General features: G+C 39.8%; 1 protein-coding gene across 2 annotated transcripts; it reads right to left on the bottom strand.

Annotated features, from left to right (window-relative positions):
* Positions 1-6954: 6954 nt before the first annotated feature.
* LOC106482919 (cadherin-6) lies at positions 6955-112033 on the bottom strand. 2 transcript variants are annotated; one of them, XM_067290979.1, is made up of 13 exons: positions 111805-112033; positions 110599-110815; positions 57843-58195; positions 32138-32432; positions 29490-29609; positions 26690-26857; positions 24985-25172; positions 23262-23515; positions 17321-17457; positions 13456-13577; positions 12540-12657; positions 12198-12449; positions 6955-8296 (listed from the first exon to the last, which is right to left on the bottom strand). In XM_067290979.1, the coding sequence occupies exons 3-13, from the start codon at positions 58068-58070 to the stop codon at positions 7806-7808; spliced, it is 2373 nt and encodes a 790-aa protein (XP_067147080.1). In that variant the 5' UTR covers positions 58071-58195; positions 110599-110815; positions 111805-112033; the 3' UTR covers positions 6955-7805. The 2 variants fall into 2 exon arrangements, with proteins under 2 accessions (XP_067147080.1, XP_067147081.1); XM_067290980.1 differs by lacking the exon at positions 111805-112033 and having other exon boundaries at positions 110599-110835.
* Between the last annotated feature and the right edge of the window lie 32146 nt (positions 112034-144179).

Here is a 144179-nt window from a genome sequence, read left to right on the forward strand (position 1 = left end):
TCAACACTGGCTGGTAACGTTTTTCAGAGTAAGATACTGTAGGCATTAATGGCTCATCTAGTTAACTTGTCTCTGTGATGACTTTGATAGTATTAATGAAACATGAATATTGGGAGTTTTGTGATTTATGTGTGGCTTTTTTTGGGGGGGAGGGGGCATTTTATACAAATAAAACTGTTAAATGAATGACTGAGAAATGAATGCCTAGCTGAAATTCCAGCCTTTATTTTACTCTTCTTTATGATCAAGGTGGTCTCTGATGTAGTAAATCAAATAAGAAGATAAGAAATATATCTGATTCCTCTTTCCTGTAAAGAAAAGTGATAGAGTCCTTGATTTGTATTTCTGGCACTCAGAGCCCCCCCCCAGCATATGTGGAGGATCAAAGATTCTGGGCTACCTATCAGCAGGTGGCCAACAGGGATTCCTTCTGTGACTAATGTGTTTGCTAGAAGATGAGACACTGCAGCTGACATATTGTGAGGTTTCTTGGGCCTGCTCTAATACAAAAATCAAGAGAACCAAGACACAGGGTAACTGTGCCCTTTGTGTGCTTGCACCTGCACGTGTATGTCCTTAGTGCATGCGCAAAAGAAGTAGCTAGGTCTTGCATGTACAGTGCCTAGTTTCTATGTGGTGTTCAGATAATGAAATAATAAAATGAATGCTTTTTAATTACTTTGCAGACCTATGTGTTTATACCATCATGTTCTATTACTGAGTGATTAAAAAACCAGTTTTCTTGGCATTTTCATGCAGAAGGTTTCTTCTTGAGGTCCACCAAAGATTTCATGATGTGTAAACTAATTTCTCTAATGAGTGACAAAAGTTACTCTGTGGATTTAATTCATAAACCACATACAAGTCTCAGCATTAAACTGGTTGCCTTTTTTGGTTATTTCTAGTGGTTTTGACGATACACTGCTTTGCTATGAGTTTTCCCACTCTTTTCTTTGCTGTTGTACTTAGGAAGTACAGTATAGCTGTACAGTATAGCTACTTTACAGTATAGCTATATATAGCTATAGCAGTATAGCTACTTTACAGTATAGCTACTTTACAGCTACTTTATTTAGGAAATGTTAAAATGAATATTTTTCTCTGGAGGTTGTTCTCTTTATATAAAAAAGTTTTGCAAATGACATTTGGAATATCCATAAGTTAATGCAGTCCTTAAGTGGTTTTGGGGCTCATGCACTGAAAGACAAATAACTGAATGATGACATTATCAATTTTCTGATTTTTTTTTTTTTTATATGCTTCAGGGAAGGTGTTCCACACCCTTTACTTGGGCAAAGCTCCTGCTGGCTTTCAGGGAAACCTCAACTAGTCAAAATATGGCTTGTGATCATATATTGATATCATCCTCAAAGTAAGCATCACTAAATGATGCCTTCTCAAATTATATGACTCTTTTGGGGGGCCTCCCCAATCACAGAACACTGATCCTAGCGCTCTTACAGCATTTTGGAAGCCAGACATTTACAAATGGCATTTGAAAGATTGAGCCAATTCACATCTGTGTCTTAAAGTAACTGTAGAATCTCTCTTTTTTTTTTTATGACTCATCTTTATGATAGCTTGGTGAATACAAACCATAGATTGAGAGAATTAGGAAAAAAAAACAAGTTAGAAAAAACAATTTATTAAGTAATATCATATAAATAACTTGTTACAAAAATCAATTTGCAAAAAGGCAAATTCACTCTGTGAGAAATCGTTGTTCAAATTGGTTTCTCATTAAATTCATAAATTTCTTTCTTCCTCCCCCCCCCCAAAAAAAAAAGCCATTACAGTGAACTAGAAGTATAAGGGAGAGAGTGCACGCTTGCCATCTGACCATAACAAATAGCCCAGCCACGCTGCAAGAGAGATAATCATTCCAGCATGGGTCCCTTTGTAAAATAGGGAAGCTTCTAGGTGTAAACCTCTTGGATGATAGAAATCTTATCACCCACAAATGTTCCTCTGTGCTGACTGGTGACCGGTTCCATCCGATGCTCGGGCTACTTCATAGAACAAGGGGATGACATTGCAAGAGACTGTGCGGCTGGCGCATGCCAGCAAGTAAATCCTCCCAGGTGGTGGCATCAGTTTCAATTTATGCTTGGAAGTATTTTTAATTAAAAAGAATCAATACTGAAAAGCATTTATTTTAAGGGTTTAAAATCACAAATCTCAATAGGAGTTTGCCAGATTGATTTAGCTCAGTAACACAGTTAAGATGCACATAGCATTTATTATAAGGCCTTTTTTTTAAGTTTAATTTTCAAAGCAATGAAAGTAATCACAGAATTAAAACAGTACAGTGATTCTGAAGAGTTTTTATGTGTCAAAATCCAAGACAATTTCATGTTTGTAGTGATGTTTCTTTGTTTTTTACCTGAATGTTTAATAATTCTATACATTTGTTTCTTTAATAAACACTAAAGTAATAGATCATAGAAAACTAAAAGCTTATAGAAAGTGTCTCCAGGTATATTTACATAAATAGTGCAGTCTCGTAGGAAAGGCCAAAAGCCTGTTGGAGTGGAAAGGATATCTCTATGTGCTGGACTTGCGCCTTATTTGTCAAATCAACTTTGAGGAACGGGAAATTTTAAAGTTTGTAGCTCCTGCTTTTTTTTTTTCTCCTTTTTTAAAGAAAGAATAAGACACATGCGGAAGAAATAAGAGCAGGTTCTGTAAAAACTCCTTTGAAATCTAGTAACTATACATAATATGACAGCTTTGTGGCTTTTAAGTGCCATGGGTCTGCCTTGTATATGACTGATTACTTTCCGCCCTAAACCCCATGTAATTAATTTTCTTCTCTTCTTCCTGAAACTCCCCGTTTTCTGACTCTTGAATATCCTAGAACCCCAGACATGGTTTTTAGATACTTACTGCTGAATTTTATGAAATGTTCATGACGAATGCAGGTCTAAGCCAAAAAGTGTAATACTGCAGAACGATGGGCAGGATCAAGATTGCCTCAGCTGTGCCAAAATAAAATGGCTGAGAGGACAGACAGGCATTAAAATGTGAAAGACATCTTGCTTCCTTTCTCAAATGAGTTGACTACTGTGCTTTTCCCCTCCTACTGGAGCAGTGCGTGAGGCTATAGACATTAAATATGCTTTTGTTCCTCTTCTTTCTTAAATACAGAAACAGTCTCTTAGAAAACAATTCTTTCTAAACACCAAACACTAAAATGTTGTGGCTTTGACATTTATTGGAGGAGGCTGCTGTCTCACAGTTCTAGAGGGGTTGAAAAGAACACTGCCTTTCACAATTTATGAACTAGAACATACTAGTCAGAAGTAGCGTAATGACTGCTAACTTCTCAGCTCTCATTTGACGAGGGAGCTCAGACTGCAGTGTTAATTGAAACACAAAGGGGCAGGAGAGGGCAGCATCCAGTTGCGACAGTGGTCTTCTAAAACACTTTAATACTTCTCATAGCAATGAAATAAAGAGGGATTTTAAAACACACACTGGTAGGAAGAGCTAACGTGATGGTGTCCACAGTTAACAGCTCAGAACCACTGGCTGTAGTTCACTGAACACTGCTACAGAAGGCCATCAAGATAGATCTGTTGCAGAAGTTTAACATGCTTTAATAATAATCATCAGAAAGTTCCACCAGTTCATCAACTGTGGGGACTTTCTTCCTTAGAGATTTGAATCAAAATAGCCTGGATTTCCTTTGCTTGTTCTAAAAGAAGATAGTATCTTGCTCTCTGTCCATGCAAAACTCCCTCTGTCTGCTCTAGGAATTCTGGAGGAGTGAGGTAAGACCTGACAACTAACAAAATATGTAAAATCCTTTTTCTTCTTCTGGAATAAAGTGGTCACTTTGGGAGTTGGAGTGGAATAGCTGTGCTAGAATCCTTAATCTATTATAACTGTAGAGATGCTATTGTTCTGCAATAACAAGGCTGGGAATTTCACCCATGTAAAAAGGCCCTCATTTCACATTAACCCCACTGAACTCCTTAGTGTCTTTTAATAGCTCCCCTGTTTTTAGATCAGACACTTTTCCAAATTAAAAGTGAACTGCATTGCTCGTCTCTGCTTGAATTAGCTAAGTCTCTTAACATTGTTTCTTCTCCTCAAATAGATGTGGTTCTAACAGGAGCAGTGTTTCTTAACACAACCCTAAAACCCACTTTGTAGCCCATAATCTAACACTTGTTTATCTATAAATGACAATTCTAGCATTGTGTGAAAGCATTGCAAAATATGTTTTTCTATATCATCTAGCACTCTGGCATGCAACAAGGTGCAAAGAAATACTACTGCAAAATTTTGTTTTCACTGCACTATGGCATTTTAAATATTTAATACTCAGTACTGATTTTATAAATTGCACTTGGTGGTACTGCCAAGAAAGAAGAAAAGTCAGAATTGAACTCTTGCTGTGCATGAGAGATACTAAATCTGCCTAATCTGTGGAAGAAAAAAGACCTCAAAACCTAGGTGTGTAAATAATAATTCAGATGTGAGTTATGCATTTTCCTCTAATTTTTTGTTTGTTTTTGAAAGAATCTGTTTGCTATTCAGACACCACATTTGTGGTGTCATTACATAATTTATATAAAATATATTTACACAACAGGCACAAGTAGCCACTCTCTATTTACTGTGTCACTCATTGGACAAGATAAAACCAGCTGTCAATTAAAAAAAAAAAAAGCAAAATTTGAGTTTGAACTGTTACTAACTACCACTAAATCAGACAAAATCACAGTACGAACATAGGGAAACAGTTACAAGGAGATCAGTGATCCATCCCTATCTCATTATTCCATTCCAAAGAGTGACTAAGGCAAATTTACTTGCGGTTTGGTCCAGTCCTTTCAGGGTTATGGGCAGATTCCCTGTGTGGAGGCAGGTATAAGGACTGCCTTCAGTCAAGTGGCAGTGTCTCCCTCTTACCTTTGGGCTCGGAATGGCTTGCAGGGCTAAATGCCTGGGCATCCACAGGCCTAGAAGGTCTTACAGCCACCCTTGCCATCCCCTCCCCACACAGATCTGTTTCCTGGGGATCTGAGGAGGGGAAGGGAGAATTCACTGACTGGGCATCTCGCATCACTCTGAGTTTGAGGCAGGTTGCTCTGGGCTCCCTGTACTGCAAAGAGTAAGAAATAGGCACCTTGCAGGGAGCAGTTTGGAGCACCAAAGTGAGGCTCCTACTTGAAAGATTCCCCTGAAGGCCACTGTCACCTCTCCACTAACAGTATGAGGAGACCAGCCCAAAGTGAGGGGCCTGCAGTAAGTGGTGCCAAGCATTTGCTTCTCCTTCCATGTTGCTGAAAACCATTTTGGAACCAGATGGTCTGTTTTGTGTGCCAGAGCCTGGTTTCAGACAGGCTGCCTTCTGGATGCTCCTATTTCAAGGAAGCCATGAAGGGTTAGACTTTTAATGGTGTCATCTTAAATTACAGAGAGATCCTTAGGAGAATGTTAAGAGCCTAGTTGCATCATTGCTGTTGTGACAGGCACAGCAGGCTCAAGGCACCTACTCCACTGGAATAAAGTACCTTGATAGGCCTCAGTCAGTGAGACTGGAGGCTCAGCAGCTTTCAAAACTCTGGTCTCTCTCTTCTCTGACAGCCCATCTCAACCCATAAGGCTGGGCATTTTTGAACCACTAGGTACCTTGCTTTAAACTTGTAATTGTGTAATGATGTCCACTGCAAAGGAGTCCTTTCTGGTCATGGGTGGACATCTCAGTATAGACTGCTTGTCCTTTCAGCTGTGAGCTGGTCTGCAAAATCTGAAATTATGTCGCCATGCTCATAAATACTCTGGCATCCTATTACTCTCTTTATTTAACTCTGAGTAATGAATTCCAGGAATTAATTTTTAATCCCTTTTAATTTTCTGTTTATGAACTTTTTTTCCCTTGTCTTTTATTTTTTGAGTAAATTGGAACTCTTGCTTGGTTTTCAAACTGATTCACTGAAGATTCTTGCAGGGGGTGGGAGTGGGGAATCAATCTATGCCTGTAATTCTAGTACGAAATACTGTTTCAAAAATGAAATAAATGAGATTATTTGAGGGGTGTGTGTGTGTGTATATACACACACACACACACGCAAAAAATCCATCCCCCTTTCCTTGGTATGGTGTCACAGGCTGTGTCCCTACTGTGGGGCTCGGGAGTGCTTTTAGCTCCTGGAACTGGGTGGGTCCCATGGCTACCCCTCAGGATTTTTTCCAGATAGCCTCTCCTAAATGGCTGGATTTGAATAGCAGCCACTGCATGTTCTTGAGAAACCAACAGAAGCACTGGGTGGTGCACAAGCTCTAAAGAAAAGGTTTTGGTCTGAGTACTATGGCATTCCCTTTCTCTTTGCCCCAGCCCGGACAAAAATTGTTTAACTTGGCAAAGTGGATTAATACACCCATGGAGGACTTTTGTTTAAAATGCTAACTTTGGTGAAGTCTTTAACAACCCTAGCTGACTAGTTTATTAAAAAGAGAGTTATAGTTATAAACCCTACTTTTCAGGCCTCTGGAATGACAATTGATTCTCACTTGTGCATTCAGGGCTTGAAACAACAAAAAAATCCAAAAAGATGAGGAATTACTTCCTATGGCAGGATGCCAGCACCTTCTCTCTCTAAAGAATTTTGCAAATGACTCATCTAATCCTTGCAACATCCTGATGAGGTAGACGTTGTTTCCCCACTTTACAGATGGCAAAACTGGGCAGAGAGTCAGTTGGGGAGTCACCCTAGGCATCCAAGCAGCGGTGTTCAGGGCATAAAAGTACTCCTTTCCTCCTATGCAGTTGCTTCTCTTGCCCCAATGGGTGGTAGTCACCTTAAAGTGACCACTCCCCTCCTGCACATGCGAACAGGCAGAAGTAGATGGATATGAAAAGCCTGACTCCCACACCCCCAGCACAGTGGCCAACACCACTAAATTAATGTGCAAGTGGAAGCCATCAGAAGTACAAAGAAAAGCTTTTGTTCTGCTCCTTCCTCCAAGTCACGGTCTGATCTGGGCTTGGATTAGATGACTTGCCCCATATCACAAGGCAAGTCTGGGTTAGAACTAGGATACTGTCTAAGAATTAGATATAGGGGCTACTGACCACACACACACACATGCATGCACGCACATCTCTCCAGCAATGCTAGATCAGAAGAATATATACATAGCAGTCAATGAAATATATATATATATGTGTGTGTTAATATGATTCAGTACATTGGGGCAATGGCAAGTTCTAGAAAAACACTTAGATTTGAATGACTATTAGGCCTGTCTACCCTCCTCATGAGTAAAATGCATGTTTGATGGTTTTTCTCAGCTGACTCTACTTGTGTAATAAACCTCCATTCCACCACCACTACTTTTGACTATAATACATAGGTTAAACTAGGGTACCTCATTACATAAGGATGTGCAATACACAATCAACAGAGCAGTTGTCTGAGCTGAATAGTCTGAATACAAGTAAAAAGAGTAAATGAGCTTAAACAGTAATATACTCCAATTTACAATATAAGCAGAACAAGTAAAAATATTGCTCCCCATCTGATCCTTTTTTTTCCCTCCTCTACTGATGTGCCTGTAAGATTGACTTGGTAAACTGGATACACAAAAAAATAATAACTTTGCCTCTTGGAAGCTCATAAAATGATACCAGAAAAAGTTTTGTGACAGTTGAGCCACACAGACTGCAGTCATTTGACAATTAGAACTGGTAGAATAGAGAACCCTTTCACAGAGCTGTGGAGAAATAGAAAGAAATAGCCACTTCACATATCTCAATGCTGTTTCTGAAAACGAAAAAAAAAGGCAACAAATTAAGAGTCTTTGTCACTGTCCATTGCGCCATACATATCTGCCAGCTTTTTAAATCGAGGCCCCCAGTCACTGAGGTAATCGTAGTCCTGATCTCCACCTGTAGTCACTGACTCCAAGGAGCTGAGGGACTCTGCCACAGAACCATTACCTTCATATGCGTAGGTTGCTAACGAGTCATATGGGGGTGCGGTTGGATCTGTATCATTTTCCTTTAACCTTTGGTTAATGAAATCTCTGACATCCGTGTTATCTCGCTCTGCTGCAGTCCGCCGTGGCATAAAAAGTGTTTCCGGCACAATGTCTCTGCGTAATTTATTATTGTCTATGGCTTCGGGATTCCTCAGTGTGCCAATATCAAAAGCCTGGGTATCTTCCTCTCCACCACCTTCATCATTATAACTGACAATGTTGTCTCTGATGTCCTCTTTGGAAATAATCAAAGGCTCTTTCTTTCGTTGCCGTCTCAGTGCTGCAAACAGCACCACTGTAACTGGAAACAAAAATAGAGGAAGAGAAAGGGAAAAGTTAATCCCAGCTCTATTAAGATCCCCAAGAAATGCTGCACCGCTTGAACTCTAAGTTTTAAAAGACGTTCTGCAAAACTGTGAACACATACTTTGGGTTTTCAGATTGTGCGTTGTCTGCCTGTGAGTACCTTGTGAAATGAGATGGCATGGATATGCACTAGAAGAAGGGAGATGGCAAGCTTGTAAGAAGCTAAGCAGAGTGACATTTTGTCAGAAGTCATAGTTTTACCTAGAGACCTGTTGCTTTGAAAACAGAGATAGTTTCATGAGAGTTGGGAAGGGAGAAATACCTTCACCAAAATAGGTAATAACATCAGGTGTTAATTACCTTGAACCTCTGGGATGAGATGAAACTTGTGCTATGGACAAGGTTAGTATCTACTGGGCTATCATGAAAGGTTAGCGAGGCTGCATTTCAAGAACAGCAAGCATCTCCTCCTCTAGAAAGAAGTTTGGAATGGGATGGGTTCTGAACCAGCACAAAATACAAGTTCTGTTAACTTTCCTGGCATTTTTACAATGTACATCACCTTAAAATAGTACACAGCTTAAGTCTTAAAGACTGATGAGATAAGATATTGATATTATTTTATCTACTAAGGACTTGAGATTTCTCAAACAGGTATTTTAGGCCATATATATCTATATTATATAATTGTATAAATTATATATTATTATAAAGTGTATATATATATACTCTAAAGTATGTGTGTGTGTATATATATATTTTTTTTCTTTTATTCTGAGGGTGGGAATTCTTTCCTAGGCCCTAATCCAGATTTACATATTCACACTCAATAATGATCCCTAATACTGTCAGAGAAGTGGGCACAGAAAGGTGGGAGGGGATGTGTTCAACATTTTATTACCTTAGAAGCTAATTTCAGGCTTTTTTAGTTGGATACTTCCTTAAATGATTGAATATTTAAAAATGAATAGTGGCAAGGAGCAGGGATGTATTACTGCTATCACTGTTGCTTTAGTGGTCTGAGGCCCACAGTGCCCAGTAATTCAGCTGTGCTGTGCAAACTCAGAGGGGAAAAAAAAAACCCTCACATCTTGCTACTGTATTTGTAGTTCTTTCTTAGCAAAGCAAATCAGAAAATAACTGCATTCATTGATATGAGATAATAATGTGGATCAAAGTCCTCTCTCATGTCAGTTGTATTTCTGAAACTGTGTGAGACAAGGCACAGTAACTGTCAAAGTCTTTTTTTTTTTTCTCCCCTGCAGTCTCTCCTTTGCTTGTAACTGTGTTGAAGACATTGTCCAGTACTCAGGATATCCCCCAAACAAAATTTTAGCCCATTGAAACTAATCTTCCTTAGTTTTCCTTGTCAGACTAAAAGATAAATAAATAAATAAATAAATAAATAAAGATAATTTAGTGCAAGATCCTCTTTGTAGGTGAGCTTAAGCACGTTCTGGAAAAGGCTCTTACTCTGTTTCTCTCCACTGACTATACAGGGACTCAAGAACACAGGATAAAGTAGGAGAATGCTCTCCTAATTCCTGCTGTGTCTTTGCCATAGACTAGTGTGAGAATATCTGTCAGTATGAGTTGAAAGGAAATGAGTGAAGTGGTGAAACTGAAAACATTAGAAAGGCTGGTTCAGATGGTGAAAGCCTCACACTCTCACACTGATGATGATTTACTTATGGTGTCACCTAAAGCCCTAATTTGAATGATTTTTCTTTATGCTGCTGTACAAAAACACAATAAGAGAGCACTCCTGTCCTTAAGAGCATAAAGCTGTAAGACTATTTGGGAAGACTTGGAAAAGTCTATATGAGAGAACAGAAGTATCTGGATGAAATCATGGAGAACTTGAAAAACACAGAGTCAACTTTGAACGGGCTTCCAGAATAGTGACTGACAGAATTATCTGAGAAAGCATAGGAATGGTGCAGTTTTCTTTTTACGTGGAAGTGTTGTTGAAGTATCCCATTAACAAAAAAGGTGTTATATAGAATATGCTAGGATGATTCCTAAAATTGTGTGAGAGTCAAGGCACAATAACTGTCATTAATTAACTTTCATTAATAATTATGTCACATCCTTGGTACTTGGGTTTTCTTATTTTTTGCTGAACTGGCAGACAAAAAAACCCTAGATGTACTTTAACATTCAACATCATCTTTATTTGGTCAACTTTTAGCAGTATCTCAGGCCTCCTAATAAGCCACTAGGCATATTCAAACTGCAAATAAAATCAGCAATTTTCAAGTACTTTTTGTTGATGTTAAACTTTAAATTTTGGTTCAAGTCTGCCCAGAATATCGCTTTTCACTCAGTAGTGGTTTCACATGCAAACCCAGCAACCAGACTGAAAATAGAAAATTATATACTAAATTGAAAATCTGCTTATGGTGCATGGCAGTGTGCGCAATAATTGACATAAAGTGCTGCTTAGCACGCAGAATCAATTATTTTTGATTGACATAAAACAGGAAATCGTTTTAATGTCAGATTGATATTAATGAGCACAGTTGTACTAACTAGTGCAAAACTATCTGCAGAATCAGATTTCTTTGTCTGATAAGGAACTTGATACAAAGAGGGCTCAGCCCTTAGATGCAATCATATCATGTTTTGAAAAATAATTTTAATGGCAAATTAAGGGCCTGTCTGCATTCCCTTGTGGGAATCCTTTCTGAAAAAGGGATAGCGTTTATCTGGGCAAGCTATGACTATATTGTTGAAGTTTGAGAGTCACCATGTGGTCTTTATCTCATGACTGGAGAGGGGAATTTTTTGCTAATCATAAAGATCAAGGTGATTCTGCTGTGGTGATTGGTGTGTTTGAGGGAGATAAGAGTATGGCAGAAACAAGTGGAGTCACTGAGGAAACATTTTTCTCTTTTGCTTGACCCTGCTGTTATAAAACTAGTCTGACTCCTTTTTTCCTGGGCAGGTGCCCACCAGGTACCTACCAGGTACCCACCTGGGCAGGTGACTAATGAAGTCTCATTGAGAACTGCCTATGTGCAATTGTACTGTTTTCACCAAGTGACTAGACTATGGTTAAAGGTTGAGGGACAGGTTTTCTGTTTGCTGTATGACATAAGAGGTGGAACCTGGCTGAGAGGAATATGCAGAAAAACATTGCAAACTACCCTTATTTTTCAATTAAAAATTGCTGACCACCTGTAAGTGCTGTAGCCTGCACATCCTCCAGACTCAGGAGATTCCAACTTCTTCGTATTCTCAGGTGCTAGAAATGGGGGACACTGTAGCTTTTGAGAGAGTGCTTTTATAGCCACCCCCTTTCAGTATTCATCTCCAGCACAACAAAAGCACTGCATGAGACTCAATTCTCCTCACTATAGACATGGAAAGTTAGTTGTTTAAAACTAAAACTATCTGGCCACCTCCAAAGGGTGATTTGTCTCATCCACCTCAGATACCAATAAGAGCATAGGATGAATGGCTCTCTAGAGGTGCCTGTCTCTTTCCATTGACCGGAGGGCAGAGCACAGTCATCTTGTCTTTCTTGGACTTTGCTAACTTTTAGGCAACTGCGGCCAAGTAGGATGAATTGTATCCACCACATCTGCAGTAGCCCTTAGAGAAGGAAATAAAATAATATAAATGCAGGATAAGACATTTGGTATCTCTGCTTTGCTATTACCCTAGCCTTGGCATAATCACTTGTAGCTATGCAAAATAAGTCACTGTCATCTATGAGAGTGATCGATCTGATCTGGAAGAGTTCTGTCCCCTTGTAACATTTATTTTGAGGAAAGCTAGTTTAATTTCTTTGTCCTACAAGTATTAAGGAGAGAAACTTCCCATGTATTATTTGTTTGAAATGTTCACTCCTAATCCAACTCTGAAAGGAACAATGTCTGTCTGCCACTTACCTAGTAATATAATGATACAGAGAAGAATAGCAATGAGAGCCCCAGTGCTAAGACCAGTAGGATGAATCAAAGCTTCTGCATTACAGGACAGCATCTTTCCTCGATGGTCACAAGCACATACTCGAATAGTCACTGTTTCGGTGCTGCTCTGGATAGGGTAGTCATTGTCTGATATTACCACTGGCAAGAGGTAGGTACTCATTTCATGCCGGTTATATCTGTTTTTTCGAGTGAAAATCCCTGCTGTGTTGTCTGGAAACACAAAGCAAACATTATAGGAGTACTCATCTGAAGAGCAAAAGCAAGGACGAGCTAATAAAGAAGGTCTTCCTAGAAATTCACCTCTGTTGTCCTGGAGTGTAAAGTTTGAGCTGCTGGCTGCCTCAGGAGCTAAGGAGAATGAAAACTGGTGTCCATTGAAAGAGTCATCTTTATCGACGGCACTTAGTGTTTGTATCAGCTGAAACAATAAGAAAAACATTATCTCCAAAGTCATTGGGCCTTACTCTTATTTAGCTATACAAGGGTTGTAAAGTGATCTTATTGTATTAACTTCTTTCTTCTACTTTAAGGCAGTTGATGCTGCTACAGTGAGCTTAATAAAAGTGATTCATGTGCTGCTGATGCTGCTTAGGATCACCATGCTATTGTATCCCAGGCTAATTCAGTAATGTAATGAATTTGGAAATTGGCAAGAGGATCATGTTGAAGTCAAGAGAAGGCTTGGGCTGATGCCACTCCAGCTGGATAGGAAACGTTTGCATTTGACAAGGACTAGAAACAAAAGGTGAGATAGTCCAAGATATCTATATATTTTTCCACCCAAATCCCATGTCACAGGACTTGTTTGGCTGAGTCGTCTAAATTATCTGCTACTTGGAACCATTTAACAGTAGGACTAGTGGAGAGAGAGTTATCTGGCAGCACATAGTTATATCACAGACAGGACTTTGTACAGACCTGTAACTCTTTTCTGAAGGAGGCAGTGGAGGTGCCTGAGTATAACAGAGGATCTCAGAGGGAAAATGCATCAGGGATAACAAGGCACAGTACAGAAAGCAGCTGTGTAAAACATAGTGTCACATTAGCTGCAAGAATACTAAGTATAATCAGATTCTGTGCAGTCACTGTTTAATTTAATTTTGCAAAACTGACAGTTTGTTGCAATGCAAAGTACACCTCTTGATGAGGTGATGCAAGAGTAGTACAGAAACTCAATTCATACGGAATATTTTCTTAGTACAAGCAGTTAACACACCTGTTCTGCCTTTGCATTTTCACAGACAAAGGTCTCGTAAAACATAGGAAACTCTGGAGCATTGTCATTTACATCCAAAACCTTAATGAACACTGGGACACGGCTGCTTTGTTTTGGGTTATCTGAAATGATAAAACCAGAAAGAATAGAGAATTTATTTAGCCCAGCTACTGACTTAGGGTAGGGAAAGAAAAGGACAGAGTTAGGAGCTCGTTGCCTTAAATCTTTACTTGTTCATAACTCTCCACAAAAATCAGGCTTTGTTGTCGTTACTCTGGTTCTGTGTAAACTATTTGGCTACAACTGGGTAGGAATGAGTCCAGGGTTTATAAATTCATTTGAACATTCCAGGTGTGCTTATGAATGCATATGTAATAGATATAAAATAAAATACTGAAATTAGATGAAATGAATGTATCAGCCTAAATAAAACAATTTGGAGAAAACAAGGTTTCTGGAACCTGTCATCTTCTTTAAGTCTGAAACAGGAGGTCTGAACAGGCATGAAGGTTTTTTTACCTCTCCATTTGTAATAGACAATATTCCCTGTCCCTACAAATCTTGTGTCACATTTAAGCTACTATGACTACCATTACAATATATAAATCATAACTGCTGTAGTTGTCACAGATCTTATCTAATCTTGTATGGATTGATTTGGCTGATGTTCTAGAGCTGATACTAAAACATATTGGCTGAAGAACATAAGCATTCTACAGAATCTGCAGATCCCTATATATAAACATGTTGTTTCTCCCATAAAGACTATATGAGTACCAAAGGATTGAGTTTGATAAGGATATTCCTCAGCACAAAATACCTATTAAAATATTGCCATCTTCTTATACAGAAATGGAAACAGTTGGGAATGTATCACATTGTATAAACCATTCCTCTTCCTGTTGGACTAACGGACACAGACTTTAGTAATAAAGGTACCAAAATAAGGAAGGAAAGACAATGGGCAGCAATCTTGCCTAAGAAGCCTGAAGGATGAAATAGGCAAGATTAGGAGGCAAAAGATCACATCATAAAAACCAATGACTCCTACAGGGTGTAAAAGACTCATCCCAAAACCAGGTTGTTGTCATGAATCAAGAGGAACCCAAGAGACATTGCCAGTACTTGATAATCAGTGTCCCTTGTCCTCCATATCACACAAAAGTGATCATGGGCAGACTGGGTAGACATACACAACATAGTGCTTGGGAATATGTGAATGTGGGAATGTGAGAGAGTGAAATCTATGAGGGAATGGGTGTGACTGAAATCAGTTTTATTTAAAATAAATATCATCTCCCCCTTTTTATGAACTCACATTGAGTTTTGTTATGTTAATTTTCTACCCATGTTATAGTTTATTAATACACTTCAAACTATGTTTCAAGTGAAAAAAAAGATTGAATAAGATATAGCAGATCTATGACTCTCTTTGCTTCTACAAGCATTCATTATAGTCATTTGTTGAGTTAGGCTTTAGTGCAAACCCTATTACTGTATTTATCATACTTCTATAAATTTAAAAATGCCTTCTTGAAAATTGGCACTGTATATTTGTATTACAGAACTCAGTCATTTGGACAAAATATTATACTTTAAAGCTCTATAGTCCCATTGAGGTTAGTATGATTCCATTAGGCATAAAACACTAATATGAGCTGTTGGGCTAAATTCACTCAATTTAGTTGAATGTGTATTCAGTTTATGTATAATATCTGTATTAGCTGAATTGTATGCTAACATACATCAATACAAACATTACATTTTTATAATAGGCAGAAATCAAAAGTACTCATTTGAATTTAGAGGACTACTTGCAAGACTATTTTGTATGGGCATATCTTTCTAACAAATTCATTCAAATATATTGCTGAATGTATTTCTTTCCTCTCAAAAATTACAATTGTTTTCTTTGTTGTTTTTTGAACCATTAACTACATGTTTTTATTTTACTTTTTCTAGGTGCTTAAGATTTTGAAAAATTTAAAAAGGTATTGTAGCAAATAGAAGGTTCATGAAAACCTTATCCTCTGTGGATATGGGCCTTTTTTTTTCTCGATTTCATGGAAGTGTATGTGGAAATATATTCATACAACTTAAAGTTTGTTTTTTTTTTTTTACTTTTTTTCCTTTCAAACTATTTTTGCAAATGAATTAGTGTAGATTTTGTGTTTGTGTTGTCCTTTAATTACTGCTGAACTCCAACAAAAAGTTCCACCATACACAACAGATGCACAGGGCTCCTTAAATCTATTAATCTATACAGCAGTATGTTTTCTTTTTAGCCAGCAACCAATCTGAAAACTTAGAAATTTTTCTGAATATGGCCTCAAAGTCCTGCCAGTGTTTGGTTTATCCTTACATCTTAAGCAAAGAATATTTGTTTTTAAATACTCTCAGAATTCTCTCAGATGAATCAGCTGTAATTCTGCAGCTGTGATTTGGGAGCCCTGTGTTCTGAGTGTATTATCAGTTTGCCTTCTGACTATGTCTGGTAAAGTGATCTAGTGTTTCACCAAGTATTTGCTTGCAACATTCAGAAGGTGATTCTCATGGCTGCTGAGGAACTGCAGCTTGGACTGATGAAACACAGAGCCATAGGTAGTGTGTGTTTGGGGAAAAAAAGCCCCGAACTGTCTCAGGAAGAGCATTCAAAAATGGAACTATCTACAAATAGTGTCTATTTTAGATAATTCAAGGCAAAACTTACGTATTTCCATATTTTTTTTTCTGTAAAATGAAATCAACAATAGTTATGACTGAAAGGTATTTCTATTTATGGCTGTACCATTTGATTACTTTTTATACCAAAGGGAGCACCTGCCTTTCTGAATGTGTGTCCTGGCTGTAGCTAGACTGGATATTTGTTTTAGGTTATTTCAGGGAAATATACCTGGAGTTTGATGTGATGGCATGTCACTGAGAGTGATTAATGATCAGCTGAAACTTAGTGGAATGGGACTTAAGCTAGCCTTGGTTAAAATCACTAGTTTTAGCTAGGAGTGGTGAGTGGTGATGTATTTATATTTGTCTCAGATCATTTTTTTTTTTTTTAAGTCATTTAGCTTCTGAATTGCACAAAGACTTTGAGACAGTCACAGAACAGGTGTTAGTATTAGATATATCTACCATTCCACCATGCTTCAGAATCACGGGTAATGTGACTCTAAAGTGAACAGGATTGCACTTAGTGTGTCACAAGTATGTCACATGCTTGTAGTTAATGTATTACAATAAAGAGGACTGTTTATTAAGACTATCTAGCATAACATGTCCTCATCTAGACCTCATGCATTTTAGCTCCTAACATCAGTGTGACTAGTATCATCACAAGATGACTTCTGAGCGGTCCTAAACTGAACAACAGGATGGTTTGCAACTATGGATTTGAATTTCAAAGGAGAGTAAAGAAGTTAGAAATGGAAACCCTGATAAAACTGTTTAAGAACTGGGCACCTAGATCAATCCAGCCTCCTCAGGCCTACTTGAAAACATCCAGCCTGTGCTGAATTCAGTTTAGATCAAAACAAATTTGACCATGGAATGCAATTTAATTTTAAACCATGCTGTATACCACTTTTCAGAATTCAGCATTTATATTCAAATTTAAAAATGGCTATTACTGATTAGAAAACACAGAAGTGTTACCTTTCCTTCCTGCTCAGCTAAATTATCTCTTCATAAACTGTGTCCCTAGGAAACAGAAAACTGCAGATTGTCTCTTCCAGAGTTTCTGCTGCTTCTTTGCTATTGAGTAGGCCTATCCATATAACCTGACATCTGTCCAGCCATGTTTTCCACACACTCAGCTAGAAGGCTAAATTCATTACATCAGGGACTGCAGTCGTATCTAAGTTTGACTTACTGATCTCTGCTGCTATTACTGTAATGTTGTGCCATAGCAATGTTTCCCGGTCTAGGGCTTTTGAAGTAAATATCGAACCATTTCCTGAATTGATGTTGAATACTCTGTCCATATCAGTGTGTCGATCTACAGAATACCTGCAAATACAGATACAGTGGTTAGAAGAATGCTTTCCTTTTAATTTCTATGTCCTTAAAACATTTTCTAAGACTAGACATCAAACAACCAGTAAATGGGATTGCCTTTTGTTTACAGTGCAGGCTTCTGCACTTTATATATTCATACAAAGAGCTTGTTCTGAGCTGCTAGATAATGACACATTGGAGGTTTGATTTAGAGGGTGGGCATTGTCACTGAATAAATGAATTACTGTGGAATCTTCATACCTCTGAGACCTATCAAAGCTTTGTTTTTAGTGAGAAATGTGAAGTCTGTGTCCTGAAAGATATGAAGTTTATTTTAAGGCTGAGTTGGCTTTCCCATTATAAAACTCTCTTTTTATGGTTTGATATCTCAACTGTTCCAAATCACTTCTGATAGAAAATTTGACAGCTGGGTTTCATTTCTTCCTTTCACATCCCGGTGTTTAAAAAGACTGCCCCCCCAAAATAAGTCAGCAAGAAATAGATTCATTGCTGCATGGTACTTATCACATAAAGGTTTGCTGTAATTCATTAAAACTAAGTTGCTCAGCCCTGGTTGATGGTAAGCTACATGTGAAACTGAATGCTAACAAGCTCTGGAGGAGCTCAGAGTCTAAATACGGTTTCAAATTTTCAATCTGATCTTTCTTTTTCTGCCTTACTGAATCTAACTTGTAGAAGTCTTCAGTTTATGGGAGAGTGTGTTACTATCCTGATCCAAATGCTGTGACTTGATTCCACCTCTGGTGAAAAGAAAATTCTTGCATAAATTATGGAGGTTTTGACAGAAATATGTCTCTGATATTGCTAAAGCAAGTATACAACTGCATTATTCTGTTCTTGCTTCAACCTTAATGTGCGCTGATGTACAATCCAGAGCCTTAGGAAGGCCAGTGTGCTCCCTTGGTCTCCTTGCAGGCCATAGCAATGGAGGGAAAGCAGCTAGTGCTGTCTGTTGCATCTGAGCAAGGATAAAGATATGGCTGAGCTAGTATGTAGTTGGATTAAAACTGTGCTAGGAGAATGACAGAGAGAGTATAGCGTCACTGTAGAACAGAGGAATGCAAAAGCTAAAGAAAGAATTTCCATTCCCTGCTCTGCTCTAGGAGCAGCTCTGCAACATGTTGTCCCTTATTCTGCACAGATTTCCCAGTTCCTGTGCAGTGTCTCTTAACTTCAGAGAAAGATCCTTGTAAGGAGGAAGAGAATAGAAGAGTCCAGTTCATACACGTGATTCTGAGGAAAGTTTAAATTAAAAGGCAAACCTGCTAATTATCTTGTAAATGAATGCTTTTTTGTTCTTTGCAAGTAAACAAGGGAGATATAATATCCACAGTAATTTAGCCTGATGTTATTCTAGAATGAGAATTTAGTGTACCTACCTTCCTAAACAAAATTATACCAAGTACTAATTACTGAATTACTTTTATTTCTCAACATTGAATTCCACGGATACAACCAAATGAGATTCAAAGGTACTCACACAGCTAAAGTGTTTGGGAGGATTTGCATAGGCGTGCCTTGCTACTTCTTCAGTAGTTGATTTAGTCTTTTTGCTCTCACTGGACCAACAGTACCAAAATTTCAGCTATAGGGAGTCAACTAACCTGGTGTCACTAACCTAGTTCCTTTCTGCAGTATTATGACACTCCTGACAGCTTGAAAAGACCATGCAAAAAGGTATGTAATATGCAGTGCTGGCTGATGGGACAGCTCCAACAGAGTATATAGTTTTGCCCAAATCTAAATATTACGTGTGAATTTGTTGACTTAGCTGAAATGTTTGATGGAAGCAAGTTTATACAAACTGGTCTGATTCTCTTACTTTTTGACAAAGTAAGTATTTGTTATGGTAAACATTTCATTTTAACTTTCATTCATTCAGGCTTTTCTATAACATTATGTTGGTATGTCGTGAATTCAGTTATATTTAAGATATTCTGCATCTCATTTCCATATCTTTTAGTTGAAGTACTTTAGTATTTCCATTTGGCAGTAAATCTAGATTTTTCATTCCTATTTGAAATGAAATATCAGGATTTCCCATAGATTAGCGAGTCTAGACAACTAGGCTCTTATTCAGCAAGATATTTAAGCAAGTGTCTAGCTTTAGGCATGAGTAGTCTATTTTTTTCCTTCAATTATGCTCTCACTCATGCTTCATATTATGAATGAAGTTAAAATATCTTGCTGTTTTAGCACATTTTAATGCCTTGGTATATTCTAATCACTATGATTACTTTTTAAAATTTCCTAAATTCAGTTGTGTCTGTGATACAGTATCTGGGAGAAATGAAAAAAATTCTTTACGGACTCTTTTTAAGCTTAACAGAGCTGTAGCAGGGAGGTTTTTCTCTTCAAGATACTCAGAATTTAAAATATAAGTCTTTGTAAACCCCTGTGTATATTCAAGTCATTTGTAAACTCAAAAAAGCAATAACAGAGAACAGCTTCTTAATGAAATGTTAATTTTATTTCTTCATATTCAAGAGAAAATACATACAAGGTCAATGTTGTTAAAGTATGTTCTAATTATACCATTAACCCTAGCCTAGAAGGATGATTTTAATAAGCTAGACTGTCACTTCTGTTTCTCAGTTTATATAATCCTGTCTCCTTTGATCAAGCATTGTTAATTAGGTCGAATTGGTGGCGATTCTGACTTAATGGTTCATAACCTACTAAGAATTAAGCAGACAACATCAAACTCATTTTTACATTTATTTAATGAAATCACTGGTGCATATTTGTCAGATTTCAGGACTTCACCCCTTTCAAACCTTGAAGTACTGACAAGCTAGGAAGTTAAAAGGTATACACGTAGATTCCATTCTCTCCTTGTATATAATAGGATGAAGGGGAGGGAGAAAGAGAGACTCTAACACATGCAAATATGTTGTCAGTAAAATACACAAACAAAATTAAGCCTTACATTTGTTTGCAGATCATTTTCATCTGGGATACTTTAGTAAATCAAATCACAGCAGGGAGGCAGTTCCAGTGACTGATGAACTTCATTATGCCTCTGAGGAGTTACTATAGCAAAAAAACTCAACTAGCAATTTAAAAAGACCTGATGTACAATACAGTCAGTTGCAGCATTTTTTTTGCAGTATGCAGTGGATAATAATATCATTTCTGTTTAGATCAAGCACAATTAGAATGCAAAACTTTTTTTTTTGTAGCACAACTGGACAGTGGAGTGTTAATCAGGAATTTATTGATGTTCCTATCTATGGATGACTATTTAAATATAGACAAACATCTATTGGTATATTTTTGCATTTTCTTAATGTCACATTGCAGCCAAGCTTATTTATAAGAGCTAGGCTGATGAAATTTGGCTCTACCAGTACACAGGTGGTAAATGATGCACTCTAATAACCAGAGCAGGTATCCACTTCATACTCTGCTGTTGCTTCATTGTTGTCTTTTACTCAGCGGCTTGCCATCTAATGCAACAGCAAGTCAGGAAGATTTGTGGGTCAGGAAGGGATGTGTGTGTGAATTTTTCATAATGCATTTTCATAATGATATTGTGAAGGTTTTCTTTAATGGAAGATCAAAGGATCTTCCATCTAACAGAGTTAGGGCTCAGATTGTTTAAAAAGAGAAATCTTCACTCAAGTAGAGGAGAAAATGCAAGGCTTTCATTGTAACATCAAGTGTCTAAAGATTTTATTTTAAAATGTCAAGGAAAATTGACAAGCAAGTGACAAGTCATATATATACAGTCTAATTGCATCTTTCCTGAAGCTCAGAGTGAAAATCAGATTTAGCATCTCCATTGCATGATGGAAAAAAAAATCACCCTGTCAAGAAGATGCAGATACAACCTGTGCCCCTAACATCTAGGAGATACCCAAGATGTTAACACCATAAAATCACATCTTGTTGCAAGTTTGCATCTCACAGGCTGCTGCTGTCTGTTGATTTCCTTCCCCTCTTCTGATTTTTCTGTTTCCTCTTGCTGCATTTATTTCTGTTACTTTAACTTCTTCCTCATTCTTCTTTTTATTCTCCTTTCACCTTGAGTGTTACATGCTGGTAGTATACAAGGGAGACAAGTTTCTGCTGCTCTGCATGAATTTTGACACTTCTATTATATTTTGCGCAATAATTATCTAATATCTCCTTATCCTAATATGCAAAGTACCTGTACAGTATTAAAGAACTGTCCTGTCAAAGACTGGTAACTTCTAGCACACACATTCAGAAAAAGAGCCAGTAGGCAACACTCAACAATGCACATATATACAATGCGTATAATTCCTATTCAATATAGAGCTCTTGCAATTAGGAGCTGGTGCTCATGTGAAATGCAAAGAGTTGTAGTTCTCACCACAAAGAAACAGACCCATCACTTCCCTTACTCTGCAGTGCCATTAGATATGAAAAGGAGGCTCATATGAGGAAGGGGCCAGGTTTCCACCCCAACCCAGTTTTAATTTTCATGCTAGTGTGCCCAAGAACACATGCTGTAGAAGGTGTTTATTCTGTCCCTGGGCTTCTCCAAGGTTCGCAAAAAACTATGTGTCCATTTACATTACTATGCTCTGCTAATCCAGAAGTTCGTATAATTGTTGCATGTCATGATATAAATAAAACCAAACCTTAGAAAGTTTAAGTGTTGAACTAGGATTTCTGTGCAAAACATTGCACACAAACTGAAGACAAAGAGGCTTTCTGCCACAAAAGGATTTTAGATTTAGTTTCATCATCTAGGAAATTGAGATGATAATATTTATCCATCCCGCAAGATGAGCTGAGAGCTTAAAACTTATTCATGTTTCATAAGCATTGTGAGATATCTTGCTGAAAGACAGTTGTTTGCAGAGGTGCAAAGAATCAGTGGAGTGGACTTTATTAAACTTGCATTGTTCTATTTTGATCTTAAAGCTACTTTTGCATTTCCAAGGTGTCCAACCTAGCGACATGCTGAAAATTGACCTGAATTTAATATTGCTGTGTTTTTCATTTCCTCCTTTTACTGGCTTCTCAGTAGCAATGAACTTTAATTAAAGGGCACAGCTATTTAAAAGTCCTTTCCTACTTCATTCAACATGATTTAAGTACTCAAGTATGTTTTCAGATGCACTGAACCTTCTAAGTGAGACCTCTGATTTATAAACCAACAATGTACCTGTTAAACAATTTACAGAAAATGAGAGCTTAGGTTTAGCTACTCTGACCTTAAAGTCTGCTCCACTTCCTCTAAGCATAGTTTATTGATTCATGGCAAGTGTAATTCATGAAGTCCATGATCCTGATTCTTATCTTACTAACCTTACACTGATAGAAGTGAGATCAGAGTCTATGTGCACATGAGCTGCTTCTAAGGTGTTTCTACTTGTAGTTTAGAGAAGGTAAATGTGACCTCAGTTAACCAGGGCTGGAAGGATGGGAGAAGAAAGGGCTGCTGAATCACTCCCCTGTCACAAAGCCAAGAGGATGCACTGCACTGGAAAGTGTTAGAGGTGGACAGGGAACACTAACCACTTTTAGTGCTCTTTTTTGCAGTTTATCTTCCCATGTATGCAGTGTCATTGAGAAATAACCACAAGCATTAGTTATTGAAGAAGCTAAGGTGTAATTCAATGATGCAAGGGGCATGCACACACAATCACGCATACATATATATACTCTAAGAGATCATTTACCATCTACAATACTTTGCATTTAAGCACACCTGAACAATTTCATTGTTAAAAGCTTTTTTTTTTTTTGTATGCTGACATGAATAAAACAAAATTAATCAGTAAAAAATTTAAGCATGAGGTGAAATAGCCAGTGCTTACTTGACAGGGTTATTGGCAGTATCCGGATCCTGAGCTGTTACTGTTCCTATTACGCTGTTTATTGGAACATCTTCTTTCGCTTCAATTATATATGCTGGTCTGCTGAACACTGGGTGTTCATCTACATCCTCCACCTGAATTCTGACTGTAGCTGAGTCCTTGAATGGTCCCAAGTAGAGGAATCGAGGGTCCACATGAGTATTGGTAGCTTCCACTTTCAGAATATACAGATTTTTATTTTCAAAATCCAGTGCCTTGGAAGAGAAAGAAGGGAGTCTGAGAGGTCTGTGGGTGTTGTTTTGGCTTGCAGCCAGATGTGCCAAATGAATGGCTGGATGTCAGGGAGACGCCTGTGCTGTAACGGGAGCCTGTACTGGGATTAAAATGCCAGCAGAAAGGGGTTGTATGCCACTAACAATAAGCTCCACAAAAATGTACATTTGCAGGGAATTCTATGCCTGAAACTCCTAAACTCCTAGATTAATCATTCCTTCTCAAATAGCCTCAACTCTTCATGCTTTTTATTCTGATAATTTTGGCATTTAGTTATTTTCTTGTCTGTTCCTTGGCATTAAGCATCACACACTATAGGGGGAAAGATTTTATAGGAGCTGCTTGTTAAAATATTGGCATTCCATTACTGAAATGAAACAGCATGTCATCTGGTGTCAGAGGAGATCGAGGACCACCTGTCAAGGAAAACATGATATTATGATAGGATAGGATTATATTATGTTCTGTTAAAAGTGTGAAGGAGAAGCATGTAGGGACTGTTTCTTACAGAGTACCTACTTAGAGAAATTTGGGGAGAGAGGAGTCACCCTATTTTTCCATTATGTTGTACAAAATTCCACAGAAACCATGGCTTCCGTCAGCAACAGATAGAAATGCAAACAGAATTAGACAGATATCATAATCAGACCCTGGAAGGCATCTCTTAAAAAACAAGTAATGACAGGTGTCGTACTGATATCAACAAGCAAAGTGCATGTTCTGAAAATCTACACAATGTCTATTTAGTGCTGACTGAACTTGAACTGATGGAGGATGATATCTGTAACCTTATCAAGCTTGCCTGATAACCCACTGTAAACAATATTTCTCAAACCTTTTCTGACAGCCAATGCGCAACCTAGTAGATGATGTCCATTGTGATCCAACAAGGCACTGTGATTTTTTTCTGAAGTAAAAGCACAATGATGGATTTTCTTAATTACATTTTCACAAAATGTGAGTCAAAAGAAATTTGTCTATGTACTTTAATACGCTATAGCCTATACAATTCAAACCTTCTAATAGTGCAAAGTAGGCAATGTGATGCTGATTATTTCTGTGGTCTTACCACAGCACCTTTCTAATAAGTGAGCAAATCCTGTAAGCATGACAGTGACAAATCACAGAGTGTACTTCTTTGAGTTACTCTGTGAATATCTTCAGATTGTAGAATTTTCCATCAGGCCTATCCCACCCCATAGATTATTTACCGTCTTAGATCCCTCAAAGCATGTGCATTGGTTTAGTAAAGGAGGGTATAAGAGCAGGGTTCCTGATTGGTTGTATAAAAGAGGCTTTTCATAGGGAATGTTGTAGAGATTCCTAATAAATAGCATTCAAATCAATAAACAACACATGCTGCAATAGAAAGAAGAAAAAAGAAATACGCATTAGGTAAAGTTTTGGTTGGTATTTCAGAGGCTGGGATTAAGTATGTTAAGATGTGTACCTTTTTGACAGTTATAATTCCTTCCTGTGTGTCCTTGTCTGTGATAATTCCAAACATGTCATATCCGTCCCCCTCAGTAATGCTGTATTCGATCTCTGCATTTTCATCCACATCAGCATCATTAGCTTTTATTCTTCCAATTGGTGAGTCAGGTGGGGTAGACTCAGGAGCTCTGAATTGATATGTGCCTACAGCGGACAGAGAAGGAAACTTTTGTCAGTCAGGATCGTGATATTTTGGATACCACCTCTTAATGCACCATCTATGTTGGTCATTCACAGATGAGGTAGTGAGCTGCTGTGTCTTCAGGCCTTCCTTGGGCGAAAACCTTCAGCTTCTGCCTTACTTTCGTATGGATAAAAGTAACTTTTTCTTCTACCTATTTTGCAGTACGAAGGACGGGCATTTTGTTTTTTCTGCCTACATGTATCTTTAGAAACATACGTCCCTTTCTAGACACTACCATGATTTCTTTTGGCCATATGAAAACGGAATGTGGAAAACTTCCTGAGGTCAAAAGACAAAATATTTAGACCTGCCAGAAATCAATACTACATAGTAACACTAAAAGCAAATCCAGCCCAAACGCCTATTGCTAATGTGCTATACTGAAATCTCCCCTGAGAAAAAACTACTTGGGGAATATTCGCGTTATGGAGCTGTATCTTTGGCTTTTGTATTGAAGACACTTATGTCCAGAGATGTATAATTAACTCATTGGAGGCAGAGTGCTATATTTCCTCTTAAGTTGTTCTAATTTAAATGGAAAAGGCTTGCCCACAGCAAAGAGCAGACTTGGAACTTAAATGACAAGTTGCTTCCAGTAAATTTCCCAGTGATTTAGCTGCCAAAGCTTGTTGATTTGTCTGATAGTATCTGCAATTATTTTCTTGAACAGCTGCTCTTGACTTGACACACACTGACACACATGCACGCAGACACACGCACACACAGAGCAGTGGTAGACAAAGCAAAACAAAAAAAACAGGAAAGAAGAGAGAAGAGAGAAAAGAGAAAAGAGGAGAGAAGAGAAATGAATTAAAGCTTTTTGAATCACTTATGACCATGAATTATTACAAATGACTGTGTCTGTAAGAGATGTGACCCAGCTAGCTCCTTTAAATCTCACACAGATACCTGCCAACTGACCTGAGGCATGGGAATAAAAACAGGCAGAAATATCTGGAATATTTATATATATGTCTTTGTTTCTGTGTGCAATGAATAAATCCACTGAAGTAAATGCTTCCTGGGTGAATATTCATTTTGATAGAACTGCTTTTAGGATCATTTTACCTACTTAAATAAATATGTTTAAAAACCTAGATATGTTAGATCGGAACATCCATCTTAAAAACACAGTCAGCTACAAGGTGTTACAGAAACAATATTAACCTAGAAATATAATGATATCAATCAATGCTATTTCATGAGTAAAAAAAATAGGAGTTGTTTTTGTACGTTAATTCACCTCTCAGACTATCTACTGCAACTGGAGCAAAAATATTAAAGATATGCTTCCCATCCACTGTAAGTAACCTTAGCATGATGCTACTGCTTGCTTCCTTGTGCTCTCTTTTTCTTTCTCAAAGCAAGTCTGACACTCTGTAAGTTAATGACAGCAGAAAAAATAACTGAGGTGAAAAAAAATATATCAATTTCTGTCCGTTCTACTGTAAAGACATAGAACCTAAGTGTTCCATACTCTGGGGGAAGCGCGGTGGATTGTCGTTTACGTCGGTCAGTGTGATGTTCACGGTGGTGGTTCCTGATAATCCGCCCATCTGGCCTCCCATGTCCTTAGCTTGGATGACCACTTGGTATTGTTCCCTGTTTTCACGGTCCATGTTTAGCAAAGCAGTTTTAATAATGCCTGAAAATTAAAGAGGAGAAATTCACTAATACTGTGTTGAATTTCATTAAAATTAATAATTAAAAAAAAGAAAAAATAAAGCCTACAGAACAAAACAGTCTCTGTGTAATGAATAAACTTTGCCCAGTACAAGTATTTACTGTTATGAGTTGGCACATTAAATTACAGACTTGTCATATCATATCTCAGGTTTCTGCCTGTGTGACAGACACAATATTAGTGGCATCCTCAGGAAGATATGCTATCTATTTGTGAGCAATGTTACTTTACATAACTATTTACTCCCTTTGCGTTCCATGCTGAAGTCCCTTACTGAACTGGAAGAAGGCTCATTGTTCATTATAATGTGCTCCATCTTTTCTCCCCTGTTCTGTCAATATTTTTATTTTGATAGGCATGGCAAAAAAAAAAAAAAAAGAAGCAGACTTCAACAAGACATCATTAAAGAGGCAGTGCAGCAACATTAAACAGGAGAAGAGAAATTAATTAAGAAAATTGTGAGCATCTAAGCATGCCAAGTATATATATTTATATTTTTACATTGATTGAAACAATTTTGCCAAGCACTTCCTTCGTCAAAGGCACAAGTATCAGTTATGATCCCAATACCTATTGAAATTCAATCATTTAGATCTACTGTGAAGCAAAATGTTTGAGTTCTTACTGGGTCTCTTAAGGCTAAAAACTGACTCCTTCCTGGCAAAAGGGGGGAAATCATAGTACTGAAATCCATGGCAAAATTCATAGCAACTTCAGTGGAGACTTACTTCACTTTGATAGTTTTGTCATTGATCTATGGCAGTAAGATCAAGCCTGCGGTTTACCTTGCTTCCCCTTCTTCTGCATAACCTTCTCGCTAAAAGACCATTACTGCTGAACTCTCAGCAACGTCATTCTTACTATATCTCTGAATAGAAGAACACATAGTGTACTGCCCAACTCAGAATGAGGGCATCAGTGCAAAAATTCGCTTTCTTGTAGTATCCAAATACCCTTATGCTTGAAGCAAAGATTAACCCGCAGATTCCTCTCAGTTCAGAGAGTGTCAGGCCCTTTTGATTCAGAACTAATGTGGTTGGGATCCAAAAGCTGTTTTGGCAGTTTTTTAAAGCATCTCAAGACTGAAGAAAGCCTTGTACTGCCCCGACTTTTGGGTCTTTGTGCATCATCTCAAAAAGCAGATTGTGTCTTGCATTACATTCTGAGAGTTTAACTTAGTAAGTTCTGAGACCAGTGTTTCTGCTAGGCCTTGGGCAGCAAGGGCGTCTTTCCAGCAAAAGTTGCTTTCTCTGAGTTTCACAAAATGTCTGTTTTGGCTTACAGTTCACCTCCCAACTTGACACATGTTGATGAAAGCAAATAAATAAAAGTTTTGCAAAGATTTCCAAAACAGGTGACTCTTTCCTGTAAGCATCATAAGATAGGCTTAGGTGTACCTTTGGACAACAAATTTAGCATCTTTCCTAGCCTTTCTTATCACTTCAGACCATCGTTGAGGGATTTCTCTTCATGTTTCATTTTTGGGGACTTACAGCTTCAAAAAGAATAGGGTTTTCTTCTGAGTCATGAAGTCTGCTCTTCCTTTCTCCAAAAAACTCCCTTTGATCTTGGTTCTTCCTTTTTTTCAGAGGCAAGCACCTTTTTTCACCTCAGAGGTTTTTCTCTGAGACACCTACACTCTCCCTCCCTGCCCAAATCCTTCAGATTTGGTTAGGGTACAATGCTAAAACCTGATTAATTTTCTGGGATATTCCATTCCTTTTCTGTAAGGATGCTGAAGAGAACCAATTTCACTAGCTTCCAGCAACCTATCATAATGGATGTTCCCATTTAAATAGTTTCTCAAGGTCCTTTGTTTCTTCCAGGAGAAATTTGTTGCAAATCTTGGAAAGAGACTGAAGATTATGTATGCAATGAGATAGTCCAATGATACAGCAGTTTCTTTCAGTCAGTCAGAATTCATATGTTTTACATGCACAGGTTCCAAAGCTGTCTTCTCAGCCCATAAGAAATTCCAGTCAATGTATATAACTTAAACATCTTCCAAAAACAGAACTCTGAAGTTTGGGATTCTATTTGTGAACTTCTAGTGTAGAGCAACAGCCAATTTTACCTCTTATATCATTATTCTTAATTAAGCCTTCTTTCATAAAATCAGCATTAAAGTGATATGTTGCAGATGTACAGAAATTATAATTACTTTAAACAAGTTTTAAAGAAGCAGAAGGAGGAAAAAAAAAAGAACAAACCCTCAGTCTTAATTTAGCCATTATGAAAATCTATGAGGATTAAGCATTTTCTTTCACACCCACCTGCTTCTCCTCTTCTTCTAAGAGCCAACCTATTTGGTTTAATTTAAGCATCTACAACAGTCTCTGTACTCACTCTTTGTTGAAAATGATTGAAAACTGGTTCACATCTAGTTCTAATTTCGTTTATTACACTTTGCTGGTAAGATTAAAATAACGTAGGTGTCATGTTTACAGATGTATCGCTCTATTAAGTTTGTCAGATTTTGCATTGAGAAAGATGTAATCTCTTTGAAGTTTTTGTCTAATATGTCCTAGCTTGGCTTAGCATGTCATTTTAAATTACAGATGTTGTCAGAGAATGACAGATAAGGTCTCCTGACCTGTCTCAGATTCGACAGAGAAATACGGTTGTCCCTGGAGAATGCTGTAGACAACTTTAGCACTGTTTCCATAAGTAGGATCATCAGCATCAGTTGCAGTGACTTGTACAACAAAGGTGCCTGCAATGATAAATTAAAGAAAATAAAAATCCATTTTTTTTTCCATTAACAACACAGTTTATGATGTAGTTGTTTGTACTATCTAGCCAGTTGGACTTTCTTTAATGATCTGAATCTGGGCATGGATAGGTCTTTATTTTAGCAGCATTAAAGCAATTTAAATGTCATAACAAATGTTTGTGGATGAAAAATACTATTTCCTATCCCTGCTTGTTTGTTTGAAGTGTTTGTATAGAGAGTTTGATTGAAATACATGGAGAATGCTGCCATAGAAATACACGAATTGAGAGCACCCGAAAGTCAATACTAGTCATCTGAAAATTCACATCTCTTTGTGCCCAAGGTCTAGCAGGCAGTTGAATGAAATTAATCTTTTCCATCAAGGAGAACATCTCACTTGGTTATTTGGGACATGAGATTGTATGGATGCAGATCTTGTGTCTTCTTTGGGAGCAATGAGCTGGAATAAAATAACCCTTTCTGTGCACTCTGCCTTTCCTTTCCTCCCCTGGAGATAGACAGGCCAGGGACCAGGGATACTTCTGCAGCTGCTTCCTTTGGAAATGCAACTCAATTATAGGCTGTATTTGCATTCACTTATTTATTTTTTGTGCAAGGGGAATTCTTCACCCTAAGCCGGGGATGAGAATGCTGCTAAAAATCCTCTGTGTCCCCAGTGAAAGAAACTGCACAAGGCTTCAGAGCAACATCTGAACTTGAAAACAGGGTGATCAATCTTCCTTGTATTTAAAAATATTTATAAGTAGTCACCAAGTTTTCCTATCTGTATTGATACTACAACTGTGTATAAAAGGCAGTGTCTAAATTATAGATAGGAAAATCTCAGAAAAATCACAGATGGGATGTTTATTACAAATAACTGGATATCATAGGCCTGTAAAACATCTCTCAAAATGCATCAGGAATGTCTATTTGCGATATTCTTGTACATCTGCTTTGAACACTACTAAGGATCAGGGTAGTGTGACAATATGGAATACCTATAAGAAAAGTGTGTGCTTTTTAAAAGGATTTTTTTAGACAAAACAAGCATAGTTCAGGTTCAATTCAAATCTGTCACAACAATTCAGAGAAATTCTTATTCTGTATAAGTGTCTCGGCTCCTAAAGGACATAGATGCAATAACAAAATGATAGTTGGCTTCTTCTGAGTCCATCAAAATACATAGTTATTGATTAGATATGGAGATTTTTTATTATATTTCCTATGAAGAAGTGAGAAACCCCCTCCCCCAGGTATTGAAGGCATTGAAAATTTGAATCTACGTCAAGAATAAAATTTTTCAAATTTACTCATTCTTGTAACAGGTCAAACTAAAATTTACACTCTGAACAAGCTTAGTCCTGAGGTATTTGACACAGGAATGTAAATCTGAATTTTTAATGTTCCTTCTAGAAAAAGAAATGGTGTTGAATTTCAGGCAAAGCATTAACAAATATGAAAAATGAACTCAGGTTTTGGGATTTAAAATGGATTTGCAAACAAAGTATTCACTTCACATATTAAACAGCAAATATTAGGAATATTAGGTTTTCTCTCCACCGTATGAGGTTCCGTCCATGTGACAAGTCCCATGAATGAGAGGAGAGAGTATGCCCCACAGTCTTTATTTTCATATTGCTTGAGCTTTATTTTAACCTCTTTCTTGATTGTGATTAATTAATGCTTCTCTCCCTGTATGTTATTTCAGATTAGAAACGTGCTTCTTGTGGTTCAAGCATCCATCTCTCCCTGACAAAGAAATCAAAATGACCCTCCTAAGAACCAGAGACAAAGAATCAAAACCTGTCAGTTTGTCTGAAAAAGATTCAATCTTAAAATCATTTTTGAAAGAAATTATTTTCTTTTTCTTTGTTGAATTAATTTATATAGCTTGATACATTTTAAATCAAAGGAAAGATTTCAGCTGACATCGATGGTCTCTGGGGCTTATTTTTTGCTTAAAAAGAAACAAAAAGAGCAACCAAGGTCAAAGGTATTTAATGGCATATCTCAGAATCAGTGATGAGCTGATTTATGTGATAGTTTTCTCTCCTCAAGTGTGTACACCCCCTTCTGGACCTGCCCTCTTCCACTTTTTTTACCATCCTGGCCTAAACAAGTGTTGCTCAATAGATTTAGGGGTGTGGACACAGTCAGGTGACTATGGCTTACCATATTATTACACTGGTGCTAAATCATGATACCAGTGTGTGTTAAGCTCTTTAAAAGTGTCACGTGACACAGTTTAGCTCAACTCTTTCACTGTGAACTATGCTAGATTGCAGTAACTTGCACTTGTTGTAGGACAACACAGGGAGTGGGTGTCACCCAGCTGATACCTCTGATTTCAGTAAACCATTGTCACTATCCTCCTGGGGTTAGTTTTTCTAAGTGGCTGAGGTGCTGTTGCTCAAAATTCAAACAACAGGTGTCTGTATTCAGTGTCTACAAACTTTGGGCCCTTAAGTAACTCTGCAGAAAGAATCCAGACCAGACACTGAAATCAGCTATTAGTTAGCACCTACCAACATCTGACATTTCAGGAATGCTGGCATTGTAAACGTCCTTTGTAAACATTGGCTCATTGTCATTGATGTCATGGATCTTAATGATGAACTCAGATTCTGGTTCCACTGGTCTTCCAGTCCTTCTGTTTATAGCCTGGGCACGAAGTATGTATACAGGCTTTTCTTCCCTGTCTAGTTTCTTTGTGGCCTGGATGTCACCAGTGTTTTCATTGATAATGAAGAGGTCTCCTGCTCCGTCTCCAGAAAGGATGTACTTAAGTGATCCATCTCCTTTATCCTGGTCTGAATGCAGCTGGTGGTGAAATGGGAATAAAAAAAAAAAGGGAAAATATATAATAGATACTTTATCTGTTACCATGATATATGCCTTACTATTATTAATGTCCAGCCAAAAGGCTGCACACTGCTTTGGGGAAATGAGATGATACCACAGAAGGAGCAATGAATTGGTAGAGCTGTGCCCTGATGTCAGAACTGAAATGGGCTGCAACATTATAAGAAATTTTCTGGGGAAAACCATGAGATAAAGCTGCAGATCACCATCCCAGGCTAAGCATACATCAATTGGATCCAAATGATAGTGACTTAGGTGGAATTCTGTGAATATATATTATACTGAAATCATACAGTTGGAAAAAGAGTGGATTCAGGAACTGCAGTAATGAAAGAATTAGAAAGGGGCCAGGCTAGTTACCTCTTGAGTTTAAATTCAGGTTGCTCTGCTGTTACTCCCCCTGGACATGATGTAGCATACTGCACAAATGCATATCATAGTAAGAAATGAAATACATACACAAATAACAGCAAAGTACATGCATTCACAGGTGTGGCAAACTAAGAGCTGAGGCAGGCATGCTAGAACATTTCAGCACTGGCAATGAAGAGTTCAGTTGCCTTTTCCAAAGGGAAATGGACCAAACTGGAACATAATGGGGGTCAGAGGAAAGAAGAGAAGGATGGTATTTAGCAAAGCGTGAGCTGCCCAAATCTTCATCATTTTTCCCTAGGAGAATTCCGCATCTCTCTGAAAAGCTGCATGCCACACACAGAAGGTACGACTGATTAAATCCTACTCTGATGGCTGTTCCTTTGATAAGTGCTCATCTATCCTCCTTGGTCTTAAAGTCAAGGATAATCAACTACATTTTATTCTGTTGTTATATTAGAGAAAATAAAGAAAATATGAAACATTAAAATGACTTTTAAAGCGAGGGTATAGGTGATGAAATTCATGGAAAAAAAATGTTATGTAGGAGACTTCCACAAATGCTTGATTCATACAAAAGACATATGTTTATGAGTCAGGAGAGCTGGACTTTCTGGACCAGCTCTTTACTTTGTCTTTCTGCATACAAAAGTAGAAAAACAATGCCTAGCTGACTGTCACGGTAGAGTACTTACTGTTCCTGCATGGGATGCTCTGTAGAAGAGACAGATTTTTAAGGTGGAAGAATATGGAACATTATGGTCTTCACACAAACTTTATAAAGCATGGTTATGCCCTTACCATTCTGGAAGGGCAGCCTCTGGCAGGAACATAAGCACAATGTTTGGACCTCCTCCAGCCTTCTGCCCAGATCAGTGCTATGCTGGCAGCTTACTGACAACCCGCTTGGCAGCATACTGCTCTGCTACACGTGCTCCTGCCTGTGCTCCCTACAGAAAGTATTCTCCATGCAACGAGTCTGTCTTTAAGGGCGAGACTCTGCCTCTACACATAACGAAAGTGCCCAGCAATACAAAATATCAGAACTGTAGCACAGTTAATCGTTAGCAGACATGCTGAGGCACTGTTTCTTCATTTTCTCCTTCAGGGAGACATTCAATGTAATTTTGCACAGTGCCCTTTCTCTTGATAATATGAATACCAATAACCAGCTTATATGCAATATTTTTCATCAGCAGATTTCAAAATCCTTCACAAAAATGGCCAATATCATTTGCTCTGTTTTACAGATAACAAAGCCTAGAGACTAGCAGCACCCTGGAAGGCTAGTGCAAGAGCCTGGAGTAGCATTCAGCTCTCCTGAGTCTTGCTCAATTGGCCCATCCACTCGGCCGCAGGACCTAGAGGAATTAGATGATTTGCCGGGTATAAGCTAAGCCTCTGAAGAATATCTGTTAGACCTGTTTGTTAAGAAGTCAGACTGGAAGTCTGCTGAGGGGAATAATTACAATAGGATCTTAGAATCTAATTTGCTCAAAGACAATCTGCAAAGGAAAAGGCAGTTATAGACCTGAGAAGAATTCTGTCTTTAAAAATGCGTATTTTTTTCTGATTCTGTTTCACATTTGAAATTTAACTTTTTTTTGCCTTGATAGCTTCTTTAATTTTCTCTGCATCATATTACTGGGAAAAAAAGCAGCTCTCTGTAACAGCCTATCACTAATTTATATGAATCATAGAATAGTGTTATTGTGAGACAACTTACAGGTTGAACTCCCAAACACATTTTCATCATCATTTTAATTAAGCGTGGTTTCATCCAACAAGGTAGTAAAAAAGGTCAAGTTACAAAAGGTGTTGGCGCTACTGGGAATTGTGCTCCACAATATTCTTTACACAGCCTAGACAAGCTTAAGATAAAGAAATAACAAAGCAAACTTGTCTGAGTTTTCAAATCAATAGTTTATGAAATTTCCACTCCTCCACCACATCTAATCCCCCAGCGTAAAACGGATTATGAGTTTCTATATCAGGACAACATATATCTCAATGTAATGACTCGTTAATGTTGTGAATGACCTCATCTTTGTCAAGGGTTCAATGTCCAGCCCTTCAGCAAAAGCACCAATTTCTGAAAATAAACAAGATCCTTCTCAACTTTAATACCTTCAGTTTTACAGCTTTCCTAAGACATGAGGGAACATGTTGGCAAGGTAGTAAGTGGGTTATTTACTGTAAGACTGAGAGGTGGGAGAAGTCATGCTCCATGCATACAGAGCTAAGACTGGCTAAGTGCCAGCCCTTCAGACTGACAGCCGACCTTACAGCATGTTACCACACCCAGCCTCCAGAGTCTGAGTCACACAGATTCTAAAAAGCTGTGATTACAATCTGCTTGATTTCAGTAAATTATGATAATTCTCTAACTGCTAAACATTAGGGTTTTGTGAGATATGCCAATATCAATACGCCAACATCAACTGAGCCAAAATAGCTTTGATTTTGTTCCCTTCTTTTCAGAAAAAAATGTTGGTTTTATATGTTAGAAAAATCAACCAGCTCGCTAGAGTTCTTATAGAGGATAAATTTGTAACATTCACCTGTGAGGAAAATATCTGAAAAAATGATTTATTATTTTAGATTAGGTTATCTGTCCTTAACAGTTTGTTTGGTAGAGAAGTTTTATCCAGACAAAAACAATTTTTTTTTTTAAGGGCCAGGTTATCCTGGAAGGAATACACTGCCTATGTGACCTATATAAAGAGGGAGATTACTATTCTAAAGATATATTAAAAAAAAAGAACAAAATTTAAAGAAGAAAAAAATGATGCAATTTTAGGCCAGAAGAAGGGCCTGGATGAGAGATGCACTTAAAAATACCATTGGCAGTTTTGTATATAAAACTTAATACAGTAGTTAGGTTATGAAGATAAAATGAGTAGTAATAACAACCCTACTTCCTTTCAAGCTGAAGTTATTTTTTGCTACCCAGACACCTCACTTAGAAAGAAAGTTTGTTGTGATGAGATATGCATATTGAATATACTGCAGCATGCTTATAACAGAGCAGATCCTAGCCCATGCAAGATATTATAGCTCCACTCTGTGTGCAATTTTATTGAAGTTAAGATAACAGACAATAACTGTGGATCACCCCCTGGGAGACAAAGTTACATATACCTCTGACTTCAGTAAAACAGTTTGGATTTTTTATTATCTTTCACTCAGCCAAACTGTAAGATACTAGCTATCCTTTCTTTTCTTCCTCCACCTTCACCCATTTAAAAGCTGTTGTTGAACACCTTCCACTCCTAGAGCAGTTAAGAGGACCTGAGAATTGGTAGCACTCCTAGAAAGTAAGCTATATGCACATTTTACCAGAGAAAATTTCATTCTAATTATATTACTCCAAAATTTCCTTTTAAGTGGAAATCGATCAGTAACAGGATCTCTTTATTCCAGTATGTGTTCCTGTCATTCCACTTGAACAACCATCTTTTCTGAACCAGTTATTGGGGCCCAGACACAAGGACCCAATGTCTCAATGGCAGATGTGTATTCCCGCTATGCCGGCAAGCCCCACATGCGGCAGCACTGAGGGCTGTTCCACATTCCATGCAGCTGCCCCGAGGAGCTGAGGTGGTTTTTGTGAGGATGCTTTCTATGACGCCCTTAGGATGGAAAATGAGTTCACGTGCTACTTGGCTCCACAAGTGGTAGTCCATGTGGCAAAAGAGTGTCCCTTATCCTCTGCAGAAAGTCAGCCATAGGCCACATAAATGAGCCATGGCAGATAGTCATTGGCCAGAATAAAAAGTCTTGGTGCACAGTGCTCATCTCAGCTAGGCTGTATCACATTATCATTCCTGAATGCAATATTTTTTCAGCCAAAGGTTTTTAGGGCACCACTGACAGCAAGGTTTTTTATTTCCTCAGGAGCTCCATGTTACTCAATGGCATTCATTTCAGTGGGTGACTGAATTGAGTAATACCCAAAAGGTAAGCAAAATTGTGTAGAAGTAAGTCTATGTTGCTGCAATAAAAAGCAAATGCCTCAGCAATTGCATTGTATTAATATTACAGTAAATTAATTCACTCAATTTAATCTGGATACTTTGTGAAATCATCCATCAATCACTGGCTAAGGCTGAGGAGGAACGACAAATTAAAGATTTTACTATGCCCTAGGCATACTTTTACTTGTTTTACTTTAATACCACTGTTAAGTTAACCATCTGGTTTACTTCTAATGATTCACAGTTAGAAGAAACTGTCCTGTCTTTCTCACTCTTCTTCCCTCAGAATGTCCTGGCCCAAAATATTCTAATATGGGTATTTGAAGACAGGTCCCTTAGTAAAGGCTTCATTTCCCTAGTAAGAAACAGAGATTTTTAAATGTGCTTGCAGGACTGTAGCATTAAGTACCTGTATTTGACAGTCTGCTTGTTATCAAATATATAACTGTTATAAAATGGGAATTTTTTTCAAACTAACCACAATCTGAATTAGCATCATACTCCAAGATATCACTGGCAATATTCTTCTAAAGCATAAAGAGTAGTGACAATGACGTATGTTAAGAATGCCAGAAAGGAAAAGATGAGTGAAAGTTTTGGTCAATGTATTTGTACTGCAAGCATTTTTTCTGAATGAATGTATTTACAGCATTTGTATTCATCTTGAATAGACAGTATTTCTTAACTTGAAACAAAACTTCATGAAATTTTTACTGGAGTTTAAAAAATTAGATTGGACCTATGTTAAACAAATAGAAATTACTTCAGCAAAATAAGTGAGAAGAGTTTAAGGGAGTCTCATACATTTTTGTAATAAGACTATAAGCTGAAATAGCATGAAAACAGCAGTTCAAAACAGCACTAAGTTGTATAGCTCAGTATTGTCTGTCTTTTGTATTCTAAAGTCAGGACCTTTTGTATTCTAAAGTCAGGACCTGGACTCTAAAATGTCAGCAATACTTAAAAATGAAGCAGTATTATGTTTTCAAGTCTCTTTTGTTTTTTAACCATATGAAGTATTTCAGTCCTAGCTTTAGGAGCTCTCAGGTGGGAACCTCCCCACTTCACCTTAAAATTATAAATAATTCTGTGTCTCTGTCAGGCCCTATTTTTTTCCATCTTTAAGCAGTTTATTATAGTCCCATTGCCCCCACTCTGATCTTCCTTTTAGCTCCTTCTCTGCTCCTTCTGCACTCCCAGTCGTACTTTCTCTTCCAGGCCCAGGGTAGCAGAGGGAGTGACAACTCTACACCTTCTTCATCCCCTTTTCTGATCCAGTGCTGCAGAGTGGGGAGCAGAAAGCAGACAGGCAGCAAAGAGCCCTTTCCTCAAAAGGAAAAGCAGACCCAGCACGACTTGCCAGGACTTGCTGTTCTGTCCTCCCTGCTTCTCGTGTGGAAATTGCTTCTCTACCCTAACTCTTCTGTCTCCCGAAGCAGCAAGGAGAGAGGAGAGGGGCTCATTGGCTGCTCTTCTGAAAGGCGAAAGGCGGCCGGTCGGGGGGCAGTTTTCCCTTTAAAAATCGGCCCAGCACTCAAGCGTCTGTCAGGACACTGCGGGGGTGGCTCCCCAAGCCGGGGGTTGGGGGTCGGTATTGGCAGGGCAGGGCCGTGGCCGGGGAGCCTGTGGCGGGCAGGGACTGAGGGACCCGGGCTGGGCCCAGATGGGGGCTGGGGGACGCCCGGCGCAGAGTGGCGTGCAGGGGCCGGCAGGGCTGCAACGGCCCTCAGGGACCTGTACTAACCTTGCTAAAATCACCTTAACAAGAAATTGTGTGAACCAGCGGTAGCAGAACTGTATAACAAAAGTGAGATCCCCTATATTTTAATAGGGTTAAGATTAAGCTCTAACTTTTTTGTTTATTTAAATGGAATGTATTAGAGAGAAGCAGCTTTCTAGCACACGCATTTGTAACAAGATTTCCAGAACATGTATTTTTTATAGCTATGGTAGTTAAATTCCAAAAAGTTGAAATTGCAGGCTATAGATATTCTCTACAATGGAATAACATCCCTCCTCTACCCCACTCTACAACACTGATTTAAACAGCATAGTTGATCTCATTTATAAAGTGGCTTTAAGTTATGTAAGATGGCTGGAAACTGCAGTTTAGCTCTCACTAATGTCATTCTGCGAGTTATGATGCCTGAGAATTCTGTGGGTGAGACGGTTTCCCCTCCATCCATCCTACAGACCAAGTTCTGTTTCCTGTTGTGAACATAACTCCCTGCTCATTGAATTTCAGAGCAGCTACTGAACCTCTGGGAAGATCAGAGTCAACTGACCTTGGGTTGTACACGCTGAACCATCAACCTATAATTATCCAGAAGTAAGCTGCCTGCTGTGTCTTATTGTTTGTTTGTATTTATAAGAGGAACTTGCTATTCTGGGGCTGCTGTGGTTGCATTTTTGTCTCCTAACACAGTAATGAAATAAAGACCAACTACCTGAAATAATAAATAAGGGTTAGTAGGTAGCTCACAAACAGAATCATTGGTTTACTCTTGGCAGTATTCATAGCACATGATTTCATTGCAAATTGAATAGATCCAAACAGCAGAGACCTGTCTAGTAATGTACTAATTCAACCACATGTATTGCTTGAGGTTACACAGTGCAGGGCTACAGCATTCAGAAAAACTAAAGCTCAAAATGAGACTGCAAACAGTATAATATTGCACAGAATTGAATTTCTGTTTCAGAATTATAACCACCTTGCACTCTTCCCTGTCTCTCCTGGCACTCTATCCCAACAGCATCAACCAGCCTCCTCAATTAATATCATAATCAGCACTGTTAATATCATTAAATAATCAGCACTGAAGTTTTTACTCCACTTGGACTTAAAAGGAAAAGGGCATTTTTTGTGTATAAGTAATAAGTATTTACGTATATTTTGCTGAAGTTTAAATATAGACTTACTTATTTGCTTCCTAATGGGGAAAAAAATACCCCCAAACACTATATATGTATGTCATATACATACATATACATACACTATATCACATATCATCAGGGCAAATACTTACACAAATCATTTATTTCAAGCCATAAAAGAATCTTCCTTCTAAAAAGATATTCCACAAGAGCCATAGGAAGATCCATCATCAATAGAAATGATGATGCTTTATTTCCTATGGATGTGTGTGTGATGTTCCTATGGCCTCCATTGTGCTAATCTCCATTTCCTTTCATGGTCTATATAACATCCCTTTCTGGCTTGTCCCCAAGGCAAAACCTCTTGTTATTCCCATATAAGCTAACCCTACTGCACAGTATTTTATACTTTCAGCTCCTGCCTCTATCCTTAAAACCTCTTGACTGCAAAATGCTAAGCTCCTTCTCATGTCTCCTAAATGCTGGTTGGAGAAGAGACAGCATGTACTGTGGTTGTTGGTGGATTGAGCACTCTGCTGACCAAACAGTCAAGGCACAATGTAGGTTTCTTTGCCTTGCACAGTTACTTTTTTCCCAAACTATGTATGGAATTAATTGATTTGACACTTCTGTTCCTCTATAAAATTTAATTGAAAGTGCTTAATGGAAATAGAGAGGGCTGATGGGCGGAGATAGATGGTAGAACACCAAAGCTAGTTATCTGGTTAAGGTCAGATATCTAGAAGGCTATGTCAAGACTTGGGTGCTTACCTTTGGGGATCAACTATTTCAAAAATTTAGCCCTAGATTTCTGGTAAATATGGAAGGATGGATGCTAAGAAAGAATTTGGAAGAGAATGGGAGAAAGATGATACAGTGGTTCCACATTTTCTTAGGAGAAAATAGTGTTTAGAGAAACCAGAAGAGGTGATTCCTTTGCATCCCTATATAATACATTTTGAAATTTATATGAAGATTTGTACTTCACAGCATCAAAAGAGGGGGGAGCAGGATTTTGAAGCAAATTCAAGCACTGTCATTTTCTATAAAAGAATGGAATGGAATGGAACAGAATGGAACGGAACAGAACAGAATGGAATGGAATAAGTATTAACAAGCTGAAAGAGAAATACAAACAGACACAAGTTTACCAGAACACAACATGATGATTCCAGAGATATGTCTATCAGAAATAATGCTTCCACACTAGGGCTTTTTGTAAACTGCTATGACAAGTGCTTAAAATAGGTACCCACTTTTCTACATTTTTTTACCTACCCAATATGTGTTGTCCTAAGCAATCATCAATCTTGATTGTTCATTGACCTGACCATTGACTTTCTTGACCTGACAGATGTTACAGTTTATAGAATACTTGAATTATTTTACTATAGTAGGTAAATCTGAATGTGGCTCAGTGTGACTATAGCAGTGAGATTGCTACATGCAAGGGATGTCTATAGGAAAAAAAAAAATCACAGAACCACATAGTTTGATCACAGAAGGGTTTAATATAATCAGTGACCCTGTTTATTCTAAAAGACTGTCCTACTTGGAGCAAAATACCTGAAAGGAATTCCTGAGTGTTTGAATTTGTTAATGTAGACATGCTTCCACCACGCTTATTGAAGAAAAAGTTACAACAGGTGCACTATTCCTATTGGAATAAATCATTGCTCTGATGATTAGAAATAATCTTGTTTCCCAGATTAAATTTGTCCATTGCAACTTTATACTCATTTGTTCTTGTGTCAGGATTGTTCTTCTGCTTTAAGGACCACCTCCTCTTGCACATATACATTCTTCCTCACCCAACCCTTTTAGATAATAATTATGTATGCTCTCGTTATTTTCTTTTTGCTAGGCTATCAGCTTCTATCCAATCTTCTTTTGTAAAATAGACACTTCTGAGTCCTCAGATGAAATCCTGTTTACAATCCTAGTCTCCCATTTTCAAGACAAGTGGATTCCAAATAGAGCAAGTGAAGGAGAGGCCGGCTATGAAGGGCTGATAATCCTAGTCAGTCCTTCCCTGTAATTGCTCCATTTCAATTGACCTTCCTTCTGTATGAATGTAAATAGGATTCCATTTGGGGTCTTTGAACAGTGATATTAACATTTTCCTATTTCTATTAGAAATGAGTGGATGCATTTGCCATTTCCATTGTCATGTCGAACTAGCTTATTCCTGTCATCCCATGACTGACAAAAACACTCAGGTCTTTCTCCTTCTCTTGCTGTTTCTAATTTATGATCATCATTGTGTAGTGGATTTTTTTTAATAAGTTCTGTTTTATGAACCTTGCATTTTTTCCTGTTTCTGTTGCTTCTATCCCTACGATCATCCTTTTCTTCCTGTAAGATATTCTAGCCAGCAATAAAGAATAAGATACAGTAAAAAAAAAAAAAAGTGAAATTAGACATGCAGATATTAAATCTATAATAAATTAAAGAAATAGAGCACTGAAGAACTGCTGAGGTTATGTGAGAATTTTGAGAGGTTACTTTGGAGCTATTGCAAGATACATTATGTCTTATTTATATCATATTTGCTTTTTATTTTTGTCTATAATTGGTTGTATGACAAATCAAGAAATACTTTAAACCCTAAGTCATTCAGCTCTGGAATTAATTTAATAATAGGTAATGGTCCATGATTTTATGTAAGGTTCATATCTACAAGCTGTTTTCTTTAGGGAAACCATATCAGCCTCGGTTGCATGGAATGAGGTAGATTCAGGTAGAAAAACTCAGTAAAACTGAAATTAAAAAAATGCTGTAGAGGATTCAAGGATCCAATACTTGGAATATCAAAATGCAACTCAAATGTTTTATTAAGATGACCACTTCAGAGTGTAATGGGCAAAGGACAAAACACCAATGCCAGGAGCTAAGGGACCCCTTTAACCTAAGTATCAGTTCTTAGCTCTAACCCTGAGGTTTTTACAGAAGAAATATATTCCATGAGATTCAAGGAGAAAATGCTAAGATTACCCCCAGTGCAAATGGGGAAAAAAGCCAAATGTCAGATAGAAGTGTTCAGTAACAGCAGTATCATATGCAAGAAGATTGTCCTAATTGCAAGAACTACAGGAGGAATAAAAAACACCTACAAGAAGACCACCAGGGTGTTGCAATCTTTCTGTTTCTTAAGAGTATCAAAGTATCATTGATATTTCTCATTCACTTTCAAAAGTATCAATGTCAACCCAGTCCCTGAAAATGAATGACACTGAGAGAAGCTAAAAACAGTTTTGGGCTGCTGAACATCATCAGCAAACAAATGGACCAAAGCACTAAGAACATATCAAGATCCAGAAGCAACCAGATACTCAGAAGTCAAACTGAGAATACGACATCTGATTTAAAAACAAACAAAACATGGAAAAGTCTCTGTAATGAGAGTATAGGATGCTTGAGTAAAAATTTGAGTATGGAGCAAAAAACAGAGTATAAAAGCCACTGGAATAAGAAATCGTCATTTGACCAGGGACAAGAGACGAAGTGCTTTCACTTAAAACTCTCCAGATTCATACCTGCCAGGCAGGCTGGAAAGCCCTTTCATTCTCTTTTTTGTGAGGACTATATAGGACTGCATGGCCTGAGATAGACAGGGGCAATAATTTTGCTGATGATGTGATCCTCAGTCACAGTGTGGAATAGGCTGCCCAAACACTAGCTGGGCTCCTGTTCTGTTTTAAACATTTGAAGCTATGAATCCATGCTCTGGTGTCTCACACCTTTATTATACACCCTTCAAAATCACAAGTGGGTTTTCCAACCTGAAGTGCAAACATGCCGCAACAGCTAATCAGCTTTCAGGGATGGGGCAAGAAATCAATTGGAAAGTGTCAGTCTTTTCAACATTGCCTAGGGCTATCAACTCTTTTCCCTCTTGGGTTCCCCAACTGCTGCTGCCCTTCACTGTGATTAAACAGGGACAATGACAGAAGAGTTTTTGTTCTGCACTGCAGTATATAAGACTAGAAAGGTCACTTATTCTGTTGGCCCTTCTCTCTAGGGGCAACTCGTCATCAGTTCTTAATGAGTATTTAGCAAAGCTGCAAACTAGATATAAGCGTCTCCATGTTCTGACCTGAGAGCTGATCAAGTCTTCTGTGGTAATGCAGTTTATTTATTCCTCTTGCTAATATCTCAAAGCACAATTATAACAGGAATTCGAAAAGTTATGAAAGACAAATAGCTTTTTAATTTATAAGGCACAAGAGACTGCTCTGTCAAGTTTGATCTTCTCTATACATAAGGGCCATTGAATTTCATGTTCTTCCATCAATCTTCTTGCTTTTCTTTGAACTACTCTATATACGTAAGAAAGACAGCCGATCGCACTTTGAAGACTCTAAGGAACTCAAAACCATCATGTTTCTGGCAGTAACTAATTTCCCTCACCTAAAAAAAAAGTTCCTTGGTTGTAAACTGAATTTCCCCAGTTTGACTTACTGCAGTTGGGCTTAATTATGCCTTTGTCTGAAAGACTAACGAGCCCTCTCCAGCTGAACAGCAGTGATCATAACAAAATAGCATTGTATAGACTTCTAGAATTACCCTCACAAAAGCTTGGAGATCCGTTAGTTAGTCAGTTCTCAATTTCTTAAGAAAGGCCAGGGCTATTTAAAGAACCTTTTTATGTTTTTTTTATCCATTTATTTCAATATCTGTAATTTCTTTGTTACAGTGACTGTCATCCCTTTTTTGCCACTGTTTTTAGATTGTGTGGTACAAACAGTACCCAGGATACATGAGGATTAGTTTTAGTTGAGGCATCAGTTGAGGCATTACTAAAAAGCATAAAGGACTTAGAAAGCCACCTCCGAACTTGTCGTACATTAGTTCAGGTTCTAAGAATCCTCTCTCTTATATGTATATCTGAAAAGATGATTACGAGAGATTAAAAATGATTTTATTACCCAGTTTATTTTATTTTATTACACTTCAGTGATTAGGAATGAAAATTCAAACCTTTGAAGCCTTGAAAGCCATAAAGAACTGTACAAGTCATTTTGTTTAAGGAGACAGACTTTCTCATCACTGCAGATTTCCCACCATAACTGAATAGTCAGTCACAGCATTCAAATGTGAGTCTTAAAGACTAAATGGGAAAATCAGTTTGAGGTATCACTGATGATTTGCTTGGTATCAAAAAAAAACACCAAACAAACAAGGAATGAAGCACATTTATGTGCATCTCTGACAAAACACAAGATATGCAAGGGAAAGATAGGCTTGTAGCTGAAAATAGAGGACTGACAGGTTTTAATATTGTCTCTGTCACAGTCTTCTTGCCTGATCTTAGATAGATCACTTTTTGATGCTTCCACATTCTCCCTGCAGTAAAATGTGGGTTGTTAACAATGTCCAATGTTGTATGTAATGATTATAACATGATTTGAGAACTTTGGGTATAATTTGCTCTATGTTAGTTTGTAGAAAAACTGAGGATTGTTTTACTGGAGTAAAGATTAGCAAGCAAAATACTGTGGCTTTGGCACAGCTTGCTGCATTTAGAGAGTTGGTAGATGTCCTATTCCTAATGCAGTTGTAGTGCTGGAAAATGTACATGCTCTTAGGTGTTGGTTATTATTCACCAGCTGAAGGTTACTGTCCCCACAGCTTAGCTTACGGATGGAGTAGATGGGGGAGTTTCTGCACTATGGGACTGGCTATATTAGGTCAAACAATATCTTAAGTTGTTATAAGACTTACGACTGTGCTAAAGTGAACAGGAGTATACGTGCTTTCTCTTCTGCCAGGTGAACTGTAGGGTTAATGATAGTTAAATGCCTAACTTGTAGGGACTTTCAACAGGAAGGCAATGAATCCCTAAAGGAATGCATGCCTCCCTAGAAATCTCTTCCCTAAATCCCCATGTTTCAATGAGAATTGTGCATACAATTCAAGAACACCTAGTTTCTTTATTGCTTTTTTTCAAATCAGAGCAAAATAGTTATAATGTCCTGACATCAGCGCATATCTCAATGGCAGTTATGTGCACAGGAAGAGATACGTACAGCGTACTTTATATACCTTCACTGTTTAAACTTAATAATTAGTATATTAACTATTAAACTTAAAACTTCTCCTTTTTGTGAGAAAAGGTACTCACTGAGACAAAAGGCCTAGATTTATATTCCATCTTTTAAAAATTCCACAGAAGAAAAAAATATCAGCTGAGCATTTTATGGCAGAATACTTTTGTGGGTCTGATCTAAAAATCTATAAGTAATTTGAAAGTCTCCAGCTGACTTTAATGGGACTTCTATCCTGTACTGCATAACTCAATGAAACAGAAACTCAGTAGCAGATGAAAGCAGGTAAACAGAAGAAAAGATTTTTATTTCAAAAAAGAGTGGTTTAATTTCATACATTCAACAAACATGCACCTCCATAACTAATAATTTCTTTTAGTATATATCCCTTAATCTCTAGACTATGTGATAAGTATAGTTAGTGAAATCAATTTTTTTTTATATATCCAGCTTGCATTGCTTTTGATATCTCAGTGAGCTAACTTAAGAACAGTTGCTTACTGTTTATCCACTGTCAGAATTATCGTTGAAATCATTATTTGAAAAAAAAAAACAAACCCAAAACCGCACTTAACTGTTTCACTTGTTTTCCTTGGACTTATGAACTAGAACTTTCAAAAATGCCCCCAAATCATATGCTAAGCAAACACAGCACCTTATCATATTACATCATCCTAGCAATATTACATTAGCCCTGATCTTTCTCTATGGATTTACCATGAATGCATAAGGTTAGATGAAGAAATACATTTTTAATTCAGTGAGAACCTCTATTCTCCTGGTGGGGGTGGAATATATCTTAAAGATGAACTATAAATAAAAAAAATACCCTTTGGCCTAATATCAAGAAATGTTTTTATTGGGATATAGTTGAATAAAACATCAGGCTTCTTCAGCAAGTAACAGCTTCTTACTACTCCCTGATGGATGCTCTTGAAAGCAAATGCTCATTCTTTGCTTACTGACAAAGGTGACCCCTCGATATTCTGAGCACTTGATGCTGACAATCAAATCTAGAGGTATGTGTATGAATTTTATATGCTGTATAAAAGTATGTGTGGCAGGGTGGAACGTAGAGGGGTGGAGAAGAGAGGATATAGAAAGGCACTCAAACAAATGAGAATCCACATTCAGATTTAAAACCAAGCTTTAACAGGAAGAAAATGAATTCTTATCCACAGGTTTGGTTGAATCTTTAATCTTATTGCATTCCCCAGTCATCTAGTTTTACAATTCAGAAGCCGGGGAAAGGAAAAATATCTCCATGCCATCATGTGTCCCAACTTTGTTTCTAACCAAAGTTTGTGCGATGCAAACTGATAATTAAAGGACTGTGTGAGACAACAGATATAATCTAAAGGTCTATATATACAAGTCCCACCAAGACCCTCTTGAGGGAGGCCACTCCACTAGGAATACATTTATGGGAAATCTAAGTCAAGGCTGCCCTTTGGTAGATTCTTCTTCCAAATGAATATTCCTCAAAATACATTAGTCAGGAAATGATGGGATAGCCTTCATGACTCAAGTGCTGCAATAGAAGGATATAGGCCCTGGAGGAAAGCCAGGCCAGGAAGGCAAGGAGGTGGAGTAGCATAAGATCAGCTCAGGTGCATGGAGCTTTGCTTTGGAACAGGTGACAAATCATTCGAGAACTTTTGGGTAAGATTCAGAGGAAAGACCAACATGAGTGATGTTATGGTAGCCATCTGCTACATACTGCCTGGTCAAAAAGAGAAAGTAAATGAAGCCTTCTTTAGCCAGCTGGAGGAAGCCTCGCGACTGCAGACCATGGTACTCATGAGGGACTTTAACCACCCTAATGTCTGCTGGAAGGGCAATGTGGCGGGATGCAAGCAACCCAGGAGGTTTCTGGAGAGTGTCACAAGGCAATTTCTTGACACAGGTGATTGATGAGTTTACCAGATGATGCACTATGTTGGACTGTTACTTACGAATAAAGAAGAATAGCTCTGGAGTGTGAAAGTTGATGACAATTTGCCCTCAGGCCTGAAAGGTCCCTGAGCCTAGGAGTAGAATCTGTGGCGGGGGGCCGGGAAGGGGTGTGAAGCATTATCCTCAACAGATGAAAATCAAATTAGGGGCCACTTAAGCAAATTTGACATTCTCACATCCATGGGAAAACATGGAATGCATCCGAGGATGGTGAGGGAACGGGTTGATATCATTACAAAGCTACTTTCTATAGTGTTTGGAAGGTCACAGTGATTGGGGAAGGTTCCTGATGTCTGAAAAAAGGCAGTCACACCCGTTCTCAAGAAGGGCAAGAAGAAGGGTCTTGCCAGCTTCACTTCAGTTGCAGGGAGTGTTATGGAGCAAATTCTCTTGGAAGCCGTTTCCAGGTACATGAAGAAAAAGGTGATTGGGAACTGCCCACATGGATTTACCAAGGGCAAATTATGCTTAACCAACCTGATTGCCTTCTGTGTTGAGATGGATGGCCCTGTGGACAAGTAGAGAGCAGTGGATGCTGCATGACTTTAGCAAGGCTAAACAGTCTCCCATAGTATCCATATAGACAAATAAATGGACAAATAAGGTGGGTGGAAAATTGCTGGATAGCTGAGCTCAAAGGGCTGTGATCAGTGGTATGAATTCCAACTGGTGGCTGATTACTAGTGATGTTCCTCAGGGGCTGATATGATACTGGGGTCAGTACTGCTTGATGTCTTTATTAATGACTTGAATGTTGGAATGCACCCTCACCAACTTTGCAAATGATACAAAACTGGAGGGTGGGTGCGTGGAGAGCAGTCAATATTGGTGGAGTAGGACTGCTCCCTGGAGGGACCTCAACAGCCTCAAGAACCTCATGAATTTCAACACAGGCAAATGCAAAGTCCTTCTTCTGCCCTGAAATAACCCCGTGCAGCAGTACAGGCTGGACAGAAAGCAGCTTCGCAGTGAAGGAACTGGGGGTTCTGGTGAGCAGCAAGATGAGCATGAATCAGCAGTGTTCCCTTGCAGAGAAGAAAACCAACTCTATGCTGGTCTGTTTTAGCAAGAGTATAGCCAGCCATTTGAGGGAATTGATTATTATCCTCTGTTCAGCGCGTGTAATAATGCAACTGGAGTACTGCATCTAGTTTTGGCTCCTCTGTACAAGAAAGACATACTGCAGTGAGTCTAAGGGAGGATCACCAACAGGGTTAGGGAGCTGGAGCACATGATGTATGAGGAGAGGAGAGAGAAACAGTTTTGTTTAGCTTTGAGAAGGCTAAAGGAGAATCTTATTGCTGTCTACAACTATCTAATGGGGGGTGTACAGCAGACAGAGCTAGGTGCTTCTTGGAGATGCACAGTGATAGGATGAGAGCCAACGGACACAAGTTGCAACAAGGGAAATTCTGATTATATATTAGGAAGAAAAATTAGAGGAAAGGTGGTAAAGCACTGAAAGAGGTGCCCATAGAAGTTGTGGAGTCTCCATCCTTGGAGATACTCAAAACTTGACAGGACACAGCCCTAAGCAGCCTGCTCTGACTGTACCTGCTTTGAGCAAGGTGTTGGACCAGATAACTTCAAAGGGTCTCTTCCAACCTAAATTATTCTGTGATTCTGTACAGCAAGAGTGATATTGAATCCCAGGCTCCAAGTAATAGTTTAGGATCCAACACTGCATGTCTAGGAATGAAGGTTCATTTTGACTGGAGAGCCTGGAATTTTCAGTGAGTCAACATTTACACCTATGTTCCCTAAATTATATCATATCTAATATTTGTGGAATAAAAATTTTCTCTGTGAAGCACAGGTAATTGTTGCAATCCAAACAGTTTAAATCATCTAAAAGGAGATTTCCTTTTTTTTTTTTTTAGGTAAAAAATGGATATTTGCATGAGCTAGGTTTACCAGAGTGAGTAGTGTAAGTCCTGAGAGGCTTTGTTACTTGGGAGCAACATGAGGCCCAAGCTCACACCAGCTCACAATCATTTTGGATACACATGTGAGAGTTTTCATGCACAGGGCATTTACTTTCTGTCCTCAACCCCTTTGGAGGTTGTTATCAACCACTTGTACGGGGCATTCTGTGAGGAATTTTAACGTCTGTAAGCAGCATTAACTCTGTGTTAAGCAACTGACCTGAAATGTGTAAAATCACAGAAAGACCATGGCATGGAAAGAAGCTATGAATGCTCTGACACCTCTGCTTGCATGCCCTTTAAATCCACTGCTGGTGCTGCAGTCAACTTGATTGCAAAGGATGCTAGGCAGGAGGAAGCATGTCATACAGCCAAAGGTACAGTTATTCTGTTTGCTTCTGTCTTTTAGGGAGAACTTAATCTTTTATTAATGATCACATGATTCTGAACACAGAAGTTTTACAAATGGCTTCTCTTAAGTTGATGTTGCCTTCCAACATGAAGATATAACATAGGCCAAGTTGACAAACATGCTAAAAAGTCTGGATGATGATTATTTGAGCTTGTACAGGACAGTAAAAACTTCTTTGTTCCAATAGACATCTAATGGTGAAACAACATTTAATGTTTCATGAAGAGACAAAGGAAGAACAAGTGCCAGATAGGTGACATCTCTATACAGAGCAGCCGCTCCAGCTGGGTTCTTCAGGAAGCCTTTGGCTCATCCTGCTCTGTACAGCATTACATATGCAGGTTGGGGATGGAAGGGCTGTGTTCACCTTTGGATGATACAACTCCAAAATAAATAACTCTGAAAAGAAAACAGTGGGAATGGTACTTCCAGAAAAAAGATTTGCTTGGCTGTTTTTCCCCCTCTCCTTTGATTTACATTTTTACCTCTCACTCAGTATGTCTCTACAATGTTTGTTGCTCCTGTTTTTTTGTGAAATTAGAAAAAGAGAGAGAAAGGACTGATACTCTTCTGTCCTCCCTGCCTGAGGGTGATTCTTCCCTTCATCTGCCACCTCAGACTTTCACTAGAACCACAAACTTCACTCAACCTTGAAATACATGCAAGTGCATGCTGAGGTTTGTTTCACCCCATTAATGGTGAAAGGAAGTCACAGTCTGCATTAGCACATATGGATCAACAGTAGCTATTCATATCACAAAACATTTTCAGTTCGTGTTTTGAGATGTTTTGCTGACTGGCCACAGCTCTCAATCTGCTGCTGCCCCACTGTGAACTTATGTTCTCCGGTGAGGGAAACAGCAGCAAAAGCAAAGGGAGTCACAGAGGATAAGAGTTTAATTTAATAAAGAGATTTCTCTAAGCTTTAAAGTTTAATATTTTTGGTGAGCCAGCTGTAAACAACTAGGGGTGGAATAACAGTTGTTCTTTGTCTTGAACCTGAAATGAGGGATTTGTTTGAGGTGTTGCTAGCCTGCATGTTCTGTATTCGTATTGCAGCATTACAGTGAGGACTCTACTGTGCTATACAAACAAATAAGAAAAAGTTAAACACAGCTTCAAAGATCAGTGACCTAAGTAACCCAAAATAAAACATGGACTTCACCTGCAGTCTTACCATGCTTTTGGGGAGAAAGATTAATGTGTTTGGTTGTTTTCCCTATAGCTAGAAGTCTCAGGGCACACAGTTCAAGAAGATATGCAGATTGCTGGCAAGAGAAGGAAGGATGATCTGTATAAAGATGTGGCCCAAAATGTAAGCACTGATGTAAGTGGTTCATTAGCATATGGAAAACAAAATCATTTAATTCAGGGCACAAAAGATGAAAAATAAGAAAAGAATTAACAGAGAGAAATCTTTTCTTGAGGGTTCAAGTATTTGCTTGCTTTGTCTTCTCTAGGTATACTGGAAAGAAGAGGAGGAGGTTATATAAAATTACATCATAATCTGCTCTAATGTAAGAAATGTGGTTTGTTTGAGACAGATGGTTGTAAGGCTCTAATATTGTGTAATATATTTGGGAACAAGGATAATGCTAAGTAGATTCCCAATTATAAGGATCATAAATACTAAACATGCTATGTTTCCTGCCATTTCATTTTCTGAATCACATTTTTGCCCATCCCGCCCATTTCTCATTATCTCTTTTCTTAGCCCGCATATGACAGTTAGAAATTTGCAAGCTGTTTCTGGATTCTCTTCCTGGGCCTCTAACCTCTTAACTGTCCCTCATTTCAAAGTTATCTCTATTCCACAGAGACCAACAGTACAGAGAACTTCTATCATTGCCAGTAAATCTTTCAAAGAGGAATATAAGACAAGTGTGTGTATGTGTGTGCAATTCAATATGGGAATGAAGGGCAGCTGGGAAAGTCAAGTGGCAGAATAAAAAATATGGATGACGGATGAAGAATAAAGGAAGTGCAGATGCGCCAGGGCGTTTGTTCTACCTTTTGCAAGAATGACAGGTATTCAGCTTGTTGAAGCGAAAGGCATGTGGCCTAATCATCTGAACAGGAGGGTAGAGGCTAGGAACTCCGATTTTTTTAAATCTTGGTTTCAAAATTTCTGATTTTTAGCTGTGCATAGGCCATTTAACCTCCTTGTAAATCAGTTTCCTCATCCATTAAAGGCTGGTGGTAATGCTTCCTTCACCACAGTATTAAACTTACCGTTGTAACTAATATTGGCACACATAAAGAACTGTCTGACTTTCCTGCCAGGAACAAGGGCAGGAGTGTCACTAATGGTCCACAGAAGCCGCGCACGATGCTAAGAGAGAACTGCCTCTGCAGAGGAGCAGTGCAGGCAGCCATCAGTGCCCTCCAGGGACCATAGCACTCTGACACAGCGTGCCAGAGGGACCCTGTGTCTAGAAGGGTGCAAAGGTTTAGTCCCTCTCCTTCTGTGTGGTAAAGGGTGTAGAGCTCCTCTGAGAGACACAGCATAAAACCAAATTCTACGTGCACCTTCAGCTGTGCAAGAAGAACAGTGAGGGCTTGCTGGAGACAGGGGTCCAGCCCAGAGCCCTGTGTGGGCCATGGGCAGTGCCACAGCCACAGAGCAGCTCAGATTGACTGGTGTAACCTAGAGGTGACTGATAGCTCTCTTCGGTTTTGCTGTGAGCCACTCCAAGCCCAGGAATTGTTCAGGACTGAGAGGCCATTTGGTGACTTAAAGGCTGTCTCTTGGGCTGCTAGTTCTCTTGGAAGCAGAGTGCAGAATCTAGCCCTAGAGAAGTGATATTCTGAACATCAAGAGAAAACCTTTTTGAATAGACTCACTGAATAAATAGAAGTCACAAATAGAATTTTTAATTTTAGGCCTCACTAAGATAACAAATAGTAACTGTATTTGGAACAGGAAATCAAAGACATCATGAGTATATCATAGCACAATGTACAAGGAAGAGAAAGTAAATATTGAGGAAGTGTTTGCCAATAGGATTGCATAAAGTATGTTAAAAGTGAAGATGCAAATAGTCATTTTAGTTTGACTTTTCACATCTTGCTTTTTTGGGGTGTAACAACAGTTTTGATGATAAGGACAGAACGCTAGCCTATTAAATTTCTGAGAGAAAGTGAAGATTTCTCTTGCTTGTTATCATGTCATCCAACTAAGATATGATAACTTCTAACTGCTGGAGTACGTGACCCATTATTGCCTGAAATGCTAAAAATACATGAACTATGTTATATGGTAAAAACTTTTTTGTTTAAACAGCCCTTTGTGTGTGCTCACAGTCGAATATCTCTTCTCTCTATAAGTGACTTAGTCTCACCACTTGTAACTGTTTGAAGAGATCCTAGCTTTTGTTTGATTTGCTTCTGGTGAAATACCCTGCAGGAGACTGTTCTGTGTGCCCTCAAAACAGCTGTAGCCAGAAGTAAAATCAGTGAAAAGAAAGAAAAACAGTACCTGAAAGTATCTTGCAATACCATTCAGTTCATCCCCTCCTAATCCAAAGCCTCACAGATGAGAACCTATCTTTACCAGTGGTTCTTTTGACACCAAAGAAACTAAACAAAAAGATTCTGGTTTTGCCCTGAGTAATGCAGTATCCTTTCTGCTTTGCCAGGCCACAGAGCAGAAGGACTTTGACTTTATCTTCCTTGAAAGATGGAGTTGTCAGCAGAGAATGATTGTTTATGAGGGGATGTACAGGTAGTAACATCAGATAGCTTACAGGCAAGCACACTGCTTAAATTATATAAACATCAATAAGACATAGCAAAAATGAAAAGTATGTCTTAAAGTTTCCTTTTAGTGCCAGACAGACAGAGTGTGACAAAGCTGTTCTACTGTTGTCCCTGATGTTATCAGGAAAGCAAGTTGCTCCTTTCCACTGGAGACTGCTAGAAGCTATTTCTGGGTTAATAAGATTTAAGATTTGTTCAGACCTTTCTTTAGTCTAAAAGGAAGACGCATCCTATCCCTTTATTTAACAATGACTTATAAGTTTGTGTTCTGACAAGACTGCTCAGTGATGGATGCCACTACATGGATTTTATGTAGCCAATGGGATGGCTGTGTAAAGACATCAATTGCATACAAATGGAGAGATGTGGTTACTGTATTTTTGAATATGCTATTGTAACAGGGCGAATTTTTCTACTCTGTTTTCCAGGTAAATATGAACACCTCTAGGGAACATAGTGTATATTTCTACATATAGCTGCACTACCACTTCACTGTTTACCTGGGATTTAGAGATGCATTCACCCCAGCCCTTTAAAGTCCTACTAAACAGGCACTGGTACAAGTAGATCTTTTTAGAAACCTAACCCAAATGTTCCAAATTTTTGCTGCACAGTAGTGCTGGGCACTTCTCTACTTTGATGCCCATGTAATCCTTTTATTTTATTTTGGGATTGAGTCCCTGCCAAGTGCCATAATTTCTGAACCAGAAGAAAAGATATCTTCAGGTTAAAATGTCACTGGGCCCATCAATCACACTCCAATGAATAGCTGTTAGTCCATAAGATATTCAGCAGCACAATGAATAATTCCAGTCTAGAACTCTTCTGCAAGTTCCTTATATTATGTGTGAGACTAACCAACACTGGAGGTGTGACGTTCTGTTTTTCTTCTAAAGCTTCATTTTTGAAAATACAGGAATGAAATTTAGTAATACAAGAACTGGATAATAAAATAGTGGATCTGGTGTCAGAACCACCGCATGCAATCAGCTTGATAACATTGGAAGTTGCTTCTTGTCAGCTGCACATGTGATATGGCAGCATATTTGGTCTGGTGGTAAAATATCCAACATACAAAACTGGACCACTTTTTAATAGTTTATTAGTTTAATATTTAGGTGTCCATAGGTACCAAATAAGGACTACTTTGTTTTGTATGTGCTTAGACAGTTAGCTCCTGAAGGACATTCATTGGATGTACTTTCTGAAGTACACTGGACATACAGTACCTAGCACAACAGTGCTCTGGTCCATGATTCAGATACTGCTTCAGTACTGTCTTCAGTAGCGCCCTGAAATCTACCGCTCTGTTTGATATCTTCAGAGAGATCACCCTTCTTTTTTATTATCTCAAACCTAAATGCATTTCTTTCCTCCCTTTCTCCCGTCCTCTCCAAAAATACTGTCACAAATTTGTTTTTGTAGTGTAAATGGCTACAGGATGTTCCAGCTGTAATTTGGGTGGTTATAGAAATAATGCTGTTGGAATATTTTACAGACTTCTTTTATCTCAGATTTTGATATGATTGATTGAATTAAACAGATGTTAACAAATTAACAGAAAAAAACAAAGTAAAAGTTCTTTTATTTTCTGACAGCTTATGTGGAATCATTTTTTATAACTCTGATGTTAATCTCCACCAGTTTCAACTACTGAAACCGAAAAACAAGTACCAGATTTGACTGCATAAGCAGTCAGACATAAGCAGAACTCCCTTTTACATACGTATGTTGCTAAGGGTGTTAATGATTTTCTTGTTTACATTTCTTTATATAGAACAAAAATATTATAACCAAATATGCTTATCATTGTCAGGTCATACTTAAGGTTAACATCCTCTGAGAGAAAATATGCTTAATAAACATGTTCATTATCCTCATTTGCCCACACCAATCAAGTTTAATTGTTCAGTTAAATTGCCTGGTTACCTCAATTTAGAGACATCCAGCTATTTCTATCATTTATCCTCACACCAATACTCAACTTTCTCTATATAATAAATGATTTTTCTTTCATGCCTCTTGGCTAATTGTTCAATTACAAGGGTGTGAGCAGTTCTGGCATTTGAAAGATGTGTGAAAGGCCACTTGTGAATAGCCCAGGGACACAGAATCAATGACATTTATACATTATGTGTCATTTCTATGCTTTGTAATAGTAAGTGTATTAAAAAACCAATAGGCAGAAGACTAATTCTTAAAAATAATGTTATGGTCCTCCACATTTTTTTTCTCTCTCAGTGACTCCAGTCCAAACTTTCTTGGTTTTCTGGTCCAGCTAGACCATTTTTAACTATTTCTTGGCAAACTCATCCTCAGGTAATATTTGCTTTCCCATCAATCCCTCTGAAGTCAGTAGCTTCTACTCAAATTCTGCAGTGGAGAGAATAGGGGGCCTGGGATTTGAACAGCCTTAATGTCATAGCATAAATTACAGGCTGTAGAGCTCATCTCAGCACCCTATGCTTTATTTTTGGGGAGAGAGCTCCCCATTCTCCCTGCCCCCCAAGAAGTGTGTGAAATAGGAGAGTGGGTGGCAAACTGTTTTCTTTCAGTTTGTATTCTTTTCTTTTCCTAGACTCCATATTTCTTACCTTTTTTTTTTTTTCCTTCACCATCTCATCTTCTGTTTTTATTGTTCTCTCTTTAGGTAAACTTTTTTCCTGACTTCTATCCTCTATCCCCACTTGATTTCTCTTTCCACTCCTCTATCTTGATTCCTTTCTGTGAAGTTTCCTCTCAGTCCACCTCTGTCTTCCTAGTTCTTCCCTCTTACTCTCTCCTGACTCATTTTCCTACCCACTTATCTTCTCTCCCTCCTTCTCCTCTCTGAGGACTCTCTGCCTTTGGCTTTTTCCTGCAGATTCATTGGGCTCAATGGTACTCTTCATGAATGCTGATTATCCTGGTTGGAGCTCTATAAGTATTGTACCAGCTGAGTAGCTCTTCATTTGAATCCTGCCTTGCAGCCATTTACTAGGAAAGGAGTGTCACATTCAACTTTGACTAACAGCTGATTGGCAGGCAAGCAAAGCAGCCATCATCTCTCGTGGGAACGCTCAGAACCTTGCAGAGGGAGATAAAATGTCAAACCACTGCGATCTGCAGCCTTTGCTAAGAGGCTTGAAAGATCAAACTAGATCAGACACAATCCCATTTTAGTTTGGAAAACTAAGCTTTCTACTTTGAGTGTTATCAATAGCACAATTTCTGCATTCTGCAATACAGAATCCTATAGACTATGGCACCTTGGACAGAATAGACTCTCTCTGGACTTAACCGCACTTGCATTAGCTCTGCAGTTCACAAAAGCTGTTGTCTACATGGGAATCTGCTGCTCAGGAAGGTAGCTATTCTCAGAGCTGTGATTTTTTTTTTAACAGATCCTTTTCTAACTGTTATCATTCTTTGAGCATTGGAAATTTTCAGCCATTTATTGTTTCCTAATGTATAAGCACAGTGTGCTTCAACTCTTCCTAATAGCATGGCTTGTGGTATTATGGTTATATTACAGAGTTTTCAGTGGCACCACAAAGCCTCATCAGAAGTATCTGCAGTGGAGAATGAGAAATGAAATGGATGATAGAAATCTCACCAAAATACAGGCAGAGCAACCTCACCAAAATACTGGCACTGTGAATCCTAAATATCTTGGACCAAACCCTCTTCTGGTCTATATAGTAGGACTCTAATAAAATTAATGAGTAGGAGGGAAAAAGCATATCAAATTTTAAAGCTAAGAATCTGGTCTAGAATATCCTCCTATAATTGAACTGCATTATTTCCAAACAAAAATAAAAATAAAATCTTTAAAATAATTGTGTATGATTGGCCATGGGACTCACAGGTTGAACTGGGAACTTTGCCTTCCCTGCTGTTGATTACAGTTTGATGCTGAAGTGTGCTAACCTTTCTCTGGCTGAAGCTGGACAGGCAGGAATGAGCACTAACATTTGTAGTAGACTTCATTCATACATACTTGTTATTGTTGGCTTTCTAATGCTTTTAAAATCAAAATGCATATATGTCTAAAAGAGTCTTACCTTGCCAACATATTGGTAGTCGGTCCCTGTATATTCCTCCAGTAAAAAGAACTGATTCCACATCCAGCTCCTTTTGGAACGACTGAAGTCTTTCCTGCTGTTTCCAGATAATACCAAAACCTTTTCCTTTTCTGGAAAGCCACTAGTCCTTTTGGACAACAAAGTTAAGAAACTTTGGTGGGGCTGACCAGCCCAAAACAGCAGCCAGAAGCAATGGTAAGTTCTCATCACGGCAACACAAGGAGGTGCAAATAATGACTTATTTTCTTGTCCTCAAACTAACCTAATTTACTGCACTGAATCCAGTCTCATGCCTTCTTTCTTTGAATAGTTTTTGCAGTCTCAAAGGATATCTGAAAATAAAAATGACAACATTTTAAGCATTTTCAAAGGTACTTAATCATTATAGCAAATAAGTCCAAAAAGTAGAAGAGTAATAGCGATTGTTGAAAAGCTAGGCTTTCTAGTTCAAAAATGTTGCAAGTGGTCCTTCAAATAATCTAAGTGAATCTGTACTGAGTAGGAGGAAGTATTCCTGATGTTTAATTTTTCTTTTACCTCCATTTACTTCCATTCCTGGATTAATGTACACTAGATATTTCTCTTTTTACTGACTGGACTTTGGGATATAATTGATTAGATGGTGACTGGAGATCTTGGTGGGGTTACATTACTACACTAAGAAGGGGTACCAAGAGTGCACATTGCCTTCCCAGGAGATATTAGGTTGCTGTAGTTATGGGCTGAAAAGCCTGGACTTACTTAAATGGCTCCATGATTTTTACCTTAAATTTAAGATTTTTGCCTTTGATTTCATTTGAGAAAGGACAAGTAAATGGGTTAGTGAAATAAATGTACATATTTTTTAATATCTTTCACATCTAAGAGCTGTTTGATACTGTGTAGGACGTTAAGTGGACAATTTGATTTTTTAAGTTACCTACTGCCAGAGTTTTATACTGAGTATTGGATCTTAAATGACATAGTTATATATGTAAATATTTTAACTGGTAACTTTTAAAAACAAAACCATTCAGCTGGTTCTTCGTTATCTGTGGGTTCTTCTTAGCTACTGTTTCCTACTATTATTCATATTAAATATCTGGACACGTACAAAATAATTATGAAAATGATCCCAATTTCTGAAGACTTCAAGAATTTCATCATGACCAAAGCTATACAAACAGTACCATAGTGTGGTTTTAACTATTCTTCTGTTTAAAAAAAAAAAAAAAAAGTTGAAATCTTTCATTCAGGAAGAAGAAATGATACTATGTGTCTCAGGTGACCAATCATGCAAAATGCTTAATTAGCAATTTTGGAACACTTTATAAGTCTGAAGAAATTAAAATTATTTTACAGAAACATTCAACAACATATAAGAATATTTTTCATAGAAACTTTGTTCACTTTTTATTCCAAACAGATCCATACTCTTAAAGAAGGATCATATGTTTGATTTTCATTTTGTTTTGTACAGATGCTCTTTGGAAAAGTGTTTTGTTTTTTTTTAGTATCCTCATCAAAAAACATAAATCATTCTGAAACAGCTCAAAATTCAGTGCAGCAGCTATCAGTGCTTGTAAATAGAAACTGTTGATTTCCAACCAAATCCAAAAGAGAAAATTTTCTTTTTGCTTTCTTTTGTAACACTATTTGGATCATATTCTATATCTAAGGCCAAATTCTTCGCTATATTATGTGCCTCTAGTTTTTTAAAGGTGTAAATCAGGCAGAATTTAGCCTTTGAGCTACACTGATGGAGTTAAAGCATTTACAATGCCTCGGGTTAGCCACTCTTCTGGTTGTCATTGTTCTTAGTAATAAATTGTATAAAATAACCTCAAGTTTCTTACAGTTCCTCTTACTAAATCATTTTCTTTAAAGAAATACCACTCAGCTGTTAGATGGATAGTAGGTGGTGGAATAGGGCTGTTCAAACAATATCATTTTACTGGTTCTCAAGGTAAAATACGATAAAGAGGTAACTTCTGGGAAAGGGGGAATCCATTTTTTAACATTAAGAGGAAGAGTGGAATAGGCGTAGTTCATTCTGAAGCAGTGTAGTCCTCTCTTGAGCAAAGGGAAGGTTTGCAGTTAGCTCTCATTAACACTCATGAGCCTTCTGTAGGTAAAAAAAAAAAACCCTTTGTCCTGTAGTCTGTGGGAACTGATCCATGTAAGGCTTTGAGTGTTGTGGGACAGATAGACACAGATATAGACAAACACATGCACAGATATACACATACGTCAGTACATATACACACACGCACACACAGATGTAACAGTAAGACACACAGCACACTGCCCAGTGTGCTTTTCCCTTAGTAATAAGACCTTCACAGAGGAGAGTGGAAGAAAAAATGAGAGGAATAGAAAAAGCCAGGGTGACTGAGCTTTGCAACATATACAGCAATTGCATTCAAGGTGATTAATGGAGCACCAGTAAATAAATGTGCAGGTAGTTAGAGGGGGACATGGGCAGAGTCAGGCACCAGGCTACAGAGGACTGAGCTTACTTTAACTCTCCCAGTTTTTATAGTATCTGTTCTCTTTCTCCTGTATCTTTCTGACTTGCGTAGGGTCTCCTCATTCACAGCTCTGCCAACATCTGCTCTTCTAACCTCCCAGCCCTGACTGGAGTCTGTTCAGGTGGGCATGTTCTCTCATGTGATGTGAAAGAGGAGATTATGTCTCGTACAATATTTTTGACTTTCATTTTGTTGTCAGGCTGCTTTGGGGCAAGGCTGCAGCCTGCCCAGGTGAGTTAATTAGTGCCCTGGGCAGCGGCAGCCCTGGCGAACTGCCATTTAACAGCAGGCCTGTCATGATATTTGCTCTGAGCGTAGATGTGAAAAGACTGATAAGATGTTAGTTCTGGCTGCGCGCACATGGCTTGCCTTATTGGGGAGGCAGGGTTTGAGGTAGGGAGCATACGAACAAACCTATTATTTTGCTATTAGTGAAGTCTGTGTGGATTGCTGAGGCGCAAGGGAGCAAAAATCATCACTTGACAGGTACCCCCAGTGTTCATCTCATTACCCCTACGGACAAATCCCATGGTGGGGCTCGATACCTGTGCTCCTGTACATAATGTTTCCCCAGCAGTGCTGCCTAGAGCAGAATTACCTGGAGCGGGTGTGTGCCAGCCTTTTAAAGGATCACTCCTGTAAATGCCAGTTGCCAGGAAACAATTATTCCTGCGGGGGAATTTTCTGCACTTGAAGTCAGCTATAATTCACAGCTCTGATGTCATGGGAGACATTTTATAGTGGCTTATGCTGAAATATAGCTCGTGAGAGTGATATCATAGCTGTGAAATACAGCCTTTTATTCTCCTCTGCTGAGATGCGTCCAAAATGCCGAACTAAGGGCATGATCCTGAAATATCCTTCTTGCCTGGGTAGTCTTCACACAGCAGCAGACCAGCTAAACCCCAGTAATTTCTGTGCGAGCACCAAGAGAGCAGACACATTTCACAGATCTGGGCTTAAGTGGGCAATAGAGGTAAGTACAAGCTGAAGTCCAGAATGGTATTGCCCTGTAGGTGCTGAAAACTATTTTACGGGTCAGAGTGGTACATTCAGTTGAGTGGATAAAGAAGACGGGAGCACTCTGTGCTAAGCCTTTTGTAAAGAGCGAGTGCCAGTGGTTGTTAGCTGCCATTTTGTGCTTCAGCTCCAGTGGCTCAATGCTCCAGAGAGGTCTCTGCAGTGTAATAATTTTTCTCTTGCAATTGTCGAATTTAATCCTGTTTTCCTTTTTTGAAAACAATTCATTCACAAGGAACATTTTTTTCTTTAAATGGAGGTGTGTAAAGTATAACTCATGGGACCTTTTGCTTGGCGGGGAGGGATGGGGCTAAAATTTCTTTGTTTTCTTCAGATCATACGAAGACAGGCAATGAGACAAAAGAGTCACTTTAAACATCCCACTTTTCTCAGTTATGAGCCGGTCAGCTGGTGGGTGATCTAACTGTGCTAATGAACTAAAATGTCAAGAGCGAAAACAATTTTATTGTATGACAATCTCAAACAATTGGCTTTAGCTCTGTCAGCTCAAATATGTAGCAGATCTAGGCTTTTCATGGGAGCAGAAGGAAACTGCATACCCAAGTTTAAAAAAAATCCCAGTCTAACTTTCGGTATGATGATCATTAACATAAAAGCACTGTCACTTGCAGTCAAAGACCTGTCTTCAGTGTGACAAGTCATAGATGTAAAGTTTATGATCATGCCTCTCTGAAGGATCAAAACCTCAGACAATTACTTTATCACTATAAATATCAACTTCAAAATTATTTCCCCTAGGTAATAATATTCATAGTCAACCTTTCAATTTACCCTCTCCCCCAGTATCTCGTATGCTGAATGTTAATGTAGATAATGCCTGAATGCCACCAATGTGAGAATTCAATGCAAATTTACCTGCTTACTGCGAGATACTTAATTATTTCAACCACAAGTCAAAGAAGAAATACCTCTGTTCAAGTCCCTCCTGTTAATCAGGGAGCACTGCTTGGGCATGGCTCTCCCTGCTCAGACTGGCAGGTATCAGGTGCAGGTTCTTGAAACAGGGAATTACAAAGAGGTTCCGTCCCGACTGGTACCTAGAGTTGTGGCCTGTAGTGTTGTCTCCAGATGGTGTTTAAATAACACTGAACTAGTAAAGAAAGTTCCTATCAGAGCCATCAGGAAGGAGATAGAAAGCATTTTTTCTTCATTCCCTTCCGTTCACCTCCCCCCTCAATAGCCTCTGAGAGGAACATGCTTTATAAATTGTCCTGCACTTTGGACTTGAGCATCATTTCTTTTCAAATCCCATGCATTCACTTAATTTTCTACATATATTTATATGCCTCAGACATTATGGGTTGCTGATGATTTGATTTTGAATATCCTCTAAATACATCAACAGTAATCAGTGTCTCTAAAATTTCTGACATAATCTTTATACAAACAGAAATGCCAGTATAATAGATCGTTTATAGCCTTGTCATCATTTCATTGTTTGAGGGCTGGGTACAAAGCTTCACATTTTAGGATTAAGGTCCATTAGTGCACTGGAATTAACATTAATTGTATTTCAAGAATCAGTAATCCACAGTTATTGTCACACTAAGAATGAATGAGGAGGTGAAAATTAATAGATACTATGGCATAGTAATTTAGGAAACAGAGCATGGGAAATGTTACTGATATACCCTGGGTGAGTGTAGTTTGGATCTGAACATTCATCTAATATGAATAGATAGTTGTTTTTTGTTTTTTTTTTCTGATTTATGTGAAACAATAAAAGTTTTCCTCCCCATGGTGACTGCTTAGGCTCTTGTTAAAAAAAAAAAAAGGCAGCGAACTGACCCTGCTGTCTCATTCAAGCAGTATTACACTATGGATGCACCTGTGTATATGCCTGTACTGCTTCAAAGTCATGCCTGATTTATGGTCAGTGGTGGAAAGATGCAGACTATTTCCTGGCTTCATCAACAACTGCATCTTATAAAGTGTCTACCAGTGCATGTGGAAGAGAAGGAGGGTTCTGTCAGGGAGGCTTTAATTTATATATTTTTTGTAGAAGATAAAAGATGGGGGAATGCAATAAAAATATTTTGATATCATATCTCCTAGATGCTCTACTCAGACTGCTTTCCCAGCCAGCACCAAGTGAGTTTGCCAGACAAACTGGCCCTGCATAAATTCCCAGCAATTCTACAGAGTACACTGTCAGCCGCAGTAGCCTGACTGCAGGCTTTTCAGTGTCATGCTGTCCCCATGCGGGAGACGGAAGTGCCAGTCCCGTGGCAAGAACATGCACGTAAGAGCTGCTCTCAGGACTATCATGGTCCTGCTGAAAGTACTTCCCCTGGCTGTGGCATCAGGTTAATTTGTCAAGCCAGAGAGCAAGGAAGGTATCAAGACTTTATTGTTAAAGCCTGAGGAATGAAGGGAAGGGAAAAGGGTTAACAGAGGGGCAGGGGGTGGTATCATGGCAAAATATTGAGTATTAGGTTCAGTGCATAAGATGTGATTTCAAATGAGGTGTGCTAGACAAGGATCTGGTGCTTATTTGCTTGGATTTTACCTTGCTGCAAAGCCATGTCAAAGAAGCAATGCCTGACTCCCTGAGAGAATGCAAACAACCCGCAGGAGCCAGGGTCCCGAGCTGTCCCTGGGTCAGGCTCACAAACATGAAGGATGCCATTCTGCTACCCCAAATGCAAACTGTAAGAAAAAACTTAAGACTGTAAGGAAAATCTGCAGAAAAATTACTTTCTTCCCATGGGGAAAAGGTTGAAGTAGCAGTAGTTACACAGAGAAAAGAAAGTATTCCAGCTAACCTCAAAAATGGAGGCTTCCAAATTTATCATATTCATTTATTTTCAGTGTCATATTCATATGGCCAAATATATCATATTGATACATTTTGATATGTAATATAGAATTTCTTGCTGGATATTTTCAGTAATAACTAAGTTTCATTTACTCAGAAGCTGTAACACTGCAGACTTGTCCATAATTGACTTGGACTTAAAAGGCAGTTGTTGAGTTTGAGCTTATTTTACAATTATGTCTCTCTTGTGACCAGTCAGATTTGAAAGTCTCCATCTAATAATTTTCTCAAGTGTGAATTAGCTTTTACAGCTCTGAAATCCAAATGCCCTTTTTCCTTCATTCTCCAAGAGACATTCCGTTGTAAATATCAGTCATAAATACAAAAAATGTCAATTTCTTTAGAGTAAAGATAGCTGATGAAATTTTAATCTTCTGATGTTCACTTTTTTTTTTTTGATATCTTTGTTATTTAAACCCATATACTCTAGTGATCATTTTTGTAAATACACCTCTGAAATCACAAAACAGAACAGGGCCAGGAAAGAATTCAAACTAAAAGATTTGTGGTTTTAAACTAGAGGTACTTTCTGAAGACATCAAGCACACAATGTAATTGCAGCCAGCAGTGGTTGATTATAGTGTCTTTCAAAGTCATTTTTTTATTCAGTTCTCTCAACAGGAAAAAAGGCCCAGAACTAGAAAAATAACTGAATGCAGCAGAAATGTTAAGATAACTACTACCTCCATCCTGCATTGGCATCTATTAAGATGGTCCTTATGAACAATGCCACTGCTTTAACCCTAGTGGACCTGAATGAACACAAACACCAGTCATCACCAAAGCACATACTGACAAAAGAGGGAAAGTGAGAAGTATATCTTTTTATTTAGTGAGTGGATGAGGGTTGCAAAAGATGACTGTATGACTCTGTAGGATTATTCAGTAGCTGGTGAGTGGACTGATGATTTGGTTTATCTGCTCTTACACATTTTGATTTCTTTCATTTGTCATTTGAAAAGAGCCTTACTGTCATTTTTGTTTCTGAGCTGCCCTTCTAAGTGTCTGTATTTAGCAAAACTGGAAATGTATCTTTTATCCACTGTGCATAACAATCTAAAAACACAAGACAGAGGAAGGGCAGAAAAAAGGAAATCTTGTTTCCATCATATGGTGGTATTAAGTGACTTATTTATGGTCCTACAAGAATGTCTGTGTCATGGCTTAAATTTCCTGAGTCAAGCATATTAATTACACAGTTATTTTTCATCCTTTTGGATAGTGAGATCAATCAAGACATAACATCTGTGCTGTAATCACCATGGTTAACCTTTGCTGCACACACTGGGTAGGGTGCTGCACATTGATGTGCACTGGACGGTGTATGGATGGGTGATATTGCAGCAGGAACATCTGGGAAAGGATCTGATGTTCCCTGAGTGTGCAGGCAAGGGCAGTGACTCCAGCAACCTTACATAGGTGCCACAGGCTATACACATTCTCCGTAACCAGCTACATGGAGAGGTGCAGAGGAGGAAGAACAGATGCTAGCTCTATCTGAGCCTGTCTTTTTAGTGAGCTAGTTCTGCACGGCATTAACAGGAAGCAGAAGTTGGACTTTTAGCTTTCTTTAACTTTTGCGGGTGAGGTAGGGACAGACCTCCATGGTATTTCATTGTTCCCCTGCAGAGAGAATCATTCTGCTAATACACTAATACTGTGTTATAATCTAAAAATAGGGACTAACAGGTAATGCAGAAGAATACTGTAAATGACATTATATTGTTCCTTAAGGAAGAGAAGATTAAAACACTTAAGAAATCAACTACATTTACTAGCAAAACAAATTGGTAGCACTTCTACAACTGGGCATATCTGGCACATGGGTCTTTTATTTGTAATCAATACCTTGTAAGTAGAGAGTAGCAGATGTGGACCAAATGGAAACCAATTCAATTTGCAAAGGGTTTGTAGCAGGACTATCCTTGAAGCTATGAAAATGCTGTAAGAAAACCTCATTGCAGTACTTGGTGGAAGCTTGCAGTTTTGCCATCCTGTTGTGAAAGTTACTGTTGTTTTCAGATATATGATAAGCAACTACCATACTTGCATATGTTTTTAAAAGGTTGGGTTTTTATGTTCCCCAAAAGAGAGAAAGATAGGGAATTAGGGTTCTTTAAAGCAGGAGTATCATCAAAGAAAACATCAGTCTACCTCATGCATCGAAATCCGATGTCTGAAAAGGAACTTAGCCTTCTTATACAGTTAATGGAAAGAGGCAGGCTCCTCAGCAGGAAGTGCCTAAGGCATTTTGTCTCTCCACTGAGAGAACTCAGATAGTTTGAATACCTCTTCCTCTGTTTCTCTGTAGGGTCTGGTACTCAAAACTCTTATAGACAGGCTCTTAGAAATGATCAGTGACTTTTGAGGCTGTAATTTTTAAAAAAAAAACAGAGCTATTTTTAAAAAAGATTTCATTCTGAGAAAGGTCAGGATGCCACCACCCCAAAATCTCTAGTAACAAAACTATTCCAAATCTTTAGACACTTAAAAAAAAGCCAACCTTGGCCAGCTTCCCCCTGAAAATTATCTTCTCCTTAATACTGGTAAGACTTCATGGTTTTCTTTTTCCATGAACACTCAGCCAAGAGTTTATTAGGAACCTCCCCCCACGTCATCAATGAAGAGTCATCCACAAGCTCCCATAAATGAGAAAGAGCCATAGACAACAGATCCTTTCTGTGCCGATCAGCAATTATACAAAGCCAAGGTGTCCAAGATACTCTCCAAACACAAGAGAAAAATCTGGGTTTGCAGTTGTTTTAGTGACATTACAGTTCTCCCTAAAGTATTGCAGTGTGATAATGAAAGCAGAAGCCATACTGCCACATGCATAACCAGGAATAAAACAAAGCAGGAGGTAAAGTTTCTTTTTCAACAGGCACCAGCATGTCTTCCTAAGACTGACTATTTTTGACAGTAATAATTAGTCAGTTCACTAACAAGCAGACCCAAATAGAAGAACATTCTTTGACAGGAATATTTTTGTTGTGCTTTGGGCAATGTATATTATTGTCAGATTTGATATTAATTGCTAAAGTCCTGATTTATTTCCTATACAGGAAACCCACAGACTGAGATAACAGAATAGTTATAAGTAGTATAATTGAGGGCGAAGAGGTAAACAGAATTCACGTATTTCTAATTTAGCCATATTAGAGTTTATACACTTTTCTTACACACAAAAAAGATTTTTTTTCCTATTTTTTATTTACCACTGTAAGTTCATATTTCTAAGAGAGCCACATCCTACATGTGACTACTACTCTGTCTTTTTTTAGTGACTAATCTTTTCTGTCAGTCTTTTGCATTTCTCCCTTATAGGGACTTCTCTCCTTGCTGCCCCCATTCCCAGCATGCCCCATTTCATCCTTGGTAGAGCAAAGCAGTTGCCTTTCTTAAGTAGTTTTCCACTTAGCAGCTGCTGTTTGCTTCTTTCTCTCTGCTAGAGGCTCAGTGCTCGCTATATTTTTCTTTACTTCTTGACAGAAACATATGGTAATTACCCATGAAGTTAGGTGAAAACAGTAGGTAAATGGGACATAATGTATTGAACCTGGGGAGGATAGAAATGCCTAGACTTTGGCTTTGTGTTTGATCATCAAGGACTTTATCATTTCTCATGGACTTTCATGGTCATTTACCACCATGAAATCAATGCAGACTGCTACCAAATCAGAATCGTCTGTAATGCTAGGCTTAGTGTGGGCAAGTGAACTCCATTTGTGCAAATGCACTCCAACAGGAGCAATCAAGTGGAAAGAGAGAAATGCCCATTAAAACACATTTCATTACAAATGGACTATTAAAAGAACTGTAGATTAGTAGGCCATGTCTCTCTTTTTGATGAAACAGTCTCTTATTTCTTTGATCCTGATAGTAACTGGCTGTACTAGAAGGCTATGGCTTCTTTAAAAGCCTCTTAATGTTACCGCTATTAATTGCACAGTGTAAGAAACCACAGCAAAAGACAGGAGAGCTAATGTAGATCTTCTGGCCTCCCTTAACAGACCTTTGGATCCTGTGTAGGATCTTTTTAAGGGTCTAGAAGATCCTATGTATCTTCTTAGGCAGGACTAGACTAGATGGCAGAAGGTGGAAATATCCACAGCAAGTCCTCCTGGGCTCTCCTCATGGCTAGCATTAAAGAAGCTGCAGCACTGAGAAGGACTGAACCATTTCTGAATGATTTCAGAGTTGCGACATCTGGATAATGACTATCAAAATGGGCATAAGGCTCGCTTGCTGTTCATCCAGGGTGAATAAATACCATGCCATTATGGCAGGGATGTTCTAGCAGTCTGACTGCTAGGACATTCTTGTCATTATAGGACGATATTTATTCATCCTACAGCTACGGCCATCGTACAGCCAGAAACACCCACGCCCTAACACTACCCTGTATGGGGAATCTGCCTGTGGCTTCAGGTGAGGCAATAAACTTCTCCATTTCAGTGTGTAATTCCAGCAGTCATGAATCATGAATCATGAAAAACTTAACAGGTTTTGTAAACAGTGAATGATATTTCTGAAACTCTTGAGTTTTTTGAATAGGAAACATGCATATTTGCTTTTCAAATTACTAATCTGAGAGGTCGTTTTCTTCTTAGAAAGGGGCCTTTTAATATGTTTTCATTAGTAATTTTATGTTTCTTATGATATGAAAATGTATAAAAAGAACATTATTTGTTACTGAATAACTTTTAAAGTATTTAATAATGCCACTTATGTCACTAGTTCTTTAGAAAGTCTTAATGAGATCTTTAATTAGGAATATTGAGGAAATATGAATTGTGTGATTTCTTGCCTTCTTTGTACATACAGCTCTGTGTGTACATACACCACTAACATCAAAGACTCTACACATGACTAACCTCTCTACATGTGTTACTGAAGTATGCTCCTCTGGCTATTGAAACCAATGATAAAGTTCCTTTCAGTGATACGTGATCAGATCCTCATAAACATGTTGTTTCTTAGTAGTAAAAAAAATCTGGGAAAGATTCTGATCTGACTTAGAACAATCTATGTTCATAGTATTGTTAAATTCTTTGCAACTGTATGTACAATCTTTTTGGAATATAAAAAGAGTTTATATTTTCTTTTTTAAATCTGTTCCAGCCACACTCTTTGCTACTGCTTTCCAGAGAAGGGAGGGGCGAGTCATACTGCAGCTCTTAAGTACTTTGTTAATGCTAAATAACTATGTCATCATCATGTGCAGCAAATTGGGGATTAGAAACTTCTAGGACAGCTCTGCTGTTATGTTTCAGACAACTGAAGAAGCTAATCCTAAATCTTCAAAATGCATGTTGCAAGTGGTTGTTCTCTGTTCAAGAGTCAGTGTAACAGTAGTCTGTGCAAACCACTGAAAATTGGAAAATCAGCATTCTTTGCTCACTGGAGTTATGTTTTTGATTCTGAGTTAATTCCATGGAGTAGCCAGGACTGATAGCCAAGTCAATCAATCAGTAAATAAATAAATAAAATAAAAAATAAAAATGGTGAAGCAGTTTGGGGGGAGCACAATTAAAAGAAACTGTATCTGCATAATTTGTGCTTTCATACCTGTAAACAGATGTTTCTCTTAAAAAAACAAATAGATACTATTCTGGACAAGATAGACTTCCTTCTTATTTCAGAAATTCTTTTTTGGCTAAAAAGTATTCTACTATCATACCAGTTTATGTAACTATTAGTTAACATAAATCTCAATCAAACCAAAAATTAATCCATGATAAAATTTAATCCTTCAAATAACTGCTGTTAGACTAGCAGGTGCAGTTAGCACTCAGGAAGCTAATTCCAGTTAAAACTGAAACTTGACCAACCAAGGTCAAAACAATCCAATACAATTTCTGACACTGCTCTTTACCTTAGAAATGGGCAAGTCTGTTATTCTTCAATTATTAGAAAGACTACTCTATAAGTCTTCAGTTTTGGCTCAAGAAAATATTAACTTCTCAGGTGCTCTTCTTATACAGAACACTAAAAAGAAAGAGCCAACTTTGGCCTTGTTGAAACTGGTAAGAATTTTGTCTCGTTAGAGCCAGGGAGTCACTCTGATTTTTTTCAAATTTTTCTTAGTTTGCCAATTGCTTCTTTCAATAATCTTCTTATTGCTAAAATTTCTGTTAGCCTGATTTTTAATGATGACAGAAGCTTAAATATCAAATGAAGTGGCCAAATATTTACTGACTGCTTCTAGAATGAAATCTATGGCTTTGCAACAAAATATACATCTAATCAAATCTCAGACGTTCCTAAAAATGCACTTATGTGCACTCATAATATGTTCCATTCCAGAATCTTAAATATTGCATGCATTTCTAGTGCATTATGACTGTCATCAACTTAGGCCGCATACTTCTGGAGAGATAAAAGCCTCTGTCCTGTCAAGGTCACTTTGCTTTGATCCTAAAGTCCTCCCACTTTCTGCTTTCCCATTCCCTTCTCACCTCTAATTAGGGGCAAACTGATATAAGCTGAAAATTGTCAGATTGCCCTCCAGGCAAACATGAGCGTTTATTCACCTGGCTAGGTACCTGCATAGTCTCAACTACCAAGGTATCTGATCACTTAGTAATATTTATTGTATGTATCCTCAGAGTCCTTTTGTGAGAATGGCAAAACTATCATTCCTGAAAATGGTAACAGAATGAATCCAAAGACCAAACCTTCAAAGGCATTTACACATCTAACTCAATATTGCAATCAGGTCAATGGAATTTAAGCCTTTTATTCCATGATGTTTCAGTAATAATTAAAACCAGGAGATAATATAGCCACCTAAATAGCTCAGGAATCATTAAAAAACAAACATGAATAAACTCATAAACACACACCTATACATATGTATCTTTCTCATTATTCTGCAAGATTTCATGTATTTCTACTCAAGTCTGGATAACTTTGTTTTTAAGGATCTTTTCCTAAACAACTGGCAAGACATTTACTGATATATGATATTTGTCACCTGCTGGAAGAAGACAGTTTCAAAACAAAATCAAAATGACACCAGCAGTTTATTAGCTCCATCTATACATTACCTGTTTAATTATGTTGTAATGAAATACTGTCTTTTAGTTACATAACCAATTCCTAAGTTATCTGTTTTAGACCAGAAGCGAGATTCTCTCTCTTCTTTAAGGCCTCTGCAATTTAGCAACAATGAAGGTGTCAGGTACATGCAGGAAATGTGAGGGGAAGTTTACCCTGAAGTTACCAGCCTCTGCTTCCCCACGCCCCATAATCTCTAACCAATACCCTTGCTTCTGATTTATTGCAGGTTATTTTACACTGTAGGTTACATGCAGACTTATTTTCAAGCATGGGCGCTTATAAAGCAGTAGGGATTGTCCAAGATTCAGGCTGTCTATGAAAAAATACGTTATTTCTTTACATGGGCAATGTAAGATTTATAATTTTAGCTTTTCATTCCTTTCTGTTTATAAATGCTTGAAGTTTGTCAGAAGTGTGATATATTGTCATTTAGTAACTGTACTCCAAGCATTGAGCTTACATATGTATGCATATATACATATATATATGTACCTCTAAGCTTGATTTTAGTCCCAAAAGGCTAAAGAATTTCCCTGACGTTAGCACCCAGAATAGGATGGAGGCTTAAAACCACAAGCTGCTGTTGCTTGAAATGAAAGCGTGACTCTATCAGATGTGAATAGAGCTGAGCAAGTTCAGCTTGAAAGAAAACCTCAGATGTTTTGGGGGATAATGACTGTAGTTGGTTTGACTGTTACTGCAAAAAGATCAGGTAAGCAGAGTTTTAGTGCCAAAAATGTTTATGGAAGGTGCAAATAGTATATGTGCTTATTTGGAAGAAAATGCATGTGCATCAGCGGTACCATTGTGAAAACAGCTCTTGTAGCCCTGTAGCTTAGGAAATATGATGGTGCTATTGCTAACAACAGACTGCAGACTTTGTATTAACTTAACCATTTCAGGTCTTGTCTGGGCTTGAGCTTACTTTAGCTTGTTTTAGCTTAACCGGCAGTTGCCCAACAGGTGACTAATGTCTAACTTGTTTTTTGCATTAGCTTAGTTTTGTGCAAATGCATGTTTTTACCCTAAAGAAATTATACCATAATATGGCAAGGATTTAACAAATCCTAAGTGATCATTGTGTAACTAAATTTGTGGACCATTTAAAAAAAAAAAGTATTAGCAGCAGACTGTTTGAAAACATGTAAAAATAAGCTCCAGAAGACCCAAGACTGAGGAGGAGGAAACTCGTACCATTGACAGCATACTCCTGCCAGTGAAGAACTTGGGATGCTAAAAACTTGCTGTTACTGCTCATAAGAAAGGTGAGCATAACACCAGAGAAAGAGGTAGATACCAGGAAGTCGGTGACTAACAAAATGAATTGTATTATTAATGAGAATTAACAATAATAAGATAACTCGGACTATAAATGTTAGTATCATCATAACTGGACTAAGAGGAGCTGTTTGTTTCATTAGCCGCTTCATTTTGATTTAACTGTTGAAGGATTAATTAGACTAACAGTAAATTCTAATTCTTGGCTCTGTCTATAAGGTGTGTTCCCTTGTGCCCATAATGAGATTTTGATTGTAACATTCTTTGTCAGATGGGCAATTTTGATGCAGCAGAAGAGTGGGAAAAGGGAAAATAATGAGAAATAGCAGCAAGGAGAAAGAAAAGGAGTAGCAGTATAGAGGTTCCTGGCTTAGCAGCACTTCAAAGCAGGGATACAGCTGGTTATCCAGCTGTGAGCCTAGGATGCAGCCAGACAATGAAGACCTTGGGGCACCCCCCCCCCCCCAAGATGTTCCTTCTCTCCACATTTATATTGAGCTCATACCAGTGGTACTCAGACATATCGGCCACCATTGCGTGGGCCAGGTATTTTCTTAGGCTCCAGCCCTGCAAGGAATTGTGTGTGGGTGTCCCTCCCCTGCCTCTCCATGCTCTGTCCATGGGGAGCTGCATTAAAGGCACCGGACTGTGCAGTCACGAAGGCTGCAATCTCACTCTTGTTCACAGGACCAGGTTTGCTCTTGAAGAACCTGCTATTCTCAGCAGTTTCACACTGTGGGGATGAGCTCCATGCCAAAACCGACAGAGCCAATTCATTAGTCAAGGCTGACTGAAATTCAGTGCTGAATCTCTGAGGTGCAGCCAGTGATTTAGAGGCCTAAGGGAAACATGGATCAGGGTGACTTGAAGCAGCCTCAGCTTCTGGCATGCTTTGGGGCCTGAAGTGGCTTGTCACATAGCTTAGGCAGCTCTGTGGTCATTGCAGCAGCCTGTGTTTTGCTGCTTAGCCTTTACCTCCTAAAATATCTGTAGTACTGTAGATGCAGCCCAAGACCACCCTGGCATGCTCGCTGTGCTGGCACAGATGTGAGCAAAGGCAAATTCAAAGTTCAGTTCCTGTGTAAATGAAGAAATGTGGGGGAACATGTCCTCCCTGACTGTGCATGGGGCTTTTAAGGCTCCTTTAATGACAATACAAACCCTTTAGGGGTCCAGAGGGATTCCACAGGGAATCTGTGAAAGTGACAGATGTCTCCCTATCTGTGTCTAATTGCAACGCACAATGTGACACTTGGGTGTTTTTTTTCAATCTTAACAAACAAACAACCCCCCCCCCCCCACACACACATACTTCACTGCTGTTGCAAGCTAAAAAGGGAAAGGGAGCACAGAGCATTTCATCTCCGTGAGGTTGCCTGCCTGTTGAACTGACATGGTGGGGAAAGGGCCAGGACCCTGTTCACATGGGAGCTCTCAGTTAAAAGGCATCTGAGCCTTGCATTCTCAATAAGCATATAAAGAAAAATGAGTTGTCTTCACGGACAAATGATAATGCCTGGCCTGTCTTGCTTTGCCATTCTTTCCCAAATAGGGTCCTACGAAGTATCATCCCTGTCTAAACTCTGCATATTAAATTAAGCCTAACATTTGGATTTATTAATAGTAGAACTTCCCTCCTCCATATCCTCAGCATAAGAATTCAGTCTCTTCCCCAGTAGCTGCATTTTTGTGCATAGTTATAGCCAGACAAGGTTCACAGAAGGTGACCCTTTATAGAAAATATGTCTTGTTAATGCCAATTTGTTTTTGCGTTTGCTACAGGAGCCTGTAGTAATCTGGATGAGTATTTGCAGTAAACTGAGAACAAAATAAGATGTCCTAGAAAGTATAGGCTATCATGAAACATGAGGGAAAAAAATCCCTGTTCCATTTAAAATTAGCAAAATTGTTACAAAATGCTCTTGTCTTCCAGACTATTTTATCAGGGAAATTTTTTATTATGGCTGTTTGGTGAGTGGGATGAGAAGGAGACAGATAATTGATGAATGTGCTTTTTTTGACATGGTGGGATGTAAGCAAGGCTTGTGGCAGGGGAGAAAGGAAGATTAATTGTCAGCTGGTCTATTGTACAAAACTTTGAACTTCTATATTTTTGCTAGAGATTGTTTCTACACTTTTTAAATCTCTGTCTTTTTCTTTCCCTGGGTATGTGTGAAAGTAATACCTGTAGTTATAAGCATGGAGGGAAAGATGTTGAAATACTGAACAGCAGTAAGAAAATCAGAATAGAATGGGTCACTGTTTTAATGTTGAACTTTTCACAGGATGGGAGGGACAGGAAAACAGCAGCAGACAGTTTTGGCTGAGTCAGACAGAATTTCTCCCTGGGCTTAAAAGAGGGTGCATGCTGCCATAGCATCTCCATCCTGTGATGGGATAGTGCCTAGTCAGTCCTCTGAGTATATAACCCTATTCCTCATACTTATGGCAAGGTAACGTCGACCTCATGGCTGTGAGTCCTCTTCTGATTTTCCCTTGCCTCTGTACTTGTGTGTGTCATGATTAGCTTTTTTGTTTGTTTTTCTTTTTCCTGAATTATTTTTAATTGCTTTTAAAAGCTATTGTATCCTGCTTTCTTTTCATTCTTATAGAGAAGAACACTAGGTGGTTTCAGTAGGGCAAAATCTATAAATTCTGTTTTAGACAAGGAAAAAGGCTCTGAACAATTTTTCCAAACCATTTTTCTTACTTGCTTTTATTTATAGCCTTGATCTCCAACCCCGACCCCCCCAACTCACCTCTGTACGAAACCACATTAAATCTTAATGAGAAAATATTTGGGGTTAGATTATAACAAATAAATGGCTATTTACCCACGAGTCCTTTCTATTGTTTCTCATTTTTGCATGTATGTTGTAGTATTTTTGTGTTTTGATAGGATCAAGGTAGTCTGGCTTTGTAGTCCCGTACGTGGTCAGAGGATATACGTACATTTTTCAAATTCAACCTTCCACCCAGGACATGTACTAGCTCTCAAGGATGCATAAAGGAAACATCCCAATCCAATGAACGCTGCAGATGTGTTCAATAAAAGAAGAGCTGTAACTACACGAACTACCTTTGCTAAGCTGCAGGGTGCTGCAGCACTCCTGGAATGAGTTTCTCCCTGCCACACTTTTCATTCTCTGCTGCTTGTGAATGAATACAAACTAAGAAGTCCCTGAAGGAGGTTATAGACCTATACAAATATCTTACAAGAGAACAGGACTGTTTGTATAGCTTATTTTTTACATTGCAGGTAGTTTTAAGAGGAAAGGGGTGCTACCTTTTTAGAAACCTGCATGGGTAGAGGAGGAATCTGAGAGGTTCAGAACAGCTGACTTGCAGTTTCATTGCAAATCTTGCAATAGTTGATATTTTAATTAAAGTCTCAGCTCCCAGAGACAGGTGACTGTGTGAGATTCTCAATTTTCATTTAGGAAAGCATGTTTCTAGTCTGAAATTTGCCAGAGAAAATTTGAAAATATAACCCACATCCTGGCGACTCAAGAGCTAGAATGCCTCAAAAACCAGTCTGTATTTAATATATTCTCTCATTATTTAAGACAAAATACCCCCTGATTTTAAATCCAAGCTAATACAAGTTGGAGCCGGGCCCCAAACTTTCAAACATGGTATAGTCAATTCTGGAGGTTTAAATTCAAGATCTGAAACATGCTAAGACTGAGAAGAGCAGATGGAAGGGGCTGTGGCAGACTGTAATGGGGAGGTGCGTGAAGGAGTTGAGGGGGAGTGAGAAATACCTGTTGGGACCAGGAGGAACAGAGCAGTCGCAACAAATTGTGTCTGCTAGCTGTGTCCCCACAAGGAGCAAAGCATGCAATCTGCCAGAAAATGAATAACTACGAGAGAAGAATTGCTATATTACCTTCCAGCTGAGGAAAACAGTTTCTTACAGAGATTGATTTACTCCATCCGTTGGCTCCAAGATGAAACTTGTCATGTGAAACACAGAGTGGCTTGTTGACATTAGGATTAAAAAGCAAACAAAGGCCCCATTAACCGTGCATCGCAAGGACCTTCCCTGATGCACCTGACCTGCTGAGCCCCGCACTGGCCATTTGCAACATATCTTCCCCTTCTTGTTCCTGGTTTCCCAAACCTTTTCCCTCTGCTGATAAAAGCTGAGTCCTGGTTTCAGTTCATAGGCAATCCTGACTATTCTCCAGACCTCCAGATCTGGCTAAGGCTCAGCACAGCTCTTTCATCAGTGGCATCCCCAGCTCTGTAGTGTTTTAAAAACCTGCCTTCTTCTCCTTCTCTGACAGGTGCAGAGGAACTGGTTGTAGTTTGGTTTTGTAGGTGTGGAAGCAGGATTTTAACCGTTCTTCCATACTTGCAGCTCTATTTTATTTCCCCTAGCAACTACTTTATAGAGTATCTCCTGCTGCAGAACTCTGGGAAATGAGGCCAGGAGTTTACCTACATTAGGGATATTTTCTGCCCTTTTTTTTCTTTTTTTTTCCTGTTTGTGAATTTGCTATGCACAATCAATTTTAAATTGCTATAAAAAGAGCTAACATGAAAGAATTTCAGAACCCATAGTGGAATGTTGCCTTTAAAAATAACAGTATTTTGGCTCCAGGCCAACAGTGCTGAGAACAAATGGAAGAAAATTTCTTTTAAAATATTTAGCATTACACACTGGATTATACTGGATTACAAATAATTAAACATGTTCATGTCAAGTGCAGTTCTGTAGCTTTCATGTTTGTTTGTTACTACTGAACAATATTTTAGTAAAAGCCTCTTACTGTTTGGAAAATTATAATTTATTCCTTATTGGTTTTGCCTTTTTCTTACACATACTTAAATTCAGAGGATTTCTTGCATGGACTTCCAGAAGAGTAGGGTGGGATCCAGTTCCAATTAGCAAATGTTGCTTTCTCTTTCCTCCCCTACTTCGTGAAACATCTCACATTGCACATACAAAGATAGCCATGGACTGACCTATTTTGTTGCAACAAATCCCTGGTGTGAATGTATCCAGTTTTATGTATAATCTGCTGTGGCATTAGCTGACAGCATAGGTAATTCAATGCCTTTTTTCTCCCAGATGTGGTTGATAACAGTCTCTACTTATATAATTGGCAGAGTTTTGGGAACAAGCTTTCTTGATTTGTCCTCTTTTAGAAGGATGAGTACATCAGGAAGAAAAAAAAAAAGGAGAAATGAATGCAGTAAGAGTGGTTATTATGTGGGATTTTTAATGGATTAGTGACACATGAGGGGCAAAGAGGGTTGAGAATGGCAAAAGCAACTTTCATATTATGGAAGTGGTATTTGTCCAATCATTGAAATAAAATATTCAGTAGGATCAGTTCAGGAAGTCTGGGCCGAAGAACTTGGGCCCTGAAGCTCAATATTTAGAGCCTTTAAACCTCTTTCTCAGCTGCCAGCTGAGCGTAGAGATGCCAAAATTCCCTAGGCACTTAAGTTCCTGCCATCAAAACCCTGCAGGTGCCTGCACTTCTGCTACTGAGAAAGGGCAAAATTATCAAAATCTGATACAGGCAGGCAATGTGGCAGCTAAAGCTTGGCACGATTCATGAGCTAGACCCTCCTTTTCCTATTTCACCTCAGGAGCCTCAGCTGGGACATCAAAATGTGTCCACCAACTTGGAACAGCAATTCAAATCCATTTGCCACTTCCAGCCTCTGTGCTCTGGTGGGGTTTTCTGAGCTGGATCCTTTTCAGTTTGTTCTGTATGAGTAACATACTGGAATATGTACAGCAGGGATTAGCACCCAGGATGTCCACCTGACTGCCCTAAACACCAGCCCTAAGCCTCTTTCCAGTCTTTCTTTGGCCCAGTAGCAAAGGGAAAGTTTTGGCTCAAGCTCTCTCTCCTCTCTGGTTATTATCCTTTTTCCTGCTCCTGTCTAAGCATAAAATGCATCACGGCGCTTCCTTACACAACTAAATGGGCTCAGATGGGGGAGTGAGGTCTTGTCCACATGTTCTCTTTCAACCGCAGCTGTGTTGGCTGAAGAGTCTTTTTATCACCAGACACTCATCTCTACACCTTGCCAGGAGATGAGGCTGTTAGCTGTACTACTCCTAAACCCATTTCAGTCAAAATTAGCTCATTGTAATTTTGCAGATCTCTAGCTAACCTATATAATCTTGACACAACGGAGCTGGGGAATGTTCCCAGGAAGAGTGCAGGTAGAAGAGTGGTATCTCCTCACCTAACGCAGTGCAGCAGGAAGGGGATGCAGGAGCAAGACATTGGCTGGGTCATGAAAAAGGGGCTAATACGGCTTCTGTGCAGAATAGATGAAGGGACTGAATTGTGTCTGAATGGCTGTGCTTGCTTCTATTTCCTGGCCTGGTCTGCAAGATGCCAATTTAGCCATTAAGGTCTAATAACAAAATGGAAAGCTCAAATATAAAAGATGAAATGTTGCATTAGAGGTTAATAGAGCAGCCTGATAAACAAATAAGTTGTTGTATTTCCTCTCCCTGTTACCAAATTACAGGTTTGTCAGATGTGTGTTTCTACCCTTTCCTACTCTCTTTCCATGTGTTTTTTTTGTATCAGCTTTTGTTTGTAATGCAGTTGATCTAAATATAATCTGTCTTCTCTTTGAAGATAACAAAGTATAACTAAGTCTTAGCTACACTGCTTTAGCTAAAATATCTCCTGTTCTCTTATCCCTCAAACTATGTCTTTTGCTTCAGTCATGCAGAAATGGATGAAATGGGAATCAGGCTTGGGGGATTAAATCACAGTGCCAAAAGGCATGGAGAGCCCTGGGGATCTGGCACCCTCTTTTAGCTGTATGACGTTGACATTAGGAAAATTTGAGATGAATGTAGTTGATAGAACAGAGCCTGCACATTATCTCCATAAAAATCCCCATTGTTTCCAGTTTCGCTGAATATTCTACACTGATGCATTTCTGCTAGAGGATTTTAAAAACACTTTATAGGCACTGAGCAGAGCTTTGCAACACCTCTTTAAGCTAAGTGCTCTCTATATTTAAAAGACTGAGGGGGAAGGAAGAAGAGGGAAGGGGGATGCCAAGAGGGATTAGTGCCAAGAGGGACTTACAAAAATACTTGCGTGAGTTAACTTAATGGGAATTAGGCACCTGGCTGACTTCTGTGTATCCCATAAAGGCATCTCACTCCCTTGGATGAACTCCCTCAGGGGCTTTTGCAAATCTGTTGAGGTAACATTATATCTTTGTAAATCTCATAGAGCAGATTGTGTCAAGCCTGAGCCAACTGCGATTAACGCTGAATGTTTCCACCTCTCATTGAGGTAAATGGGATTTGAGGCTATACAAAAGGTCGGCCTGTACAACTCTGAGGGTGTGACGGTGAGTCTGAATAATCCAGAGGCCTGCCAAGCTGTTGTACTAACCGGCTAAGTGTGCTCAGACATGAGAGGCTCCACATGTTCTGGCTGTGCTTTCAGGCTCACTCTTTACCTGGTGCTGAGAGCAGCCCAGGATAGTCCCCAAAATACTAATGTTCCCAGGGTGACTTGTGCATGGCAGTCTGTAACAGAGCAGGAAATAAAACCTAGCTCATTTCACACTAGTGTGGAGACCTTGCTTCATCCTGGCATAGTTAGTGGCAGAGTAGGGAAAAAGCAGGGACAATAAAGACTATGAGGAAGCAACCTGCTGCCCTTGAAATATTGAGATATCTGGTGGTTCTTTTGTGGCAGACAGTTTAGAAATGCTCATTGTTTGCAATGCAAGGTGGTTTTTTTTTCTCTTCCTATTTCCCTGATCTCTATGATTACACACAGCTTCTATAAGTCTTTTGAATCAGAGGGCATGTTTTGAAATCTAATTGTCCTTTTGAAAACAAAACATCTCCCTCCCCCAGAGGCCCACAATACAACTAATGAATCCATGCTTACAGACAAAAAAGATAGTTAACACATGGACAACGCAAAATAAGGTAAGAATTGAAGGGTATGTGACCTACTGCAACCCTTGAGCACAACTATTTTGCTAGTCCAGTATAGATAAGACACTGTCAGAGCTTTTGAACCCTCTTCATACTTTTTACAGTGTGCTGCAAAACCAGCATGCTTTGCCCCAATACCTCTCTGATCATGAAGCAAAGAGAAAAGCAACAGCAGAAATGAGATCTACTGCTGTTGATACAGCAAGTGCTGTATAACTTACTGGAGTGTTGTTGATACAGGGCTGCATGTAAAAGTGTGTGTGTTTGCCCAGGTGTGAATATATGTATTGCCTCCCTCTGTTTACATGGATGCATTTGTTTCCTGTGTTTATACAAGCTTGTTTTAAAGGCTGGCACATCTCATCTTTGAAGCTGTGAATCCCTCAAATTCCATTCAGACATACTGCCAGCAATCCACAGCTGCACACAGCAAGAGCAAGTGAATAAAACAAGTCTGACTGGAAGGAAAGCAATGCTGCTTTGCTCTTGTATGAGCTTTTTTCTGCTAGCCCCGTTGAAAGACCCAATTTAGCAGAGCACTTAACTTTCAAACTATATAGTTCCACTGAAGCGTGCTAGCAGATAAATATGCACTTGACCACTTTGCTGAATCGAGGCCTAAGAAACAGAGCTTAACAGGGAAAATGTTGATCGTTATCTAAGAAATTGTGGGCTGGCATCATGCTGGTAGAAGTACATTTTCAGTGCACATAAAAACAGTAGGGATTACAGGTGAGAAATGGATTTCTGCATCTTCTCACTCACTCATTGAAATGAATGGTTTTATGTTTCCAGCACGTTTGTTTTACTTATTTCTTCCAAACATGCATTTTGTGTTTGAGTTTGGTAATGAAGAATGTGAATGAGCTCTTCTGATTGTTCTGCAAATTCAGGGCAGCCTTAGTTTTTCTCCAGCTACCTATTTGTAAGTGATAGAGGGCTCCATGTGGGAAGCAGCTTTGTACAGAGACTGGAATATTCTTTTGCAAATGGGAAAGAAAATTTTGTCTTAAAATAGATTGGCAGATCAGTAGTGGGGTGATGCTGTTTATCATCTATGCTGGAGACCACTGCACCTCGCCATTCCCAAGGTACAACAGGATTTCTGGAACTGGGAAAAGCAAACAATAGTATAATAAGGTCAATGTCTTCCTTGAGTAAACAAATCCCCTTGCAGGGAAAGAGAAGGGAGAGGAGAATTTGAATCTGAATATGTCGCCCTCCACACACACACATAGACCTCCTGCCAAAAGATGCATCTGGTTCTATAAAAACCCCATATCCTCTTGTGTTAATGCAATCTAAAGACAAAGGTTTGCAGAAGAACCAAATGCTGAGCCAGAGGGCTGTGAAGTATCTGTCAGCTTGTCAGCTGGGTACATATAGTGGGAGCTATTTAGAGCTGATGTTGCTACTGGGAAGATACAGACTTGGTTATCTTTTTCATTCTTTACACCCGTGGCCTGTTTGCCTAGTCTGGATTTCATAACACTTCTACTTGCTTTTACCTCACCTTGTTTGAGCTAAGGGCAGCTTCCAAGTAAGAGGCTAACATTAGAATGCTCCAGCCTTCGTGCATGGCAAGCCTTTACGCTGGGACAGTGTGGCAACACAGTGCTGCAGTGCTGTCTGGTGAGCTGGGAAGGCAGAGAGCGGTGTGGAAGAGAGGCCTAACAAGTATTTGGGAGAGAGGCGCTCTGGTAGTCAGGAAAGCTGTGTGGCGTACGCCCGACCCAGCAGGTCTGCAGGGAGGGAGCTCAGGAAAGGTTTTAGGAAGGAAGCAACTGCAGCACGGCTAGAGCTGTATGAAATAATAAGGTGAGATTCACCAGAACCTTGATCCTTGTCTCAGGTGATATACAGTCTGCTTTAATTTCTGGTTCAAGCAAACTGTGGGCTTTGGACAAAAATTCAGCCAAAACTATGCAGGTTTAGCAAATGGGCTTTCAGAGAATCATAGTATATGGCTGACCATATCCTTCCACAAATAACTGCCTTCATAACAGAGGACAGTGACACCAATGACACTCTACCCTTTTAAAAAAATAAAAGGAAGAAAATAAACGATGCTGTTGGTCCCACTGTCTTTAGACCAACTACAGGTCTCTACAAACTGTCAGGAAGTTACTCAGCAGTGATACTGCTATCCTGTAAGGCTAGTGGCATCAGAATCTCTTCCTAGATGCAGGTGCTGGCCAGAAAACCTGAAATTAAATCCCACTGGGACGTTCTTTTTCTTATTCCACTGAAACAAATGGGATAGTGGTTCACTGCTGACGCCTTCTCAAAGTGTGGTCTGTGACAGTGATCTTAGAAATGGGTCTGCAAGCTGAGCCCTCCTGTTCCTGTTCTGAAGTGCTCTAGCAGATTAAAAACAGTGGGATGGAGAAGGAGAGGTTGCTGAGCAGTTAATGGCACTAGAATGGGGAGATTGCATGTTGTGATGAACATTGCCATAGTTTGTGACCTTGCCTGGTGCATGCAGTGCTGATTATACCAAAGAATCAAGCAGATGTGAAGGAAAATTGAGTTTCATCTCCTCTTAACTATCATAGGCCCTCTTTGGTAAGTGGAGGATTATGATACTTTAGGAAAATAATGTATATGTCTGTGTGTGGCTGCAATAATGATGGATTTTTTCCCCAGCTGAAGTAACTGTGATTGATGCAGCTGGCTGCAACCTATAAAGAACACTAAGGTTAATTGGAGCCAAGGGCACAGCAGTCCTTAAGTAGCATTATTCTGTGGTGCACTTGTGTGCTGTCATTAATTTTCCTATTTGTTTGACTTAACAAAAACACATAGAAAAAAAATCTGGAAAGAACAGAAAAAGGTAGAGCTCAGTTATACCTCTTACAAGGTAGAACTGTACTAAGGATGGGGAGGGGCTGAATCGCCCAAGTGCTTGATAACATTATGCTTTTGTACAGCATAACGCCTCCAAGTACCTGGAAAGCATACTGCGCAGTGGCATTTGTTACTGTGCTCTCCTGTCTCTTGTAGCTGGTGCATTACAAAGTTAGGCATCATAACACTTCCAGATCACAGCTACTTTGTTACAGCAGAGTTCAACCTGAGTCAGAATTTGGACTCCTGACAATGGGCACTGTAAAACTATATGAAAAAGAAGATTAAAGCCATTTTGCTGTATGAGAACAAACACTTGGCAGGTGTAGTCTGGTATCATGTCTTTGACTGTGGCCAGCATCTGGTGCATTAGAAGAATGGTCAAAGATCTCAGGAGTAGGCAGATGTAGGGATAATCTGCTTTCCATGTGGGGATCCTAATCCAACAGAGTTAAACGTTGCTTTGAACTTTGAAAACCTGATGTATTATGCCTCCTCTAAAAGCATTTTTGGGGAGCTCGGACTGTTCTTATTCACAGTAACCTATTTTTGTCCATACACGTGTCCAGTCCCTTTCTGGAAGTTACAAAAGTTGGGCTCAGCAACACTGTGTGTTGCAGTGGTACCCGCAGTACCTGTTCCTGTTACCCGAGAAAGTATTTCCTCTTATCTGTACTTATACATTTGGGGACTGGGCCATACAGCTTTGTGTTGTGGGGTGTGCCACAAAGCAGCCATAACATAGAGTTGAAGAGAGCAGGAATAACAAATGACATGAATAAGAATGGGAACTGATAGATCACAGATATCTGACAAATGGTGCTTGTCTCTGCTCATCCTACAGCATTGCACAAATATGCAAGACAAGTCAAGCCCATAAAACATGCGGAACATTATATACTTGTCAGAATATTCTAAATAAAAAACCACAAGCCTCACCTCCCCCCAGGAAACCAACCCTTGGATGCAGTATATTTTGCTCTATTACAGAAGTCAATAAGTCAGAAATGATTCATATTCTTATATGAAATAGATTTGTTATAAGTTTTTGTTTGAATGAATGAAGACTGTGAGTATGTGGCTATATTAAGATGCATATAAGAAAGAGAGCTTTCCGTGTAATGTAGTATCAAGGACATAAACTAAATTCAAATTACAGGGAAAAATTAGGTGCCTGTGATCTATCTAAAGTGACTGTTCTCACTTCAATTATCTTTGCAAGATTTCAGGGCAAATCGTAACGCGCCAGGTGCAAAATCTACTGCCCAACTCATTCCATGATAATGGGAAAATTATGATGTTCAACCATCAGAAATAATTATGCATACCAGGAAAAATGACAAGTCAAGTGCCCCTGTATTCCTGGCATTTATCTCTATATGCACACTTTTTCACACTTGCAACCTTACAACATACATACTGCATGTGTGTGAGGGAGAGGAGGAAAAGGGAGCTGGGACAAGATTCCTGCACGTCAAATGTTGTTAACATTTTTTTGAATATTTCCCTAAGAATTTCTTGTTGCTGTATTTCATTAATGAAAAGATTTCAATATCATTCCCTTGTTATCACTATTCTAACAGCTGCCTGTATCCTGATGTATATATATATATTTTTTTGGACATAATTCTTATCAGTGCTCTTAAACATGTATTTAGATATGCCTCTTTTGACTCAACTACAGTGCAAAACTGTAAATGTACTGGAAAATGATGGCATAGCTAGACTTTTCAAGACTTCTGAAAACAGCTAGACTTTTGAAAAGAGGGAATTATTATTGCTTTTGGACTATTCCTCAGCAGCAAAGGGCTCAGTCACTCTCTTTCTCTGGAAGCATGATACCCTGCTACTGTGTCCAGTGTCTGCATAGAAGTTTATTAGGTGAGCAATAACTTGTCATTGTCAGTCTAGCTAACAAGCAATGGAAAAGCTGGGGGGATGGCAAGTAAAATTCAAGCTCCTGGTAATCATTCTGAATATATTTCACATTCAGCATTTTAATTATTCATTAAAAAAACTCAAAGTAATTGACAGGATCAGAATTGAATTGACAGGAAAGAATTGACAGGATCCTTTTTAGTGGGGCCTAAAATAGCAACCAAAATATTAACTTTGTTCATGGCTCTCTCTTTTTTTTTTTTTTAGTAGAAATGTAATAAGAAAGTAGGAAAAATATTGGTCCAATTTAAGAGAATACATTTCTTAGTTGTTATTTTCATGCATTAAAAAGATATAACCTTTTTCTTTGTTAGAAGAACAGTGTTAATGTGTCATACAAGCCTGTATTTTATATGGGGATTTATTGACAGGGACATAAAACTTGGGGCAGTACATAACCACAGTGAGCAAGGTCTTGCTTTTAGCCAGTATCAAATGAGACCATTAAGTCAGGTATCTCTCAGCTCATCAGTATGACATTACACCATCCGGCAGAAACAATATGGTGCAAACTCCTACCCAGTTGCAAGGCATTTGGGCTTTAAAATGAGTGCCACAAATCTTTTCACCAATGCTTTATACTTCTGCAAAGGATTACCAAATTAACATTGCACAAAAGAAACACAGGGGAGCCTGATTCATTCCAAGCTGTGGCTTAAGAGCAGCTCAGGGAGTGAAGGCAGGGTTAAAAGTGGCTTTAAGCCTTGCTTATATACTACTAGTCCTCAGTCAGCTTCTGCCAGATCATACTCTTGATCTCTTCCTTTCCCTTATTGCAATGTTTTGTCATTTTTATGCTTCTTCTGCATGTTGCACTTCAGGTCTCAGGTGGGTAAGAGGATGTGGTGAAGGGTGAAGTGTGCTGTGGACACCTGCAAGCTAGATGTCTATTCTGTCTATCATGTGGAGACTTGTGATTATAGGAGAACTGGACTCAATGCCCCAAATGATTCCTTCCAGTGTTATGTTCCAAGGAAATACAGCAATATTTAGAGAAGTCTGAAGGCTATTTTAAGTTGTGGCAGCTGCTAAACACAGCAGGGATTCACCGAGGTGATAAAGGACATTTTAGATCAAGTCCTGACTTATACTCTTTGCAGGGAGAGCAATACAAAAAATGCTAGGAAAGCTCTGCACAATCTGAGAATTCACCCATTCTGGGATAAACCTTCCAGGCCTGAACGAGGACAGATTTATGTTAGAGGAATGGTGCCAATCTGCACTAATGCAAACAGGATCTGGCTGTGGGAAAGGGAATAACAATAGTAGAATTATTTAAGGCCGAAGATTGATATTTGAGGCCTAACTGGCTGGAGGTTGTGGTTTTTGATCTTTCATTCATTAAACTGATAACTTAACTTGTTTGTATTCCCTGTTAATGCAACTCAACTGTAGGAGTGTTTTACCAAACCATTAAAAGAATCACCTCAGAGAAAAAGATGCACAAAATTGCATCCTTATTACTGCACTACAACTGTGACGCAGGCATAACATGCTGAGTGTGATGCAGTGCTGTCAGTACTCTGACTGGCACTAGTAAAAGGTAAGGAAAGCATGGGAGGCTAGAGGAAAAATCAGTAAGCTCTTTCTCACATGTTTCAGGGTCTGGGATTTTGAAATGATGCTATCTGGGCATAAACTGGAGCTGCCAGAAGCAGCTGCCATGTGCCCAGATAAAAGCATGCTGCCTTATTGTGGGTATTGAAAGAAGGATGCTGAAAAGCTTGGAGCAAGAGTTGACACCATCGGCCCTTGTGAATTCTTGTGCTTGCTGCCTCGGTGAAGTAGGCTGATCTAATACACAGGCTTCAGGGTTCACTGAGGCAGCTTTAAAGACAAGGGCTAGAGCTAGATGATAGAGATTTTCTGCAAGACTCAGACCATAAGGGCAATTATGGCACCTCCGCTAAAAGTTAGAGCCTCCACACCTAAACATAGAGGTCTACATGGGTGCACTCCTCATCCATCCCAGTACAAAGTCTGCACGCTTAGCTTGAATGTCAGTGGAAGCTGGTTGAGCTGGTCCCACTGAATCTGCACTGAACATGCATATTGCACTCTGTCAATACTAACCACTGGTAGCAGCGTGGTAACATACAGTTGGAGGTAGAAACCTTCTAAACCATTTCTGTGGTGCTCATCCAACCATAGTGGCCAAATGCCTCCTTTGTGAAGGCTCAGTGAAATGATTTTGCATTTTTAGTCCGCTACTGCCTTCTCTTGCTTACAGCATTTAGCTGCCTGGCAGGACAGCACAGTCCTCCTTCAAGGCACTCCCTCCTCTCCTGTTACCATCGCTGTGACCCAACATGTCACAAGGGCGGCCCCACTGGATGACGCCAAAGGTCCACCTAGCCCGTGACCTCCCTGCTTCTTCTGTGCCTGGGGTGAGTTTGGGCTGGAAATAAGGAACAACCCTTCCTCCGTTGTTACCTGGTGTCCCTCCATCTCTGGAGGAGTCTGTACCTCTCTGCATTGCTCCAGAAGAAAACCTTGCAAAACTACAAAATTAGTTTCAGGAAAAAATAGTGGAAAAGTTTTTTTTTTTTTTTTCTAAATAGCTGTTTGTAGTTTTAATTCCCCCCACCCCCCGTACGTCTGTGCCTGCGGCCAGGGCAGACCCTGCGCTGGGCGCGTTGAGCAGCGCGCGCCCGGGAGCGCGTCCACGCGGCGGGTGCGCTGCGCGGCGCTCGGCGCGCGTCGGCCCGGGGGTCGCGCTGCGGAGCGCGAGCTGCCACCAGCGGCCACGCGAGGGAGCTCCAGGCTTTGCAATCGGCCGCACGCCCAGCGCGGGGCTTGGAATCACACCCGCTCCGCCGGCGCTTAAAAAAAAAAAAAAAAAAAAAATCAGTGCTTTGATGGGACGTGTAGTTCGCAAATAATTTAAGAGTGGAAGCGAAGTGACTGCCAGTCTTAAATAATAAAAAAACTGGATTGCCTTCACTGACACACATTTTAAAATGTGACAGCTAACACAAATGGCTAATCATTTCACTGTTTTCTAGTTATGCATTTAATTGTGACAAAAAAAAAAAAAGGATTTTGAGCACTTTGAACAACTCAGCTGGAAGCACAGAAATTAGCATGAAGTGAAATATTTATGGGAGCTTAATACAGTTTAAGATCATTATTTTCTCTGCCATAAGACACCAAGGCCAATTAACAATTTCCAATTAAGTAGCCTAAAACAAAATAGCATGCAGCCAGAAATAGCAGCTAAGTAGTTATGACTGGACTCTGGAATGAGGAAAGATTGACCCTTGATGCAGAGGTAAATAATTTCCAAAAGATAAAACTACTATGCCATGAAAAGGCAACAACTGGATGAAAGAATTAAAAGGGAAAAATAACATTCAGAATTTACTTTATTGAATCCCGGCATTCTCTTCAAATCCTATTTGTCAAGCATGAAACTTTGTTTGTCTAGATGTACATCATATTGCATAATTTTGCTACACAAACCACTAGAAAGAATTCCTCTCTATTCATCTGCCAAATTCCAAAGTTCAGTCTTTTCTGTGAGATTCCCATACAGAACAGTTAGGGAAATGTATTTGTTTTTTTTCCCTTTGAATGACTCAAAATTAACTAACTAATCGGTTCTGTCACAAGGTTGTGGATATATATGTTTTAATAATCCAGATGGTTTTAATTATAGTTCATGTTTTATGTTTTTGGCATCTAAACCGTTGGAATTGGAGTTGGACTTTCGTATCTCATTGTATGAATAGGGACGTGAGGTTAAATTTCCCTGAAACAGATGAGGTAATGTTTACAGATTCGTAACCCGACTGCTGCTTGTGCTGTTGTTTGCTCTTCAAGGTTGGGTTAACAGTCTAACTGCCATGGTGACTCTCTGGAAACCTAGACAAGTAGAGCAGCACTTTAGCAACTGAAAAAGACATTTACTGTTAGATTACAGGATACTGCATAATGTGGTGAAAATTTTGGAAGGAATCCTGCAATCCCAAAGGCTGCATTTATTTTCCCATTGGTGATTTATGATCACAATTTTCCTCTACTTTGTGAAGATACCTCAGGTAAACTGTCTGGATAATGGCCATAGGGAGGGCAAAAAGTGCACTGCAGTCTCACACCCAGAGTCTGTTGAAAATCTTAGATGTTCTGATAGTTTTGGGTGCAGACAAAGCAAGCTCAGAGTGGCTTTCCACACAACAAATGTTTTCCTAGGAGCTTAAGATGAAAATATACATCAATGGTTATTCTTCAGCTGCCATTTTTCACAATTCAGACAACTTCAAGTTTTCTGTGATGTAAAGATATCTTAAAAAGATCTAAAAAAGGTGTAGTTTTCAAGCTACACTGCAACAATTGATTAAATCTTCCTTAAACCTTTCTGAATGATAAGCAAAATCCTATGAGTGGCTACACATGCAAACAATTGAGACTATTAGTGTCCTTAAAGATATATATCCGTGCATAAGTATGTGCAAGACTGGGCTCATCTGGGCTAACTTGGGACCACCAGAGCTAATTTTTATTTATTTTTTTTTTTAACTCGTAACTGTTCTTTGTCAAATACTCTGATAGCTTTGCCTTGCTCTTATAAAAAGAAGCAGCAAATTTAATTGTAATTCAGCGCGGAGTTCTTTGCGCACTCTAGCGATGCAAGGGCTTTGCCTTGAACTAGCATTCGCGCTCCACAGCAGTGGAGAGCCGCGTCGCTCTCGCACTCCCGTTCTGGTGCGACCCTCCCATAAAGCGATTCACGATGCTCGCTGCCCCCAGTCGCCCAGAACCACGCTCTTCAGCTGCAGCTCCTGCAAGGGCAGGTCTACGCGGCCGCGCAGCCGAGGGCACAGGGGAGCGGAGAGCCCCGCGCTGGCCGAGGGGCTGCCGGCCACCCCGCTGCGCCGGCACCGCGCTGCCCATCGCCGAATGCGTCCCGCTGGCAGGCGGAGCGCAGCAGCCGGGGCTCATGCGGCTGCACTGCTTTGGCGGCATGGGAGGTGGTGTCTCTGGCCGGGTGCTGCGCTGAGCCCTCGCAGAGGTACCAGCCAGCTCTGGGAGCTCCGGCGCAGCGCTGAACCCCTCCACGCAGACGTACTTATCACCTCGGTATCTGAATCAGCAGTACCGCTATCAAACACTGCCTGGAAGAGACATCTGCTATTTCAGTGTGCTGTACCAGATGAAAGAGATTGAGTACATGAGAAACAAACACCTTCCCTTATACAGTCAGTATTTTTAAGCAGTTTGTCTATTTATTAACGAGAAGGTTTTAAAACATTTTGCTGGAGCTGACATTCTTTAATTATAATATTCACGCTGCTGAATATACATTCACACCACCCCTCCGTGAAAGAATGCACAGCTTCAATCTGTTTCTATTTTTCTAACTTGATCGTATTTTTCCACTCATAATTATTTTTTTGTTTGCTTCTCACATTTCTACTTAAATGTGTGCATTTTTTTCCCTCTTACTCTGTCGCTCCACTTGAAAACACCAGGATTAGCATGAAGATTTTTTTTGATCAGAGATTTTTTTTTTTAATCATTTCCATTTTCCACAGCCTATTTGGGTAGCTGAGCATTTTTTTTTTTTGGTTTGTTTGTTTGTTTTCTGCCTTGTCTTGGGTTTTCTTTCCTGACAAATGTATTGCCCTAGTCTTCTGAATATAAACAACTTGTTTGCTATTTTTTCTTAAGATAGTGTTTTAGAAAGTTAACTATTTCTTCTAGTTAAATAAATCATGTGCTATGCTAAGTATGTCAGTAGCCTAACATTTTCCCTGGTTTTAGTGCTTTACTAACCATGAAGTCTTCAGACAAAGCGTTATTATTTGAGAAGGGTTTTGTAAAAAAAAAAAAGGATAGCAAGTTTTCAGCATATCTGTTGTAAAATTGTGCTGTGATAGCTTTAGAATTGCTTGTAGAATTCTCCTAAATTATAGGATTTGCTGAACACTGAGTTGGTAGGGGAGGAAGAAAGTATTATATGTTGGTAATAAGAAGGGGCCAAATTTATTTATTTATTTAAAAATAATAATCCCCTCTTTAAATAGGCACCAACTGGAATTTTGGCTACCTTGTAATTTGCAGGCTAACTTTCACAAGAGTTGGATTATACTTAGTTATTAGAAAGGTGAGAGGAGAAAAAGGTATTTTGCAGCTTAGCTTAGGAAAACTGCCATCAAACGCCACTAGCAGATCCAATACAAACTGAGCTGTTACCATTCTTCAAACTAGCAATGTCTACCTTCATTAAATCTAAATTAAAAACATGGAAGAGGTTCATAAATGCCCTCTCTCTTGCATTAGAACAAGTAATCAATGGATGTTACAAGGCTGGTGCTTCACTATAAATTTTTAATATCAAGAAACTAAACTGGGGTGGGGGGTTGTTCCATAACCCTGAACATTGCCAGTAACTAGGGATTCTACCACTGCCATTTATTAGAAACATATTTTTTAAAGAATTTCTAAGCCTTGTGGAGTACTTGTGGAGACGGAAGCTCACCTGTACGCCATTCCTCACAAGGAAAAGCAATGAGAGATCGTTTCAGCAGGAAAAAAACCTTCAGTGATGTGGGCTGGGCAAACTCGGAAATGCTATGAACTTCAGTTGTATTGGAGCTTGGCCAAATCAGCAGAACATCCTGCTCGTTTCCAAAGTTCATTTAGTGTCTAGAGCATAGCTGGTTAATAGCTTCCTCTCAGCCAGAATGACCTACTCCTTGTTTGGTGGGCAATCGTAATTCTATTTAAAATAGAATTAAGTGTCACCATGTCCAAGCACCCCCAAGGAGCAGCTCTGTGGCAGCCCCACTGAGCCTAAAGAACGGTCTGTTCAGCAGAGAGAAAGAACATAACCTAAACAATTAATTTGTCTTAGTCCCTTAGACAGTTTTTGCCACCAAATCTCTTATGCAGTAATCATAATTCCTAAAAAGTGGTATCGGCTAAATTAAAAAAAAAAACAGACGTTGAAATATGAATTATCCTTCACAAGTTATTCTACAAATAAGTAAGCACAAAAGTCCACAGATGTTGCTTTTTTCTTTTCTTTATTGTTAGACAACTCACAAAAAATGGGAAAACTTTTTGAGTAAGTTTTTAAGACAAACTGTCTTTTCCCCCAGAAGAGAAAGCAGATAATCTCTTACCTGTGGCTATAATCAGGATAATATTACAAAGCTGCTTTTTCCCTGCATTTTTTTTTTGCTAAAGTAATTAATTTTTTGTGACATCACATACTTCAGGGAGCAAACACAAGATGACTTTGCTATAGCACTAGGAGCAGGGCAGCAAGGAGGGGATTTTTCTCTCTCTTGCTTTGCAATATGCAACAGAACATGCCTTAGCTGTTAGTCAGCTTTCTTTAAACCTGTGGCAGTTATAAAGAGTTTTCCCAGCCCTTCTTCTGTGTCCTGTCATGAACAGACAAAGTACAGGATTTGCCATAGCCCCATGGTCCCCTTGCACTGATACAGCTGAAGCAAAGACAATATAGGCAAGGTAAAAAGAGCAGGTGTTTGTGGGGAGGTCTAGATGTGTGCCACCTCTGATGAGGCACCCAGGTGTGTGAGGTTACAGATGGATGATCCTAAAGCAGCCTCCTTTGATCTTGTAATCTAGTGATTTCCTATCCCAGCACAGCAGTTTATTACAGTAAGAACACAATTTAGCCTCTCTCTGAACACACCGTTATTACTGAACGTAGCCTAATTAGTTCCTGCTTGAGAAGCACTTGGACATGAAGGAACACTCTAAGTGCTAAGTGTTACAGTCATTATCGTTCACCTTTTCTTGATGCTTTCCCATTTTACTTAGCAGCTTGTGCCCATGGAATTGGCATGTTTTTAGCGAGATTGTACAAGGATGAGTCAGGGAGACCATACAGAGAGGTAGAGTCCTGAAATCTGTCTTGCCCCAGAGAGCTGAGAGAGAAGTTTGCTGGTAACGTAGTATGCTACTAGTTAGTAAGGAATTAATAAACTGTTGCATTTAATTTAACTACATCCCCAATCCCAAGTGTCCAAAAAATCATGAGTTGGATTGACATAAAAATAATTGTTAGTTTATTTTTTCCTGTTGGTAGAGTTCATGTTTTCAAGGCTTTCTCCATGTGTAAGAGTGAAATTTTACTTTTTTTAGTGAAAACTAAAAGCCTTGTATAATAATATCTCTACAGGAACAGGTCAGAACTTTAAGAAAAACAAATGCTAAGAGCTGACGATAAGGAATGAAATATACAGTGGATTTGGAAAAGAAACAAACGCCATCAAAAAAGAAAATATAAGGCCCTGATTCATTGCTACCACTGGCATAAATCGAGAACAATTCCACCAAAATCTACAGGTAAAATCCAAACCTCCCAAACTCTTAGAAGTCCACTGAAAATGCTACCAGGATCTTATAGAGAAGATCAAGAAGCTCATGTAAATAAGAACAAAGGTAGGCCCTGTCATTTGACCAGGCAGAGAAAACAGGACTGTGGCTTCAGCTGCTGTATATTTCATGCAATTATTGTACATGTTTTTGCTTTTTTTTTCGTCAGAGGAATATTGATTTGGCTATCTGATAAGCTGAAACTTAAGGCTGAGCTTTAGGTCTGACTTAGAATATAGTGGAAGAAGCAAGTGTTTGCATGAGGTGGACAACTATATGCATTTTATATGCATATGTATCTATTCATGTGAGGACAGAATCCATTCTATTTATGAATGCATGCCATATGGTCTCTTTCTGTAAGCCTGCGCTTCTGTAAGGGTCTATATTTACAAAAACCAAATACTTAGAGAATCTTCAAACTCAAGTGTTCAGTTGTGTAGACTTAAAGTGAGTCATTACTCTGGCTTCATGAAGATACTTCTCCACTGTAATTCAGCCAGAGATCTTCTGTGGGGTATAAAGACCTCATAAAAGTAGTGATACTATACACTTGATTTGAAAAAAAAAAAAAAACCTGAACTCAGCATAAGTAAGGATTACTCATGAAAGGAAGGACACCAGTACTTAAACCACCACCAATACTCAGTTCCTGTTAAAATCTGGTCTCAAATCAGTGGTTGCAAAACTGTGAATGTATTTTACTCCCCTCTTTCCTCTTCCCCCTCCCTCCCAGGAAATATTGCAAGTCTAAGTTCTATGATTTAAAAACTTGGTCTGAATGCCTCAGATATTCAGTGCATGGCTAGAGAATGAGAAAAGTGAATTCCACCCTGAGGTAAGAGTCTCCCCATCTGTAGTCCTCTCCAGACGTGAGAAAACACAGCTTCTCTGAACAACTCAGTATGTCATTCAGGGCCCCAGACATTCATGAATCCTTCCCTTTCCTGCATCCATTGCAAACCAGCTGCTCTGGGATCAGCATTTCTTTTTAAAAATATCTCTGTACTGATGCAAGGCTTCCGCAGTGTCGAGACTGACAGCTGTGGAGGCTGAAGACCTCTATTTGTCCACAAAACAGATACAGTAAAAGCAGGAGCAATGAGAGTTTCTTCAGCCAGCCTTCCCAAGGAGTCCCAAGCCTGTTTTGCAGGGAGTGCGCCTGGGTGTAGGACAGCAGCACAGTGCCCCAAGCCCCTTCTGCAACTACTCCATGGGCAAGTGCCACTGAAGGTGCCAACAGGTGATGCTATTAATGCAACTCCCCCCACACAAACACATTATTTATTTTTTCTCTATCAAAGAGAATGAAAACACTTACTTTGCTCACACAGTCCTCTGAAGAGCCATTAGGTGATACTAACAGTGCTTTCGACTGTTGGCATCTGTTCTAGCTGGGGTTTGAGTAGGGACCTTGAAGGCAGAGGTCTTTCAAAACCTGTTTGTTTGCCAGTCCCCTGAGGTATACCAGCTATGTTGGTATCAACATACTGAAAGATGTGTGATACCAGCCAGCAAGCCAGGTGCTCTCAATGGCAGAGTAAGTTTATTGAAAGAGACAGGCATGTGAGGGTGAGCCGTGAAGTAATGATGCAAAATTTCTCCTGGAAGACCTTTTAAACACTCTTGCTGAATTACCTTTTTTAAAATAACACTACATAAAAGCTTTTGGAGAATGTTCTCTTCTGCTCCCACATACCCCTCCCCCAGAGGCACCTACCAGTTGACAGCATTGCGGGGAAAAGATAAATGCTAAGAGTGTCTCTTTCTCTTTCTTCTCGAAAAAAAGAGAGAATTTTAAGGGCTGCTAGGAGGAAATATAATCATATTCCTTAGAAATCCTTTTAAACAGAGGTTTTCTCTACAAGCACCACTCTACATGTCTTTCCCTGACAATCCTGTATATTTTTTTTATTGTGCCAGTGACCTGAATGGTAACAGAGTAGCATGAGACAGGCTGGTGTCACACACTACTCATCCTGAGCAGAAGTCAGGTCAAAATGCCCACTCCTGCATCACTTTTAAGTTTTTTCAGCCAGAGGGGAAAAAAAAAGAAAAAACAAAACATAGACATCCAAAATGTCCTTCCTGATATGAGATGGTACCACACCCTCTCCCCCTTTTGCTTCTGGGTTTCAAAAAAATCTTTTTTGCTGGACTTAGGGTTCAGCCTCCTATTTTTTGTGGAGTGGCCATGCTTCTGACTTTGCATGAAAAAGAGTGAGAGCTGAGAGAGCAAAGCTGAGTGTTTATATTACTATGATGTGAGTTATGCCCACAGCCAAGTAGTTAGAAGCGCAGAAGGCTTGCAGTTGGTAGGTATGCGTCCAGTTCTATGCACCAAACAACAACCAGAAAGTTGCCTCCATGAAAACGTACTCCCTAACTTTGGCATCCTTTCAGTCAGGCAGAAGCGATGCACAGACCAAATGTTCCCAAGCTTCCTCTGCTTTGCCATCACAGGGCCAGTTCATCAGCTGGTAGAAATGAATATAGTTCCTAAAGTTACCAGTTACACATGAATTTACTCCAATTAAGGACTTGGCCCAGATGCCTTTTTTTTTAATGCATTAGCAGATGACAGATACGCACCAAACATGGCCAGACTACTGTTTTTTGAGGGCAATGGCTGTCTGCAATGCTAATTTGGGGTTTTACGCTTGTGGAAGCTAACCTGGAGGGACACATTTCAGAGCTGGGTTGAAACAGCAGAAAGACTCATGCTGCAAAACTCAGAGCTGGGTATCAGTATCCCATTTAAAGCTAGGGTATTTGGATGCAGGGCTGGGTGTCCGCTCATTCTGAGGAGACTCAGAAAATAAGGAAGGAGATGATAAGTGATCACCTACTTCATGCCTTTCCCTCATTCATTTCTGTGAAGATGAGGTCACTTGCATGATGTGGATCCCTTGCAATCTCCAAAAACCTTCATCATGTGAAGGTATTTGACTCTACGGTATGGATTCAGACCAGCTGACACTCCATTGTAGCTGATATCCACACACTTGCTTGGAAATAATGTCCACATGAGAAGTTTAAGTGCGCTGGTGTGTGGTGGAACTTGATTATTAATCAGCATTCAAAGTTAGAGGTTTAGAGATGTGTATAAAACAGGTGTTCCCAGATTTTTTCATCTAGCAGTTCTTCTGCAGCATAGACCATGTCTATATCTGCAAACTATGACATGGTATTGCAGCTTCATGTAGAACAAAGTCAACATTTTCCACAACATTCTGCTATCCTTGCTGCAAGAAGCAACCAGGGATAACCATAAAATACCTAGAGACTGGGGTTTGAACATCTTACTATCTGGTTCAGAGTGCACAGTGCATAGGAAGGAGATATAATTTTGAACACTTCCAAGTGTGATGATTAACAAAACAAAAGGCAGGCCATTCTTCTGGCATGAGCTCTATCCACAAAGACAGTGGAGAGAGATGTGTGTAACAGAGGACAGAATTTATTCTGAAGAGCACTAAAGGCATATATTATGGCCTCCAGTGACCTCCAGGAGCTTCCAGGGCATGCTTCATACCTCCCTTCTTATTTTCTAGTTGTGTTTGTTTCTTTCATTATTTCGGGCCTGATACCATTTGTTCCTCTACATAAGATATTCTCCTGCATTACTACCGGTCTTACATTTTTTCATTTCTGATTCATTTAAGAGAAACAAGAAGCCATCTTTTGAGTGAAAATAACATTGACCTCTCTTGAAAATTCTGTACACCAAAGACTTTAAAATCACTCCAGTGACTACAGAATGAAGCATAATATAGTAAGCATTCAGCTATTTTTTTAATAAATGTGCTTTAATTGGACAAAAGCATATTTGACATGTTTAATTTGCACGTCTATTACAGGGTAGAACTCACTTAACCACTCTGTTCTAATATGATTTGCTGCAAAGTTAGCCACATTTTGGTCAAATAATCGTACAACCAAGACTGATTTCTCTGAACATATTTGCCAGCTGGGACTCTATTAGTTAGAGCACTGCTTCACACAATTAGGACCTGTGGGCACTAATGCAATACAAATAAATAATAATATGTTGTTGTAGAATACTTTGGATAAATAATTCATTCTACAGCTTAAGTATGAACTATTTGCTTGTGCTGTTGTTTGTTGTGTCGCTGACCACAGAAGTATCATGATATTGCTCCTGCTCTCTGGCTACATGGCTGAGGATATTTTAATGGGAGAGTGAGGAGAGAGCAAGGAGCTGACTGTTCACAGTTCCTGGACATGTCCACTGTTGATAATTTATTTATGCATTTTCTTCTGCATTTTTTACCTCCCTGGAAGTCAATGGAATAATATTCATTTTTCCTCTTTTGACTGAGAATGTGACTAGAAAAAAATTCAGTCAGAACTGAAGAATGAGTTAGAAACCTTGACTGTTGCTAATCTTCGGTCTAAGGAACTTATTTCTCACAGATACTCTTCAGTCCTTGATTCAGCAGAATATTTTGAACATTTGCTTAAATCCCACTGACAGTAATGGGACAGAAGCACATTGTGAATGCAGTCCCCACAGGAAAATATTCTGACTTCAGTTCTCGGAGTTCCTGTAACATCAGATCCTTGAAATGTGAATACAGCCCAAGGAAGGGAACAAAACTAAAATTTAGCTTATCACACTCTGAAAAGCCAGGAATATGAGAAATCTTCCTTTGAGTGTGTCAGTGTTCATTTTTGCTTTGAAGAACCAGCAATTTTCAGATTGTGGCTTTTAAAACTTAAAAGCCTTTGAGTCCAAGACAAAAACTAAGCTGTTGATTAGAAGAAAAAACAGAGAGGTGTTAAGAGTTCAAGTAAAGCAATGAAGATGCTTAAATATCGGCACTTCTTTTGAGCCTTTTAGTGTGTTACTGACTAGGGAAGCTCAAGAGGACAAAAATAATGTCTTTCTTGCTGTGAGTCAGTGGAGCTCATAGCCCCTAGTTAGCAATCTTTTCTGTTAGCTCTACAGGCTATGACCACCCCATCTAACCCTTGGTGAAATGAGTGCTAAGTCCACAGAAGTGTAGATCGGAAATGGAAGTACACAGGAAAGAACAGACATTTTTCTGAACCAGCTGAACTTGGAGAATACAAGACAAGGGGGCTGTTAGGTCAGTTTGAAAATAGAAAGATATCAGAATAGGCCATTGCTGTTATTTTCCGTCTAAACATTAAAAAAAAAAAACCACCCTTGTCAGAAGTGGAATAAATTCCATTCTGTCCCACCAAGGAGCAGGTCTTTGGCCTGTTCTGTACTCATGAAACTGAGCAAAGTTTGGACAACAGATTTATTGGTTTCTGCTCCCCTCCCCTCTCCACCTGGTAGCATGCGCCTTCTTGGGTTTCCTCTGTAACAGCAGCAAGCTGCGGCTCCTTGCCCTGTCCCTTCCCAGAATACAGCTCCCTGCCTCCCTTCCAAGCATAGGCTGCCCAGCAGTAAGCTAATAAGCAGGGCTGGGAGGCTTATAGAAAAACAGCACAGAGACAGAGATGTGACTAGTTGTGCAAAGTGAATGTTAAAGGAAACTTCCTCTCTAGGAAGATGTGTCAAGCAAGCCTTAGTCATGAATATCTGGATTTCATTCTCTAAAGTAAGGTTAGCTGGACAACAGGCAGTTATTAGTCTTGCAGACCTCAGCTTGATTCTGGCAGGTGCCATCACCTTCCATCCCAGTGGACTTCAGAAGCAGTGAAAAGCAACTGAGACCAGCAAAGTACAAAAGCCATCATTTTGCAAGATGAAGCCCATCTCATGAGGCAAGATGTCGGTTTTTCCCTCTGACCTATGTGAGGGGATTAGGTATTGAAAGATACTACAACAAACTGGTGCTTGCAGTGTTGTTCACATAAGCAATATTTCTGAGGCAGCCATAGTAATAATAAAAATAATAAATAATGAACATGTAAACCTGGGTAGGGTCTCTCTTAGTTGCAAATTAAGATTTAAATATAAAAATGATAGGCTTCTGCTAATCTTTCTCAGGAAGTCATAAATTGTTAATCAGACTCTAGGCGGTGTTGTTTAATACCAACTTTAATAAAATAGCTGCCTGAAGCAGAAAGACAGTTGGGATCCTGACTCTAAAACTTTGGTAGCCTCATCCACATTTTTGTAGCCTGAGGCTCTTACACTACCACTGATACCAACTCCTTTGAAATATGCTCATTTTTTAGGCTGCTAAATTATTAAACACCTTATTAGTAGAAAGATTAGATGGAAGAAAAGTCATCTCTGTATGAAGGAAAATGGATTGGAAAAGGAAGAAAAAGTTGAGGGAATATTTACATAAAAGATACAGCTCTGTTGTTGATATACAGAGGTAATCCATAATCCATAATTCATTTAAGAAATGAACCCATCAAATTACATCACAATGCATGACAAATTGCTACTGTTGAGCTATCCCACAATAAATTACACAGAATCGTTCCTGTCATAGTAAAACTTCTTTGAGACTAAAAAAGCAATGTCACTACAAGGTTATTATTTCCCCTGTTTTTCCATAGGACTCATCTATCACAAGCAATGTCTCACATTTCCATCGCGCGCCTTGCTGGGGCAGCCAAAGTTCCCCTGGACGGGGTAACCCCAAAGGCCACCAAATTAAAAGTTCTGATAATTGGGAGGAAAGGGAAAGGAAGAGGAAGGGGAAATGCTTCTTCCTTGTTACTCCTTAATAATGCTTGCAGTCAGGTGAGCAGCTCCTTAGACTTAAAAGAAAAAAGAAGCCGTCATCTCCTTAAGTGCAACGCCTTTCACTTTCTGCCCGGAGCAGCTTGTTAGCATGCTAATTGTTTGCTTTAATATGCAAGACAAAGCACACTTACTACTTTGAAGTGCTTATTCATGATGTCATGGATATCAGTGTATATTTCTTAATTACACAACAGGACAATCTTTCCCCCCTTCAACCTACACTTTCTGTTGCTCTGATTGGTTTTTCCAACTAGCCAGAATAATCATTTTGCCACACAGAAGCAGATAAGGAAAAAAATGTAAACAATTTTAAAAGCCATTTTAATTTAATAACAAATTGGGAGCTGTACTTTGCGTTAAATTAGCACTGCAAGCCTCATATCAATTCAAGGCAAGGCTCCTTGTTCGTTACTGCTTAATTAATCAGTCCTGTTTCCATCTAAATGAAAAGTTTTCTCTCTCTCCCTATCATCTCTAATATCTCATTTCAGGCAGCCCATCAAGTTAATCTTGCTTACATTAGCAACTTATTTCTAATGGCTCAGCTCAGTTATTTACAATAATTCATCCTATCCCAGCTTGCAGCTGAATCTTGCTTGGTCTGTTTGCACCGTTTGTACAGTAGAAGTGAATGGCATACCAGTAAGTGCAGAGCAAACACATTCGGCTCTGTGACGCACTGTGTGAAGACAAAGACCTATTTCCAAAAAAAACCAATGTCTACTGAAATGCTGGTTTCCTGATGTATCTTGTCTTCCCGGAGGCAACATGTGTAGGGCTGGTCAAAGGATCATTATCTCATAAAACCACAGATGAGCATGTAACAGTAAAATGGAAGAAGAGAAATGGATAAATGAAGGAGAAGAAACAAAGTCAGGTGGTGCTGGAAGAACAAGTCCTCATTACCCTACTTTTCTTTATAAGGCACATCCCATAAATAAAGCTGGAATAAACATGAGTCCTGCACTACATTTAGTGGTATATATAAACAATGTCACCTTCAAAAGAAATGCAGATGGGTGTTCAAGCACTGGCTAGCTGAATGCCTCCTCTGTGTACTCACCGTACTGTTCGCAGAGCCAAAAGCTGCTGATAATGCCACAATATAGTATTGCAGTAGCACCCAAATACACTAAGTTTGGGACTTGAAGACTGTGCCGATCCTCTGGTCTTTTGGATTGCACTGACCTGGCCCCAGTCAAACACTTCCTGAATCTGTGGGCTCTGACAGCAAGCTAGTCTACGTGCTCAACGTTCCTAATTTCACACTCAAGAAGTAAGTTTTCTGGTTGTCCTGTGCTGCTCAGATGCTGCCCATGTCAGGAGGCCTGTTGTTAATTCCCCCTCCCTCTTCAGATGGCACCGCGGTTTAACCACTCAGTCCTGTTCTGACCCTTAGCCTTTGAGAGGTAACAGATACTTGCTTGGGTGAGGGCTAGAAACTAAATCTGCATCTGAAGTGCCTATCTCAGGTGGAAGACTGGTTTTAATGCCAGTTTAACCAAACGTAAATACACCAGTAAAAAACACAAAATATGCTTAATATTAAATGACCCATTCCAAATGCAAAAAAGCTGCTTCTGAGAAACTCTACTACTTTTGTTCAGCCAGGATTCAGGATAATATTTCAACAGGAAATAAGGATGTGCAGTATATTTTAACCTCTTAGATTTGTGACAACCAGCTTCTGACCTCACATTTACCAGCCTGGTTGAAATTACAACCTGTTGGTAAGGAAAACTCTATGATACCTTAAAGTGAGTGTGATATCAAGTAGCTTCAAGATATCTGACAAATGGATTACAGCAGATTAATAAGGAACCGTTTTATAAATCCATCAAAAGACAGCCTAAAATGTTAAAAAATGATAATACAATTTCATTTAATAACAATATAAATTGTGTGCAGAGAAAAGGGGAAACCTGGATTTTTTTAAGAGAAAAAATCTTTTCTGCAAATCAGAGTAGATGCTTCTGTTTCTGATGGGAAACACTGTTCTGAAAAGCACTGAATTTCAAAGCCGCTTGAGATTAGATTGTCTGTGGAACTTTGCTGTTGGCTATAAATATTAATAAATAAGATACATACACTGGGCCAGCAGTTTTCCTCAGATGTGTATATGTTGCTTCCTATCAAGTATAGAGGACCTTAAGACACAGGCAACTGAAGGAAGAATTTGACCTAAGAATTGCCTTTTAGTTATAAGGCACAGCCACACTTATGCAAAAGGAAGGCTCCGCTGCTATATTCAGGCAGACCCAGACAATAAGCTACAATTTACTCCAATATTCTGCATCCCCTTTGCAACTTCCCCAATCACAGATAGCAGAAGCACAGCAGAGAATCCAAGTCCATGCTGTACAAATGACCCAGGGACATATTACTGAAAGGGTTTCAATGGGAAGTAATGATTATTCTTACTCAGTTGTTCCCATCCGTACTTCTCCTGGTGTCCTATTCAGGAGCACCAAATATACAAAGTTTTGGAGGTCACAATTTGGTCACCATGGAAATAATTGCAAAGCTGTAAACACTGCATTGCAAGATCCTGACATCTTGGTCCAGGAAGGCACTTGAGTATGCAAACAGTCTTGTGGACTGCAGTGCAATTTATTGGTATGTTTGAGTGAACATGTGTTTAACAATTTGCTGGTCTGGGACCAGGTGTGATAAGGCAGAGAGAGAACATTGCTTTGTTTATAGCAGAAATAACTTGGTAATTATCAACAATGAGAGGGGAAATACAGCAGCAAGTCATTCATATTATTTAGACTTCAATGGAGTTTAGATGAAATACAGAGTTTCATAAAACTCGTTGGCACAGCATGGATTGCTTTAAGGGATGTGGCTGGTGGACTTAAAAGTTGCTTCTGCATCTTTTTCCCTTTCAGCAGTGACAGCTAAATTGAGCACCAATTTCACAAAAGGAATTTGCTCCCTGAAAAGGATTCTAACTCTATATATTCCTGCTCTGTGATCTCCCAGAGCACTCCTCACACTGTGAAAATGAGGAAATAGGCTCTCTTGAATTCTTACAGTGGTCGATCAGTTTGTAAGGCCAGCTCCAAAAGCATTAGGGCATAGTAGGCTGCACTTAGCTCAGAGCCTGGTACTATTTGGATCTAACCCAGCCACATAACTTGCGAATTTAATGTGTCTTTTCACGTGTTTTCTTCTATTTATTTATATTAAGGTCAATACCTATGCAAGGGTTATTGGTGTATACCACGTCCTTGTTCAAGTAACTTTTTTGACCCAGCTTCCTATCTGTGCAATATGAATACCATGCCTTAGATATTTACAAAGCAGGGGTGCTTTGAAACGAATCTGTACAGGCACAGAGGTGGACAAGAGAGCACAGTGTGACCTGTGGCTGCCCAAACCATGGGCAGCAGAATGCAGAAAAAGCAGCCTTTCACGGGACTGTTTTATCCCCTTTTCTCCCACAGGCGTAAGTATGTGGGACTGGACAGAGCAGGGAATGGTAAAGAACCTCTCACTGTGGTCAGTCCAGCCAGGCCAGTACAGAGAGGAAGGTCATCTCCACCTTGCTTACGGACAGCTCAGACTACTTTCCCCCAGGAATAAAATATTCAGAATGCTCTGGAGTTAGTCAGCTCCCCCCCCCCCCTTTTCTCTCGAATCAGAACACAAGTGAACAAACAAGCAAAAAACATCCAGAAAATCCTTTGGGGAGAGTGTCAAAGCAGCGGCAAGGAATCCTTGAGAAAGAAATAATTGGCTTTCTTTTGAATGAAAGAAGAGACCCAAATTTGATTTTTTTGCCATCCATTCTTTGATCAGTTCCAACAACTCAAGTGAGCAGCAGAGAGGCAGGAGGGTTCACTGCAAGCTGCACTCACTGTAGATCCAGGTTCAGCATCCCTGCTCTGCCACAGGCTCCTTGTGTGACCTTGGGCAAATCATTCAGCTCCTTTGTGATTCCTTTCCCCTTCCGCCGTAAAACAAGGCCAATTATACTGGCCAGTCTCACAGGGGTGCTGGGTGGTAAGGATCTATTTAGAGATTGTGGAGTACTTGAATATCTTTTGAGTGAAGGCCCTGTGTGGGTAAACTCTGCCTTGTCCCTTGCTTGGAGCAAGACTACCAAATGTCCATACAGCACCTCACAGCGCTAAAATGTTATTTTTGCGGCGTGATACTATAAGCGACTTCATTTGCCTTTTGTCTATGAAGCTTTTTTCAAATAATGATTGTCAGGCTAATGACATCCTAAAGTTACAAACCACCATGCACTCGAAGGGAATCAATTCAGTGAGGAACCAGATTTCACCTGAATGCTTAGGGCAAAACTACAAGCAACTGTGCTTTCAATTATTATTTTTACTGATGTATTGGAGTACGGGGGAGGAGGGAGGAGGTCACATGGATTTCTTTGAAGAGCCAAGTGAGAGTGCTTTCCCTGGGGTTAGAGCCTGGCCTCTGTCCTGCTGGGCATCAGCCCCCTGCTTCAGGCCCACAGGCACATGCAGTTCTCCCACCATCAGACAGATGAGGAACAGATTTGGATCCCCGCAATGTTTGAGAACGCAAAGCAGAGCTACCGTCAGAGATAAACATTTTATTTGTGCCTGGTCTTACCCTTCACACCAAAGCAGAGCTACATGCTAATGATTGTGTTGATTAAGCAGCCTTTGTGGTTATAGAAGCTATTAACTGACAATTGAAATGCAGCAGTTGTTAGGGAGTAGGCGGCTCTGTCTTACACCTGGACAAGCATGCACCTGCATTACCTGGGGAAACTCTGCTAGTGTTTAATTTCTGTGCTAATTTTCAATTCCCGCTGACCCTTCTCCTAGGTTCTCCTGCTCTGGTTCTGTGATTAGATGCAGAAGTGGGAATGCAGGAAAGATACACTACCTATCATCTCGCAGGCAGCTGTAAACATCACGGCAAGATAATGGAATTAGTTTAGCTGAGAGGAATTAAGGGATCCAGATAGCACAGGACCTATCTCATTCATAAAGTGCTCTCTTCTGTGTGTTGAGGTGTGTCATTAGGGAAGAGCTGGGGCAATATGATGGGTATTTAGGTTGCAAATCAAATCAGTCACGTTACGGCTAAAAAGCATTTTCTGAATAGACAGATATATGTGTGTATGTATATATATATATGTATATGTATGTAAATGAATGTGTGTGTGTGTGTATGTGTGTGTGTGTATGTATGTGTATCCTGGCAAGGCAGGCTAATTAATCCATAAAATATTTGCCCATAATGTCAGAGTAAAGCCATTACTGAACAAGTTACTTAAAACATAGCAGGGTTGGCACTGTTCCTGCCTGTGAGCAGATGGAAATGTATATGCTCCTTGTGTGTGTGCTTGGCAGAGAGGAGAGTATGGTGAGAGTGCCTTGGGGTTGGGTGTGAAGAAAGATAATGCAGTATCAGTGTAATCGTGTATGGTTCATCCCAGCACTAGCAAGTGTTCTGGCACCATCACAGTTAAGCAATCACTTCTTTTTTGCGGTCCAGCACTGTAACTCATGAAGGACACCACGCTAGGTGTGCCTTTCCCCTGCTGGCAGGGGTTGCTGGGGCCCTCACCAGAAGGACACAGTCTGTCTCCCCCCTCAGCATTGCCCCTTGCAGCTGCTAAGCAGGTTGCATGCACCGACGGGAAATCTGTCCTTTCCCAACTGCTCTGAAGGAGGAAAATACTTAAGAGAAGCGGGCAGCTCCATGAGACTGGACATACTGACCAGTAACATTCATTCACACCACTCTAGACAGTCCTAAACCATAGCTATTGTAATCTCCTTAGGGAATGCTCCTGTTAACAAACAAACACAAGCATAAATACAAATATTCATGGCATTTGTTTGTGCCTTTCAATGTCAAGTGCAAAGCAAGGAAAATAAATAAAGCGAAAGACAATGTTGGCAACCAGCCATACCTCGAGTAAATACAGGAGATGGTCATGGATGAAAGGAAGGATAAGGCTGCCTGATTTGGCAGAGGGGGGAGAGAGGGGAGTCACTGATGGGGTGATTAGGATGAGGCTACACAGCAATGCCCTAGGGGAGCCTGGGAACCCAAGGCTGGATGGACTCCCAGTGGATATCGGACAGTCATTAAGGAAGGATGAGAGAGAAGCTTTTAGGATGAGATTTACAAAAAGAAGAACCCCAATGGATGCGAGGAGGAATCCTCAAACCCAAACTTTTAAAATGCTTTTACCCAGCACTTACTCCGCCTACTTCTACTGCAGTGTCACTCACAGCACCACCCAGAGAGGATGGCTTCTTCTGCCCCTTCCCTACTGAGCATAATGCTGCTGATGTTTTCCATTTATTATGCATACATGCAAGTCTTCAAGGGTGATTTTAAAACTCAAACAGGGACTAATAATCTATCTTGTACCTTTTGTTAAGCAAATAAAGACAGGTTAAATCACACTAGCCCTCCACCACCACCACCTCTTTTCTTCCTAAATAAAACATGAGGTGGCATAATATCTCTCTCCTCCTACAAAGGCTAATTCATCCAGATCCCTTGGAAAGGGCTGCCATGACTAAGCAAGTAGCTCGAGCAAACCAGCTACTACTGGGTTTTATCTCAACCAGAACATATTTAAACTTTAGAACCAGTGTTTATGCAGCAAGTTGAATTCTGCACAGAGTCAGCAAAAGAGACTGGGTTCAGCAGCACACAGAGCTATTCACTTTATGTGCAGGATTGGGGACTTTAAAGGTTGAAAAGGACCTGAATTTAGCCCTTAAATGACAGTGAAGATAATCACAGTTAAGTTTACCAGCCTTGTTTCTGAGAGTTGTGAACTCACGTGATTATTTCAAGAAAGAAAAAGGAAAAGGAAAAGGAAAAGGAAAAGGAAAAGGAAAAGAAAAAGAAAAAGAAAAAGAAAAAGGACTTCAATTGATTCAGAGCCCTTGAAGTAACCAGGACAGTTACTGTAGCTAACCATGTCTTTAAGGGGTTAATTAAGAAGTCTTCCTTACACCCAACTTCCAAGGCACAGTTCCTCCATGGCATTTCTCACATGCTTATGATAATCAAAAGATACTGAAAACCAATACTACTTTATTCTGGTATAATTGCAATAGAGCCACTAGAGGAATTGCAACCATTATGCAAGATGAGACACCATCACAGTGGGGCCTGCTGTTTCCAGTGGATTCTACCAACTCATTTTTATAGATTTCAGCTACCTTTCATTTTAGTAATTAGCCACCATTTCCAAGGAGATCCATAAGCAATTTCCTGCCCATTTTCAGATACAATGCTACAAGATTACGCTAGCAACTGAACATAGTTTAAAAGTAGTCAACAAAGGGCAAACGGCGCGCTAAGAAGTTAGGCACACTAGAAGTTATGAAGTCAAGCAAAAGCTGGAAACCACCATTTCGTTTAACCACAGGTAAAGGTCATAAGTCATCTCGACCACTACAAAGCGCACTGGCATCCACTGGAAAACCCAATAGCGATTCCTTCCAGAGCCAAAAATATTGCAGGAGTCTATTAACGAGAAGCAAATTGGAGTGCTGAAGTCTTCAGTCAAAGCACAAGTAATGCAGCAGACGCGAGGTGATGGTGGACTCAGGGGACGATTCTGCCCCAACGGACCCGATACGCCCTCCGGTAAAATGTTACCCGCAGAGGGAAGGTGCTCTGGAGGAATCTCAGCTGGTTCGGAGGACAGGCGCACTCAGAACTTCTAGTAAGTTTACATTACTGTTGAACTCTTCAGCAGAAAGGGGGGGGGAAAAAAGCCCCAAACCATTTTTTTTAATGCATGTGTTTTGCTTTCAAGGAAGTCTCTGAACTAAATATTTTTGAAACAGCAGATGGCAAAACGCAAACTTCATGAACGGGAAGGCTGCCTTGAGTGGCAGGTTACTGCTTGCATGGGAGAGCTGTGCAAGAGACAGGGAGGGGGGAGGAAGCAGAAGTTAAGATGCATATTTCTAGCTGAACAACTTAATTAGAAAATGATGACCATGTGTATAAATGTAAACTTTGGCATGCTAGCATGGAGATATGTAAGAGCTGTGAACTGCTGTGAAAGCTAAAATACCTAGAGGGACTAATAAGTCCCTACGGGGACCCCAGTTTGCCGGGTCCTTAAAGGGCTGCAAAGGATAATTGCAGAGAACTACGGCAGGACTGAATCAATGCCATTTTCCTTGAAAAAAATGTATTGCTGCCTCTGATTATGTTATTCTGAAAAGACTGGCTGCTTTCCCTTCCCCTCCTCCCCCAAAAAGTCAAGCAAGCCACTAGAAATATGTCCAGAAAGATTATGGTGCAGCTGAAAGCCAGAAGCATATGAGATTATATATTTACCGGTGCTGTGTCAGATAGCATCTGAGAGGAGAGGAAAAAGGGATTCAGCCCTGCAGTGTTTATTAGCATGTTTGGGCTGTCTAAAGGAGCTATCCAATTGTGGCTTTGCTGCCAGGCCTCTAAAACTGTATAAATCCATGATAAAGGAATCTACTTGATCTTGATCACAAGCCTCCAAGCCCTACTGTGACATTCAAACTTACTGCCTTTAAACAGGAATTAGGAAAAAGAAATGAATAGAGATGCACCATTACCCATAGCATTATATTGCTCAGGAACAGATGTTAATCAATTTTATGGAATGCTTTAAGTAATATGCAAGCACTTTTGCACAGAACTGACTGCATAATAGAGATCTCAGCCCAGCAAATACATGAGATAAGCCTTTATCTTGACTGGGAGAGTTATATCTATTTTGATTAAAACCAAGGAGGACTGCACATTCAAGCAATTTTATTCCTTTGGAATTATATTATTTCTAGGATGCTAGTACATATGGTCATATGACAAAAAAGAATGGAAATAACCTTGCTCTTGATTGTACTGTTTTCCCCATGCATGTGTTTGCACACACAGCCCATGAAGTACCCATGTGAGTGTACGTACTGTCCTCACAGATTCCTGAATGGGCAGCAGCAACCATACTCTCTTTTCCACCTGCATTGAGAGAATTGTAAATTTTGGGAAAGGACTGAACTTACACCCGGTATGTAATTTTTGCTACGCAGTCTCCCCATGCAGCGCTAACAAAAGTTTAAATCTCACGTCATACACAAGTACAAGGAAAAAGGTGCCTCATCTTCTCTGTGTAAAAGTAGCAGCTGTGCCATTGTGCTGGGAGTAATTTTGATCATTAAACTTCTTGATCCTTGAATGTCATCAGGAGTTACTTAGGTGACCATCCACTTGCACTTAAAAGTACTGCATTTAACTCTCCATAAAAAATGGATTTTATTGCAGCAGCGACAAGACTTCTTTCCACAGCCACTGACCTCTACCACTATCACTTATCTCTTGACTGAACCTTCTGCATAAGAACACACATATATATAGTATATATGTACTGTGTATTACTCTCTGTGTGTTATATACACGTGAACATATGAATAGTTCAATCTATTTGACATACAGAATGTGTTACCAGTTCCTTAGAAACATTTACAACAGAACCAAATTCAGTGCTTTCTTTCCGTAATTATCCAACTTCTCTCCTGTAAAATGACTGCATGCCTACCCCTTTCTTCCACTACCTCCATCACTCCCCAACCCACTCCTTTATCAAATAAAGGATTTCAAATTTGTCAGTGCCTGTAACGTCCCCACATCTGCCCCCTCTGCCTGACTTTTTTGTCGCCGAGGGAGCGCCTCATTTCAACTGTGCTCTACATTCAGCTCTGCACTTTGCCTTGGGATTTTGCTTGTGAGCCGAAGGGTTTTGCCCTGTATCCATTTCATAGCAACTATGTAGTGTCAAGAAGCCAAGACAGGTTTTTTTCAGAGGGTGGGCATGCTGTTTTGGGGGCTTTGTTATTTTATACGTATTTACTCTGCTTCTCCTTTTTCCTTATTATTTTTGTTCCCTTCCAAGCACACACAGCCCTCCTCTGGCTCCCTCCACATCCCTCGGCAAAAGTGCCTTGCTGGGGATGCCAGTCTTCGGGAAAACGCCGCATCCCTTCGCCGCGCTTCCAGCGCGAGCGACCGCGGCGGGGCCTGGCACCCGCTGAGCCGGCGGGTCCGGCGCTCCCGGCGCGCTGCGCTGCGGCGCCCTCCGCACGCCCTCTGCCAACTTTGCAAATAAGTGCTCCCCCCCCCCCCTTTTAATTAGCATTCCCAATAAAACGCAGCAACTGAAAAGGGAAGGTGCCAGCTGAAAGTTGCTCCGAAAGAAGTGCGAAGCCGCAGCTCCTTACCGGCAAGCAGGGACGAGGGAGGCCGAGTGCTGAGCGCGGCTCCGCGGCGCGGCGGGCAGCGCGGGCGCTGCGCTGCTTCGCTGCCTCCTATCTCCACCGCTCAACCTCCTCGCCTCTCACTGGGGCTCCCGCTCTGCCAGCATCACTTTTTAACTCCAGCATGCAGGCAGCCGAAGCCGAGGGGGCTCTCTATCTGATTGGTTTCCATTCAGTGCTCCTGATTAATAAAAAAAAAAAAAAAAAGGAGAGGGAGGAAAAAAAAGAAAAAAACCGGTAACTCCTCCCTCACTGCCTGCCTCCCTGACAGGCAGACACACACCCCCCCACACACACCCCCTGCACGCATTCCTGGCGCTGCGGCTGCCGGAGCTGCCGCACTGGGGACGGGCAGGCGCGCAGCGGGCGCGCAGCGGGCTCCGCCGGGCGAGCAGGGATTTGCAAGTGAATGCGGTGGGAGGGCAGAGGGGGAGGGCTGTGCTACAGACCCCCCGCCTCCCACCGAGAGCTGCTCCATGCTTGAGGTGGAAAGCAGCCAGCTTCTTTCTAATCGGGTGGCAGTGATGGTTAAAGCAAAATAAAATTCGGGGGAGGGGGGGAAAAAAGGAGGGAGAGGCATGCTCTTCTGTCCTGAAGTGTACGCTTGTGCTGTGGTTTTTTTTTCATCCTCAGAGTCTTTTTAAGTGCTTCTGTCGACACCAGAGATGCCTGACTGCTCTTTTCCCACTCTTCCTGGGAACTTCCTGGACTTGATGAATCAAGAATTTCAGTGAATTATTAATGGGGATGACACTTCGTGGGGGTGATCACATGTGGCGGTTTCTGTGTGAATGGGAAGCAGCGGAGGAGTTTTTTCCAGGTGCCTCTCTTTGCTCCGGCCCCCTCTTCCCAGAAGGCTCCCGACTCCATAGGTTATGACTAATCTTAATGCAGAAAGAGCTGAAATCGCGGCTTTTGCCAGGGGACGCAGGAGCACCCCTGCGCCCTGACCACATGCATCTTGTAGCCTTTCATACATGTGCACACAATGTTCATTTTATAAGTTGCTCAGCATCTAAAATTCTTGTAATTGCTGTGGGGCAATTCTGAGCCCCAGTACAGCTCCCACCCCACCCCCTCACAGTCAGTCTAGTCTTAAATAAAGCTTTGGAGGGTTTAATCTAAATATTAAATGACAAGATGGAAATTACCTGCCAGTTTATTATTTACCTGACAAGAGTCTACTCCACTTCAGCTGCACAGTGTCCCCTTAAGATTCATGGCAAGTGTTGCAAGAAGTGAAGCTTTCTGTCATTTGCCGCTGAAGATTTCTCTACCGTCTTATGTTTGACCTTTATGATGTATTCTTTTCCCTGCTAGCCAGTCTTTAAGCCTTCCTTTTTTTTTTTCTTTTTCCTTTTCTTCCCATCCTCTTACCCACCTCACACAATTTCTGCTTGCTGTATGCCTTAAGGATAGCTCTGTATTGGCTGTAAGCCACCTTTGTGTCCTCTTGTTTCTGGACTATTTCAGGTTTTAATATATTTTAGATCGTGTGAGCACCGGAAGTTCAGGTAACTATCTTGCTGCTTGTGCTGTCCTGTCGGTCTCACAGCTTTCTGCAATTTTTACAGTACTGCAGCACCATCTCCACAGCATAACTGTTATCCCTGAAATTGAGACTGGGCTCCTTAAGGCAGCCTTCGAGCTGTTCTCTACAGTCACTGTTTTGGCAGAGTCTTCCTCAGTGCAAAATCGGGCTTTTAAGGACTCTGTATGATACATACAAAAGCCAGAGCAGTGTAAAGAGGCTGGATTCTGCCTTCCATGTGTTTGTGAACTCTACTTATGCAAATCACTCCAAAAGCCACTTAGGCACCACTAAACTTATTCAGCCATTTTAGTCTTTCCGCACAGCTGACATTTTTCAGCATGCAGATCATTTAGATTGCTCTTCTTTGAACTTCCCCTAGTTCCCTTATTATTTTTTTGGCAATGGCAGGTTCAGAGCTCAGTGCAGTATTTGTGGAGTATTCCCATGAGGGCCTTCTAGACACAGGCTACCTCTCCTCTATGACAGAACGCATTTGCAGGCTTTCTTTTCCCTGCCATACTGCATTGTCGATATCTGATTCACTGCCCACTCTGACCCTGAGGTCTCCTTGGGCATTATTCCTTCCTGCATGTCTCGCTCTGGTTAGTTTTCATATGGCTGCTGTAGGGTTTTGTGGGTTTTTGTTGTTGTTGTTGTTGTTTGGTATTATTTCCTCAGACAGGTTAGGGTTTATTTATGTCCAAGGTGGACTTCTGTATTTGTGTCAAAAAGTGAGTAGTGGTACAGTAACAGCAGTTACTGTTGTGTTCTCCAAAGCATGTGCTTGAGATTTTTGTCTTCTGATTAATTATATGAATTTGTGGTTGACAGCTCTAAGTTCATGGCTGTGTGAAGAAGACTTCTTTTTTCATTTCATTCTGAAGGACCTTGTCAAGGTGATGTCCTTCCTCCTCAATGCTCTTCTTTTGACAGCCATAATGATGTTAGAAATACCAGACTAGGTCAGGTCATTAGCCCATGAAGTGTCCTGTACCTGACATATTAGCTGAGGGAAATGTTCAGCTGGACTTGTAAAAATTACTCAAAATCAGCCTTGGTTGAAATTAACTGCCCTGTCATGAGGTTCTGAATTTAAGAAGATTCAAAGAGGAACTGAATGTTTATGAGTGTAGTGGTCAGAATTGTTATAATTAGTACTTTCAAAATGAAGACTGGAAAGGAGATAAAACTTCATTTTTCAGCACTTGAAGTAATCTAATATTTGGAAATCAGGATGAATACTGTATATAAAACATATTTTCTCACATGTATCTTATTTGTAGCTCTTCTATCTCCTTCTGAAGCAACTATTCCTGCCCATGGACAGACAGAGCACTGGATTACGTGGAATGAGGATCCAGTATGGCAGCTTCTGTTTCTACAGGCTCTGTGGAATGCCTAAATTCTGCAGTCTGAGACCAAAATGTCTGTGAATCTCAGCCATCAGCTCAAAAAGAAAATAGAGCATGAACTAGAAATACATGTTATTTTTCTCTAAGCTATCCCATTCTGAAAGCAATGAAAGATGTGTATGCAGGATTTAAGGACTCTTTCATGAAACGCCTTGAAGCTGGTGAAAGGCCAGCTCTGCTTCACTGCTCCCTACAGTATCCGTGAAACAACCTGAAGTTCTCCCTTTGTGAATCCTCACATGAACCAGACTCTTCAGAGTTTTCACAGCCCTGTTTATTTTCCAAAATGTGGAGGGACTATATTCTGAATTTATAAAGGGATAACCTCGATCTCACTGAATTTCTCCTCACTTTTTTTTTTTTTTGAGGAAGACAGAAATCATTCCAAAAAAGGGTACAACTTCACTGCTGCGTAACAGAAGGGAAGAAATTTATGTTGAACGTTGTAGGGAATCAGCTGGTGCCCAGAATTTTGCAGCAGAATAAATCATTAACTTGTTGTTACGTCATTATGGATGCTATGCATGGCCACCACCCAGGTCTTTAAAAATCCACAGCTTAACACTTACGGCTTTCTGTGATAATGAGTTCCACAGGTAAACTGTATACAGCACAAATATGTCTTTTTTTGTTTGCTTGCTTTACATTTGCTTCCTTTTAATTTCAGGGCCACATTTATATTAAGGATACAGAAAATAACGATAGTTTCATTATTTCCAGGATAGTTTTGACCATATTTTTCCTCAGTCTTGAGGTATTCTTGATAACACAAATTATTTTAAATTTTGCCCTTCCAAGCTGGAATGCCACTTGCCTTCTAAGTCTCTAAGCCCCTTCTAGAAATGATGAAGAAAAGTAGGTGATGGCTTGATTTGCTTCTTCAATACAACCAAAGCTGCTAACTGCTCTATTTCTGCCCATGCCATGAATGTTTTAAAGTGAAAGATCTTCCCGTTGTAAGGTACAAAAGAACAAAGAAACAGAATTTTCATCAGAGCTTATTGTTTTCATGGAAATGTACTGAAATCTGCCTGGTTCCTCGTAACCTGCTGGTCTGAACCTCCCAGGTAGGGAACCTGGAACTATCAGTACTTTGAGTTCGCAAGTTTCATGGCTTCTTGAGTGTCCATATTTCCCACAGTTTTTCTTTTGGTGTTTAGTCAGTGCCTTTTTGCCTAGGGATCACAAAAACAACCTCATCTTTGAGTGAAACTCACAGTGAAACAGATATTTTCAGAGCTGTCACACACTTCTGAGTTTCTTACTTCTAATTCCAGTGGTATTGAAATATCACCAGAACAGCTGTTGTGTTACTTCTGAAGGCAGTAATTACAGAATTGTTTTGTGAAAGTAACAAGCTAAAGAGTGGCAGCGAGGTTTCACATACATCTGTTTTAGATACCTGCAGCTGACCTGAACCTTTGAACTTTCAAGGTTTACCCCTCACTCACTGTAAACTACAAGGAAGCCCTGCTTTTAAGAGTAACTTTAGGGAGTCCTTCACCTCCACATTACGAGGATGTCTGTTTGATCATTCCTGACAGAAGCATGAAAATGTGAGTATTGCAAATAAGACATGTAAATAGTAGCTAATGCATCGGGGGTTTCATTGCCTCAACAGGTCCATGAAGTTATAATTGCTCTAATCAGCACTCCCACAAGCAGTTAGCACTTCTGCCTGCAACAGAAGAGACCTGAAAGGACAGAAATGTCTTGCCATTCAAAACACTCTGGAAATCAAATACATCACAATCAGCATGGTCTTTAAAACAAAAGCTTGTGTGATTAGGATAAGTGAGGAGCCAACACACATCTGCATGCATGGTGTAGTAGCAGATGGAAAATCAGATTCAGTCCCTGTAGCTGAATAATCATTAAACAGTAAGATCAGTTCATGACCAAATTTCACTATAGGTCATTTGACTGCACTCAGAACTTGATGGCTTCCCTGTAGCTGATAAGAAATGCTATCAGTGATCCTCCGATGCTGCTGTTAAAGGAGTTGTTAGTCATGGGAACCAGTCAGAATCTGTGAATGTTACTCCTTTCCACATGTGGTGTTACTGCAATAAAATTAGAAGGCAGTAACATTTTGCCAGCTCTGTCAAAGCTTTGGGTGCTTTGGGAATGTTCTACAAAATGCGTATATGTATTTTTCAAGAAATGCTTCATTTTCTGAGAAACTTCCTTTAAGTTATTGTGGACTTCACCAGACTCTTCTGCAGGGTTGCATTTGCTATCAAAATACCCTGCTTTGGCCATGAATCCTATTATGTATTTGTGTGAAGCTAACATTCTTGGCAGTCCCCTGCCTGTATCCATCAATTCTCTCTTCTCTTAGGGCTCAGACTTTCTGTGTAAGTTGCCATGGTTTAACCAGTTACTGCTCACTGCCTGAGCCACAGTCACTGTCTGTGTGTACTCTCAGCTGGCAGTGAACACCACGTAATTTGACTTTGTCAATCCCCTCTTGCTGTGGACTAGGCTGAAAAGAATTATCTTCCATTTGTTCCTGGCTAAGGGTGGCTATATGAACAGTTACTACGCTTCAGCTGATGTGGGATACTCACTGTGCAGTAATAACTTGCTTGTGAGCCTGACATGAACATACTTTATATTTTAATACCCTTTTGAGAATTGAATGTCTTTTTAGTCTGTGCTTGCACAGCACCTAGCACAAAGGGAGAAAAGGCACTAAAAAGTCATGCAGATAATTAATATGTCAAAATCATAGTGTATTATTCAGTAGTACGCGCATGCGTGTGTCCATACATAGATTTCCTGGCCCGAAGGACTGTCACCTAAATAGACCTGAAAGGCAAATGCTGAAAAGGAAAATGAAAAGATGAAGTTAGTTAAGCTTCATGCAGCAGGTCAGTTTAGATCTGGGGATAAAATCCAAACCTGATTCCTGCTCCACTCCAGCTCACACCAGTATTTTATCCTCTTATTCACAGTGCCTACCATGTCTGGCTCCTACCGAGGGTTTTCAACCCAGGTATAGCCTTTTCACTTCTCAGATACACACTGCTGAGAATCACAAGTCTCTCCTTCCCCCCAGCTGAATCAAGTCCTCCTTCTCAGGATTACGACTTACTCCAGATCTTTCCTGATAACACTATTGATGCATATAGCTGTTTCTCTCTTAGGTTAGTTCATCTACATAAGCAATACTAGGTCATTTTGAGTAGTCTTCTGAAAAGTGGTGCTTTTCTTTGCCCTATCTCCTGTACTTTTTGATTCATATCGTCCCAAATATATTCCTTGCATGGTTGCAGTGATCTGAGGGATTACACCAGGGCTGAATACTGGAACACATGCCTTACAATAAGGTTGTAAATCCATATCATATTTTTCTTAATAAAGCAATTTAAGTTCCTGCCTTTGCCCCAGCTCACCTCTCTCCTCAGTTTTGTCATCACAACCATTTGTGGGGTGTGCTGTAAAGTGGGTCATAGAAATGGACTTGGTTAAAAATGACTGTTGCCAGAGTTAGTTTTCTAACTTAGACCATTTCAGGCATCTTCTGTAGTGGCAAATCTGAGGGACCGGTGAACTACAGCGTCTATGTGTATGTGGAGGAGTGAGGTGATTGGGGAAACTTCTTAAATGACTATGTGATTGGAAAAAACATAGTGTCACACTACATGTTAACAGGTACTTTTCCTTTTCAAGAGAGTTATATAGCAGCAGAATAATGAAAATGATAAAAAGTCTCCAGGACATTTCTGAACAATACTTCTCTAAAACAGCTAGACATATACAGAATTTGCAAAGTGTGCTAGAGTTTTCTATTGGTATTTACTTGAACTAGCCAGCAAATCTGCTCCTGCTTTTCTACTTGCCAAGCAATATTGTCATCCCAAAGAAAAAAAAACACCCTTGACATCCCAGCTTTGTGGGTTCTGTGTATGCCACTCACTTTATGTAAGTCATATAACTTGGTATTACTGATGTTTGGCTGTAGGCAGGGGGCTAGAAAACTTCTTTAAAATATGAATGAAATTTATGTGAGCTATTTTATTATTCCCCACAATATGTCTTTTTTCCCCCTCCCCCCTCTTTCTTCTGTTTGGAATTCCTCTCATCTGCTTCCTCACAAAAGCCTTCCTCAGAAGAGTGGAAATTGCAACTCCTTGTGCCTAGCTTCAAAGCTGCCAGGCAGACTTGTCATGAAAGACTTGAATATGATCCCAGTTCTTGGAATCCTGTTATCAGAAAATATTAATAAATTTCTTGTCCAAAGCTCTGGTGTATGTAAATATCTTGCTCCCCTAAGAGAGTGGCACTAATCTGAGCTTGCATCTTAAGAAGGCAGTATTATTTTGAATTTAAGTGGATGTCTTCATTTTCAAATAAAGGTCTGATTGCAGCCAAAGGAGCAGGAAAGCCTATGTAGTATTTGTAAATACATATGTTTTTCCTAGGAGGCTGCAGCATTTTGAAAGTTTCCAACTTGCCTGCTTCCATGCTGAAGGCCTGTATCCCCTGGTCCTAAAACTACATGGTTACTTACATGGGTGCCCATTCACCCTTCGTCCCCCAAGCCCTATACCTTTATGGGAACTTGTAGGAACCAGGATCCTAACTCTTGGTAGAATTTCTTACAACTCCCTTCATGCAGAACTACACAGCTACACCTCTGGATGACAGTTGGAGTATGGTCCCTAAGGACCAGGTGGCTTGCCGCAGGTTGCCACAAAGTGCAACAGAAATACTGCAACTGCATAATGCAGCTGGCTACTCAGCCTCGTGTTAATATTATTTTGCTTTTTTTTTTCTTTAATGAAGAGAAACAGGCTTGCCACTGTAAAGGATTTCCAGTCAGAAGGAGAAGCAGCAACCTTTTATTTTGCTTTTAATGAGGATAGCCCCCACTAGAAAAGAGCATATTGTCAGGACCTCTTTTATTTACTTTCTCAATTAGTATCAAACTGTGATAGTAATTCACGAGAGAATTAACACTGTTTTTGCATTTCACTGTCTCCTCTGCCTGTAGCTATTTTAGGAACTGCAACCCTGTGGGATATACCTACTTCCCATTAATAGATACTGTACTGAAAAGCAGAGCGCTAAACATCCTCTGCTTCATCCTGTTTCTAATCTCTTATTCAGTGGGCTTTCTAGCAGGGTGGGGAACATTTTAGCAGGAATCAGAGTGATGGAGTCAGATCTTTGTAAGAAAAGACCATCTTGTATTTGGCTGGGAATAACTAGAGCAACAAAGCACCCGTGACAACACAGAGGAAGATGGTAGCTACTCTTGGATTCATTGCAAGGATGAGGTAGCCATGCTAAGGCACAGTCGGCTCAGCTGACTGAAATGTTGGCTTCTTGACCTCGGTTGTACTCTGCAAGTTAATTAGAAACATGCTGAACTCTGGGTACCTGCGTAGCCTCCCCAGGGCCATTGGAATGACTCTCTTGAGTCTTCATTGAATCAAGACTTGAGATGCTTTGGGGCTTAGCACTGCAGTAAGCCCCCTGCTGACTGCAGAGGGTTAAAAAATCCTGTTTACATGGTCTCCTTGAATTGGGTGAAAAAATATTTCCTGAATCCACAGGCTTTGTTTCACACTTGAAATACTGTGTAGTCCATTTGAATATTTTTGTAGTGCTTAACATTAGCATCTCTCACAGAGTTTACATTACTTTGACTTATAGAGGTCCCACTGTGGAGGATTTGGGGGGAAAAAAAAAAGTTCTGTATTGGTAAGCCTGTGACAGGAAAAGAGGCAATTATCTCTTACTTTAAAAGCTCCAAAGTGTAATTCTTGCAATTAATTCCTGCAAAGTTCAGAGAATCTAGGCTGGATTTGGTTTGTGGTAGATATTTACATTCGCCTTGGATCAGCTATATTTATATATAAGAACACAAATTTCAATAACAATCTTCTACTTAAAATTGCAAATCAAATAGACCCTATGGGACATCTGATGTAAATTAGTGAACTATTGTTAGAGGTCCAGCTAAGTATCTGATGCTATGGATAAAAATAGGTTTCTTGGCATGTCTTAGACTCTTAAAAAAAAAGAAGGCTCTTTCTTGCTAGAATTAATCCCCTTTTCTGTTTTCACCCATATGATTAGTTATGTATTAGTTAAACAACACAGTAGGGAAAATACACAACGACTATTCAGAGATACAAATACAGCCTAATATAGCACAAGCCAAATGGGAACTTCACCCATAGAAGCTGTTGGGCTAGGATCTTAGGAAAGAGCCATAATTTATAATTGGCTACTGTTCATGTGACAAAACGAAAGAGCGGTATTGTGAGTTCAAAAGGGACTTCAAAATGTGAACCTGTCAGAGCATCTGCATTGTGTTTGCTTTGGATAGTGCATTAACATCTCTAGCAAAGCTTATGTTATTTTGAATGATGGAGGTCCTGCTGTGTAGGGCTGGGGAAAAAAAATAAAGTTCTGTATTAGTAAGCATGTGACTGAAAAAAAAGGCAATTATCTCTTTCCTTAAAAGCTACAAAGTGCAGTGGTGGTAGCTTCTGACAAGAGTAAACTAGATGTGCACAGCTTAAAGGCAAACTGAGGACATGCAGATGAAAAGTTCAGCCCTCTCTTCCTTCCCCCCTCCTACCCTTACCCACCCTTATGATCTCTTTGCTAGAGTTTGAGAGAAAATCTGGGGCACTTGTTTCTTTTATTTCTTCCAGACTGTTATTTTATCTTCATTTTTGGTAGAGCAGTAATGATATCCAGTGGCTGCTTAGATGAATCACCGATAGATATTCCTTAGGGATATTCCAGAAAAATGCATCCCAGCCAGGACTTATTTCCTAAGTCACAGCATGAATTTGAAACCTATACAGGCTGCCAACAGTAATCAGCTCCTGTCACTGGTCAGGTTTCTATTATTTTTTCCCTGGCACTCTTCTTCAACCCTTCTATTTTCTCCACCCCCACCAGCAATTAAAGGCTGCAATGAATCTCTTATGTGCCTTAGAAGGAGAGAGCACACAGAGGATCCTTTTCTTACCTTTGCATTTTATTTCCAGAATGTTACAGCTCTTTTTCTCTCTTTGCACTCACTAGCTTATGCTGGCTTGATTTGGGATTTATAAGATTCTTCCATTTCTTTTTGTGGGTACTCCGCAAGAGGAGAAGTGGCTATGCATTTCCCCTCTTTGAAATCTGCAAGGAGCAGAGGCATAATCAGTAGAAAAAGAGAGAATCAGGAAGATTATAGCGAAAAGACAGGTGAGCCCTATTCAGGGATCTGAAATCTTGAAATGAAAAATGTTATGTACAAAGGCTCCACATCAATTAAGGAGGTGAATACTGCTGCTGCATTCAGTAGTTGCTTCTAAAAGTGCAAAGTAATCTCTCCAAAGTGCAGGCTGTGCCATGAAATGACTTAAGAGCTATAGAGGGGATTGTTTGTTCTGGTACTTCGGAGCCAGTCATTTGAATTTGGACCATGCTGGTAAAGACCAGAACTGGTTTATAACTGGGAACTGATTGTAGCAGGTGCTACTCCAGGCACGTTACAAAATCTCCCAGCTGCAGCATTACCTTTTTTGGGAAAGTTACTCTCCCAGGACAGCCTAAAGAGGAGCAGAGCAAATCAGCGCTCCCTCTTACAGAAGGCCTTTCCAGTTGGCCTTTACTGGGTGCATCAGCTGCCTGTAAGAAAGCAGTCAGTTACTGCTTTCAGTCCACTACTCTGCGGGCAAGTTTCTAAAGAGAAACACCCTTAGAGCTGGCCCAAAAGCATTTGCCAAGCTTGCATGACAATTTATCTATTACAGGAGCAGTACCATTTTTCCAAGAACTGCTGCAGACGAGCTTACGTGACATGGGATGAGTGCTGCTGGCTTACTTGTTCTCGCTGTACTGCTTGCGCTGGGCTCGGGCATGCCAAGTGCAAGACACGGGAAGGGAGCAAGGCTGCATTTACAGTAGCATTTCTCAGCCTGTAGTTCTGCATTCCCGAGTAGCAGATCTGTGCAGCTGGTTCACTGCACAGTAAGCATCTGACCTGGATCAAGAATAGGCTCGCAGTTGCATTTTTTTGTTAAATTAGAGCACGCGATTTATAGTTATTGATGATTGTTGGTATATTGGCTGCATATTGGCTGTGGGACAACAGACGATAGCTGATAAAGCCAACTGGTAAACATCCACCTGCCAAAACTGGCAAAGTGAGTTAATACCTGATTGCATCTCTAGAGCCAAGAGCTGTGATGAGCTCTGAAGCCAAATGTGCTATGTCAAACCACAGCCTTAAATTTGTGGGAGTCTCGGTAAAAGGCATACAGCTTCTCGGGCTGCAGAGGCTGAGGGTGTAGTTACACGTTAGGTTTTCTCTGGGGATGATGCTGCCTTGGGAAGTGCTCAAGACTGCATTGCAGCTCACCATCCCGACTTCTCTAGTTGTGCTGACGCAGCTCTTTGGGAGGCTGAACCAGTGAGCTAGGTCACTGAAGCTATTTTGCTGCTACTGTTCAGGGTTACTTTTAACCCAAACATTTGAGTGATCTGGTTTGCAGGGCAATCTGATAACCAGTTGCCTCAGCACACCATGGAAGATAGCACTGCAGTGAGAGGCGAGAGGCAGAGCGGGTGACTGTTTTCACCCAGCATCTGTGTTTTGAGCTCTCTGGCAATCCCTCCATGTCAGAGTTGAAGAATACTGGTGTATATTTTGCAGCATTGCTCCCAGAGGTATAAATATATTAGGAACAGTGTTCTGTTAAACTGGCACGTCTCACCCATACAGTCTTCGTTTTAAAATAGAACAGATGAAGAGATGTTTGTTTACAGTAAAACAAAAGCTCTAGATGGAGCAAATTAGTCTTGTGGTATTTAATTTGTGATTCAGGCTCTTATATGACTCTTCTTCTTTCTGTGTAATTAAAGGAGCATGTAATAGCAAGTAAACATTTAGCCTAGTCAGATTTGGGTGCCAAATTTTTCTTCCTTTTCAGTATCTTTTAGGTGATAAACTGTTCTTTCTTCCTTAAAAGCCACCAAATGATTCAAGGGCTTTGTTTACTTGTTTGTTTGGGGTTGTTTTGGGAATGCACAGGTTTTATATTACAGGGCTCGAGGAGATGTTGTACTCTTCTCCCACTAGTATTGCAGTAACAACTCAGTGTAATATTGGCAGTTCCATAGCAAGAATGCCAGGCGCATAAGCATAAGATTTTTAGCAGATTCTAGCTAACTTGCAGGGTGCCACGTCCTGATCCAAAACTTGTGTTACCATCTCTACAGGAACGCACCACTGAGGTCACATTACATTACCCCCTGCTGGGGACTTCTCTCATGTCGCCTGCTTGGGACTAGAAAGATTGTAAGCTGGGTGTTCAGTGTCCCAAAGAACTAGCTGAAACATCAGGCTAAAAAGCAGCAATTTCTGCTTATTTTTATTGACTTTGTACCAGTTTGGTTCATCCTCCTCTCATCAAAAGAATTTATCCCATTTTTCTTATTAGATCTCAAATTAGTATCTTCCAGGAGAGGCACAGAAACTAATTGGAATAATAAATGTATTCATATTTGCTGATATATTTTAGCATACTACAATTCAAATACAACCCATATGAATAGTATTTAATAAACATTTGCCTAATGGTACATGTATTAATATGATACTTTTTTTTCCTTTGCATCTGACTATAGTGATGTGATTTCTCATGTTATATTTTCCTCTGTCTTTCTAGAGCTTTATACTGCTGATGAGTAGAAAACAAAGGATGTAAGATCGCTCTTCTTTTCCTGTATCACCATCATCATCATCAGCTGATGTAGTTACAACAAAAATAATACTATTCTTATCTGTTGTCTCCTCTGAGACCGTGGAGAAATTTCTGAATGTTAACAAAAGGCTCAAAGTGTCTGTCTGATATGTACAGAAAGGCCCCGGTCATCCTCTTCCCTCCCCCATAATACTGAAAGTAGCTGCTGGAATCAGCAGCCCAGCATGGTGGCAGTCATCCTGCACAGTGACTCCACCTATTTATTTATTTATTTAATTTGTCTATTTATTTATTTAGCATGGAGCTTTGAAGTCAGATCCCCATTGTCTTTTAACCAGGATAAACTCATTGACTTTCTAGACTTTGCCTTTGCCTTCAAACACTGAATTAGCCAAGATGTGAGATCAAAGACATGGCATGGAGCAGGCAAAAGCTGAAAACTAAAAATATGACATTTCCTAATGGGATGTTTGGATGACTAGAAAGTTGAGAAACAGACAAACACCCTTTTTCTTTTCTCCTGAGTGCTTTGTCCCCTGCTACTGTGCAGGTGGTAAGTACACCACTAATCATCCATCCCCTTAATATATCCTTGCACTCAACTAGAAGGTGTTCTTGGGCTGCAAAGCACAATTGCGTTGTTGGTTTTCTAATCACAGAAAACAGAATTGTCCCAGCTACTCTGTAGTGGAGAGAAACTTTCTTTCTTTCTATGCTTCCATATTACTTTATGACCTGTTTTCAGAAGTCTGCACTTTCGCTGAAACAGGCTCACTGATAAGGAGCAAATCCATCTCACTGCTTTGCATAGATAGTTCCTACTTACATTGTATAGATGCCTCAAACCTGAAAAAAACCCAAGCCTAGGCCCCCTTTGAAAGTATGGTTACCACCCTTCTGCCTTTATTTACAGTGTTTGTTAGAGTTTGAAAGATTATAACTTGCCTCAGTTATCACAAATCCCATTTTCTCAGAAGATCAGGGCTCTCTGCCTGTGTATTGTTTTGCTTTGCATTTTTTCACTTCCGCCTATGAATCTAAACAAAATTCTACTATATCAATGTATTTTCCTAATATTGGTATTTATGAGTGGAACTAGTTATTCTCTCAGAAGGCCTATGTATCTACTATTTACTGAGCCATTAATAATATGCAATGCTCTTTCCTCCTCATGCAAATTAATGTCTTCCAAAATGTTGAGTCAGAAAGAACTTCACCTAAGGAACACTTCTGTCTTCTTCCATGGCAACTCTTTGTCTTCACTTCTGCCCCACCACTGCATGCATAAGGCAACTCAAGGGCATCTCGGTTCTGTGAAAAATGTTATTAAACACTGAGACTTTTCCAGCTTTGGATGCTTAGACTGAGTGGGGTAGGGACCAGTTTCAGACTATTCATCCCAGTAGCAGAGTGTATGAACAGAAGGTGAAGTTGCACATCCCCTGCATATTAAAGCAGCAGACCTTGTGGAGGAGATGCAATTCCACAAAGCCCTGCTGCCCTGTGGGGCAGGGGAGCAGAAGCCAGGTTGTCCCAGTCCATTCTCTACTCACAGTGCTTCAGGGATGGCTGTGCCACCATGGAGGCAGGAAACAGCAGTGCCTCTTTGCTGCTCCGTGGCAGGATTAGCAATCGTTCAAAGAGTGCAACACAATATGTTCCAGGAGTTGCCATTCTTTTTCTGCTGTAGTGTATTCGTGTTTAAAGGAGATGTGCTCCCCCTGTTCCTCTGCCCCAGGGACTCTGTGGAATCAAGCTGTAGGCTGCCACTTGGATTATATTGTAGAGTGAGCTGAACAATACCATTTTTTATAAAGCTCTGTCATTTCCAACCATAAATTTAAGTGGCGAGGTTAAGGATAGGGGTCTGCTAAAATTGAGTTGGTTTGAAAGTTATCAACTGAAATAAAAAGAGGAGTGAGCTAAGCAGGGATCTCAATTCTGAAAAAGAAAATTAATCTATCTGTTGAATTATTTGCATGGGTAATATCACCATAATATCTGAGCACTTTACAGGTATTATGGATTTTCTCAGATCACAGTGGTTTCATCAGAAAAGGTTCATGTTCTGTTCTGAAGTGGAAGCAATATCAAGCTCACTAAAGGTCTGCAATAGTTCTGCCAGTGAAGTGTGTATGAATTTTGCCATGTATGGGACTTGGCTGCTGCCCCCAGTATTATGAAAGTATTAGCTGACAGCCATATATGAGTAGGGAATGGTGGAATGAATAGAGCATGAAAATAATCCACCAGCATTGATGACATTTGTCATTCTCCTTCTCAACAGTCACTGAAACTGTGCCTTTGAGCCTTCCTGCCCCGTTGGATGAACAGGATCAGCACTTAGATTACAAACACTGCAATGTGCAGTATTTGCTTTACGTTATGTCATGGTCCTTTATGAAAAGACTTACTGGGTCAGAGGAAACCCTTTGAGGAGGGAGAAGGAGATTTCTTCTTTCCTGAGAGCAACTGAGGCTTTCCAGGGAGAGGAGACTGTGGAAGATGAGACAGGGAGGGAGGGAGACAAGGGACTGGGAGATCCTTGAAGAGGAGCAGGGGGCAAGCATGGAGCCAGGCCTCAGAGGTAGTTGGAAGAAAAAGACTTTTCCTGGGCATGGTATAATGTGTTCTGCATCTCTGAATTGCTAAGCAAACCTGGAGAGAAGGACCTTCCCTTTAGGGATGCAGCAAGTGGGATGGAGACTGGTTTATAGCCCCCCCTTTTATTTCTCTTCTGCCTTACCAATCCTTTTAGTAACAGTACTTGACAAGTGTAAATTTATACCAACTCCTCTGTATTTTAGAAGGTTGCTTGGCCTAGTTTATACTCTGATCAAAATTAATCTTAAGCTTAAAGGGCATTTTGATTTTTGGGGGGGTTCATCTTAAGTTAAAGGTGTAGGTGGAGCTTCCTCAAAGCTCTTGCTGATTTAGGACGCCTCCTCTTTTTTTCACTCTGTAGATGTTTAAAATGAACTTTTCCCTAAACTACAGGAGTATGGATAAAAATAACAGAAGAGAGAATATTTTGAGGAAATTGCATAGATGTTATATAAACTTGTGAACACTATGACACAAAGAGAATTTCTGCTTCCAGATAAATGGTGCTGTGCAAACTGTGGTAGTTTTGTACAAGTCTGTCAGTCTGTAGTGATTCACAGACTGCTGGACTTTCAGCCAGAAAGCAGTCTGTTTTCTGTTTGTTTGCTTTTTTAATACATTTTTTGTTCAAGTACTTTCAACCAAGCAAATTCTAGGTGTCAAAATATTATGCATCAGAAATGAGAAAAGGTGAAAAATGTTTACACAATCCTTGGATTCTCACTGCTCCCAGTGGTTTCAAATGAAGAAACAGAAAGTGGGTGAAGGAGAGAGGGAAAAAGAAATGGTGGTGGAGGTGGGAAGATACAGTGGGTGGATTTCAGTGTCACTGGAGATGAGAAGACACCTCAGGTGGTTCAGCAATGCTGCTGCGGGTACGCAGCTTTTGAGCATACGCAGGTATGTTTAATATAGATTCATTGCCACCTGAGCTGAGCTGAGTATCCAGAGGCCAGAGTAGGTGGTACTGGCTGTGCTGAAGCATATCCTGTTTTGTTTTCCCAGCTCTTCATATCCAGGCTGACTCATGTGTGGGTACATGTGCTGCAGTAACACTTCTCAGTACTGGTACAGACACAGACTCTGCAAGGAGTGGGACTGGGGAGGATGGGTGAGAGACAGGATGAAAGTACATGGGTTTATCTTCTGATTTTATTCAGGACTTTTAGAAGTCAACTAGTACTGTTGAGTTGACTCCACCTGATACATTATCACAAAAGAACCAGTTTGAGACGGAGTCATTTCAGCATGAATGAATAACCTGCACTGACCTCCATGTTATTTTGTCAAGTTTATTACTTCTGGTATTTTACTAGTTGGATTAAGTTAGATGAAGTATCTCTGCACTATGCTGAAGCCATGTCTGGAGCTTTGGTGTTAGCCTACCACTAACGTGAGGGACTTCAGAGGACCGAGTGCCTGGAGCACACGAAGTAGCGTATGGGCCCAATGTTAGCCATAGTGTTTGGTATCTACAAAATCCAAAAGGTTCATATAACCTTTCTAGGAACTTTGAAGTAGTTTAGAAAACTACATTACCTAAGTAGTTTACAGAGGAATCAGAGTGGTACCCCAGATCTGCCAGTTCAGCTGTTTCTCAGTTGGTAGTTATAGTCTCTCTAAAAAGACACATGGGCATTCCCCCGTTCTGGAAAGAAGTTGGTCCATGAGCATTGGAAATAAGCCTTCTTGCCTAGGCGTTGGTGATTTGAGGTTGGAGGATTGTAGCTCATACTTAGGCCACAGCCTTTCAGTGAGACCACTAGTAGGATCTCTCTCCTTACTCTGTCATCTGTTTTCACCAAGCTCAAAGGAATTTAGGACTTTTTCAGCCTCTGTTCTTTTGTTAAGTTTGTCTGAATTTTGCCAGTGAGTTCAAAGGTTATGACGAGGACAAGGTCTTAGACAGAGAAATGAATATCTGTACAAACTGCACAATCACTTTGGAAAACAGATTAAAAAAAATCAATACAATAGAAAAGGCTGCCTTGGTTTGTGGAGCATAGTAGTGGACTTGCCCGAGCATGTGATCAGTCTAAGCAACAGCTTCACTTTCATAGGATTTTATGAAGTTTTATGGAGATAGAGCTCATTTAGGTGTGATTGGTCTGATAACTGAGGCATTTGCTTTAGATTTCTAGAAACTGCAATTTCCTAGGCATACAAATTTGACTGGCAGTCTGCATGCCCTTTGGAAATCCCACCAAATAAGTAAATCTTTAGGCTTGTTCTTTTTAATCCAATATCCAGGCAAGAACCCAAACTGTTCAACAATTTGGACACTGAGCTTATGAATTGAAGAAATGATTCTATGCTGGGTCCAAATGAACAGTCTGTTGCTGCTCTCATTTTATATGGTCAGCTTTAACTCTGCATTGCACTGTTCAAGCCCCACAGCTGCTCATTTCAGTGTTACCAGTGCTGATTCAGCAGCAGTAGGGATGGGGCAGTCCTGCCTTGCACTTCATAGCAAGGCTAGTAACCACCCAGGTGGAAGGACTGGGTATAAAGCATCTTAATCCACTATTATCGATAGTGGCCACCAAACTGTGCTCTATTAAGAAACACAATGAGAACATCCCAGCCAAATCTATGGAAAGAGCCTCTAGGATCTAGCAATAAGGTTCCCAAAGGTTCTTGTGAGTGCTGTGATATTATACTTGCATCAGTGAATTGCCTGGGGTAATCTGACCAAAGCTGACATGACATGTAATGAATCTGACCTGATTTATGTGAATAATTTGAGTAATAACTTCTTCCAACTGACAAGTAAGGCTCTGGCAAGAATGATCACGTCATAATTTTTCAATGAAATGGGCTTCCAACATGCAGAGTCAGCAGGATCTTTTTCTTAGCCTGGGTAACACATATTGTTACCTCATGCTTGGTCAGAGGTGAGATACTGCTCTTTTGGCTTCATTAAGCTTAGCAGAGTGCCTGTGGGCTGTTTAGTTAGATTTTAAATAAAACTCAACTGGAAATCCATTGCTGCTTTGGGATTTACCATTTTTCTCACAGTTAGATCTATTTGTATGAATTGAAGTCAGGTTCCCAGATGCTCTTTCCATGCTTTTTTATATGAAAACCTTTAAGGAATTAACAAAAGCTGACCATGGGTTTTTGTTTCAGTCCATGTGCTAGGAGTTTACCTATCTGCTCCTCTTTGCTCTCTATAATTTTTAGTTAAGGCAAAATATAACATAGTCTATTAATTTTGTACCATGTTTTTTAAACTCATTTATCTCAGGATTTTTAGTTTGCAGTGTTTTGGCATAATTTTGGTATAAATTTAAACATTTCAAGTACAGTTGCCAATTTTTCATTAGTCTTTATGAGGATTTTTTTTCTGTTGTTGGAGAATATGCTATAATTCTGTCATATTTGCCATATCTTAGAATATTGCTGTTGTCAGTTGTCACACAAAACTATTTAGCTCAGTAAAGACTCCTGTTCATCAATGCTGAAAGTCACAAAGGCTATGTCCGTAAGAAGGTGCTTAGCTTCCCTGTTTGCCTGGGAAATTCCCCTTCCAAATAAGAGATCTTCAGATTGCTGTTCTTGCAGTCTGATCTTGAAATTATCAATCTTCATTGTTGCATAATTTGCAATTTCAGCTAACTGGTAGTATATTAGAAGGTAAATTGTTCTCAAATACTTAAAGAAGTCCCAAAAGGAGAAAGGTTGATTTCAGACTGTAGAATTTGTAAGACACCTTGTCTCTACTTGGTTGCTTGCCAGGAGTGACTACGGCTTTATTTGGCTCATTTGATCCAATGTACGTCCGAGCTGTTCAGTTCTCCCTGATCAACCAACCGTTTGTGCCCATAACTCTTGTGATCCCAAAGACAGCTTTTGGTACTGCAGTTCCAGTGACACAGTCTGATTTGGAATGTTTATTTTTACTTAAATCCAGCAAAAAAGCTAAAATGAGAGTAATGTGTAGTTATGAGTACTTTTCTACGCAAGGTTTCTGTATGCTGGTGGGAAGGAGTGGTCTCCTTCATAGTTCTTATAGCACTGATAATTAGGAGATGGTGGAATTGTGTCAATAAGCACCATATAAAGCTTAACCACTGGCAGTCTATAGGGAGATGCTCAATGGATGGATGAAAGAAAAACAAACCCAATATTGTAGCTGGCATTCACCTATACATTGTGCAGTGTTTCAGGAAGAATTTCTTTCTTGCGTTCAGGGTGCAAATTGTACAGCCACAGGATACTTTTGTGAGCCATTTCTTCTGACCTCATTAAGCACACAAGCTATAGGACTTTCCTAATTGACTTAATTCTCACCTGAGCTTGCCAACCCCCCCCACCCCCCCACAAAAATCTTAAAATATCCCATCCTTACTGAAACACCTCCAGTGATGGAGATTTTGCTCTGTAGCACTTCTGATGCTCCAGTGGTTAATTATCCTCACTGTTAAAAATGTCTGCCTTACGGGTGGCTTGAATTTTGTCTAGTTCTGACTTTCAGACTTCGTCTTTTCTTATGCTTTTGTTTGCTAAGTTGAGATAATGAAGAGTCATTTATAAAAAGTCCTCAGGTAGTGCTGCTCTGCCTTTAATCAAATCACACCTCAATCTCCTTGTCATTAAGCTAAGAAATGTCCCCACAGGGCATGTGTTTCAATGCATTTAATCATCTGAGCAGCTCTTATAACCTTTGTCAATTTATCAGCCTCCCTCTTGTAGTGTAGCCATCAGAACAGGACAGTATTCGGGCTGTGGGCTCGCACCATGCAAAGAACCGCTATCCTGTACGACAGTTGAAGTTGAGATTCTTCTGTTCATTCACCCAAAGGTTGGATGATGAAGTGAATTTAGATAATGGAAGTTGTCTTTCTTTTGTCAAAAGTGGATCCTGGAAATTGTTATGATGTCCATCATGCAGCTTGCTAGACATTTCATGAGGCATTTCAGGGTTTGTTTTTGTGCCCTGCATAGTATGTTTTTGCCTTTCAGCACTCTTGGAACAATGCTGTGTAGGCAGATATATTCCTTTTCTAGCTTGCCACATGTTCCAACTTTCCTGAGCAATTCCTGTGCACTTAAATACTTTATCAATAGATATCACTTTGCAGAGGCTCACAGGTGTTCTCACTACTTCTCCCTCAGTGCCATTAATATCAGGGTCTGCTTCAAGAGCTTTAAGCTCTTGAGACATCTTAAGATGTCTTCTTTTTTCCACCCTTCAGGAATACCTACAATCCTAACATTATTTTTTCCTTATTTGTTTTATAACTTTTGTCCTACAAGGTCTTCATTTCTTTGGATTTTTTTCCTACTTTGCCTTGGTTTTATCAGCTTTAACCCAAAAGTGAGATATTAATTCCTCTGACTCCATAATTTACTTTTTAAGTCCAGGTTTGTGTGTTTTGGAATACGGGATACAGCTGTAGCAGGACAGCTTTGTTATGTTTAAGCTTTGTCTTATCACCAGCCAGTCATCTCAGCCACTCTCCAAAGCAGTTGAGCTCCAAGGCCAGGTAGTACTTCATTTAAACCAGCAGGATATTCTAGGGGTGAAAACTACTCTACCCAGGTGTGTTCGAACCCCTTTTCTTTGAGAGAAGGAAGACAAGGGAAGTCCTTTCTTTGCCTGCAGTAGACCCAAGAGCTACATGGCATAAGAACTTGGGTATTTCTGCATTTATAGGGCTCTGCAGTGTCATCTGGGTAGTTAATACCTTGATGAATAAGAAAGATAACATACATAGGCTGAAGGAAATTAGACAAGACAATTTCAATGCACCAGTAATTTGCCTTTTTTCCTCTCCTTCCCATTACAAGTTTCTCAAAATTTCTTTGAACTATCATGGTGCCCTTGGGGAGTATAAAATTGGTCTGGATATGTCTATGCCTTTTTTTTTTTTTGGAAGAGATTTCTAGTATTTTCTCTTCCAGCTGAGCATAACAGCAGCTTTTGTCTTCGTATTTTGGCATCTTCACTTCTAGTCCCAGCTGGAAGTGGGAAATGCACTAGCAAATGAAATTGAACAATAACAAGGACAAAAAGGGGAAAAAATAATAAAATAAAAGAGTCACAGAGGGTTCATATGTTGCGCTGTGTGTCTTCCTCCTGAGGTGGGTCTTGATCCTGCCAACTGTTCCCCCTGTAAGAAAGTTTATGCCTGTGGGTACTCCTGCTGAGTTCAAAGTTACTCACATGAATAATTGATTGCAGGGTCTGGGACATAGTTTGCAATTCCTTTTTGAAGATAAGTTCATTATCATCAGATCTCATTTTGCTCTGAACGTTGCTGGGTTAGGGACAAATAGGTCAAATGGATACCTGACTTTTGGCTTCAAGAAGAGCAAGCAACTCGCAACCTGAAATGGTGATTTAATAATAATAATAATGGAAAAAAAAGTCACTGTCACTCTTTTGTTGGGGTAGGTTTTTATCAGAGTGGTGAGCCTTGAACAGCTTGTTCAACAAGAGTTCGAGTCACAGGGGGAGGAGAAGAGCTCAGAAATGCTTTACGTTTTACAAATGTTTAAGTGGTATTATTCATGGCATAATACACTACCCTGGTGTGTGCCTCAGAGCTCTGTCACTGTATCTTCTGTCATATAATATTCCAGAAGTCATACATCTCCAAATTTATATTCAAGGAAACCAGTGTAACATAGAGAAATTAAATAATAATTGAAGAGGATACTAGCTGCTTCAGCACAAAAGGTCTTATTTGGGTATATTTTTAGCAGTTGGTGTATCACATTGATACAATAATACTGACTCACTGAAGGGAGAGAGAGAGAGAGAAAAAAAAAAAAGCAGAGTTGTAGAAGATGTGAGAAGGAAGAAGAGAACAAAGAGGACTTTTGTCCAGTCAAATGCAAATGGAAATGACCCTAAAGATTCTGGGAACAGAGACTTTCTCCTGACAATGAACATTTTCATGCAGCAAAATCCATTTTTGAGACTCATTAGCAAATGCTGTGATCTTGCTTATTTTCTATAGCAGTGTCTAGTTATTTCAAATTGATTAGGAAACTCTGGTGTGAGAGAGTGAATCACGAGCCATTCCAGGTATTTCTGTAATTGGTTATCATGCTTAATTACAAATGTTTGAGTACAACTAGTTTGTTCTGAACTTGATTTCTCTGCCTTTCAATAGTTGTTCAGTGAGTGTGTTAGCTTAAAAAAAAAACAGTAAAGATAAATTAAACTTCCAGAATGCTTTTGTTCTAAAAGAGCTGAAGATTTCCAGATTGATGGATTAATTTAAGATGTGCTATCAATAATGATTTAAAAACAAAAGAACTAGAGTATCTATCTATTGATCAGCTATCCATCTCAAGGGCATCTATCACTGTCGGTGTTACCAGTGTGTTTTGGGTCTAATTAAAGTCCCTTCAGCATGGCAACTTCTATTTGCCACTTCCAGGTTAAGGTCTTGGTTGCTAAAAACAAAAATCCTGACTCTCTTCTTGGTTACTCTGACATGCCATTTTTGCCCTGCTCTGCCTGCTAAGCTGCGTAATCCAGAAACTGAAAGATGCAGCAATCTGCAGCAGTAATGGGAACTTCATAAAGAAAAATTGCTACTGTGATTATGGTATTTCAGAAAAAAAACAAAACAAAAATGTGCCTTGAAGTGGAACAGGAGGCACTTTGAAGAGCAGTGTTGTCCCTTGGTGTGGGCATCTGTTTGTTTTCTGAAACTACAGCTAGGATAGACAACACTCATAAAAACAGAAACAAGCAAAGCACTAGGACCCCAGAGAATACTTGTGATGGCACAAAATCATTGTGTATCACAGACTCTAGAAAGTTGCTTGATTAAGATGCGTATATCCTTAACTTGTTGCAGTATCCCAATTAGCAGGACACAGAGCCCCTTTTCCTCCTCTAGAGGGGACATGAAATCAAGGAACTAGCAGTTATGGGTTTTCACCGATATCACTGAGTTCTGTGGTTTGCGATGAACTTACTATTCCAAAAAAAAGAAAAAAATATTTATCACCCAGCTCTGTCAAGAGACTAAATATTGCTAATGAGGAGACTATGTACCAAATGTTGCTTCCAAGACTTACTCATTTCTGTTCTGCTCAGTCATAGCTTTAGGCATCATCACCTGTTCTGCTGAGTGGGGTAGTGCTGTGCCATGAGAGCTTTTTGTTTTCATTTCCATAGCAGTGACTGGTAGGCAGAAAGGATCTCTGAAGACTGCATAGATTTAATGACCCAATAGCAAAAGCTCAGTTAACTTCATCCAAAATACCTTGTAACACCTGCATCTACACAAACACTTCTGTGCGTTTGGATGTCCTCTCTTTAAATAAACCACCTAGCTGAACTGCATGCATTTGGGCTGTAATTTGTTTCTCAGAGAGACCCCTATGGTGCTGTGCTTTGGGAGGGAATTCTCTCTGGCATCTCCTCCTGAAGGCTCACTCTAAGGGGCCAAATGAGAAGCTGAGTTTGTCCCACCAAGTCTCATCTCTCTTGCTTCCAGCAAGCTCCAGGACCTTATTTTAGGTCTCTTATTTTGGGAGAAGGATAAACAAGAATAGTGTCCCAAGCCAAAGCTTGTCCTTTGCCCTCCAGCAACAACTTCTTACTCTGTGGTGTAAGACCCTTTGGTGTAACCTCATGGGAAGCTGGCTAATTTCTTGCAAAGAGTGATCTTCCCCTATTTATGCATTTCCCAAGTTTGTGAGAATTTAAATGTCAGCTAAATCTGAGGAGACCCTAAATGTTTCTCCATTTGATAGACGGTATTATATGAAAGGAATGTTGGACTTCTGAGTTAAAGGGAAGGAAAAATCCATTCTAGTCCATGCAGGCTTTTTTTCATTGCTGTGAGTGTGAAGGAGAGAGAAGAAACTGTTAGCTGTTATATTTGATATTGGTGTAGACGCACCAGCGTTACTTGCTTGCAGACTAGAGAGAACCATAAACCTTTTAAAAATCAAAACTTTAATTTAAGTCTTAGCTAAATAAAATTTTTCATGCATGCTTTTGAAGAATAAAAGGCAGGCTCTGAAGGCTTTTTCTCACTGTACCACAACTATCAGCTCTTGCTGTCTAAAGTATTCTCTATCAGCACTTCAGTTAAGCCTCTGTGCTTCTGCTGGCACTAACCTTTTTCTTTAGATTTCCTAGCATTTGCACAGCACTGATTCACCTCTCTTGGTGATAACAACAGTCAGAGGGGCTAACGGGGACTAGCTGCTGGCATTTTAATCTTGCTTAGAGCAAGCAAAAGTGAAAATCCTGTCATTGCCTCGTCTGTGCTTATTTTCCCTGTGGTGAAGCTGTGCTGTTGGTAGCCCTGCAGAAGTTTTGGGAAACTGTTCATGTTGTGAAAGCCTGTTGGCCCTATGACAAAGGGAGAGTCCTTCATTTGACAAGTAAAAATGCTTACAAGACAACGCAGGTATTTATGAGGGAATAAGAAGACCCTGAAGTAGCCAGAGTGGGACAAAGGAGAGTTACCTATTTATTCCAGCAAAGAATGTGTCTGCAAATTCTCAACTTGGATATTTGTTTTGGGAGCTGAGTAGGTATTTAAATGAGATAATTTGGCCCTGTAGATTTACTGGAGTGTAAGCTATTTGTCACCCTTCTTATTCAAAAAATAAAATTTCCATGGAGATAAAAAGAAAAAACCCACTTCAGAACTCTTACATGAGGATACTTTGCCGAGATTACTGAAGAGTAAAGCACACAATGCAATAAGAATAAATTTGCTGGAGTCTGTTCTCTTCTCAGTGGGGGCCTATTCTCTCCTTTCCGTAAATAGGCATACCCCCCGTAAATGTTAATGGGAGCTATTCACATACAAGAAGAGGCTCGGAGACTGCAACATATGCAACTCCCATTCATGATAATAAGCAGGGAGGTTTGATTCTCTCTGTGCCAGCCTTAGGTCTCTCACGGAACTCATGCACATAAGCTGGGGGTACAGGCACCCAGATACATTTCTACAGAGGAAGCTGAGCTGTGAATTTGCTGTGTTTCTGTAGCTCCATGGTAACATTTTTGCATGCCTATTCTTACCCCATGGTAATTGGAAAGCAATCTGAGGTATTTCATCCTTCTGTGAAAGAAGGGAAAGTATAAGACACAATGCATTAATCCTAGGTTTAAAAATAAGGACAAGAGAGAGTGATGTACTGCCAATTTATAATTTAGCTTATCCTGCAATCCCCCTCCTTTGGGTGGCCATGAACTGAGGAGAGGCCTGGGCAGACTTTGGTAAGCAATTGGGGTGGAAGGAGGGTCTTGGGGTAGATGATTAGGTGATGGGGAGGTCCAGTTTTGGAGAGGGGGTGTGAGGTTTCAGCAGCTCACAGATGATATTAAAATTTTGTCGTAGACTGACCAGTGGCTGCAAAATAAGCGTTCCAGCAGCATGAAGTGTGAAGGTATCTGATGTGGGTGCGGTGATCCTAAGGTCCTGGAGAACTGAGCTTCTCAATTAATCTTTCCATTAGAGGGGAGTCACAGGGTCACAGACGCCATCTGCAAGGGGTGCTGACCGAGAGAAACCAGAGTGAGCATGGGACCTTGGGCAGCCACGCACGTAGCATGTGCCTCTGGCTGGCCCTGGATACCCCCACACTTAGCTGTTGTTGGAAATTAATTGGAGTCAAGTGCAGGGCCCCAGGGAGGTGAGGTGCCTCTGCCTGTGTGTGCAGAGCACTGACACTGCATTTGTGGGACATGCACAGCTGCTAATCATGGCTCTCACTAGGAGAGAGGATGTCACAGTAGCTACAGCAACAATTTGAGCAGCAGGAGACCTGGAATATACTCCTAGCTCTTCCAGGGTTTTGCTCCGTTACTGCAGGCAGGTTGCTGAAAACTGTCATTGATTTTGGGTCCCTGGGTTTTCAGATGCCTACCTCAAATAATCTGGGCTCTGACTTTCGGAAGTGCTTAGCTATGACAGTTCTTCTTGATTGTGACTGAGTTTGGCACATCTGACATGTAAGCCTTAGCTGGCTCACCTGAGGTATTTGGAGTCCTCTTGAAAAATTTTGTCATGATACTACAGCGTCTTAGCTCCAAACACAAAATCAGATGTGCTGGTGGTATCAGCCAAACACAGGTGTCCTGATATGAAACTTAAATAACATGAAACCTTTGCAGGAGAGATGCTAAGTGCAAAATATTAATTTCTTGTTTACAGTGTTTAGATATCTTTTTCCACAAGACAGTCTATTTAAAAATAGAATTTCATTTGGTGAAGTGTCTTGACGATGTCCTGTTACTGTTATTAATAACATTGCAAATGGCACTGGGGAAGAAAAAGATGGGAAGCCAAATGTCATTAATAATAGCTGCAATATTCTTAGTGTTAACAAATATCAGCTGTGTAAATTTTTAATTAATAGGAGTATGAACAGCAATTTGACTGTCAACAGGCATCAGTATTGATGTGTGAAAGTGAAGCATGACAAGGCAAAGATCAAAGGAGGAGGAGAACTGAAACCATGCAGCTGTGAATGACAAGTCAGCATTTTCTGAACAAACTTCTGAGAGCATCACAACTTCAAGAGTAGTCCTCTATAATGAGAAGAAAAATGAATCTAGGTGAGCATAAGAGAACCCTTTCATAAAGATGAATTCATTTTGTTTGGGGTGGTAGGTATTCTCCTGTATTTTAGCTGAGCTAAAATTGCTGAGCTATTAATTGCACCACCAAAAAGGCATGTGAGATGTTGGATGGGGATATGGAGAAAGAATAGTATACTGGGTACCTCAGACTAGAGATAACTAGTGGACTTTTATTAATAAAAGCCACAACAAAATACCCAATGAGAGGCAAGGAGACTGTAATGTACAGTTGTGCTTCTTATTGCCCCATCACTAAATTTTAGGAGTTTCTAACAAGCTGCTTAAAGAAAAAAAAAAAAAAAAAAAAAAGCTTGTTCTTTAGGACAAAGCCTGGCATAATAAATCAGGGCCTAGAACAAAATTATTTGGTTTAAATGAAATCAGAATATTTTACACTCATAAAAATTTCAAAAACAACTTTAAACTTCCCTTTCCCACCCAACCTGGCAGTTTCAAAGTTTTATTCTTCTGTAACTTTCAAAGTGGCTTTGATTTTAAGGCTTAGAACTCTTATCTCAATTGTAGTGTACAGCATTTTTTTCTTCTTTTTTATGCCATTAGTCCACAGCAATAACTTTTGTCTTTGGGCATCCTAAGGAAGTGTTGTATTTTTTTTTTCCCTTTGAAAAGCAAAAGGATTCAGGCCTACAAATTAGAAAGGACTATGCAGCTTATATAAGAAAACCGTTTCCCCAATTATTTTTAGTTTGGAAACTTTGAAACACATTTTTTTCTGGAATGCATATTTCTCTTTATTAATAGCAAATATTTATAAAGCTAGGAAAAATTTAATATCTAAGTGTGTGGACACTGTAAAATGTACCAATTATAGATAAAAAATATTAATATTATAATAAATCTCGCTGGTTCAGCAGATTATAACAGTTCTTCTGCTATATCATTAATAATCTAAAGATTAAGGCTTTTTTTCACTTTTCATTTGAGAAGATCAAAATGCTTTAAAGACATTAGCTAATTCTCCTACTAATCCTGGGAGACTGGATGGTGTTATGATAAACCATTCACAGATGAATAAATGGAGATACAGGAAGGCTAAGTGACTTTTCAAAGTTACGGATATAATCAGTGACAGAACTGGAAATTTAACTTTTGGGTTCTGCTTACTATTTTTCTGTTATAGACAGTATATATATGCTTTTTTTTTTCTTTCCTCATTGCTAATAATACACAGTGAAAAACTATTACCATCGTTTATGTTTATAATAATAATGATTTTATTTATTTAGTGCCTCCCTGCCAAGACACTCAGGGTGCTGCTCCGAAGACAATTAAAATGCAATTACTATAATATATAAACAACAATAATTAAAACATCATAAAATAAACAATATCAAAAGCAATCAAAAAACACTTAATAGCCAAAGTTATGCCATCAATAATGGGTCTGTGTGACGCATTTGAAACCAATTGCATATTTAGTAATTCTTTTTGTTTTGTGAAAAGATTCTTTATTGCAAGATTATTATTTTTCAGCCAAATTTTTGTATTCAGGCCTTGAATGGAAGGGTTTTTTTCGTTTTTGTTTTGTTTTAATAATCAGCTATTTGCAGTTTTAGGGTGATGCTAAATTGTGTCTGGTCAACTAAATCACATGAACCTATTGCAATTCGCTGAATGGATTAGCTGTGCATAAATGCTTGCGCTTCAAGCCAACCAGTAGGAATGACAAAGCACAGAGGTACAGGTGAAATTTAAGCCACTTTAATGGCCTATTGTCCTCAATCTACATTCAAAGAACAAATTGTGAGGCTAGTTGCTTGTTTTTCAAACTCGCTTCAGTATACTTTAGCTCCAGCTCTATCACTCTATCTGCAGTGGCTTATGCGTACATGTGTTGGATAGCATCACTCTTTTTTAGGATTGACCAACCCTTTCCCTACTCTGTCATTTAGCAGCAGTTGCTGAACATTGCAATGATTTTCATTTATTGTCTTTTAGCAAAAGGCCAACTTTTTGGTGTATTGAGATGGTTCATCTGGTTTGCAGAAATAAGCTTGCTAGAAATATTTTGTTTATACCACATTAAAACAGTTTTAAAGGCTCAAAGACTTCAAGCTTTGAAGTTCACTGGGGATACAGCCTTTGTGTCAGACACAATGTTTACCGTCCTTTTGACAGCACATCCAAATTTGACCTTGTAACGAACCTGTGAAAACTGTTGCTTGTGTAAACCAGCCTGAGAGCAGGCAGTGGAGAAGGGGCAAGAAGAAAAAGTGAGGCTGGGGCTGGGGCTGGAAAACTGGAACTCAGGCTGGGGATGTTGAACAAGGGCTGGGGCTTGGGGTGAGGGCACAAGCTGCATTGGTATGGAGGGCACCATGCAGCTCCAGTGGGGCTGAGGGATGTAGGTGAGGCAGCAAGTGAGACAGCATGAAGGAAACAGGTGAACTGTGAGACCAACACAAGGAGGATGGACGTGGGAGCCTGCAGGGAGGGCAGGGAGGGTGCTGGGCAACTGAGGCCAGAGAATAGGAAGGGAGAGTGTGGCGGATGAATGGCATGGACTCAGGAGGGTTTGCGTCCTGAGACATTTATTGTTTATTTCTGAGCATATTTAAAAAGGTAGCTGCTTCAGTGGTTTCACAGACACACTTTGCTAAGCCAGTCATCATGCAGATTATGTCACAGGTAGCCAATCATTGCACCGATCACGCACGCAGCGATCATGTCTTGTACCTTGCTACTTGTTTAGAAAAGCTGTCTTGCCCTTAACCTTGGTTCCCACTGGCTTCTGCTAGTTTATCTGTACTTTCTCAGGATGTATCATTCCCAGCTGCACCGGTGTCCTTGGGTACGTTTGTCTGAGGCTCCTGTTGCTTGCTACTTGCAACTTTCCACCAGTTTAACCCTGTCATGACCCTCCACAGGAGAGGGGAGGGCAGGTACGAAGAGGACCAGAGTCCTGGGTTTGGAAATTGGAGAGGAATGGAGATTGCATATCCAGTGAGACTGTGATTTGGTGGGCAAGGAGACTGAGGCTGGAGCGAAAACCCAGATAAGTACAGACCAGGCAATGGTTACAGTGACTGACAGAGGAGCCAGAGGCAAGGAAGAGACAAGATCAGGCTTGTGTTGGTTGGTTTAATGAGACAAAAGAAACCAAGATTATGAGTAACAGCAGATGTGTCTGATCTGCAATGGTACACTCCTTTCCTGAGCCAGGTAGGTAGCCCAAGATCCCTAAACATTACTGCTCTGCTCTAGCACCGTCTGCCAAAATAGGGTGTTATATCCTCCTTTAGCATCTGTCTCCAAGGAGGACAACAATCTATTAATGCTGTCAGCTACTCCATTAGCTCACTGGCAAAATCTGTGTGTTGGCAGTAAAGCTTCGAACTCTGCTGCTGACCTGTGTGTGTTTTAGGAAGACACCAGATAGTGGAATTTCTGTGTGTGAGAGTGTGAATGTGTGTGTGTGTTGTTTTTCTTTTTCTTTTTTTTTAATAAATCCCCCAAACGACCACCAAAGAAACTACATACATGAAATGATATTAAATGTATGTTATTAAAACTGTGAAGACCACTATTCAACCATTAGGAAATGGCAGGATTAAAACTGTTTATACGTGTGGAAGACATTTGCATCAGTTCCTTTTTTATAAAATAAGTAATGGAGTATTATTTAAATCTAAGTCTTCTTCACACCACTCACCATGACTTCATGCTCCATTTTTATCTCTTCCTGGTACCTTGTTTCCCTTCCATGTCCCCTCTCATCCCATGCTGACTCTATGTGAGATTTGTCTTCTTTCTCCCCTTCCTCCCCAGTCTTCAGATGGGACAACTGTATCCCCCACACTACTTGGATACCAGCAGGAGGGGCATCAAGAGCACAGGAAAGACATGCTTCCTGTTTTCAGTACCCATGTCTGAACCAAAGCAGTCATTACAGGGCAAAATCTTACCTGCAGCCCTTGGCTCGAACATGGTCCATCATTCTGTATTTGGTAGTACAGACACAGTCTAACCAAACACAGGAGCTGTGAGAATCTGCAGCATCTCCCATGCAGACAGGCTCTTTGGGGAATTTAGCTGCTAAAATCAAAGAAGCCTCTCATAGGCATGCACAAACAGCAATTATTCAAAGACTTGGTACATTTGGATTAATTTTCATATAGGGCAAAAGGCAAAACACCGATTCATTCCTTCTTCTTCCCAGACAAATTTCAAATCTTTTTTCTCAAGCTCTATTTGAGGAGTGTATTCCAAAGAAAGGATTGTCATGAAGAAGATAATGTATTTTCTCATTAACTTCTTTCTTGGAAATGACTGAAAAGCATTGGCTGAAATTTTCCAGGAAAAGATAAAAATAACTGCACAGATAATTGGCAAGTAAAATTTCTGCCAAAAAAAAATAAATTGGGTGAAGTTAGGAACACAAGCAGAATGTGTAACTAGGCAATATTAATGATTATAATAAATGGTACCAGTTTCCTCTCCTGTTATAGAAGTGCAGACATATCTCTATGGATCAGTGGAGCACAATGCAGGGATTTCCAAACTAGCTCTGGACCAAGGTGGTGATTTCACATAGTGCTATAAGGATGAATCAGTTCTGGCCCTGAAAGCTGGCTGTGTTTCCACAGAAGTGCACCTCTTAGTCAGGCTTATTAGCTTGGGCGCAGTGCTATATGAGCACTGATTGTTTCTGCTACGAGCAGTACTAGCTCAGTTATTTTGTGATGTACATGTGCCCTAAGTGATTTGTCTAAAATCACATGGGACACGTGTGTCAGAACTGAGAAATAAAACCAGTTCTCCTGAGTCCTACTTTAGTTCATTAGCTATGGAAGTTAAATCGGCTCCCTCCAGAGTAGAGACTAAGATGATGTACTCAAAACCATAGCAGATTAGCTTTCTTCTCAGAGTCAAATCTGGCCCATCTGAGGTGAACTCTTAACCTCCTTGATATATATATAGATACTCTTCTTCAGCGGGGCATCACAAAAGGATTGTACCAAGGCAGGAGGGAAATAAAAGGTACATCATGCACCTCGAACACTTTGACACATCTCCCAGCCCACCCGGAAGCTCTTTCAGGCAGTTCATAGGGAATTGCTAACAGAGACTTGATGCCAAATACCGTCTTTTTACTGTGTCCTGGGAGGCAAGTAATCCAAACTTTGCAAGTCCATGCTTCAGGACCTCCAGGCTCTTCCTTTAGTTTTACCTTAATCTAATTTTCTTTTCTATTTAATAAAAATCTATTGGTCTTGGGTTTTTTGTTTCTTTTCAAGAAGCAACAGAGAAAAGCTCTTCTATTTGATCCTGCTGATGTTCTTTCCGACACCTGCCACCAGCACTGCTTGGACACATCCCTTTTATTTCCCATTCTCTTTTAAGTGCCTAGGCGACTTTGATATATTTCTGTCTCTGTCTGTAATGGCAACAGGATAGGGTGTTATTCTCAACCTGGACTTGGCATGATGAGGCTTTTATTTCATTAAAGTCACATTGCTTTTCAGATGCTATAGCCTGAATTGGAGTTATTTTGCTTGGACTAAGGATGAGTGTACCAAGGACAGCAGTATAAGCTACAAGCATCTATACATGCAGCTTTGATTGTATTTTACCCATCCTCTTTAAAATTCATATATGATAATCAAAATGGTGGGTGGGAAGGGAACATTGAATCCTCTTCAATTTACTTCCCTCATGTAAAATCTCAAAATAAGGACTTTAACCAGCAGAATTCCAGCATTTATATTTCATGATGGGATTATCCTTGTGTATATATTGGTTTCTTTAATGCATACACTTCCATCTCTTTTTAAAAACTCCCAACTCAATGGCATCTGACAGCATTACATGTCTCTTTCTGGAGGCAGCAATGAAAATGTGCTGATAATTTGAGCCCTGGGAAGAAGTCTGTTCCCCTGTGAATTTCACCATAGTCGCACTGCTCTGCCATTGTATTAGCTCTCTGCTGCAGTACAAGAATAGCAGCTATCTTCACATTATAATAGCACCTCTCTAAGATCATATCTTATTCTCATATAATCACCCATTCCCAAATGGATAGAAATTAATGATGGCTGAACCCATCACTGTTAGTCTTATGCCAGTTACACTGCCCAGATTCTGAAAAGCATCATGGCAGGGAATGATGTTGGGTAGATTCCCGCAGGCTTACTTGGTGAGTCTGAACCACTCCTTATCCTCTGCCTCCCAAAGTCACCTGCCACCCCTGGTTCAAAGGATTCTTCCAGTTTACTGAGGCAAACTGGAATTAGGTCTTTGGAATTAGAGCTAGAGATTGTGGAGTGTACCATTTCTGTAGCACCAATCACTAGAAGAAGGATTTTTCTTTCATGCCCTGAAGACCCTAAATCCTTTGCATTCTGCTGCCTTCCCTCTCTAGATACTCTAACAAATGTAGAAAAGTTTCCTATCTCAGTAGTGCCTCTGAAAATGTGCTAGAAATAGCTGACCAGCTATCACTCCCTATAGTCTTGAGAGGTTTTGAAGACCAGGAGAGCAACATATGGACATGTCTTTTTTTCTCTTTTATAAAGGCGTATGGATAGCTGAGCTCAAATCCAGGGACAACTCAGGAAAAATCCAGCAACTCAGGAAAAATTAAAGCCTGCGTTCAATTTCTGTACCTCGGCTAAGTTCAGAATTAGTTGGCAGAGTTGATGATGAGGAAAATCTCATGATTTGGTTTTTGCATGGTC

Source organism: Apteryx mantelli, chromosome 2 (assembly GCF_036417845.1).
Source record: "Apteryx mantelli isolate bAptMan1 chromosome 2, bAptMan1.hap1, whole genome shotgun sequence".
Classification (NCBI taxonomy): domain Eukaryota; kingdom Metazoa; phylum Chordata; class Aves; order Apterygiformes; family Apterygidae; genus Apteryx; species Apteryx mantelli.

Excerpts from the sequence above, each read along its gene's own strand:
- LOC106482919 (XM_067290979.1), bottom strand. The coding sequence starts at position 58,070 with ATGAGAACTTACCATTGCTTCTGGCTGCTGTTTTGGGCTGGTCAGCCC. Across the intron at positions 26,858-29,489 it reads CTCTGTCGAATCTGAGACAG|GCATTATTAAAACTGCTTTG; the intron begins GTCAGGAGACCT and ends TTTAATTTTCAG. Across the intron at positions 23,516-24,984 it reads GAATTATAACTGTCAAAAAG|GCACTGGATTTTGAAAATAA; the intron begins GTACACATCTTA and ends TTCTCTTCCAAG.